Raw genomic sequence first — 111962 nt, 5'->3', positions numbered from 1 at the left:
TCTGCGGCCTGTGCGGCGGCGGCGCATCGGGTTTGCCTCGGCCTGGGTTTCCCGTTCGCGCTCCGCCGCCTCCTTCTCTTTGAGGACGTGCTCGCTGAAAGAGAGCAGAGCCTCCCACCCTTCTTCGCTAGCCACGATGGCCCGCACCACCGCCGGCAGCGACAGGTCTGGCCCCACCCGGGCCACCACCTCCCGCCGCTCCGCCCCCATGCCGGACACTCGGCCAGCGTGTGCCAGGCCGAGTCCTCGCCAGCTCCGCACGCGTGGCACTCCGGTGTCGGCTCTCTCCGAGCGACTTTGTACAGGTACGAGCCGAAGCAGCCATGGCCCGAAAGTACCTGTACAAGCCGAAAGGTGAGCACGCCATGCTCACGGTCTAACCATTTTTGGAGCACTGGCCGTATCGCTTCGATGGTGCGGACTCCTGCGCTTGGGCGCTCAAGCCTGGCTGACCACCGCTCTACTGCTGCCTGGTGAAGTATCTCTCGCTGCGCTCTGATCTCCTGGGGCGCTGGCCAGAGATCGCGAGCTAGAGCCTCCTTACGCCATACGAATAGGGAAGCCAGGATTTGCGCCTCCAGATCCCAGGGTAGGGTTCCCGCTAGGGCGCAAGCTGCTTCAGAACCTATTGTCCTATACCCTCTTATCACTCGCTGCGCCATCACTCTCTGCGGTCGCCGTAGCTGTGATATGTTCTTATCACTGAGTGCGTCAGCCCACGCTGGGGCACCGTAGAGAGCCATTGAGCGCAGGACTCCCGTGTACAGGCGGCGGCATGATGCCCTAGGCCCACCCAGATTTGGCAGTATGCGCCCAAAGGCCGCAGCCGCTCGCACCAACCTGGGCGCCAGGCGCTCAAAGTGTGCTCTGAAGTTCCACTTGCTGTCAAGCGTGACACCGAGGTAGAGAAGTGTAGGCCTGACAGCAATAGGAACCCCCCCCCACCACTATCTCTGCGTCAGCAGGTGGCGCTCTTCGCGCTCCATAAAAGCAGACAGCTTCCGACTTTGGAAGCGCTACTTCCAGGCCTAGCCGTCGAATCCTGCTCACACAGTGAGCGACAGCCGCTGTTGCCAGCACGGCCGCGTCGCGGTAACTGGGTCCCATGGCCATCACGAGCGTGTCGTCTGCGTAGCAGATGACTGAGACTCCACGCAAGTTTTCCCCCCTTAGGACCCAGTTATATCCTATGTTCCACAAGAGTGGTCCTAGGACCGACCCCTGTGGAACCCCACACGTCATTTCCCTTCTTCCCCACTCCTGTTGTGCAGGCCAGGTAATGCACCTCTCACTGAGGTACGCCTCTATGATGTTATACAGGTAGAGTGGGACCTGGTGGTACCGCAGCGCTTCTTTTATTGTCTCCCAGGGGAGGGTGTTGAAGGCATTGGCAATGTCTAGTGAGACTGCCAAGACCACGTCACCCTGGGACACGGCCTCCTTGGCTAACGTTTTTACCTCCAGTATCGCGTCGACGGTGGAGCGCCCCCTGCGGAATCCGTACTGTGAATCCGCTAGGTTTGGCCCTTCATTCTCCATGTGTTTGATGAGGCGGGCAGCGATCACACGTTCGAACAGCTTGCCCACCTCATCAAGAAGGACTATGGGTCGGTAGCCGGAGGGAGAGTCAGCTGGTCGCCCCTCCTTTTTAAGCAACACCAGCTTGCCGGACTTCCACTCTTTTGGGAAACAACCCTGCTCCAGGCAAGCATTTAGGACCCGCAGTACCCTCGCCTCTAGGGCGCCCAAGGCTAAAACCCATGCACGGCCCGGAATGCCGTCGGGCCCGGGGGCCGTGTTCTTCCCGCGAAGCCGGTTGACCACTGCACCTAGCTCTGGAGGGAGTATTGGCGGAACGACTTCCTCCTCTGTGGGCCTCACCACTGGCGGCGCCATTGGAGGCGGCTGGTGAGGTCCCCTTTCAGGGAACAGCGCCGAGATTACGCGAGCAACGAGGTCCGGCTCAAGCGTCTGCGTCACCGGGGAGCCCATGGCCGCAGTTTGCTCCTCACCAGTTTGTAGGGCCTTCCCCATGGGTCGGAATTGAGGGTCTCCAGGAATTCGGCACGACTCACCTCAATTGCCTCCCCAATGGCGACCGAAAGCCCTAGTTTAGCAGCTTTGTATCTGTCGTACTGACGCTGCTCCTCGTTCTCGTCTCTTCGCCTACGCCTCCTGAGACGCAGGTAGCGGCGCCGAGCGGCTATACAGTTTTTTCGCAACTGCGCGAGCTCTTCGGTCCACCAGTAAACGCGTCTTTTTGGTGGTACGCGTTTTGCCCGGGGCATGGCCGCGTCGCAGATTTGCGTCATGGCCTCCCGGAGCCAAGAGGCTTCCTCCTCCACCTCCAACGCTCCTTCCGGCGCGGGCAGCCAAGCCTGCACAATGGCCGCCTCCTTTAGCAGCTCGCGGTCGAGTTTTGTCAATGCCCATCTCGGGCCGCTCTCGGCTGGGCCAGTACGCTGTGGGTTGTTCTGGGTCTGGGAGGGTGTCACATCGAACCTGATGTACCGGTGATCCGATAGGGTTTCCACCCCCACCAAGACTTCCCACCCCTGAACACGGCGCGCCAGGGGAGCACTCGCGAAAGTTATGTCCACGATGGAGCCCCCCTGTTGTCGCACGCACGTGTTAGCCGTGCCCTGGTTAATAACTGCCAGCCCTGACGCGACTGCCCACTCCTCCAGGGTTGCGCCTCGCGCATCTGTGGCCGGAGAGCCCCAAGCCGTGGACTTGGCATTGAAGTCTCCGGCAACAATTACCGGGCGCGGGGAAAGCTGGCCGACCCGAGCCCCCACCTCGTACAGGAATTGCTCGAAGTCAGCCAAGGAGCGGTTCGGCGAAAAGTACACCGCCACGAACCAAATCCCCCGTAGAGCGCTCCCACGTAGCCCTTTCCTTTGAAGGCACCGGAAGGCGGCGGTGGACCACCCGCCGCCGCCCGTGTCACTAGTGCCACGCTCTTGTCGTCGTCTCCCAACCAATCGTCACGGGGAGGGATCGTGTACGGCTCTGCCACTACTGCGACATTTATCATCCACTGTGCCAGGGACTGGAACAAGAGATCCTGAGCCCTAGCACAGTGGTTGAGGTTCGTCTGCAGAATCCGTAGGGCCATTTTTTATTCCGTGACCATTGGATCCTGCTCCTGCACATCCGGTGTTTGTGCTGGCTGGGGCGCGGCCTGGCGGCCAGCTCCAGCTTTTCTCCGTGGTGGCTTCTGGGCTTGTGATTTGCACACTTTTGAGTCCAGAGTGTGGTCCGCTGGTTTCCCTACTTTAGAGCAAATCACACAGCTCGGAGTTGCAGAGCAGGTCCTCGCCGTGTGGCCTGGTTTCCCGCACCGGTAGCAGGTGTCGCTGAGGTCCGTTTCGCTGGTGCATTGTGCCCTGACGTGGCCCGTTTCCAGGCACTTGAAACACCGCATGGGTCTCTTCTCCAGCAGCTTTACTGCAGCTCGTACCCATCCCACCTGGAGTCTTCCCTTGTCAGCCTCCACTACTTTTTTGGCTGCCGCGATTGGACAGCGGAGCCAGATAGATCCTAGCCCGGATGCATCCTGCTGGATCTCCCCCGTTTTTATCTGGCTCACTTCACAGCCCCCAGTCTTGGCAACAGCAGCCACTACCTCGCTGCAAGAGACGGAGTCGTCGAGTTGCGTTAGGCGTAGCTCTGCGCAGATCGTCGGCCTGGAGATTTTGACCAGGTCCTCCCCGAGCTTTTCGCAGAGCTCTTTTGCCAGGGAGTCGGCCTTTTCGCCGCTATCGGCTCCTGGGACCTCGAGGAGCCTGGCACCGGTTGCCGCCTTCTTGAACTTGATGGCGTTAATGCCCAGACTCTTGAGGTCAATGTTCTCCTTGGCCCTGATGAGGACTTGTCCATACGTCACCCCTTTTGCTTCGGCCTCCGGCTGTAGGGTTAGGACTACAGCTGACGAACGCGGAGGTCGAAGTTTTCTACTCTTGGGCTTGTTTGGCTTCTTGGGCCGCGGCTGAGAGCCCACTTGCATACTTGCCCCTTGCTTTTCTTCCGCGTGACCGCAGACCACTCCTCGTTTGTGTTCGCGGGAGCCGGAGGCAGCGGGCGAGGACCTGGCGTCGCGGAGGATGGAGCCGCTGCTGCCGCCGCTGCTGGCGTTTTCCCCCTTTTTTCCTCTTTTTATTTTTCCCCTTTTGGGGCTCCTCCGTCAAGTTTGGGGGACCTCGCTTCGGGGCCGATGCGGTACCCCGCTTGGAGGCCGGTGTGGGACCAGGACCTGGGGCCCGTGGGGGCTCGGGCTGTTCTTGGCGTTTCCGATCGGCATCCAGCGGGGGCCGCATTGGTTGGGACGGAAGTAGCCTACCTTCGCGCTCCAGGGCTCCCAGCCTCTCGTCCAGCATCCGCCCCACCCTGGCCGCGACCGCACCGACCAGCTCGTCCGCATCGGAGCGCCCGGGAGGGGCAGTGGCGGGCTGTGGTGCCTCTTTGGGTAAGGACGAGGGCGGGGCCTGCTTCTTGAAGTGGGCCCGGAGCTCCGTTTTCAGCTCCTCCACCTCAGAGCGCAGGTCTTTTACCTCCGCCCTCAAGTTGGCATTTTGCCTCTGCAGCCGTCGCGTCTCTTCGGAGGAAGTAAGCTCCTTCAGGTCTTCGACCGCTTCCCCGATTGACGCGACAGCCACCTTGAGGGCCCGTACAAATGTCCCCTTTAGGTTGGCGGACCCAGTGGCCACCAACTCCACCGTCTTGAGGCTGTTTTTCACCCTTTGGTGGAGCGACGCCGCACTGTTGTCCGCCCCGTCTGTGTCTGGTGGGCCCGGGATCGTCCCGCCACTCTTTGGGGACCCGCCCGGCGCCAGCGACCGCGTGAGGCTCGCTAACTCCTCCTCTGCCTTGCGCTGGACCTCCTCCCGTCTGAGGCGGTTGAGCTCCCGCTTCGCCTCGGCAAGTCCCGCGTCGTGCGTCGAGCCCCCACTTCGCCCTGAGTCCGACTCGGCACCCGCATTGGGAGTGTTGGCGCTCCCAGTGCCGTCGGTCACGTCCGTCTCCTGCGTTCTGGCTGTCGGCGAGCGCGAGCTGAGCCTAATACGCTCGATCAGGACGATAGGTGTTTGGCCCAGCGTATCAGGCTTGTTTCTGGGGCCGGTGCGGCGCCCCCCTCCTTTGCCTTTCTTGCCTCTTTTGGCAGTGGCAGTGCCCAGCAAGAGTCCCGCGTCGCTCTCTGAGCCGGAAGAAAGCGCGAGCTCATCCGCAAGTCGTTTCTCGGGCCTCGAGCCCCAGAACTTCGAGGGCATGTCTGAGGTCGAAGGCGCCGCGTGCGCCTTTTGGGGACCCATTTCCACCGAGCCTTCCGAGTCGCCGGTGTCGGTCGCCCCTTCGCCAAACAAGTCGCGTCTGTCAAGCCTTGATGGGGAGAAGTACTCCTCTCTCTCAGGCGACATGGACGCCTCCACTCCGCGGGTGCCGTGAACCTTCCCCGTGAAGATTCGCGTTCGGTTCGGCGTGGAAGGACGCACAAACTGCCTGAACCCTGTGGGTACAGGCGCATCCTCTGCCCCCGTTTGCGTGTCGGACGCGGGATAGCGAATATAACGCCCGAGCGCATCCCGCAGTGGGCGGTACCCCGTTGGGACGGGCTTAGGCGAGGGCAGGGCAAGCCCGGGTGAGGACGGGGTACCCACCGCCTCCTCGCTGACCGCATCTCCTCCTCCGTGTGCAGGCTTCGGGGAGGGCTCGGTCCCAGCCTCATCCACGTCACCTCCTCCACGTATCCTAAGCAACAAATCCGGTTCGTGAGCATCGGTATCCGTTGAACGCTTGCCAGTGTCGTTGGAGTTGATCCTAGAGTGGTGTGCCCCCCCAGAATACGACGGGCGGCATGTCACCACAGTACGGGCATCTAGTACGGATGCCCGTTCTGTGGTGACACGGAGGATTGAGACCTCCTGGGGTAGTTGTACGCTAGGTTGACCACTCATCTTTTGCTATTTTTAAGGGGTATGCCCCCTTTGTGCGGCGCTTGTGACTGGGCTCCCCCAGCCACGCATCCCATCGGCACGCCGCAAACCTTGGGATTGGGGATTTTTATGGTGGTTTACTCCACTTGGCCTTCCTCTCAGTGAGGGAGGCCCCGGTCCGCTCAGTGCGGGTTGCGGGTTGCCCGACGGTGGCCGTAGCCACGACGCCGCGCCAGGCGGCCTGGGCACGCCTCCGGTAGCTCATAGAGCCCCGACTCCATCCCGGGGGACACCTGGCAGCTCGCACTGTGCCCTCTGCTGACTTCAGAGGGACACGCGGAGCCGCCCCCGTGTGCTGCTCTTAGTCTGGCCTCTCGCCTCAGGCCTGTCCGGTTTGGGAGGCCCTGTCCGGCATAGCCCTGAGGGTCCTGGAGGCACGCAAGCCCCTTCACCACGGCAAGGTGGCAACACGTCGAAGGGGAACCTAACCTAACCTAACCTAACCTTTTTTTTTTTTTTTTTTTTTTTTTTTTTTTTTTACGTGGGGAATGCGTTTACGCATACCGCCGGGTCTGAGGTGGTGGGCGACCCGGTCGGTTATGTGGGGCTCGAGGCTGTAAAGAGGCCCCCCTACCCACTAAACCCCACGGTGTCCTCTCACCGCTTTGTGTGCGGGGTCCCGGGGAAGCTCGCGCAATGCGTCCGCGGCCCCGCAGCGGCCATCCTGCATCAGGATCCGTCGCCAGGTCGGCTTTTTAAGCCGACCGATCCTCGCCTTGGGAGCGCTTCCCGGACACAGGGTCGCGCTCTCCAGCTCGAGAGCTAGTGTTTGTGGGCGAGGGCGCTCTCATGCCTCCCTCGCCCGCTAGCTGTCGTTAGGGTGGCAGGTTCCGCTCGTGAGCGGCACGCCTGCGACCTGTGCGACGGCGGCGCATCGGGTCTGCCTCGGCCTGGGTTTCCCGTTCGCGCTCCGCCGTCTCCTTCTCCTTGAGGACGTGCTCGCTGAAAGAGAGCAGAGCCTCCCACCCTTCCTCGCTGGCCACCATGGCCCGCACCACCGCCGGCAGCGAGAGGTCTGGCCCCACCTGGGCCATCAGCTGCTGCCGCTCCTCCTCCCATGCCGGGCACTCGGCCAGTGTGTGCTGGGCCGAGTCTACGCCAGCTCCGCACGCGTGGCACTCCGGTGTCGGTTCTCTTTGTGCGACCTTGTGCAGGTAGCTGCCGAAGCAGCCATGCCCCGACAGCACCTGCGTCAGTCGGAAGGAGAGCACCCCGGAGCGCCTTTCGACCCAGTCGTGGAGGACTGGGCGAACCGCCTCTATGGTGCGGGAGCCGGCCCTCGGCCGTTCCAGCCGGTGCACCCACATCTGCCTGGCCTCGCCCTGGAGCTCTTCGCGCCGGTTTTCCACCTCCGATGGCGCCGGTGGGTTGTTCCCGGCTCGTGCCTCCGCACGCCAGCGGAACAGTGCTGCGTGGGCTCGCGCGTCGAGGTCCCAGGGTAGGCACCCGGCTAGCACGCATGCGGCATCCGCGCCCACCGTGCGGTACCCTCGGATTACCCTCAGCGCCATTGCTCTTTGCGGTCTCCGCAGTTGAGCGATGTTGTGGCTGCTGAGGGCATCCGCCCATACTGGGGCACCGTAGAGCGCCATCGAGCGCACCACGCCCGTGTAGAGGCGGCGGCACATTACGTTGGGCCCCCCCAGGTTGGGCAGTATACGCCCAAATGCCGCCGCGGCACGTAATAGTTTCGGCGCGAGGCGCTCGAAATGTGCCTTGAAGTTCCACTTGCTGTCAAGCACGACACCGAGGTACAGCAGTGTCGGCTTGACAGGAATTGGGACTCCTCCCACGATAATTTGGGCGCCAGCTGAAGGCGCTTTCCGCGGGCCGTAAAAGCAGATGGCCTCGCACTTCGCAAGGGCCACCTCCAGCCCTAACCGGCGAATGCGGGCCACACAGTGGGCGACTCCTGCCGTCGCCAGAACGGCTGCGTCGCGGTAACTGGGTCCTCTGGCCGTCACGAGCGTGTCGTCGGCGTAACAAGTGACCCCGACTCCACGCAAGTTTTCCCCCCGTAGGACCCAGTCGTAGCCAATGTTCCACAGGAGTGGTCCCAGCACCGACCCCTGTGGAACTCCGCACGACATGCGCCTCCGACCCCAGTCCCGTCGCCCTGGCCAGACGATCGCCCGTCCCTCCAGGTAGGCGGCTACAATGCGCGACAGATGGAGCGGCACTCCGTGAAAGCGCAGAGCCTCGTTAATGACTTCCCAGGGCAAGGTGTTGAAGGCGTTGGAGATGTCTAGCGACACCGCCAAGACAACCTCACCCTGGGAAACGGCCTCCTCCGCTATTGCCTTCACCCGGAGTATCGCATCCACCGTCGACCGCCCCCCCCTAAAGCCGAACTGCTGGTCAGCCAGGTTCGGCCCTGCGCGTTCCATATGCCCGATGAGGCGAGCTGCGATTACCCGCTCAAAGAGCTTGCCCACCTCGTCGAGCAGGACTATAGGCCGGTATCCGGCTGGAGAGTCCGCCGGCCGCCCGTCTTTGCGAAGGAGAACCAGTTTCCCGGTTCTCCATTCGTTGGGGAAGCAGCCCTGCTCCAGGCATGCCGTCAGCAGCCGCAGGAGCTTTGGCCCCAGGGCGTCCATGGCCAGGACCCAAGCACGACCCGGAATGCCGTCGGGCCCGGGGGCCGTGTTCTTGGCCCTGAGCCGATGGACCGCTGCGCAGAGCTCACCGGGAGTGACGGGTGGGACTGCAGCCTCCTCACGAGTTTCCGCCCTCAGGGGCGCCATGGCAGGTGGTGTGTGCGGGCCCCGCTCGGGGAAGAGCGTCGCGACCACTCGGTCCACAAGGTCGGGCTCGAGCGATTGGGTCAGTGGTGGCGCCCACGCGCGCAACTTGCTCCGGACGAGTTTGTATGGCCTGCCCCACGGGTCGGCGTTGAGGGTCTCCAGAAATTCGGCACGACTCGCCTCAATTGCCTTCCCTATGGCCATAGAGAACTCTGCCCGGGAGTTTTTGTACGCCTCGTAGGAGCGGCGGATCTCGTCCTCGCTGGGCCTCCTTCTCCGTCTCTGGCGCATGTACTGGCGCCGCGCGGCTACACAGCCCTCGCGCAGTTGCGCGAGCTCGGCGGACCACCAGTACACGCTCGGTTTCGGTGGCCGAGGCTTGGCCCGGGGCATTGACGCATCACACACGCGCGTCATGGCCCCTCGGAACCAGGACGCTTCCGCCTCTACCACCACCGCTCCCTCCTGTACGGGCAGCCAGGCCTCCACTATCGCCGCCTCCTGAGCAGTTCCCGGTCGAGTTTAGTGAGAGCCCATCTTGGGCCACCCCCGACCGGGTCCGTCCGGCTTGGGTTGTGAGAGGTCGCCGAGAGGGTGGTGACGTCGAACCGTATGTACCGGTGGTCAGACAGCGTCTCCACCCCCACCATGACCTCCCATCCCTGGACACGGCGCGCCAGGGCGGCGCTCGCGAACGTGATGTCCACGATAGAGCCCCCTGTTGTCGCACGCACGTGTGTGCCGTACCTGGTTGAGCAAGGCCAGCCCCGCCGCAACAGCCCACTCCTCGAGGGTAGCGCCCTTCGCGTCTGTCGCCGGCGAACCCCAGGCTGTGGACTTCGCATTGAAGTCTCCGGCGACGATCACGGGACGCGGAAGAAACCGCCCGATTTGCGCCCCTACCTCGTCCAGGAACCGCTCGAAGTCGGCCAGGCAGCGGTTTGGGGAGAAATAGGTTGCGATGAACCATATTTCTCCGCATAGCGCCGCCACGTACCCCTTCCCTTTTCTTACCGCGGTAGGCGGAGGAATACCTGCCGTCGCTCTCACCACAAGTGCCACCGATCCCTCCGTGTCACCCATGAAGTCATCACGGGGAGGGATCGAGTATGGCTCGGCCACCACGGCAACGCCGATCATCCACTGCGCCAGGGATTGGAACAAGAGATCCTGAGCCCTGGCGCAGTGGTTGAGGTTCGTCTGGAGCACTCGTATCGCCATTTTATTCGGCGTTGGTTGGGTCCACCTCCTGCGTCTCCATGGCGATATCTGGGGACTTCGTGGGATGGGATGGGGCCCGACGGGCGACTCCATTTCTTCTCTCCCTTTTTCGGGGCAAGGGCTAGGCACGCTTTGGAGCCAAGCATGTGGTCGGCCTTTTTACCTTCCTTTGCGCACTTAACGCAGTGTGGGGTCTCCGAGCATGCAGCCGCTCTGTGGCCGGACTTGCCGCAGCGGTAGCAGGCGTCGCTGTGATCAGCGTCGTTGGGGCAGTTTGCCCTCACGTGCCCCTCTTCGAGGCATTTATAACATCGCATAGGACGCTGATCTAACAGCTTTACCGCGGCACGGACCCACCCTACCCGGAGTCGCCCTCGGTCGGCCTCCACCACCTTCTTGGCTACGATGACTGGGCAGCGAAGCCAGATCGTGCCGAGGCCGGAGGCATCCTGCCTAATCTCTCCAGCCTTGATCTGGCCCTCTGCACAGCCACCAACCTTCGCGACTGAAGCGACCACTTCACTGGGGGACACTGAGTCGTCGAGCTCTGTGACTCGTAGCTCGGCGCACTTCACCGGCCTGGAGACTTTGACCACGTCGCTCCCCAGCTTTTCGACTAGCTCTGCGGCCAGCGAGTCGGCCTTCTCGCCACTAGCTGCGCCTGGGATCTCTAGTACCCTACCGCCGGCGGCTGCTCTCTTAAATTTCAAGGCCGTGATGCCGAGCTGCTCCAGGTTTACGGTCTCCTTTGCCCTGGAAAGAACTTGGGCGTAGTTGAGACCGTTTTCAACGGCTTCCGGCTGTAGGGTAAGCACCACAGCTGCCGAGCGGGGAGGGCGTAGTCTCCGGGCTTTGGGTTTCGCCCGCTGCGGTGCTGGCTGGGGCGCCTTTGCCTTGGTCGCGGCTGCCTTCCTCCTCTTCTTTCTGCCGCCGACCGCCACCTTCCAGCCCTCGTCAGTGGACGTGGCGGCCGCTGGCCGAGGGGGTTCCATCGTGGGCGGAAGAGGGCTCGTCGTGACAGCGACAGTGGCCTTCTCCACTGGCTTTGGTGCGCTCTTCTTGCCCTTGCCTTTGCCCTTTCCCTTCTTCTTGTCGCCCTTTTGGGGTTCGACGGTGTAGTTAGGGGGACCTCGGGTAGGCGTTGGCCTTCCCGTTTTCCCCCCTGTGGCCGTTTGCACGACCTGTCTTCCCCGGTCTGCAGCAGGTGGGGCTGCCAGTCTTAAGTGGCAAAGCCTCCCGTCGCGCTCGAGAGCTCCGAGCCTCTCGTCGAGCATTCGCCCGACTCTGGCCGCGACTGCCCCGACCAGTTCGTCCACATCGGAACGTCCGGGGCAGCGGCGGGCTGTGGTGCCTCTTTGGGTAAGGACGAGGGGGGGCCTGCTTCTTGAAGTGGGCCCGGAGCTCCGTTTTCAGCTCCTCCACCTCAGAGCGCAGGTCTTTTACCTCCGCCCTCAAGTTGGCATTTTGCCTCTGCAGCCGTCGCGTCTCTTCGGAGGAAGTAAGCTCCTTCAGGTCTTCGACCGCTTCCCCGATTGACTTGACGGCCAGCTTGAGGGCCCGTACGAAGGTCCCCTTTAGGTTGGCGGACCCAGTGGCCACCAGCTCCACCGTCTTTAGGCTGCTTTGCACCCTTTGGTGGAGCGACGCCGCACTGTTGTCCGCTCCGTCCGGGTCTGGCGGGCCCAGAACTGCCCCGCCACTCTTGGGGGGCTTGCCCGGCGCCAGCGTCCGCGTGAGGTTTGCCAGCTCCTCCTCGGCCTTGCGCTGGAGCTCCTCTCGCCTCAGACGGTGGAGCTCCCCCTTCGCCTGGGCAAGTCCCGCGTCGTGCGTCGAGCCCCCGCTCCGCGCCGAGTCCGACTCGGCATCCGCGTTAAAGGAGTTGGGACTGGTCTCGGTCACTTCCGTCTCCTGCTGCGGTAAGTGCGAGATGGAGCTGAGCGGCAAGCGCTCGACCAGGACGATGGGTGCCTGGCCCAGCGGGTCCGTCCTAGCTTTGGGGTCGGTTTGACGCCCCCCCGCTTTAGCTTTCTTGCCCCTTTAGCCGTGCCTGTCAGCGGTGCCACGACGGCTCCCGCGTCGCTCTCTGACCCGGAGGACAGCGCTATGTCGTCCGCGGGCCGCTTGTCAGGTCTCGTGCCCCAGAACTTCAGCCCATTTCTGAGGTCGAGGGCTCCTCTAGCGCCTTTGGGGGATCCATGTCCTCCTCCGAGTCGCCGGTGTCGGCGGGGAGACCCCGCCAAACAAGTCTCGTCGGTCCAGCCTTGAGGGGGAGTAAAACTCCTCTCCTCTCGGGTGATGGCGTGGAGATTCCGCGTGGGCCGGACATCCTCCCGCTAAAACTCTCGTTCTCGGGGTAGAAGGACGCACGAACTGCCTAAAACCTGTAGGCACGGGCGCATCCTCCCTCCCGTTACCGTCTCGGACGCGGAATAGCGTAAATAACGCCCGAGTGCGTCCCGTAGTGGGCGGTACCCTGCCGGGACGGGCCTAGGCGAAGGCAGGGCAAGCCCGGGTGAGGACGGGGTGCCCGCCGCCTCCTCGCTGACCGCATCTCCTCCTTGTGCAGGTTTCGGGGAGGGCTCGATCGCAGCCTCCTCCGCATCTGCTCCTCCTCGAAGCCTGAGCAACGAATCCAAGTCGTGAGCATCGGTGTCCGTTGGTCGCTTGCCAGAGTCGTTGGTTGGTCCGCGAGTGGTGTGCCCCCCAGAATACGACGGGCGGCATGTCACCACAGTACGGGCATCCAGTACGGATGCCCGTTCTGTGGTGACACGGAGGATTGGGACCTCCTGGGGTAGTCCTACTGTATGTTGGCCACTCATTTTTGCTATTTTTAAGGGGTATGCCCCCCTTGTGCGGCGCTTGTGACTGGGCTCCCCCCAGCCACGCATCCCATCGGCACGCCGCAAACCTTGGGATTGGGGATTTTTATAGTGGTTTACTCCACTTGGCCTTCCTCTCAGTGAGGGAGGCCCCCGGTCCGCTCAGTGCGGGTTGCGGGTTGCCCGACGGTGGCCGTAGCCACGACGCCGCGCCAGGCGGCCTGGGCACGCCTCCGGTGGCTCATAGAGCCCCGACTCCATCCCGGGGGGACACCTGGCAGCTCGCACTGTGCCCTCTGCTGACTTCAGAGGGACACGCGGAGCCGCCCCCCGTGTGCTGCTCTTAGTCTGGCCTCTCGCCTCAGGCCTGTCCGGTTTGGGAGGCCCTGTCCGGCATAGCCCTGAGGGTCCTGGAGGCACGCAAGCCCCTTCACCACGGCAAGGTGGCAACACGTCGAAGGGGAACCTAACCTAACCTAACCTAACCTAACCTAACCTAACCTAACCTAACCTAACCTAACCTAACCTAACCTAACCTAACCTAACCTAACCTAACCTAACCTAACCTAACCTAACCTAACCTAACCTAACCTTTTTTTTTTTTTTTTTTGACCCAGGGGGAATCCGTTATGGATCCCACTGGCCCGGGAGCAGCCAGTGGGTATGTCGGACTCTCACCGACTAAACCCCCTGGGGTGTTCCGCCGCTCGCTTTTTGGACGGGGTTTCGGGCACTTGTTTTAGGCCTCCGATACCCCGTCAGCGTTGCCCTTGCGGGCCCGTCGTTTTACAGGCTTCTTGAGAAGTCTCCTCCGCTGAAGGCCCTCGGAACACTAGAGGGCCTTCCAGCCCGAACCTCTTCAGGCGAGTGACGGGACTCCCGACCCATCACCCGCAGGTTCTCTAGGGCGGCAGCATTCTGCCTGCATAGGCTCTACGCCGCCTGCCCGGCCTTCTGCGGCGCTGAGGATGGCTATCCGCGTCATCCTCACGCATTCTTTCTGCTGCCTCCTTCTGCGTCATGACTGTGACACAGAAGGAGGCCACAGCGGCCCATGCCTCTTCACTGCCGACCATGCGGCGGATCAATGCCGGCAGTGAAAGGTCTCCTCCCACGACCGTGGACATGGCAGCGCGAGGCTCCGCCCACGCAGGGCACTCTTCGCGCGTGTGTTTGGCCGTGTCCACGGCTCCCCCGTCACAGTGGTGACATTCTGGGGTCGGCTCTCTTCCAACCCTCTCACACAGGTACCACCCGAAGCAGCCGTGCCCCGTCAGGAGCTGTGTGAGGTGGAAGGAGGGTGCGCCATGTTTCCGTTCGACCCATTCCTTCAGAACGGGCCGAACGGCGGTCACCAAGTCCCGGCTAGCTCCCGGGATCTCCAGGCGCTCTGTCCATTGGTGGTACAGGACGTCTCGCGCCTCTTCTCGCCACTGCCGGATCTCTCGAGGGGCAGGCCAGTTTTCCTCCTTCCGTGCCGTGAGCAACCGCCAATAGACCGCCGACTGGGCCTTGGCTTCAAGGTCCCATGGCGGGCTCCCGGCTAACAGGCAGGCTGCCACATGCGAGTTATCGCGGTACGCTCGAGCCACCCTGAGAGCTATGGCCCGCTGCGGTCTACGCAATAGGGCCGCACTCCGAGCTCTCAGGGTGTCCGCCCAAATTGGCGCCCCGTAAAGCGCCATCGAGCGTACCACACCCACATAGAGCCGCCTGCAGGCTCCTCCTGGCCCACCCAGGTTCGGGAGAATCCTCCCAAGCGCTCCGGCTGCACCCATTAATTTGGGCGCCAGGCGCTTAAAGTGCTCCTCAAACTTCCATCGACCGTCGAGGACAAGTCCCAGGTACTTCATCGTCGACCCGACGGCGATGGAAGTTCCTCCCACTATGATATGCGCCCCGTCTGGTGGCTTATTTCGAGGCCCATGGAATACCAGGACCTCGGACTTATGAAGGGCCACCTCGAGGCCTAACGCCCTGATCCTATGGACGGCGTATGCCACCCCTGCTGTGGCGAGATGGGCCGCCTCTCTGTGGGTCCTGCCACGGGCTGACACGAGGGTGTCATCAGCGTAGCACGTGACGCTGATCCCCCGCACAGTGGCCCCGCGCAGGACCCAGTCGTAACCGATGTTCCACAGGAGCGGCCCCAGCACCGAGCCCTGTGGAACACCGCACGACATCACCCTTCGCCCCCAGCCGTCTTTAGTGGGGAACACCACAGCGCGCCCGGCAAAGTAGTCAGCTACAATGCTTTGCAGGTAGTCTGGCACGTTGTGGTATTTAAGCGCCGCCTTGATTGTTTCCCAGGGCAGGGTGTTAAAGGCGTTAGAGATGTCAAGCGACACAGACATCACCACCCCACCCTGAGAAACCTCTTCCTCCGCGAAATCCCTTACACGGGCGATCGCATCCAGCGTCGACCGCTGCGGGCGGAAGCCGTATTGGCAGTCGCTTAGGCCCGGGTTCAGGCTCCTGACGAGGCGGGTCGCTATTACCCGCTCGAAGAGCTTGCTCGTCTCGTCGAGCAGGACTATAGGGCGGTAGGCCGACGGCTGATCGGGCGGGCGCCCCTCCTTTCGGAGGAGTACCAGCTTACCCGTTTTCCACCTATTGGGGAACCGCCCCTGAGTCAGGCACGAGGTGAACAGGCCTCTGACTTCCTCTTCGAGCTCGCTGAGTGCGACCACCAGTGCGCGCCCGGGTATGCCGTCAGGCCCGGGAGCTGTATTTTTCGACCGAAGCTTTTGGACGGCAACGTCGAACTCTGCTTCGGAGACTGGCGGCACTTCCCTCTCCACTTCCGGCGGTCTGGTGTTAGGTGCCATAGCTGGAGGCACGAACTCTCCCCTCTCGGGAAACAGGGCACCGACGACTCGCTCCAGGAGGTCTGGCTGGAGGCTGCTTGTCAAGGGGGGCGCCCAGGGTCGAAGCTTTTTCCTAACAGCTCGATACGGCCTGCCCCAAGGATCCCTGTCAAGAATCTCAAGCCATTCCTCCCAGGCCGCCTCTTTCGCTTGCGCTATAGCCTTCCGCAGGGTTGCACGGGACTCCCTGTAGGTACCGTACAGCGCTTCTTCCTCAGCCTCGTCTCGATTCCGCCTTCTCCTGTATCTGGTGTACTGGCGGCGCGCAGCCACGCACGCGTTCCGCAGTTGGCGGAGTTCAGGTCGCCACCAGTACACTTGGCGCTTGGGCACGAAAGGCTTGGCCCTTGGCATAGCCGCATCGCATACTCGGGTTAGAGCGGCAGCGAGAAGCTCCGCTTCGTGGTCGACCTGATTTGGCTCATTATGAGCCCCCAGGACTCGACTATGGCCGCCTCCTTTGCCAGCTGTCTGTCAAGTTTTGACAGCACCCATCTTGGACTGTCCCCTGCAGCGGGTCGGTTTTGTCTTGGAGTGGCGGGTACAGTTGTGACCTCAAACTGTATATACCGGTGGTCCGATAGTGTCTCCACGCCAGTCTCCACCCTCCAGTGACGAACGCGGCAAGCCAGGGCGTTGGACGCAAAGGTAACGTCCACGATGGACTCACCCTGAGGCCGCACGCATGTACTCTCCGACCCGGTGTTGAGGACAGTCAGCCCTTGCGAGATTGCCCACTCTTCTAATACCTCCCCCGGATGTCTGTTGCTGGAGATCCCCATGCCGTTGACTTTGCATTGAAATCTCCAGCCACTAACACCGGGATAGGAGACATTTGCCCTATCAAGGCTCCAACTTCTGTGAGCATCCGTTCAAACTCGGCAAGGGCACGATTGGGAGAAAAGTATATCCCGATGATGCCTAAGCCACCTGTGACAGCCATCACAAACCCACTACCCCTCACAGAGTTTTCGATGGCTAGCGATCCGGCTAGAGCAGGGACAATAATGGCCACCGTCTTGTCCTGGTCCGACACCCAGTCGTCTCGGTTTGGGATAAAGTAGGGTTCCGAAACTACCGCCGCCTTTATGTCCCACTCAACCATGGACTGGAGCAATAGATCCTGCGCCGCGGCACAGTGGTTGATATTCGCCTGGATACACTTTATAGCCATTTTATTGGTCGGTGTCCATGGTTTCCGGCACAGCATTTTGCTGGGAAGGCGGAGGTGTTTCTTGACCTGCTCCTGTCTTCTTCACGGCTTGTTTGTTCGGGCGAACCTTGTTATTCTGGCACCCTTTGCCACCAATCGGATGATCAGCCGGTTTCCCAGCTGCCTTGCAAACGGCACAACTCGGTTGAGCATTGCACTCGCGTGACTTGTGACCGGGTTCCCCACAGCGATAACAGATGTTACTCCGGTCGATGCCCTTTCGCACTTGGCTCCAACGTGGCCTGTCTCCAGACAGCGGTAACACCTAAGAGGTTTGGTGTCTAACAGGACGACTCGCGCCGAGATCCAGCCTACTTTGAGTCGGCCTGCCTCTACGACCTTTTTGGCGGCAGCCACTGGACAGCTCAGCCAGAGCGTCCCAGAGCCATTCTGGCTGCGCGATATCACGCCGGATTTGACGGCCTCAGCAGCGCAGTTCCCGAGCTCAGCCACGGCCGCTACGACTTCCTCAGTGGTCGCTGAATCATCCAGCCCCATGACGCGGATGTCAGCGCATTTAATTGGTCGCTGAATGTGGACCATGTTAGGGATCCAGAACCTCCCTCAAGTTTCGCAGCCAGAGCTTCAGCCGCAACTTCTACATCTTTTGTATCAGCAGGAAGCTCCAGCATGCGCGCTCCGGTAGCTGTTGTCCGGAAGCGGACAGAGGAAATTCCTATGTCCTCCAATTTATTTTCTTTTTAGCTTCAGCTAAGATCGTCTCATATTTAACGCCGGTCTCGACAGCTTCCTGTTTAAGCGTAAGAGTAACTGCAGCGGTGCGCGGGGGCTGCAGTTTACGCTTACGTGCCGGCTTGGACGCCCGCGTTCCCGGAGCTGTCGACTTTTTGGCTTTTTTGGCCTTCCTGCCTAGTGCGTCTTTCCAGCTTGTAGGTTTCGCCGCAGCAGCTGCTGCTGAGGCATTACCGGCAGCTGACGAATCCTGTTGCACTTCTCTAGTGCTAGCAGCTTCTTTGGCAGCTAGAGAAGTCTTTTTACGCCTTTGTTTTGGCTTCGCACCTGTAGTGGCCGACTTGGTGACCGCTGCCGTTCCTTCATCGCGATCAGGCTGAGTGCCTGGTTTCTGTCCAGTTATCTCATTTTGGCCTATTTGCTCGGGCTGGGGAGTCGCAGCCTGTTCTTCATGCCGGTCGGAAGCCAAGGGTGGCCGCAACCGTGGTTCGGGAAGGAGGCGACACTCAATGCCCTCCAGCCTGGCGTTCAGCATATTGCTGAATTGCGCTGTGCTGCTACGCAGCGCTTCCTCCACAATCTTTTTTATTTCCGCGTCTGTTGCTACGGCAGGCTGGTTACGGATTTCTTGAACCTGCCTCCGGAGCTCCGCTAGCTGGGTTTTGAGCTGGGTATTCGCCACTTCGAGGCGCGCAACTTCGTCTGACGTAGTGCGTGACCTCAACTCTGCGAAGGCTCCACCGAGAGTGGTAACTGAGTCCTTCAAAAGCTTTTGATATGTGCCCTTTAAGTGCCCTGACTTATTCATAACGTGGGTCACCGCTCCAAGGGCCGCCCGAACCTTCTCTTCGATCGCAACTGCAGTTTCCATATCCACACTGCAGCTGGGAGACTGAGACTGACGGTTCATTAGGCGTGCACTCCTGTCTCTCGCCGCCTCTTGGGATGAGGCAAGGAAAGCCGCCAATGCCTGTTCTGTGTTGAGCTGTTCTATGCGAGCTTTTTCCGCAGACAGCTCTGCCTGGAGCTTTCCAAAGCCAACATATTCTCCTGTGGTCGGTGGCCGACCCCTGCCTCGCTTAGCCGTCGCCTTTAAGAACGGCTTTCGCTTAGCCAGCATCTCGTCTATGGGTGCCACGTCACTGTCAGTATCCGAGATACAGTCATCAGCGGGCCGTTTTTCACCCTTCCGCCAGTATTTTCCCATGACTATGTTTTCTCGGGAACTCACCGTTTCCATAGTGGCTGCTGATGAGTCAGACTCCAGTCCGGGTCGCTCGTCGCATCTGGTGAGCGACACCCGTAGGTCCGGGAGTGATCCCCGGTTCTCCCTTTTCATCTGTGACCTCGTAGATGTTTCAGTTGAGGCCTCCGTGGATTCGTCAGGTGCCGATCCAGACATGAATCGACCCTTGGTATCTCGTGGCGGTGGATTGCCGCCCCTCAATCTCAGAATGCTCCAATGGTCATTGAAGCACTCTCCTGCCTTCTCCTGCTTCTTCGTCAGTGTTTTTTGTGATCGTTTAGGTGACATGTTTATAATTTTTGTAACTTCGCTTCCTGTGCTCCTCACCCACCACGGAGCCCACACTGGGGATGCACACAATGTGCACCAAGGATACCCAGGAAGTATAGATGCGAGAGGTTGGAGTTGCTACGCGACATCGGGAGCTGCAGACGTGTGGCTGGAAGAATCGATCTTATTCCTCCAGTTGTTCCACACGCCCTTGCCCCGTCAGCATGGAAGAACTCCGCTGTCCCAGACAGCCCCCTCACATCTAGCCTGCAACTCACGCCGTCTCATCCCATGATCGTTGCGTGTCCAAATACCCTGCAGTGGCTAGCTGCAGGGCTACCGTTTGGCGAGAAATAAGGGCCAAAGAGGGCGTGTTGCGTTGCGAGAGTAACTGACCCGACTCTGCTCGGCTCAACCCTCCAGGATCCCGTCTTCCCCACGTACGGCTCGCACTGTGCAGGACATACACAGGTAGGTGACTGAGGTGTTAGAGGTCAACCTACTGCCTCCTGTGGTTTTTGAAGAGGTGTCCTTCCTCGCGATCCCTGTCCGAGACAGCGACCCTCGTGCCGGCCCCACGGGCCGGGTTACGAGTTGGCCGACGGCCGACCTGGGTCAACCGTCGCCCTCACAGCAAGTAATTTTTTATAGAGGTTTTCTTCCTCGCAGCCCCCACCCCGAGGGGAGGCGGCCCCCGCTCCTGGCGCCCACGGGCCAAGTTTGCGGTATAGGCGACGCACACACGGCATCGCACAATCTCCAACGTCTGCATCCTCTGTCACCTCAGATGGACTGAGGCAAGACGAGAGCAGCTACAAGCACGACATTGAAGTCAACGCAGGAGCAATGAAGCTCAACTGCACGCCCACGACTGGTAGTTCGCAGAGGGAGAATAGCGAACGCGCAACTGAGCGGCTATTCTCCCCCTCCCAGGGTGCACCACGAGGAGGTCTACCAGCCCTGCACCCCAACCTAACCTAACCTAACCTTTTTTTTTTTTTTTTTTTTTTTTTTTTTTTTTTTTTACGTGGGGAATGCGTTTACGCATACCGCCGGGTCTGAGGTGGTGTGCGACCCGGTCGGTTATGTGGGGCTCGAGGCTGTAAAAGGGCCCCCCTACCCACTAAACCCCACGGTGTCCTCTCACCGCTTTATGTGCGGGGTCCCGGGAAGCTGTAAAGGGCGTCCGCGACCCCGCAGCGGCCATCCTGGATCAGGATACGTCACTGGTCAGGCTATGAGCCGACCGATCCTCGCCTTGGGAGCGCTTCCCGGACACAGGGGTCGCGCTCTCCAACTCGAGAGCCAGCGTATTGGGCGAGGGCGCTCTCATGCATCGCTCGCCCGCCGGCTGTCGTTAGGGTGGCAGGTTCCGCTCGTGAGCGGCACGTCTGCGGCCTGTGCGGCGGCGGCGCATCGGGTTTGCCTCGGCCTGGGTTTCCCGTTCGCGCTCCGCCGCCTCCTTCTCTTTGAGGACGTGCTCGCTGAAAGAGAGCAGAGCCTCCCACCCTTCTTCGCTAGCCACGATGGCCCGCACCACCGCCGGCAGCGACAGGTCTGGCCCCACCCGGGCCACCACCTCCCGCCGCTCCGCCCCCCATGCCGGACACTCGGCCAGCGTGTGCCAGGCCGAGTCCTCGCCAGCTCCGCACGCGTGGCACTCCGGTGTCGGCTCTCTCCGAGCGACTTTGTACAGGTACGAGCCGAAGCAGCCATGGCCCGAAAGTACCTGTACAAGCCGAAAGGTGAGCACGCCATGCTCACGGTCTAACCATTTTTGGAGCACTGGCCGTATCGCTTCGATGGTGCGGACTCCTGCGCTTGGGCGCTCAAGCCTGGCTGACCACCGCTCTACTGCTGCCTGGTGAAGTATCTCTCGCTGCGCTCTGATCTCCTGGGGCGCTGGCCAGAGATCGCGAGCTAGAGCCTCCTTACGCCATACGAATAGGGAAGCCAGGATTTGCGCCTCCAGATCCCAGGGTAGGGTTCCCGCTAGGGCGCAAGCTGCTTCAGAACCTATTGTCCTATACCCTCTTATCACTCGCTGCGCCATCACTCTCTGCGGTCGCCGTAGCTGTGATATGTTCTTATCACTGAGTGCGTCAGCCCACGCTGGGGCACCGTAGAGAGCCATTGAGCGCAGGACTCCCGTGTACAGGCGGCGGCATGATGCCCTAGGCCCACCCAGATTTGGCAGTATGCGCCCAAAGGCCGCAGCCGCTCGCACCAACCTGGGCGCCAGGCGCTCAAAGTGTGCTCTGAAGTTCCATTTGCTGTCAAGCGTGACACCGAGGTAGAGAAGTGTAGGCCTGACAGCAATAGGAACCCCCCACCACTATCTCTGCGTCAGCAGGTGGCGCTCTTCGCGCTCCATAAAAGCAGACAGCTTCCGACTTTGGAAGCGCTACTTCCAGGCCCAGCCGTCGAATCCTGCTCACACAGTGAGCGACAGCCGCTGTTGCCAGCACGGCCGCGTCGCGGTAACTGGGTCCCATGGCCATCACGAGCGTGTCGTCTGCGTAGCAGATGACTGAGACTCCACGCAAGTTTTCCCCCTTAGGACCCAGTTATATCCTATGTTCCACAAGAGTGGTCCTAGGACCGACCCCTGTGGAACCCCACACGTCATTTCCCTTCTTCCCCACTCCTGTTGTGCAGGCCAGGTAATGCACCTCTCACTGAGGTACGCCTCTATGATGTTATACAGGTAGAGTGGGACCTGGTGGTACCGCAGCGCTTCTTTTATTGTCTCCCAGGGGAGGGTGTTGAAGGCATTGGCAATGTCTAGTGAGACTGCCAAGACCACGTCACCCTGGGACACGGCCTCCTTGGCTAACGTTTTTACCTCCAGTATCGCGTCGACGGTGGAGCGCCCCCTGCGGAATCCGTACTGTGAATCCGCTAGGTTTGGCCCTTCATTCTCCATGTGTTTGATGAGGCGGGCAGCGATCACACGTTCGAACAGCTTGCCCACCTCATCAAGAAGGACTATGGGTCGGTAGCCGGAGGGAGAGTCAGCTGGTCGCCCCTCCTTTTTAAGCAACACCAGCTTGCCGGACTTCCACTCTTTTGGGAAACAACCCTGCTCCAGGCAAGCATTTAGGACCCGCAGTACCCTCGCCTCTAGGGCGCCCAAGGCTAAAACCCATGCACGGCCCGGAATGCCGTCGGGCCCGGGGGCCGTGTTCTTCCCGCGAAGCCGGTTGACCACTGCACCTAGCTCTGGAGGGAGTATTGGCGGAACGACTTCCTCCTCTGTGGGCCTCACCACTGGCGGCGCCATTGGAGGCGGCTGGTGAGGTCCCCTTTCAGGGAACAGCGCCGAGATTACGCGAGCAACGAGGTCCGGCTCAAGCGTCTGCGTCACCGGGGAGCCCATGGCCGCAGTTTGCTCCTCACCAGTTTGTAGGGCCTTCCCCATGGGTCGGAATTGAGGGTCTCCAGGAATTCGGCACGACTCACCTCAATTGCCTCCCCAATGGCGACCGAAAGCCCTAGTTTAGCAGCTTTGTATCTGTCGTACTGACGCTGCTCCTCGTTCTCGTCTCTTCGCCTACGCCTCCTGAGACGCAGGTAGCGGCGCCGAGCGGCTATACAGTTTTTTCGCAACTGCGCGAGCTCTTCGGTCCACCAGTAAACGCGTCTTTTTGGTGGTACGCGTTTTGCCCGGGGCATGGCCGCGTCGCAGATTTGCGTCATGGCCTCCCGGAGCCAAGAGGCTTCCTCCTCCACCTCCAACGCTCCTTCCGGCGCGGGCAGCCAAGCCTGCACAATGGCCGCCTCCTTTAGCAGCTCGCGGTCGAGTTTTGTCAATGCCCATCTCGGGCCGCTCTCGGCTGGGCCAGTATGCTGTGGGTTGTTCTGGGTCTGGGAGGGTGTCACATCGAACCTGATGTACCGGTGATCCGATAGGGTTTCCACCCCCACCAAGACTTCCCACCCCTGAACACGGCGCGCCAGGGGAGCACTCGCGAAAGTTATGTCCACGATGGAGCCCCCCTGTTGTCGCACGCACGTGTTAGCCGTGCCCTGGTTAATAACTGCCAGCCCTGACGCGACCGCCCACTCCTCCAGGGTTGCGCCTCGCGCATCTGTGGCCGGAGAGCCCCAAGCCGTGGACTTGGCATTGAAGTCTCCGGCAACAATTACCGGGCGCGGGGAAAGCTGGCCGACCCGAGCCCCCACCTCGTACAGGAATTGCTCGAAGTCAGCCAAGGAGCGGTTCGGCGAAAAGTACACCGCCACGAACCAAATCCCCCGTAGAGCGCTCCCACGTAGCCCTTTCCTTTGAAGGCACCGGAAGGCGGCGGTGGACCACCGCCGCCGCCCGTGTCACTAGTGCCACGCTCTTGTCGTCGTCTCCCAACCAATCGTCACGGGGAGGGATCTTGTACGGCTCTGCCACTACTGCGACATTTATCATCCACTGTGCCAGGGACTGGAACAAGAGATCCTGAGCCCTAGCACAGTGGTTGAGGTTCGTCTGCAGAATCCGTAGGGCCATTTTTTATTCCGTGACCATTGGATCCTGCTCCTGCACATCCGGTGTTTGTGCTGGCTGGGGCGCGGCCTGGCGGCCAGCTCCAGCTTTTCTCCGTGGTGGCTTCTGGGCTTGTGATTTGCACACTTTTGAGTCCAGAGTGTGGTCCGCTGGTTTCCCACTTTAGAGCAAATCACACAGCTCGGAGTTGCAGAGCAGGTCCTCGCCGTGTGGCCTGGTTTCCCGCACCGGTAGCAGGTGTCGCTGCGGTCCGTTTCGCTGGTGCATTGTGCCCTGACGTGGCCCGTTTCCAGGCACTTGAAACACCGCATGGGTCTCTTCTCCAGCAGCTTTACTGCAGCTCGTACCCATCCCACCTGGAGTCTTCCCTTGTCAGCCTCCACTACTTTTTTGGCTGCCGCGATTGGACAGCGGAGCCAGATAGATCCTAGCCCGGATGCATCCTGCCGGATCTCCCCGTTTTTATCTGGCTCACTTCACAGCCCCCAGTCTTGGCAACAGCAGCCACTACCTCGCTGCAAGAGACGGAGTCGTCGAGTTGCGTTAGGCGTAGCTCCGCGCAGATTGTCGGCCTGGATATTTTGACCAGGTCCTCCCCGAGCTTTTCGCAGAGCTCTTTTGCCAGGGAGTCGGCCTTTTCGCCACTATCGGATCCTGGGACCTCGAGGAGCCTGGCACCGGTTGCCGCCTTCTTGAACTTGATGGCGTTAATGCCCAGGCTCTTGAGGTCAATGTTCTCCTTGGCCCTGATGAGGACTTGTCCATACGTCACCCCTTTTGCTTCGGCCTCCGGCTGTAGGGTTAGGACTACAGCTGACGAACGCGGAGGTCGAAGTTTTCTACTCTTGGGCTTGTTTGGCTTCTTGGGCCGTGGCTGAGAGCCCACTTGTATACTTGCCCCTTGCTTTTCTTCCGCGTCACCGCAGACCACTCCTCGTTTGTGTTCGCGGGAGCCGGAGGCAGTGGCGAGGACCTGGCGTCGCGGAGGATGGAGCCGCTGCTGCCGCCGCTGCTGGCGTTTTCCCCCTTTTTCCTCTTTTTATTTTTCCCCTTTTGGGGCTCCTCCGTCAAGTTCGGGGGACCTCGCTTCGGAGCCGATGCGGTACCCCGCTTGGAGGCCGGTGTGGGACCAGGACCTGGGGCCCGTGGGGGCTCGGGCTGTTCTTGGCGTTTCCGGTCGGCATCCAGCGGGGGCCGCATTGGTTGAGACGGAAGTAGCCTACCTTCGCGCTCCAGGGCTCCCAGCCTCTCGTCCAGCATCCGCCCCACCCTGGCCGCGACCGCACCGACCAGCTCGTCCACATCGGAACGTCCGGGGGGGCAGTGGCGGGCTGTGGTGCCTCTTTGGGTAAGGACGAGGGCGGGGCCTGCTTCTTGAAGTGGGCCCGGAGCTCCGTTTTCAGCTCCTCCACCTCAGAGCGCAGGTCTTTTACCTCCGCCCTCAAGTTGGCATTTTGCCTCTGCAGCGTCGCGTCTCTTCGGAGGAAGTAAGCTCCTTCAGGTCTTCGACCGCTTCCCCGATTGACGCGACAGCCAGCTTGAGGGCCCGAACAAAGGTCCCCTTTAGGTTGGCGGACCCAGTGGCCACCAGCTCCACCGTCTTGAGGCTGTTTTGCACCCTTTGGTGGAGCGACGCCGCACTGTTGTCCGCTCCGTCCGTGTCTGGCGGGCCCAGGATCGTGCACCGCCACTCTTGGGGACCCTTGCCCGGCGCCAGCGACCGCGTGAGGCTTGCCAGCTCCTCCTCGGCCTTGCGCTGGAGCTCCTCCCGTCTGAGGCGGTTGAGCTCCCGCTTCGCCTCGGCAAGTCCCGCGTCGTGCGTCGAGCCCCCACTTCGCCCTGAGTCCGACTCGGCACCCGCATTGGGAGTGTTGGCGCTCCCAGTGCCGTCGGTCACGTCCGTCTCCTGCGTTCTGGCTGTCGGCGAGCGCGAGCTGAGCCTAATACGCTCGATCAGGACGATAGGTGTTTGGCCCAGCGTATCAGGCTTGTTTCTGGGGCCGGTGCGGCGCCCCCCTCCTTTGCCTTTCTTGCCTCTTTTGGCAGTGGCAGTGCCCAGCAAGAGTCCCGCGTCGCTCTCTGAGCCGGAAGAAAGCGCGAGCTCATCCGCAAGTCGTTTCTCGGGCCTCGAGCCCCAGAACTTCGAGGGCATGTCTGAGGTCGAGGGCGCCGCGTGCGCCTTTTGGGGACCCATTTCCACCGAGCCTTCCGAGTCGCCGGTGTCGGCCGCCCCTTCGCCAAACAAGTCGCGTCTGTCAATCCTTGATGGGGAGAAGTACTCCTCTCTCTCAGGCGACATGGACGCCTCCACTCCGCGGGTGCCGTGAACCTTCCCCGTGAAGATTCGCGTTCGGTTCGGCGTGGAAGGACGCACGAACTGCCTGAACCCTGTGGGCACAGGCGCATCCTCCGCCCCTGTTAGCGTGTCGGACGCGGGCGCGGGGTAGCGAATATAACGCCCGAGCGCATCCCGCAGTGGGCGGTACCCCGTTGGGACGGGCTTAGGCGAGGGCAGGGCAAGCCCGGGTGAGGACGGGGTACCCACCGCCTCCTCGCTGTCCGCATCTCCTCCTCCGTGTGCAGGTTTCGGGGAGGGCTCGATCACAGCCTCCTCCGCGTCACCTCCTCCACGTATCCTAAGCAACAAATCCGGTTCGTGAGCATCGGTATCCGTTGAACGCTTGCCAGTGTCGTTGGAGTTGATCCTAGAGTGGTGTGCCCCCCAGAATACGACGGGCGGCATGTCACCACAGTACGGGCATCTAGTACGGATGCCCGTTCTGTGGTGACACGGAGGATTGAGACCTCCTGGGGTAGTTGTACGCTAGGTTGACCACTCATCTTTTGCTATTTTTAAGGGGTATGCCCCCTTTGTGTGGCGCTTGTGACTGGGCTCCCCCAGCCACGCATCCCATCGGCACGCCGCAAACCTTGGGATTGGGGATTTTTATAGTGGTTTACTCCACTTGGCCTTCCTCTCAGTGAGGGAGGCCCCCGGTCCGCTCAGTGCGGGTTGCGGGTTGCCCGACGGTGGCCGTAGCCACGACGCCGCGCCTGGCGGCCTGGGCACGCCTCCGGTGGCTCATAGAGCCCCGACTCCATCCCGGGGGGACACCTGGCAGCTCGCACTGTGCCCTCTGCTGACTTCAGAGGGACACGCGGAGCCGCCCCCCGTGTGCTGCTCTTAGTCTGGCCTCTCGCCTCAGGCCTGTCCGGTTTGGGAGGCCCTGTCCGGCATAGCCCTGAGGGTCCTGGAAGCACGCAAGCCCCTTCACCACGGCAAGGTGGCAACACGTCGAAGGGGCCTGCACCCCAACCTAACCTAACCTTTTTTTTTTTTTTTTTTTTTGTTGACCCAGGGGGAATCCGTTATGGATCCCACTGGCCCGGGAGAAGCCAGTGGGTATGTCGGACTCTCACCGACTAAACCCCCTGGGGTGTTCCGCCGCTCGCTTTGTGGACGGGGTTTCGGGCACTTGTTTTAGGCCTCCGATACCCCGTCAGCGTTGCCCTTGCGGGCCCGTCTTTTCACACTCCTCTAGAAGTCTCCTCCGCTGAAGGCCCTCGGAACACTAGAGGGCCTTCCAGCCCGAACCTCTTCAGGCGGGCGATGGGGCTCCCGACCCATCACCCGCAGGTTCCCGCTATGGTGGCATGAGACGAGCCACGTAGGCTCTTCGCCGCCTAGCTGGTCTGCGTCGGCGCTGAGGGAGCGAATTTTCATCGTCCTCGCGCGTTCGCTCCGCGGCCTCTTTCTGCGTCAAGACGGTGACGCTAAAGGTGGCCACTGCCGCCCAAGCCTCCTCACTGCCGATCATACGACGTACTAACGCCGGCAGTGAGAGGTCTCCGCCCACCACCGTGGACATGGCAGCGCGAGGCTCCGCCCACGCAGGGCACTCTTCACGCGTATGTTTGGCCGTGTCCACGGCTCCCCTGTCACAGTGGTGACATTCTGGGGTCGGCTCTCGTCCAACCCTCTCACACAGGTACCATCCGAAACAACCGTGTCCCGTCAGGAGCTGTGTGAGGTGGAAGGAGGGTGCGCCATGTTTGCGTTCGACCCATTCCTTCAGAACGGGCCGAACAGCGGTCACCAGGTCCCGGCTAGCTCCCGGGATCTCCAGGCGCTCTGACCATTGGAGGTAAAGGTCGTCCCGCGCGTCGTCACGCCACTGGCGGACCTCCCGAGGGGCGGGCCAGTTTCCCTCCTTTCGTGCCGTGAGCAACCGCCAGTAGACCGCAGACTGGGCCTTGGCCTCAAGGTCCCATGGCGGGCTCCCGGCTAACAGACAGGCTGCCACGTGCGAGTTATCGCGGTACGCTCGAGCCACCCTGAGAGCTATGGCCCGCTGCGGTCGACGCAATAGGGCCGCACTCCGAGGTCTCAGGGTGTCCGCCCAAATAGGCGCCCCGTAAAGCGCCATCGAGCGTACCACACTCACATATAGCCGCCTGCAGGCTCCTCCTGGCCCACCCAGGTTCGGGAGAATCCTCCCAAGCGCTCCAGCTGCAGCCATTAATTTAGGCGCCAGGCGCTTAAAATGCTCCTCGAACTTCCATCGACCGTCGAGGACAAGTCCCAGGTATTTCATCGTCGACCCGACGGCGATGGAAGTTCCTCCCACTATAATGTGTGCCCCGTCTGGTGGCTTATTCCGAGGTCCGTGGAATACCAGGACCTCGGACTTGTGAAGAGCCACCTCGAGGCCTAACGCCCTGATTCTGTGGACGGCATATGCCACCCCTGCTGTGGCGAGATGGGCCGCCTCTCTATGGGTTCTGCCACGGGCCGACACGAGGGTGTCATCAGCGTAGCACGTGACGCTGATGCCCCGCACAGTGGCCCCGCGCAGGACCCAGTCGTAACCGATGTTCCACAGGAGCGGCCCCAACACCGAGCCCTGTGGAACACCGCACGACATCTGTCTTCGCCCCCAGCCATCTTTCGTGGGGAACACCACAGCGCGCCCGGCAAAGTAGTCAGCTACAATGCTTTGCAGGTATTCTGGCACGCTGTGGTATTTAAGCGCCGCTTTGATTGTTTCCCAGGGCAGGGTGTTAAAGGCGTTAGAGATGTCAAGCGACACAGACATCACCACCCCACCCTGAGAAACCTCTTCCTCCGCAAAATCCCTTACACGGGCGATCGCATCCAGCGTCGAGCGCTGCGGGCGGAAGCCGTATTGGCAGTCGCTTAGGCCCGGGTTCATACTCCTGACGAGGCGGGTTGCTATTACCCGCTCGAAGAGCTTGCTCGTCTCGTCGAGCAGGACTATAGGGCGGTAGGCCGACGGCTGATCGGGCGGGCGCCCCTCCTTTCGGAGGAGTACCAGCTTACCCGTTTTCCACCTATTGGGGAACCGCCCCTGAGTCAGGCAAGAGGTGAACAGGTCTCTGACTTTCTCTTCGAGCTCGCTGAGTGCGACCACCAGTGCGCGCCCGGGTATGCCGTCAGGCCCGGGAGCCGTATTTTTCGACCGAAGCTTATGGACGGCGACGTCGAACTCTGCTTCGGAGACTGGCGGCACTTCCCTCTCCACTTCCGGCGGTCTGGTGTTAGGTGCCATAGCTGGAGGCACGAACTCTCCCCTCTCGGGAAACAGGGCACCGACGACTCGCTCCAGGAGGTCTGGCTGGAGGCTGCTTGTCAAGGGGGGCGCCCAGGGTCGAAGCTTCTTTCTTACAGCTCGATACGGCCTACCCCAAGGATCCCTGTCAAGAATCTCAAGCCATTCCTCCCAGGCCGCCTCTTTCGCTTGCGCTATGGCCTTCCGCAGGGTTGCACGGGACTCCCTGTAGGTACCGTACAGTGCTTCTTCCTCAGCCTCGTCTCTATTCCGCCTTCTTCTGTATCTGGTGTACTGGCGGCGCGCAGCCACGCACGCGTTCCGCAGTTGGCGGAGTTCAGGTCGCCACCAGTACACTTGGCGCTTGGGCACGAAAGGCTTGGCCCTTGGCATAGCCGCATCGCACACTCGGGTTAGAGCGGCAGCGAGAAGCTCCGCTTCGTGGTCGACCTGGTTTGGCTCATTATGAGCCCCCAGGACTCGACTATGGCCGCCTCCTTTGCCAGCTGTCTGTCAAGTTTTGACAGCACCCATCTTGGACTGTCCCCTGCAGCGGGTCGGTTTTGTCTTGGAGTGGCGGGTACAGTTGTGACCTCGAACTGTATATACCGGTGGTCCGATAGTGTCTCCACGCCAATCTCCACCCTCCAGTTACGAACGCGGCGAGCCAGGGCGTTGGACGCAAAAGTAACGTCCACGATGGACTCACCCTGAGGCCGCACGCATGTACTCTCCGACCCGGTGTTGAGGACAGTCAGCCCTTGCGAGATTGCCCACTCTTCTAATACCTCTCCCCGGACGTCTGTTGCTGGAGATCCCCATGCCGTTGACTTTGCATTGAAATCTCCAGCCACTAACACCGGGATAGGAGATATTTGCCCTATCAAGGCTCCAACTTCTGTGAGCATCCGTTCAAACTCGGCAAGGGCACGATTGGGAGAAAAGTATATCCCGATGATGCCTAAGCCGCCTGTGACAGCCATCACAAACCCACTACCCCTCACAGAGTTTTCGATGGCTAGCGATCCGGCTAGAGCAGGGACAATAATGGCCACCGTCTTGTCCTGGTCCGACACCCAGTCGTCTCGGTTTGGGATAAAGTAGGGTTCCGAAACTACCGCCGCCTTTATGTCCCACTCAACCATGGACTGGAGCAATAGATCCTGCGCCGCGGCACAGTGGTTGATATTCGCCTGGATACACTTTATAGCCATTTTATTGGGCGGTGTCCATGGTTTCCGGCACAGCATTTTGCTGGGAAGGCGGAGGTGTTCCTTGACCTGCTCCTGTCTTCTTCACGGCTTGTTTGTTCGGGCGAACCTTATTGTTTGTTTGGCACCCTTTGCCACCAATCGGATGATCAGCCGGTTTCCCAGCTGTCTTGCAAACGGCACAACTCGGTTGAGCATTGCACTCGCGTGACTTGTGACCGGGTTCCCCACAGCGATAACAGATGTTACTCCGGTCGATGCCCTTTTCGCACTTGGCTCCAACGTGGCCTGTCTCCAGACAGCGGTAACACCTAAGAGGTTTGGCGTCTAACAGGACGACTCGCGCCGAGATCCAGCCTACTTTGAGTCGGCCTGCCTCTACGACCTTTTTGGCGGCAGCCACTGGACAGCTCAGCCAGAGCGTCCCAGAGCCATTCTGGCTGCGCGATATCACGCCGGATTTGACGGCCTCAGCAGCGCAGTTCCCGAGCTCCGCCACGGCCGCTACAACTTCCTCAGTGGTCGCTGAATCATCCAGCCCCATGACGCGGATGTCAGCGCATTTAATTGGTCGCTGAATGTGGACCATGTTAGGATCCAGAACCTCCCTCAATTTCGCAGCCAGAGCTTCAGCCGCAGTTTCGACATCTTTTGTATCAGCAGGAAGCTCCAGCATGCGCGCTCCGGTAGCTGCTGTCCGGAAGCGGACAGAGGAAATTCCTATGTCCTCCAATTTGATTTTCTTCTTCGCTTCAGCAAGGATCGTCTCATATGTAACGCCGGTTTCAGCAGCTTCCTGTTTAAGAGTAAGAGTAACTGCAGCGGTGCGCGGGGGCTGCAGTTTACGCTTACGTGCCGGCTTGGACGCCCCCGCTCCCGGAGCTGTCGACTTTTGGGCTTTTTTGGCCTTCCTGCCTAGTGCGTCTTTCCAGCTTGTTGGTTTCGCCGCAGCAGCTGCTGCTGAGGCATTACCGGCAGCTGACGAATCCTGTTGCACTTCTCTAGTGCTAGCAGCTTCTTTGGCAGCTAGAGAAGTCTTTTTACGCCTTTGTTTTGGCTTCGCACCTGTAGTGGCCGACTTGGTGACCGCTGCCGTTCCTTCATCGCGATCAGGCTGAGTGCCTGGTTTCTGTCCAGTTATCTCATTTTGTCCTATTTGCTCGGGCTGGGGAGTCGCAGCCTGTTCTTCATGCCGGTCGGAAGCCAAGGATGGCCGCAACCGTGGTTCGGGAAGGAGGCGACACTCAATGCCCTCCAGCCTGGCGTTCAGCATATTGCTGAATTGCGCTGTGCTGCTACGCAGCGCTTCCTCCACAATCTTTTTTATTTCCGCGTCTGTTGCTACGGCAGGCTGGTTACGGATTTCTTGAACCTGCCTCCGGAGCTCCGCTAGCTGGGTTTTGAGCTGGGTATTCGCCACTTCGAGGCGCGCAACTTCGTCTGACGTAGTGCGTGACCTCAACTCTGCAAAGGCTCCACCGAGAGTGGTAACTGAGTCCTTCAAAAGCTTTTGATATGTGCCCTTTAAGTGCCCTGACTTATTCATAACGTGGGTCACCGCTCCAAGGGCCGCCCGAACCTTCTCTTCGATCGCAACTGCAGTTTCCATATCCACACTGCAGCTGGGAGACTGAGACTGACGGTTCATTAGGCGTGCACTCCTGTCTCTCGCCGCCTCTTGGGATGAGGCAAGGAAAGCCGCCAATGCCTGTTCTGTGTTGAGCTGTTCTATGCGAGCTTTTTCCGCAGACAGCTCTGCCTGGAGCTTTCCAAAGCCAACATATTCTCCTGTGGTCGGTGGCCGACCCCTGCCTCGCTTAGCCGTCGCCTTTAAGAACGGCTTTCGCTTAGCCAGCATCTCGTCTATGGGTGCCACGTCACTGTCAGTATCCGAGATACAATCATCAGCGGGCCGTTTTTCACCCTTCCGCCAGTATTTTCCCATGACTATGTTTTCTCGGGAACTCACCGTTTCCATAGTGGCTGCTGATGAGTCAGACTCCAGTCCGGGTCGCTCGTCGCATCTGGTGAGCGACACCCGTAGGTCCGGGAGTGATCCCCGGTTCTCCCTTTTCATCTGTGACCTCGTAGATGTTTCAGTTGAGGCCTCCGTGGATTCGTCAGGTGCCGATCCAGACATGAATCGACCCTTGGTATCTCGTGGCGGTGGATTGCCGCCCCTCAATCTCAGAATGCTCCAATGGTCATTGAAGCACTCTCCTGCCTTCTCCTGCTTCTTCGTCAGTGTTTTTTGTGATCGTTTAGGTGACATATTTATAATTTTTGTAACTTCGCTTCCTGTGCTCCTCACCCACCACGGAGCCCACACTGGGGATGCACACAATGTGCACCAAGGATACCCAGGAAGTATAGATGCGAGAGGTTGGAGTTGCTACGCGACATCGGGAGCTGCAGACGTGTGGCTGGAAGAATCGATCTTATTCCTCCAGTTGTTCCACACGCCCTTGCCCCGTCAGCATGGAAGAACTCCGCTGTCCCAGACAGCCCCCTCACATCTAGCCTGCAACTCACGCCGTCTCATCCCATGATCGTTGCGTGTCCAAATACCCTGCAGTGGCTAGCTGCAGGGCTACCGTTTGGCGAGAAATAAGGGCCAAAGAGGGCGTGTTGCGTTGCGAGAGTAACTGACCCGACTCTGCTCGGCTCAACCCTCCAGGATCCCGTCTTCCCCACGTACGGCTCGCACTGTGCAGGACATACACAGGTAGGTGACTGAGGTGTTAGAGGTCAACCTACTGCCTCCTGTGGTTTTTGAAGAGGTGTCCTTCTTCGCGATCCCTGTCCGAGACAGCGACCCTCGTGCCGGCCCCACGGGCCGGGTTACGAGTTGGCCGACGGCCGACCTGGGTCAACCGTCGCCCTCACAGCAAGTAATTTTTTATAGAGGTTTTCTTCCTCGCAGCCCCCACCCCGAGGGGAGGCGGCCCCCGCTCCTGGCGCCCACGGGCCAAGTTTGCGGTATAGGCGACGCACACACGGCATCGCACAATCTCCAACGTCTGCATCCTCTGTCACCTCAGATGGACTGAGGCAAGACGAGAGCAGCTACAAGCACGACATTGAAGTCAACGCAGGAGCAATGAAGCTCAACTGCACGCCCCACGACTGGTAGTTCGCAGAGGGAGAATAGCGAACGCGCAACTGAGCGGCTATTCTCCCCCTCCCAGGGTGCACCACGAGGAGGTCTACCAGCCCTGCACCCCAACCTAACCTAACCTAACCTAACCTAACCTAACCTAACCTAACCTAACCTAACCTAACCTAACCTAACCACCTAACCTAACCGAAGGAAGATAGTACTTGAGATAAGTGATTTTTGGCACTAATATAATACATTTTTAGCCTCATCTTCTGATATCATCCCCGTCTCCGTAACCCTTCCGGTTACGAAGATATTAAATTTTTTCTGTTTTCAACTTTGCCAGTATTTAAAAAATTCATAACTCGGCCATTTTTTCAATTTTTTAAGTTTTTCTTTCACTTGCAGATCGCATTTAGATTTATCTATAATATCACATTTCAAATAGAATTAGCTTCAATAGAAAAACATACTCAAATTTACAATTTAAATTTAAATTTTTAGTACCCTGACAAAAAAGAATAGCAATTATAAAAATCTTTAATAACTTTTGTTCTTTTCATTCAATTTCAATCATTCTTTTTGTATTAAGAAACTAAAATTTTTTGCAATCTTTTGTAATATAACACTTTTTCATACCTACTTTAGTTCAGCTGTAATTCAAAAATAATACAAGAAAGTCACTTCCCTCGTAAATTTTTAAGTTTTTCAACATTTTTGCAACTTTTGTTCTAGAGATTTCATTTTAAAATTCTGATTTCTACATATTATTTAAAGCTCTTCAACCCCGACATTTTGTGCACAAAATTATTTTTCTAGCTTATAAATACACAGAGTAATTAATTAAAAAGTACATTTCTAAAAAATCAACTTTTCAAACTTGAATAACTCAGCAGTTTTTAAAGTTTCTTAAATTTTTCTTTCACACTTTTATCCGATTTTGCAATACCTAAATTGCCATAAAATAAAAAACCATAGCTTTCATACATTTTTTTTCGAAAAATCGCAAATAACTAAGAAATTTCCGGGCGCCTGAAAAAGTATCATAGCAATCACTTTTAAACTTCATTTTCTTTAGTTTCATCCAGTCGATTTTCCTAATTCTTGTTTAATAAGATAGCTTTTAATCTTCCCTCCATTTTTTGTAATAAAAATTTTTCTGTCAAATAACTACATCCTTCTTAAAAATCCAATTTTGTATATTCCTAAAATCTAATTTCATTAATAAAACTTACTGAATCAAATCAACAATGACAACGATGCGCACACCCCCGCAGTCACCTAGAAAGAGTCTGCCCTCCCAGGAGGCTCAAATCCTGGTGACAGAGGTCGTAAAGGCGACAATTACTGTAAAGGAGAGTGACCTCCTTATCGACTTTGACAATTCACCGAACTCGGCACAGCAGTTGGTACAAAACAAAACCTTCACGCTTGAGAGTACAGAGAACCGGGATTCGGTGAAAATTGCTGGTACATCAACCCCTTTGCCCACGGACGGACTGACGGACCTGCGGGCGGCACCGGTTGCCCAACCTGTGGCACCGGATGCCCCAGGTCCCAATACTGATGAGTCCTGCGAAATGGACAGGCTATTCATGAGCAGCGAGTCTGTGGCTAGTCCTAGCACGCGGAACTCCAGCAGCAGAATAAGAACTGTCATCAAACAAAAAACGGAAAGAATATTTAGCATCTTCAAGTTGAGTAAAAGCGTAACCAAAACCAACAAAACGGAGATAATACAGACTGTTCAAGAAATACGAGATATTGTTGATAGGTACAGTCACGAATGTGAACTAATAAGTGAAAGTCGAGTAACAGGGGCCGGCTTCTCTGCAGAAACAGGGAAACCGTTAAACCCAACAACTCGAAATCACGCCACGCAGACCGATGAATGCGAGAGGGAGACTGTGCCATCATCGCTATGCGAGGCGACAAACATCGATCAAAAAATCATCGCTGGGATAACGGTCCAAATTGACAGGCTCATTGATGAACAGGCAAAAATCAATGAGCTTGTAGTGCATGCACTGACCCGCCCCTTAGACGATGAGGAGAAAAACAATGACAATGACGGATTTACAGAAGTACTAAGCAAGAAAAGCAAAAGAAAGAGATCCTCAGCGACAGCCCATCGAGAAATCGAATCCGAAACCGAAACAGCGGTAGCCACAACCTCTAGTACTCTCAAAAAGAAAAATAAAAATAATTATAACCGTGTCACTCAGGATACCAGCTACGCGGTCATCCTGGAGTCGGTTGATCCTCGTAAAGAGAGTAAGGACACTCTCAACGAAGTGCAAAAGAAGGTTGACCTGATAGAACTGGGCGTGGGCGTCAAGAGTGTACGCCATACTAAAAGGAACAAGGTAGTCATTAACTGTGAGACTGAGAATGACAGACGTACACTCAGTTCTGCCATCAAAGAAAAAACCTCAGGTGTCACAGTAGGGGTCCCACAACTTCGTAATCCCAACATAAGACTACTAGGTGTAATAAATGACAACGCAAATGAGCACATTGTGGATGCAATAAAGAAACAGAACTCTAGACTGATTGAAAGTGCTGACCCGGATAATATGTATATTAAATACATACGAAGCACCAAGGGACGGAATGAACTGACCAAGAATGTAGTCATTGAGGTCAATCCGCAGCTACACAAGCTGATGCTACTACAGAAGATTAAAGTCGGATACCAGTCTATCCTTGCGGTGGATCAATCGCCGGTCATGCAATGTTTTAAATGCATGGGCTACGGACATCGCGCTGTCAACTGCACATCAAACAGCAAATGTGGGCAATGCGCGGACTCTCATGACACCCGCAGCTGCCCAAAAACTTTTACAGTGCCATGCTGCACAAACTGTCGTGAGCAGAAGAGAGACCATAGTCATGTCGCTTTCAGTCATCAGTGCCCAGAGTGGATCAAGTGGGATCGCATAGCTAGGATCTCAGTTCGTTATTCATAAGGGCGTCCCAGTGGTAAATATAAATAGTAAACTAAATATTACAGTTGTACAATGTAACTTGGGTCGTGGTAATAACGCTTTCCAAGAATTAATACAGTGTTCTAGAGATCATTTGTATGACATTATATGCATAACTGAGCCTTATGTAGGCAAAAATAAAACTGGTGTTCAGAGCATCGATGGATATGATCTTTATCAACATGGCACTAATAACAGTAGAACAAAAGCGTGTATTGCGGTAAGAAAGAAACTAGGAGGTTACATCGGGCTGACTCAATATGACACCGCCAACTTTATTGCAGTGGAAGTCACAGTCGAAAATAACAAAAAGTTGCTGATATCGTCTGTGTATGTCGAACCGGGAGAGGATCCTGCGCAGACAATGTTGCACCTAGAGCAATACCTTCAGCAATGTGTTAATAGAGAGCACATTGTCTGTGGGGACTTCAATGGGTGGCATACTACGTGGGGATCAGCAAGAAATAATGAACGTGGCAGAGAAATCCACGACCTTGCTGTTAACTACGATCTGATAAACTGCAATACTGGCAATGAGCCCACGTTCGAGACCATCACGCACAACCAAACTAGGTATTCTATAGTAGATCTCACTTTTGCTACTCCGCGCACAGCCAATTTTATATTAGACTGGAAAGTTAACAGTGAGATAATACCCTCCTCTGATCACCACGGAATCCAGTTCCAAATTAAATCGGACCTAATGCGAAAAAGCAAGAAGAAATCGACATCAACATACAAATATAACACTGACAGAACGGATTGGGATAATTTCACAACTAAACTTAAAGAAAATGTTGAAACTAGCAGTATACACATGACAGATATTGATGAGCTTGACACTGACGGACTAGACAAATACATAAATGACATGACCAAAATAATAACCAAAACTTGCGATGCAGCACTTGCCCTCAAAAACCCTCACCAAAGGATTCCGTGGTGGACAGATGAACTCACCAAAATGAAGAAAAATGTAATATTTCTACACCACCGCTTACAGGATTTAAAAAGAAGCAATAAAGATATCACCAATATCCTAAAACAACTTCAAGATGCCAGAGCGGAATACTCACAAAATATAAGAAACACATCAACAAACCACTTCAGAGAATTCTGTAACCGTCAAGGCAAAGATGACGTATGGTCTGTAACAAACCGACTTCTTAAAAACACACCACAACCGCAACCACCTACAACACTCAAAACCGAACATAATACTCACACGACATCTATTCTGGACACTGCTGACAAGCTTGCCAAAAAATTCTTCCCTGCAGATAATGCTGTCGATGACACTCCCTATCATCAGTTTGTACGAGGACGAGTTCACAACTACTACAACAACATCGCAGACAATGAAGTTGAAATAGGTATTAATGAGCCACAATTTACTGTAAAAGAACTGTTAGACACAATTAAATGCATGAACCCGAAAAGAGCGCCAGGTATGGACAGCCTCACTGCGGATATATGCAAACATGTAATTGATACCTATCCAGAACAGATGACTAAACTCTTCAACAGATGCTTTCATCTTAGTTACTTTCCATCCTGCTGGAAGGTCGCATTCATTAAAACAATTCCGAAACCGGGAAAGACGAACTATAAAGAAATCTCTGCATATAGACCAATTGGCTTAATAAATGTTCTGGGAAAGGTATATGAAAAACTCATTGCACAAAGACTTACATACTTTTTGAGAAAAAATAACGCCTGCAGCCAACATCAGTATGGATTTAAGGAGCAATGCTCCACAACAGATGCCCTTCATAACGCAACGAGTCAACTAAAGCAATACAAATTAGATAAACAGCTGGTCGTTGCTATATCCCTGGATATTGAAGGGGCTTTCGACCATGCCTGGTGGCCTGCCATATTAAACCGATTAAAGTCAATAAACTGCCCCAATAACATTTACAAAACCATCTGCAGCTACTTGAACAATCGCAAAATTGTACTCAACTATGCTGATGCAACCGTTACCAAAGTTCAGTCACGTGGCTGCGTCCAGGGTTCTGTTCTAGGCCCAATTTTCTGGAACTTAATCGTGGACACACTATTGGACTCTCACTTACCTGAAGGATGTCATCTACAGGCTTATGCAGACGACATCCTACTTATCTGCTCGGGGGAAAATGCGGACCAACTGCAAGAAAAAGCTAACTTAATACTTGGCAACATTCACAGATGGGGAGTTAACAACAAATTAAAATTCGGCGCTCACAAAACAGTGATGATAACGCCTACGCCTAAAGCCAAAGCAGCCAAGATCAGCATGAACAATGTACAAATAAATTTCAGTGAGCAGCTTAAATTGCTAGGAGTGATCATCGATCAACACCTCAAGTACATCAAACACGTCGAATATGCAATTAAAAAAGCTCAAAATATATACAAACGACTTTGCATATTCATAAAGCCTACTTGGGGCATACATGCTACAAATATCAGCATAATATATAAACAGGTTATCGAACCCATAATAACATATGCGTCAGAAATCTGGGGCTGCGCCACAAAGTACAAAAAGGTACGCACAGATTTACTCAGATTGCAGCGCGGTTTTGCGATCAAAATACTGCATGGGTTTAGAACCCTACCGACTACACCGTCAATTGTTCTGGCAGGATTGATACCCCTGCCAGATAAAATAAAAGAAGTATCGTCGTATGAGGAAGTTAAGAGAACACTTACCACTAAATATCTACCCGAAGATATCATGTATGACAAGAGGGTACCGATCACTGAACTCTTACATCCCACTCAGCGCCCGATCATTGACTTTGAGGATGTTAATAATGCTGAGGACCTCGAACCCTACTACTCCACAGAAATGCACAGAGTATATACTGATGGTAGCAAACATGATGGAGTAGTAGGGGCTGCAGTAATAATTCATTCCCCTGATGGCCGTAGTAAATGCAAACGACTGAAACTACACAATAGTTGTACGGTATTTCAGGCCGAATGCTTGGCAATTGAAGAAGCAACAAGACTCTGCAAAGTACTTCGGCTTGAACAAGCCACGATATTCTCTGACAGCAAGGCAGCGCTGCAAGAGCTAGCTAATCGTAACAGCACTAATGCTACAATAAATAGAGCACACAAAAATATTGTAGATATAAGAGAGCAACAAAGATTGATTGAGTTTTGTTGGATAAAAGCCCATATTGGCCTTCTTGGCAACGAGGAAGCAGACATGGCTGCAAAGTCCGCTGCGAACCAACACAAAGCCCCAGACTTTCTAAAATTCCCGCTATCATACCATAAATATAACCACCGCACAGAAACGTTAAAAACAATAGATAATGACTATCAAACTTGCACAACTGGGGCACACCTTAAAAACTGGCTCCCTACACTAGAACATATTACAACTTTTAGGAAAAACTTCGAACTCACTTTTCAGATGACCCAATTTCTTACTGGACACGGATATAATAAGACATATCTAAAAAGACACCACATAATAGACAATAATACCTGTCCATGTGACGATGTCACACCACAAACAATGCTACATCTTTTGGGCAGCTGCCCCCGGTACTCCAACTCGAGACTGAATCACGAAATTCTTTGCGACATGAACAAAATAGATCCGTATAAAATAGACCAAATAATTCAGAAAGAAACAACTAAGGATTCATTTAAGAATCATATTAATAACATAATAAACACTCTTAAGAAGTTTAACAACACATAGAATTAAAATTTAAATTTAAGTAACAGTAGATAAATAAATTACAGATAAACAAATTATAGTACTAAGTAATAATAGAAATAGAATAAAATAGTAAAAAAATACATGGTTACCCGTATCACTAGCGGGATCCATCCCCATAGACCCATGTCTAACGGTCGCCCGTATCCTTAGCGAGGGCCGCTAGTACTACTTACAGTGGAATAATAAAAAAAAAAAAAAAACCTAACCTAACCTAACCTAACCTAACCTTTTTTTTTTTTTTTTTTTTTTGTTGACCCAGGGGGAATCCGTTATGGATCCCACTGGCCCGGGAGAAGCCAGTGGGTATGTCGGACTCTCACCGACTAAACCCCCTGGGGTGTTCCGCCGCTCGCTTTGTGGACGGGGTTTCGGGCACTTGTTTTAGGCCTCCGATACCCCGTCAGCGTTGCCCTTGCGGGCCCGTCTTTTCAGACTCCTCTAGGAGTCACCTCCGCTGAAGGCCCTCGGAACACTAGAGGGCCTTCCAGCCCGAACCTCTTCAGGCGGGCGATGGGGCTCCCGACCCATCACCCGCAGGTTCCCGCTATGGTGGCATGAGACGAGCCGCGTAGGCTCTTCGCCGCCTAGCTGGTCTGCGTCGGCGCTGAGGGAGCGAATTTTCATCGTCCTCGCGCGTTCGCTCCGCGGCCTCCTTCTGCGTCAAGACGGTGACGCTAAAGGTGGCCACTGCCGCCCAAGCCTCCTCACTGCCGATCATACGGCGTACTAACGCCGGCAGTGAGAGGTCTTCGCCCACCACCGTGGACATGGCAGCGCGAGGCTCCGCCCACGCAGGGCACTCTTCGCGCGTATGGTTGGCCGTGTCCACGGCTCCCCTGTCACAGTGGTGACACTCAGGGGTCGGCTCTCGTCCAACCCTCTCACACAGGTACCATCCGAAGCAACCGTGCCCCGTCAGGAGCTGTGTGAGGTGGAAGGAGGGTGCGCCATGTTTGCGTTCGACCCATTCCTTCAGAACGGGCCGAACAGCGGTCACCAGGTCCCGGCTAGCTCCCGGGATCTCCAGGCGCTCTGACCATTGGTGGTAAAGGTCGTCCCGCGCGTCGTCACGCCACTGGCGGGCCTCCCGAGGGGCAGGCCAGTTTCCCTCCTTTCGTGCCGTGAGCAACCGCCAGTAGACCGCAGACTGGGCCTTGGCCTCAAGGTCCCATGGCGGGCTCCCGGCTAACAGACAGGCTGCCACGTGCGAGTTATCGCGGTACGCTCGAGCCACCCTGAGAGCTATGGCCCGCTGCGGTCGACGCAATAGGGCCGCACTCCGAGGTCTCAGGGTGTCCGCCCAGATAGGCGCCCCGTAAAGCGCCATCGAGCGCACCACACTCACATATAGCCGCCTGCAGGCTCCTCCTGGCCCACCCAGGTTCGGGAGAATCCTCCCAAGCGCTCCAGCTGCAGCCATTAATTTCGGCGCCAGGCGCTTAAAATGCTCCTCGAACTTCCATCGACCGTCGAGGACAAGTCCCAGGTATTTCATCGTCGACCCGACGGCGATGGAAGTTCCTCCCACTATAATGTGTGCCCCGTCTGGTGGCTTATTCCGAGGTCCGTGGAATACCAGGACCTCGGACTTGTGAAGAGCCACCTCGAGGCCTAACGCCCTGATTCTGTGGACGGCATATGCCACCCCTGCTGTGGCGAGATGAGCCGCCTCTCTATGGGTTCTGCCACGGGCCGACACGAGGGTGTCATCAGCGTAGCACGTGACGCTGATGCCCCGCACAGTGGCCCCGCGCAGGACCCAGTCGTAACCGATGTTCCACAGGAGCGGCCCCAACACCGAGCCCTGTGGAACACCGCACGACATCTGTCTCCGCCCCCAGCCATCTTTCGTGGGGAACACCACAGCGCGCCCGGCAAAGTAGTCAGCTACAATGCTTTGTAGGTATTCTGGCACGCTGTGGTATTTGAGCGCCGCTTTGATTGTTTCCCAGGGCAGGGTGTTAAAGGCGTTAGAGATGTCAAGCGACACAGACATCACCACCCCACCCTGAGAAACCTCTTCCTCCGCAAAATCCCTTACACGGGCGATCGCATCCAGCGTCGAGCGCTGCGGGCGGAAGCCGTATTGGCAGTCGCTTAGGCCCGGGTTCATGCTCCTGACGAGGCGGGTCGCTATTACACGCTCGAAGAGCTTGCTCATTTCGTCGAGCAGGACTATAGGGCGGTAGGCCGACGGCTGATCGGGCGGGCGCCCCTCCTTTCGGAGGAGTACCAGCTTACCCGTTTTCCACCTATTGGGGAACCGCCCCTGAGTCAGGCACGAGGTGAACAGGGCTCTGACCTCCTCTTCGAGCTCGCTGAGTGCGACCGCCAGTGCGCGCCCGGGTATGCCGTCAGGCCCGGGAGCCGTATTTTTCGACCGAAGCTTTTGGACGGCAACGTCGAATTCTGCTTCGGAGACTGGCGGCACTTCCTCTCCACTTCCGGCGGTCTGGTGTTAGGTGCCATTGCTGGAGGCACGAACTCTCCCCTCTCGGGAAACAGGGCACCGACGACTCGCTCCAGGAGGTCTGGCTGGAGGCTGCTTGTCAAGGGGGGCGCCCAGGGTCGAAGCTTTTTCCTAACAGCTCGATACGGCCTGCCCCAAGGATCCCTGTCAAGAATCTCAAGCCATTCCTCCCAGGCCGCCTCTTTCGCTTGCGCTATGGCCTTCCGCAGGGTTGCACGGGACTCTCTGTAGGTACCGTACAGTGCTTCTTCCTCAGCCTCGTCTCGATTCCGCCTTCTTCTATACCTGGTGTACTGGCGGCGCGCAGCCACGCACGCGTTCCGCAGTTGGCGGAGTTCAGGTCGCCACCAGTACACTTGGCGCTTGGGCACGAAAGGCTTGGCCCTTGGCATAGCCGCATCGCATACTCGGGTTAGAGCGGCAGCGAGAAGCTCCGCTTCGTGGTCGACCTGATTTGGCTCATTATGAGCCCCCCAGGACTCGACTATGGCCGCCTCCTTTGCCAGCTGTCTGTCAAGTTTTGACAGCACCCATCTTGGACTGTCCCCTGCAGCGGGTCGGTTTTGTCTTGGAGTGGCGGGTACAGTTGTGACCTCAAACTGTATATACCGGTGGTCCGATAGTGTCTCCACGCCAGTCTCCACCCTCCAGTGACGAACGCGGCAAGCCAGGGCGTTGGACGCAAAGGTAACGTCCACGATGGACTCACCCTGAGGCCGCACGCATGTACTCTCCGACCCGGTGTTGAGGACAGTCAGCCCTTGCGAGATTGCCCACTCTTCTAATACCTCCCCCCGGATGTCTGTTGCTGGAGATCCCCATGCCGTTGACTTTGCATTGAAATCTCCAGCCACTAACACCGGGATAGGAGACATTTGCCCTATCAAGGCTCCAACTTCTGTGAGCATCCGTTCAAACTCGGCAAGGGCACGATTGGGAGAAAAGTATATCCCGATGATGCCTAAGCCACCTGTGACAGCCATCACAAACCCACTACCCCTCACAGAGTTTTCGATGGCTAGCGATCCGGCTAGAGCAGGGACAATAATGGCCACCGTCTTGTCCTGGTCCGACACCCAGTCGTCTCGGTTTGGGATAAAGTAGGGTTCCGAAACTACCGCCGCCTTTATGTCCCACTCAACCATGGACTGGAGCAATAGATCCTGCGCCGCGGCACAGTGGTTGATATTCGCCTGGATACACTTTATAGCCATTTTATTGGTCGGTGTCCATGGTTTCCGGCACAGCATTTTGCTGGGAAGGCGGAGGTGTTTCTTGACCTGCTCCTGTCTTCTTCACGGCTTGCTTATTCGGGCGAACCTTATTATTCTGGCACCCTTTGCCACCAATCGGATGATCAGCCGGTTTCCCAGCTGCCTTGCAAACGGCACAACTCGGTTGGGCACTGCACTCGCGCGACTTGTGACCGGATTCCCCACAGCGATAACAGATGTTACTCCGGTCGATGCCCTTTTCGCACTTGGCTCCAACGTGGCCTGTCTCCAGACAGCGGTAACACCTAAGAGGTTTGGTGTCTAACAGGACGACTCGCGCCGAGATCCAGCCTACTTTGAGTCGGCCTGCCTCTACGACCTTTTTGGCGGCAGCCACTGGACAGCTCAGCCAGAGCGTCCCAGAGCCATTCTGGCTGCGCGATATCACGCCGGATTTGACGGCCTCAGCAGCGCAGTTGCCGAGCTCAGCCACAGCCGCTACGACTTCCTCAGCGGTCGCTGAATCATCCAGCCCCATGACGCGGATGTCAGCGCATTTAATCGGTCGCTGAATGTGGACCATGTTAGGATCCAGAACCTCCCTCAGTTTCGCAGCCAGAGCATCCGCCGCAACTTCAATCTCTTTGGTGTCAGCAGGAAGCTCCAGCATGCGTGCTCCGGTAGCTGTTGTCCGGAAGCGGACAGAGGAGATTCCTATTTCCTCCAACTTTATTTTCTTCTTAGCTTTAGCTAAGATCGTTTCGTACTTAACGCCGGTGTCGACAGCTTCCTGTTTGAGCGTAAGAGTAACTGCAGCGGTGCGCGGGGGCTGCAGTTTACGCTTACGTGCCGGCTTGGACGCCTGTGTTGCAGGAGCTGTCGGCTTTTTGGCTTTTTTGGCCTTCCTGCCTAGTGCGTCTTTCCAGCTCCCACTTGGAGGATTTGCCGAAGCAGCTGCTGAAGCTGTTGGGGCCGCAGCAGCAGCTGTTGATTCCTGTTGAACTTCTCTAGCGCCAGCAGCTTCTTTAGCAGCTAGAGTAGTCTTCTTGCGCCTTGTTTTGGATTTGGCACCTTGTTTGACACCTGATGTGGCAGGCTGGGTAGCCGCTGCCATTTCTCCTGCACGATTAGATTGGTCATCCAATTCAGGGTGGCCAGACACGTCCTGTTCTTCACGCCGGTCCGAAGCCAAAGGTGGGCGCAACCGTGGTTCGGGGAGGAGGCGACATTCAATGCCCTCCAGCCTGGCGTTCAGCATGTTGCTAAATTGCGCCGTGCTACTACGCAGCGCTTCCTCCACGATCTTTTTTATTTCGGCATCAGTTGCTACGGCAGGCTGGTTACGGATTTCTTGAACCTGCCTCCGCAGCTCCGCTAGCTGGGTCTTGAGCTGCGTATTCGCCGCTTCGAGGCGCGCAACTTCATCTGACGTAGTGCGTGACCTCAACTCTGCGAAGGCTCCACCGAGAGTGGTAACCGAGTCCTTCAGAAGCTTTTGGTATGTGCCCTTTAAGTGCCCTGACTTGCTCATCACGTGGGTCACCGCGTTAAGGGCGGCCCGAACCTTGTCCTCGATCGCAACTGCAGTTTCCATTTCCACACTGCAGTCGGGAGACTGGGACTGTCGGTTCATCAAGCGAGCACTCCTGTCTTTCGCCGCTTCTTCTGATGAGGCTAGGAAAGCCGCCAACGCCTGCTCTGTGTTGAGCTGTTCCAAGCGAGCTTTTTCAGCAGCCAGCTCGGCCTGCAGCTTTCCGAAGCCTACATATTCGCCTGTGGTCGGTGGCCGACCCCTGCCTCGTTTAGACATCGCCTTTAAGAACGGCTTTCTCTTAGCCAGCATCTCGTCTACGGGCGCCACGTCACTGTCAGTATCCGAGATACCGTCATCAGCGGGCCGTTTTTCACCCTTCCGCCAGTATTTTCCCACAATTATGTTTTCTCGGGAACTCACTGTTTCCATAGTGGCAGCTGATGAGTCAGACTCCAGTCCGGGTCGCTCGTCGCATCTGGTGAGCGACACCCGTAGGTCCGGCAGTGATCCCCGGTTCTCCTTTTTCATCTGAGACCTCGTAGAGGTTCCTGTTGAGGCCTCCGTGGATTCGTCAGGTGCCGATCCAGACACGAATCGACCCTTAGTATCTCGTGGCGGTGGATTGCCGCCCCTCAGTCTAAGAATGCTCCAATAGTCATTGAAGCACCCTCCTGCTTTCTCCTGTTTCTTCGTCCTAGTTTTATTTGATCGTTTTGGTGCCATGTTTATAAATTTTTTAACTTCGCTTCCTGTGTTCCTCACCCACCACGGAGCCCACACTGGGGATGCACACAATGTGCACCAAGGCTACCCAGAAAGTATAGACACGAGGGTTGGAATTGCTACGCGACATCGGGAGCTACAGACGTGTGGCTGGAAGAATCGATCTTATTCCTCCAGTTGTTCCACACGCCCTTGCCCCGTCAGCATGGAAGAATTCCACTGTCCCAGACAGCCCCCTCGCATCTAGCCTGCAACTCACGCCGTCTCATCCCATGATCGTTGCGTGTCCAAATACCCTGCAGTGGCTAGCTGCAGGGCTACCGTTTGGCGAGAAATAAGGGCCGAAGAGGGCGTGTTGCGTTGCGAGAGTAACTGACCCGACTCCGCTCGGCTCAACCCTCCAGGATCCCGTCTTCCCCACGTACGGCTCACACTGTGCAGGACATACACAGGTAGGTGACTGAGGTGTTAGAGGTCATCCTACTCCCTCCTGTGGTTTTTGAAGAGGTGTCCTTCCTCGCGATCCCTGTCCGAGACAGCGACCCTCGTGCCGGCCCCACGGGCCGGGTTACGAGTTGGCCGACGGCCGACCTGGGTCAACCACCGCCCTCACAGCAAGTAATTTTTTATAGAGGTTTTCTTCCTCGCAGCCCCCACCCCGAGGGGAGGCGGCCCCCGCTCCTGGCACCCACGGGCCAAGTTTGCGGTATAGGCGACGCACACACAGCATCGCACAATCTCCAACGTTTGCATCCTCTATCACCTCAGATGGACTGAGACAAGACGAGAGCAGCTACGAACACGACATTGAAGTCAACGCAGGAGCAATAAGCTCAACTGCACGCCCCACGACTGGTAGTTCGCAGAGGGAGAATAGCGAACGCGCAACTGAGCGGCTACTCTCCCCCTCCCAGGGTGCACCACGAGGAGGTCTACCAGCCCTGCACCCCAACCTAACCTAACCTAACCTAACCTAACCTAACCTAACTCAGACCTAACCTAACTCAGACCTAACCTAACTCAGACCTAACCTAACTCAGACCTAACCTAACTCAGACCTAACCTAACTCAGACCTAACCTAACTCAGACCTAACCTAACTCAGACCTAACCTAACTCAGACCTAACCTAACTCAGACCTAACCTAACTCAGACCTAACCTAACTCAGACCTAACCTAACTCAGACCTAACCTAACTCAGACCTAACCTAACTCAGACCTAACCTAACTCAGACCTAACCTAACTCAGACCTAACCTAACTCAGACCTAACCTAACTCAGACCTAACCTAACTCAGACCTAACCTAACTCAGACCTAACCTAACTCAGACCTAACCTAACTCAGACCTAACCTAACTCAGACCTAACCTAACTCAGACCTAACCTAACTCCGAACCTTACTTAACCACTGAATCCGTCGAATGCCTGGGTTATTTGTAAAAACATTTTAATAGCGTGTTCTATCTAGAGCCTTTTGAATGATCAGTGCCATCTACCGGACTCATTATTATACAAAATTATACTTGTGGATTTATTTCGTTAGTTTTTATTTTTTTTCTGAGCAGGGGCCCGTGTCTCGAAAGGTAGAAGCCTTGTGTTACAAGTGCGCGAACTGTCAAATCGTATGGGATGTCATGGAAACACTCTTGTAATACAAGGCCTTTCGAGAAACGGGCCCCTGGTCGTTTTTCTATTTGTGGACGTGTATAATTTGTTATCAGCGTAATTTGTTCCATTCGTTTTGACGTAAAACGTTAGGTGAACGTCTTAAAAAAAAAAAAAAACCCGTAGTAGAGTGACCGGGCCGAAAACCAGGTGTAACAAAAAGTGTTATGGCGCGGCGGCTTATATCTCTGTGACTATAATACCTACATAGACAATTTTAATATGACCGTATAGAGGAAAGTAGCCATTACTCGGACATATATAATTGGCTGCTACAGGTGGCGCCACATTTGCGGTAAATCGTTCCATTCGGGCCAAAAATGACGTTTTTTGTAGTGTTTGTTTAGCAATTACTCACAAAAATTGTATTGTGCTGTACCATAAAATGGTATTGTTAGACAGATCTAGTGCTGAATTATCGAAATATTATAAAAAACTAACATATTTATTTATGACCAGCTGGAAAAATTCAATAATGTGGCATTTTTTACTAAAATTTAGTGATTGTTCATATTTGAGGACATCGTATGCAAAAATTAAAGCATAAAACTGTCAAAAATTACTTAAAACACTAAGATTAACTAATAAGCTGCTGGCAAATGTACTGAAACTTGTCGGCAATCGTGACTCTTTCCATTCGTTTGAGGCAATCGTATGCAAAAATTAAAGCATAAAACCGACAAAAATCACTAAAAAAAAAAAAATACTGAGACTAACTAATAAAGATTACTATAAATATACATTTTCTATAGTAAAACGTATTCATCTCCTCAAATATGCATTAGAATGTATATATGGCACCGGCGGCCGCATATAACATACCGAAGCAATCTTGTCTCTTTCGATTCGTTTAAGGCCTCGCGTGCTTGGGAGCGCATCGGGGACGCTCCGGTCCTTCGGCCCTACGCGGAGCTCGGCCTTCGGCCTTCGCTGGGTTTCGAAGCTCAGCGTTGGGTCTCCGGCCCACCGCTTCGCTTTGTAGAAACTTTTATTATTGCTCTGTGTGGGAGCACTATCTGTCCGCAACTCGGCCTTCGGCCTCGGGGCCGCACCGGGCCTTCAGCCCTATGCGGAGCTCGGCCTTCGGCCTTCGCTGGGTTTCGAAGCTCAGCGTTGGGCCTCCGGCCCACCGCTTCGCTTTTTAGACACTTTTATTATTACTCTGTGTGGGAGCACTATTTGTCCGCAGCTCGGCCTGTGCGGCCTCGCGTGCTTGGGAGCGCCTGGGGGACGCTCCGGGCCTTCGGCCCTACGCGGAGCTCGGCCTTCGCTGGGTTTGAAGCTCAGCGTTGGGCCTCCGACCCACCGCTTCGCTTTTTAGACACTTTCATTAATGTTGCTCTGGGCCGAGCTGCGGACAGATAGTGCTCCCAAGCACTATCTGTCCGCAGCTCGGCCTGCCGCCTGACGTGCTTGGGAGCGCATCGGGGACGCTTCGGGCCTTCGGCCCTACGCGGAGCTCGGCCTTCGGCCTTCGCTAGGTTTGAAGCTCAGCCTCCGGCCCGCCGCTTCGCTTTTTAGACACTTTTATTATTGCTCTGTGTGGGAGCACTATCTGTTCGCAACTTGGCCTGCGGCCTCGGGGCCGCTCCGGGCCTTCGGCCCTACGCGAAGCTCGGCCTTCGGCCTTCGCTGGGTTCGAAGCTCAGCGTTGGGCCTCCGGCCCACCGCTTCGCTTTTTAGACACTTTTATTATTGCTCTGTGTGGGAGCACTATCTGTCCGCAGCTCGGCCTGCGGCCTCGCGTGCTTGGGAGCGCCTCTGGGACGCTCCGGGCCTTCGGCCCTACGCGGAGCTCGGCCTTCGCTGGGTTTTGAAGCTCAGCGTTGGGCCTCCGGCCCGCCGCTTCGCTTTTTAGACACTTATTATTGTTATGCCTGGGAGCCCTGTCTGTCCGCAACTCGACCTGCGGCCTTCGCTAGTTAGTTATGTCCCCTCCTCAATAGCGGTGGTCCACACAACGTTTCACGTTATCCATCGCGGCTGTGTCCCTGACGCAGCCTACCTTATTTTTTTTTTTCCTTCTACTTTATTTTTTCTATTTATTTTTCGCTGGGCGCGTTTCCGTCTGTTCATCTCTTAAATCTCATTTCATTTGATATCCATATCAACAGTTATAATACTACTGAAAAACATTTAATGAATAAATTATAATTATTAATAAATTGATATGAATATCATGAATAATATGAAGAGGTCAGTGAGTAAAACATGTAATATATAACATAATAATATATTGTTTCGTAAAGCTAGCGTAGCCTAGAGCCTAGAGTATGCGGTTGCCCTGCACGTTGTTGCGGTTGTTGAGCAGGATCTTCTCCTGGCGCATCTTCTCCTGCTTGAAGGCCTCGCGGTTGGCCTTCTTCTCCGCGCGCCGCTCCGCGCGGAACTCCTTCAGCAGCCGCTTGCGCTCCTTCTTCTCTTCCGGACTCTCATCTTTGGGCCTGCGGGGAAATCATAGAATCAGAGCGGTTTTGCACTACGACCGATCTGATTCGAAGTTATAACCGTAGAACTATCTGTATGGTACTTTACGCGCTACATCCGGTTTTTGTCTGTCATTCTTCGGATCTAGTGCGTAAACTACTATACAAATAGTTCTACGGTTATGACTTATGACGGATCATATTTTTAAGAATTCGGATCGGACGCGCGAAACGGAGACATGCAACACCTGTAGACCCTGTAGTATCTTTTGGTAGGTATATAGCAAAACATTTGAAAACATATATGGTAGGTGTATTTGACGAGAAAATTTGCGTGGACCTCCGCTTGCGACAACGAAGGCTGAGGTCCTTGTGGGGCCGAAGACCCGAAGCGTCCAGAAGGCCAGTGATCATTTGATCAATCATGCAACTCAAGTTCAAGTGTCTAAAGGTGGAGGCCGAGCACCGCGTAGGACCGAAGGCTCGTAGTGTCCAAGAACAATTTAGTAGTGCTCGAATACAGAACAAAACAAGGTGTCACAAGGCTCCATATATGTGAGCGATCATATGTTTTTCTTTATGGTTCCGAGGTGTTTTAGGAACTAACCGTAGCGACAGCACACTGAGGGTGGAGAGCACGGTGTCGGCGCGGGTGGCGGCGTCATCATCATCATCAGCGGCGGCGGGCGGCTGCAGCGCGTTGAACCTGGCCAGCGACTTCACCGTGAGCTTGTTGTCGGCCTCCAGCACGTCCTTGGGGATGCCCGTCTTGGGGTTGATGCGGATTTTGCCCGGTTTCTGCAACATTCATGACAATAACAATAAATATCATAAGACATTGTTACGAAGTGTAGACACGCGGACATTGCTGACTTGTCACCGACTAGATACATGGCATCCATATGTGCAGCGTGTGAGGCTGACCTTGGGCTCCTCGATGAGCTTGGGGTGGTTGTAGAGGTTGGAGTAGGTGGAGAGGATGGTCTCGCAGTCCCACTTCTCCTCCCGCGGCACCTCCACCGTGTCCAGCTCCTCCTCTGACTCTTCTTCGATCTCTTGTAGCCGGCGAATCCTGCCACAGAACAAATTCTACTATTAGTTGTAATTTTCCTTTCTACACCGTGTTTCACTTAACACTAAAAACCTTAAAACAGTTTGTTCAGAATCGAAAGTAGAATCGATTGAGCTATATCTTGATGGAGGTAATATTTTTTATTTAAATTAGTATTATTAGTTATTTTTTACGTGCCCATTCTATTGTACTCGTAATACAACATTGTGTATATCGCATTGCTAGAGGTTGTTTACCATTTTCAGTATTTAGGGGTATTAATACTGGCTGGTTACTTGGACGATTATTTTTTCCGCTACTAGTTTGACGTTGTTTGTCAGTTTAAGCTTAATGTTTATCATAAGTCATAACAAATTGAACTCGTACCTAATTACAACCTTGTCATTTTGAATATTGGGTTTAAATTTGCTTACTGCGATTACCTGTCCAATTTGAAGTTTACTGTGATAAAGCTTTAAAGTGTTTTACAGTGACATCTTAGCTGTCTATTGGTAAACCTTATGTCGTTGCAGTAACGTACACAAATAAATAGTCTTATGGTTTATGATGGTAGTTAGCAATTATTTTATTGAGTATAGAGCTAAAAGTCAAGTAGAGCTGTACAGAAAATTAAAAATTCAATTTACAAAAAGTAACGATCAGATTAAAAGATGAATACTCTAGATGAGTTTAAAAAAATAAAAATCAGTTGGGGTGTTTGAGGTTTTGAGTGATACCGGAAACACGTTGTATTATTAGTTTAATTTGAAATCGAGGGAAGGTCTCCTAAGACCGTTTTCGCGCATCAGCACGGGACCTGGTAGCCGCCCTCGCAGACCCGCTATCAACATGCACCCTGTATAGTGACCTGGCGATCTCGCGCTCCTTGTCGAGCTGGTGCCGCCGCCGCGACTCCTCGAACTCGTCGGCGGCGCGGAGCAGCGCGGCGTGCGACTCGGGCATGAAGCCCTCGATCTCCTCGCACTCCAGCGCGCCCAGCTCCGTGTCATCGTACTCCGCGAACATCTACACGACACGAATATTCATTTCATTAACCTATAAAACATAGGCAGTCAGTAGTCTGTTTCAAACGTGTGCAAATCTAAAACATAAAACAATAAGATCTCTAGACAGTCGTGTTATGGGTCTTGAGTTAGGAGTCCCTTCCGTAACCACAATTATAAATAAATTATTCATAAGTAAACTGTTACCCATGTTTGAGCTTTTCACCGCTGCCTCCCAGAGACCTCCAAAAGTAGGTGAAAAGTTAGGAATATACAGAGTGGGGCCTGTAACAAAGGCGAAGAATTGAACTGTAGGCTATTCTCCTTATACTGATCAACATTTGTTCAGTGACTTTTAAAAATTATGAAGTCTTTAAATTTTTAATTTTTCATACAAAATAAATATTAGCTTCAATGTACGCCATTATTGTTGTCATTGACGTTGTCTGTCACACTTTAGACTTAACAGAATTCGCAATACATTACCTCTTAGAAAAAACTTTTAAGGGCGATAAAAATCAAAATACAAGTTATTTTTAAAAGTCGCCGAACAAATGTTGATCAGTATAAGGAGAATAGCCTAGAGTTCAATTCTTCGCCTTTGTTACAGGCCCCACTCTGTATTTAAAATCAATTGGGACCGTGCGCGACGACAACGCCACGTGACAGTGACAATATTGTAACCGCTGTGAAGCGAGGAGTAAGTAAACATTGTGAAAAAAATAATGAAATCTTGTGCTATTTTACTACATTAGACAATTTTGGACGATGGTGATTACAACATTGTCGCCAATAACATTAAAATCGTTGTTTTCAGTGAGAAATTAACAAACTGGTGACTAAAACGGGGTTTCGTGCTATCGCTCACGAAATCATTTTCCAACCTGAGACTATGAATAAAGGCAATAAATTGGTGCTAGCTGGGCATTTTCTACAGATTGAAGACATTATTCCACCATTTATACCTATGTACAATAAAGTATAAATAAATCATTGGCTTTTGAAATAGTTGATCAGTTCACTGCTATCCTGTCATTTTCATAGGCTAACTAACTATAATATAGGTAAATAAATATCATTGCAGGGTACAGGGTTTATTGTAAAATAAAAACAAACTGGCTATAATAACGTTTAATTATATTATACATTACAAAAACTTGTTTCATTTACTTGAAAATATTGGAGGTTTACCAGATATCACATCAAATACAATCATGAATGCGATGAAGTTAAGTTCTCAGGAATTTTATTTAAAATGTGATAAGCTTTCAGTGGATGGACTGCTTCTGCTTCTATTGTTCTCGTGCTCCTTCTTCCCATTGAAACCTCGATATTTACGCATTTTCGTCAATCCGTTTCGGTTTGTAAACAGGAGCACAGATGAGGAAACTAAAAAAATTATTTCGAACATAACTGGGATTGGCTTCCACGTCGGCTTTTCTACCTCCAATAAAATTTGCACTATAAATTCACCGTAAATTCAATTCAATACTTGTATCAATTGATTACGCACTTTAAGTAAAACTTCAGAGATTGGACGACACTTTTCTTCTTACGGCAACTATTCACTTAAACGGCGGTTTTGTTTCCACCACGGTCTTGGAAATAGGTAGAATTTAGTCGCTACTTTTCCTGGAGTTATTACAATTCGCCATAACAAATTTTACTGGGCCCGTATTAAATTTATCTCAAAAACGACATGAAAATGTTTACTGCAATATGGATTTGACAGCGCAAGTCAGCGACTAAGATGTCAATTTTGGCCGTAGTGAGCGCTGTGATCGTTTTAGCTACCCCCTCCACCCGCTTTGCACCCTGCCAATACTTTTGGATACTGCATAAATAATCCATGACAGAATCTTGATGTTCCCTAAAACTTGCGGTTTTGTTGGAAAAAGACTCCACTGAGGATCTTGACGAAGAAGACGATCATGAAAAATGTACCATAAGCGTCACCTCGAGACTTCGGAAACTCGCCTCCAACGTGTTAAGTTGAGAGACACAGCTCTGTATTAATTAATTCTAATTTCAAGTGAGCACTGTTCAACATAAGCATACCTCACGTTTGATTGTCGTACTGTCCACTGCTGCTCGCTTCGCACGCTAGAATGTTCTAGAGGGTCAAGAACGTTGAAGTAGTTACCTTCTCGAAGCGGTCATCGAGCAGCGTCAGGCCCTGGTTCCTCCTGATGACGCTGGACGACATGGAGTACTGCGAGAACCGGGACTTGGTGTCGTGTTTGTCGCTGTCCCACGCTGCCAGCCGGCGGCCCTCCTGATAACAAACACATGCGTAAATGCAAACATACAATTATACATCACTCTGTATTAGACACTCGTAAACGCAAAGACGCACTGCTTGACTCCTGAGTCGTGACGGGTTAAGAATTTCACCACCCTATTGTAGAAGTCGACTGTTCTGGATTTGTAATTGTGGTGTGAGCGATGGGCTAGTAACCTGTCACTACACTATCACAACGTGTAGGTGAAAGTTGCCGAGAGTGTACATGTGTACCTGTGGGTCGGTGTCGTCGTCCGAGTCGAGGTCGGAGGCGAAGGCCTGGCCGGAGTCGCCGGACACGCTGTCGGCGTCTTCATCGTCTTCTTCATACTCCTCGCCATCTGACCATAAACAAAATAGGTAACGTTTTTACCGAAAATACGTGTTTACGCGACAAGCAAACCGACCAACGAAGTTGCAGCTCACATCCACGACACGAGAGCTCATTTGACCACTAGATGAAGTATCGCGCGGTTGGCGATAACCATACATCGCGGTTTTCGGAGCGGGAATGATTTGAAAAAGAGTAGAGATAAACAGATATGTTAGTCTAAGAAAATATCATATTATGCTTAATGAATAATTACCTCTCTGCGAGTTGTATACAATTTGTGACAAAGTTTTATTTTAATTTCCGTAAAAGTCTTATAACTTTTAAGCAGAGATCGGACGGATTTGCGACATTCTTAGTGACTTACGAAATTTTAATGACTTTTAGTATGAGATGACGCACAAAAATCCGATCTCTTCTTATAAGATAACAATAAAAATAACTTTAATTAATTACTTGCTGTAAATTTAATAGTTGACACGATTTTCAGAATAAACTATGAAGAATTTTCTTATTTATAAATGAATAGACTTAACTGAAGAGATTGATAATGAATGGCCATTATAAAAAATAAGCGCGTTACAAAACACGGAGAAACTAAAAAGCCAAAAATAATAAACCTTTCAATTCAGATTTCTTATCGTATTGCAATAAGCTAAACATCCAAATTATAAACAAATCAATTATTTTTGTAGTCGGTACCAGACCTATTCGTCGCCTTGCTATTGCCTGTTTGCCCCACCCAACCATACACAGGCTGGTACCGACTCCAAAAATAATTGATTTGTTTATAATTTGGATGTTTAGCTTATTGCAATACGATAAGAAATCTGAATTGAAAGGTTTATTATTTTTGGCTTTTTAGTTTCTCCGTGTTTTGTAACGCGCTTATTTTTGAAGGCGGTTTTATTTTTTTTAAAAAGTTTATTTATTTGTTGATTTTTAGTGGTTCCTAGTGATATTATATGTATCAGTCCGAATACATGTACAGTAGTGAAAGAATTATCCTTTAACTCCTAGCCATTGAGGAGTTGACCTTCCATCATCAGCTCAGCCACATAAAATTATTACCATCAGACGTAAATACTGGTGTACCTTTGAAAAATAGACTAAAAACATTACATGTGCCTATAACATTTGAAGAGTTCCCTCAATTTCTCCAGGATCCCATCATCAGACCCAGACTTGGTGCCAATGGGACCATCTCGGGGTTATACCGGTTCGATCAAAAAAAAAATTTTGAAAATCGGTCCACGATTCTCGGAGATATCGAGTAACATACATACAAAAAAAAAAATAAATAAAAAATAAAAAAAAAACATTCAGTCGAATTGAGAACCTCCTCCTTTTTTGAAGTCGGTTAAAAATATGTACCTATATGTATGATTGATCTTTATTTATTTTTCAATCAATTATTCATTCGGTAGAAACCTGCTAGAGTAAGATCTGTTTTTAAGTAAATACCTACTCTTTGGCTAATGTCAAACGTTCCCGCTCCGAAAACCCCGATGTATGGCGATAACTGATTAAATTTAAGTTTCAGATTAGAAATAAGTTTAGGTTTTTAATTACTAGCTTTGTATAAATTAACTTGTTCGCCGTACAAACGTTCATCTTTCTTAACAATCTAGAAGGATGTACAAAACTCACCGTCCGCTCCTTCCCCCATGGCCAGCTCGATGAAGTTGTCCTCCAGCTCATTCTGCGGGTCCTCGAAGTCAAAGTCCTCGTCCAGCGCCGCTACCACTTCCGGGTCCAGGTCCAGGCACAATCCTACACATTTTATCATCATATAAACAAATATATCAAACTAGCTTTTACCCGCGGCTTCGCCCGCGTAATAAAAGTATTCTTATTGAAACGTTTACAAAAAATAAGATTTTCATTTGGATCCGTAGGTTTCTTTGTAGGTACAGATGTCCGCGATTATTTCGATTAAGGTAAAGCGGGGCAATTCTCGACTGGAGGGCCATTGTAACTGATCTATTTGCTGTACGGTCCGGTTTTGGCTGACTGTACCTTACACATATTACTATTGCTTTAAAATAAATTCTTGCAATGATTGTAGAATTGTTACAAAGCGACCACAGCGTAGGTAGTAGGTACGAATATGTATGTATTTTACCTATTTAAATATTTATACTGGGGAAACTTCATACAACCCACATAGCCAGTATCTCGACGCTATGGTCGGTAGGGTAGAAAGTACTTCCTTGCATTATCGCTTACAATTTTTTCCATTTTGCTTATACTTATTGCAAACGTAAACATATAAAAGGCAAGCAAACAACGATCTTCTTACAGCACATTGAATGTAATAGTTATTACGGATGCAGGATACTCGCCGATGCCTACTTACTAATACCTTCCCTTTGAGCCACCTGCATTTTATCCCCGTCCCCGTCCCCTATTTCTATCCCTATCCCTATCCCTATCCCTAACCCTATCCCGTTCCGTCCCTGTCCCTGTCCCTGTCCCTTTCCCTGTCCCTGTCCCTGTCCCTGTCCCTGTCCCTGTCCCTGTCCCTGTCCCTGTCCCTGTCCCTGTCCCTGTCCCTGTCCCTGTCCCTGACCCTGTCCCTGTCCCTGTCCCTGTCCCTGTCCCTGTCCCTGTCTCTATCCCTATCCCTATCCCTAACCCTATCCCGTTCCTGTCCCTGTCCTTTCCCCTGTCAAATTATCATGCTAGGAGGTGAACTATAAAAAATCCTTTCTTAGTGCTCCTCTAAGGAACTTCCGTGTTAATTTGAAATCTCTTGAACCAGAAGTAAAGATAAAAACTAAAGCTATACTTATGGCTATTTTGGATATTTTAACCTCATTGCACAACAACAGGGGAGAATATTTCTTTTCCACCTCATTAAATTTTAAAATCGTTGTATTTATCGTGATCAGCGACCCGATAAACCATAAAAACGATACCCATATTGTGCTTTTGACTTTACCCCCTTTGCACCCCTTTAGGGGTCAAATTTCTTTAGAAATCCTCCTGTGAAGTTTCGAATAAAATAGTCAAACTAATCTTGTTTCCCCATACAAACTTTGAACCCCCATTTCACCCTTTTAAGAGGAGAATTTTGAAAAATCCTTTCTTAGTGCTCCTCTACGCCATATAAGGAACCTATGTGCCAAATTTGAAATCTCTAGGACCAACAGTTTCGGCTGTGTGTTGATATGTCAATCAGTCAGTCAATATCTTCTTTTATATATTTAAACCCCATTGCACCACAACAGGGGAGAAGGTATTTCACTTCCGCCTCGTTAGATTTTAAAAACGTTGTGTTTATCGTGATCAGCGACCCGATAAACCATAAAAACGATACCCATATTGATTTTTTGACTTTATCACCCCCTTTTCACCCTTTTAGGGGTTAAATTTTCAAAAAACCTGAAACACGTAGTCAGCCATATGTCTTAAGGAATCTTCCTGTGAAGTTTCGAATAAAATAGTCAAACTAATCTTGTTTCCCCATACAAACTTTGAACCCCCATTTGACCCCCTTAGGAAGTGAATTTTGGAAAATTCTTTCTTAGTGCTCCTCTACACTATATAAGGAACCTACTTGACAAATTTGACGTCTCTAGGACCAGCGGTTTCGGCTGTGCGTTGATATGTCGGTCAGTCAGTCAATATCCTCTTTTATATATTTTTTTGATATTTAAACCCCATTGCACCACTACAGGGGAGAAGGTATTTCACTTCCGCCTCGTTAGATTTTAAAAACGTTGTATTTATCGTGATCAGCGACCTGATAAACCATAAAAACGATACCCATATTGATTTTTTGACTTTATCACCCCCTTTTCACCCTTTTAGGGGTTAAATTTTCAAAAAACCTGAAACACGTATTCAGTCATATGTCTTAAGGAATCTTCCTGTGAAGTTTCGAATAAATTAGTCAAACTAATCTTGTTTCCCCATACAAACTTTGAACCCCCATTTGACCCCCTTAGGAGGTGAATTTTGGAAAATCCTTTCTTAGTGCTCCTCTACACTATATAGGGAACCTACGTACCAAATTTGAAATCTCTAGGACCAGCGGTTTCGGCTGTGCGTTGATATGTCAGTCAGTCAGTCAGTCAGTCAGTCAGTCAGTCAGTCAGTCAGTCAGTCAGCTTCTTCTTTTATATATTTAGATGAAAACAGCAAATGCAGCCGAATATTCGGTATTCGGCATATTCGGCATGTTTTTCAATGTTCGTATTCGGCCGAATAGTTCGGTTATGTTGCCGAATATTAACCGAATAAACAAAGTAAATAAATAGCGTAAGTTGTTTCGTAATTCAACACTCTCAATAGACACCTCAAGGCTCAAGGTAATAGGAATAAGAGATGACGAATCCTGTCCACATTGTGGCATGGAGGAAACAAGCCTACATTTGTTAGCGGAATGTATTATGTATGCGGCACCGCGATATAATACATTTGGTAGAGACAGACTAGGAGTAGAACTCAAGGATGTCGAATTAAAAGATGTCCTTTTTCTTCTGCAGGAAAACGAGAAGATTTGAAGAAGGAAGTGTGAGAATGCTGCCGGAACAGTAACCTGCAGCTCCAACTCTAGGGAACTGGGTTGAATGAACACAAGTGATCGACAGCCTGCCTGCCTCCGGCCGGGCGTCCCTACACTACATCTACATCTTCGTAATTCATCGGATAATGACATCCTATTTCAGCATTATTAGCAGCCAAAGGCAGTTAAAAATGCGTTAAAATATAAATACCTACAATAATTATGTAAATCAGTAAAAATAATGTAGCTTAAGAAACAAAAACCAAAATTTTCTTATGCACTAAATTATAGGAACATTAAGGGCCTTAATACCCATTACCAATCATTGAAAAGTTTTTAACTTTAACCCAGATAACCCTAAATTAAATTAAATATCATTTATTTCAGAAATAAATTTCCATATTGTATTAGCTAAATGCAAAACAAGAGCGTGTCGGGCCACGCTCAGTGTAGGGTTCCGTAGTTTTTCGTATTTTTCTCAAAAACTACTGAACCTATCAAGTTCAAAACAATTTTCCTAGAAAGTCTTAATAAAGTTCTACTTTTGTGATTTTTTTCATATTTTTTAAACATATGGTTCAAAAGTTAGAGGGGGGGGGACACACTTTTTTTTCCTTTAGGAGCGATTATTTCCGAAAATATTAATATTATCAAAAAACAATCTTAGTAAACCCTTATTCATTTTTAAATACCTATCCAACAATATATCACACGTTGGGGTTGGAATGAAAAAAAATATCAGCCCCCACTTTGCATGTAGGGGGGGTACCCTAATAAAACATTTTTTTCCATTTTTTATTTTTGCACTTTGTTGGCGTGATTGATATACATATTGGTACCAAGTTTCAGCTTTCTAGTGCTTACGGTTACTGAGATTATCCGCGGACGGACGGACGGACGGACGGACGGACGGACGGACGGACGGACGGACGGACGGACGGACGGACGGACGGACGGACGGACGGACGGACGGACGGACAGACAGACATGGCGAAACTATAAGGGTTCCTAGTTGACTACGGAACCCTAAAAAGAATCAGTGTTATAACACCTGGTAGGGTCAAGTGGGCTAAGCCAGGATTTAAAATATGGTGGAACCGAATATTCGGCTCGGTAACAGCTGAACCGAATGTTCGGCCGAATATTCGTATTCGGCAAAGTCCGTATTCGGCCCATCTCTAATCCATCCATATCCATATATCTATATAATCCATATATATCCATCCATCCATCCATATAATCCATATATCCATATCCATATAATCCATATTCCATATATAATATTATAAATGCGAAAGTAACTCTGTCTGTCTGTCTGTTACGCTTTCCCGCTTAAACCACGCAGCCGATTTTGATGAAATTTGGAACAGACAATCTTTAGACCCTGAGACAAAACATAGGCTACTTTTTATTTCGAAAAAAAGGGATGAAGGGGTTGAAAAAGAGGTTGAAAGTTTGTATGGGATTTCTTAATTTTAAAAGATAAAACCATGAAACTTTATATTTTAGCACTTGATAAGAAATCATTAAACATATATTTAAAGTCACATACAGGTCGAACGCGATTAATTAACATTATTTTTACCTTTAAAATAAACATGGTGGGAAATAAACATTAACTAAAAGCGGGTAGATTATATTTATTTGTCTACCCCGAACATTTATATAAATTAATATCGGGTAGTTTTGTATTGTTTACATCTCCGGTGACATTTTGCTGGGACGTCAGTCTTCCGCGACCACGGCCAGTGCAACCTGGCCGAAACGTTGGGAAAAAAGGTAAAAATAATGTTAATTAATCGCGTTCGACCTGTATGTGACTTTAAATATATGTACAAAGCGCGAGAACTTAAAGTGTTATATCATTAAACATCTTGATAAGGGATAGGGATAGGGATAGCGATAGGGATAGCGATAGCGATAGCGATAGCGATAGCGATAGCGATAGCGATAGGGATAGGGATACGGATACGGATACGGATAATATGGGTATCGTTAGAGGGATACGGATAATCGGTCGGCGGTCTCTTACAATCAATGTGCTCTAAGACGATCGTTGTTTGCTTGCTTGAAGATTACGTTTGCGATAAGTATAAGCAAAATGTAAAAAATTGTAAGAGAGATTAGAAAAAAGTACTTTTTACCCACCGATCATAGTGTCGAAATACGGGCTATGTGGGATGTTTATAAAGGTTTCCCCAGCGTATATAGAATTACCTACGCTGTGGTCGATGTGTAATATTTCTACAATCATTGCAAGCAAAAGTATTATGTGCAATCGAAATAATCGCAGATAAATATACCTACAGAGAAACCTAAGGATTCAAATGAAAATCTTAATGAATACTTTTATTACGCGGGCGAAGCCGCGGGTAAAAGCTAGTCCATTATAAAGGAAACATTTACAAAACTAAACGTAAAGGTATTTTGATAGTAATTTGTAGGGCCAATACAGACAGACTGCAACAGGGTTATTGGAAACCGGAGAGTTGATTAAAGTCAATGGTTGTTAGACCAAGGTACCTTGTGTAGCAGCTTTGTTGAGTAAACCCACGTCTTCCTCGACAGCGGATGCGAACACGGAGCTTGGCAGATTCAGCTTCTCCACAACAGGGATTACTGGCTCATCCTCCTCGCCTGATGGCTGCGACTTCTCTTTCCGTTTATGTGTTGCTTTCTAAAATTAATAAAAATTTGTTCGTAAGTAGTTTTCGAGGATGGCAATTTCTCAAAGTCGACAAACCACACAACAATTTTTTATTAAAACACTTTGCCAGGAGGTCTGGCTACATTTCTGGGCATCAAAATAGTAAATAACAAAAAGAGCAAATAGTAAATAATGAAGAAATCAACGAAATTTTCACCAGCCACTACTGCTAGACAATAAAGATAAAATTATCCAGACTCACGGGCTGCAGAACGAGCGTGACCTCCTTGGTGTCCTTGAGATGCTGCAGGTAGTTGTAGTCATCGTCGAAGTAGACGCCGTACTTGCGCTGCTCCTCTCTGCGCTGCTCGGGAGTTAGCTCCTGTAACAACAGCCAAAGTGAAATGAGAGTGAGTGGAAACTTCTTTTTCTATGAAAATCATAACAATAACACCTTGACTCTTCACAAACAATTACTTTCTAAAATAGTTTTGAAATTAAAATATCTCTTTACAGAGTAGATACTTAAAACTTACATGTATTAAACTAGCTGACAATATATGTAGGCACATGATTTAATTTAACGTAACGTTATGTTCGCCATCACTTATTCTAATTAATTTTATAAAAATATCTTAGGTTACAAAGTAACTGACAGGTTCCTTTTCTTTCCTCGGCGGTACTGCGGCGCTGACGGGCACCAGCACCCGCTGCGGGGCGCTCTCGTCGGCGGCCAGGGGATCCCGCTGCGACCTGTGCACTAAGTTGAACGTTACTGCCTTCTTTCGGTCTATGAACTTCTTCTTGGTTTTAGGCTGTAAATGTTAGAATTTCGTGGTTAGACTAATAGTGAATGCGTAATTTAGTAACATAAATAGAAACTATAGTTGTTTATACCATCTTGAAAGCCTTGCTTTAGTTAGAGTCACGGGAAATAGAAATAATACACGAAAATGCACAAAACATGTGTTGTTTTGGCAAATGTCAGTGACAAAGGAAGAGTGATTTGAAGTCGTTCAGAGTAATGACCATGTTATAAAGAAGCATATAATTTCTTTTTTTAAATTTCAGTGTATAAAACTGAGTTTTATAACAACTACATAATTTCTTATTTGAAATTAATATTTCAATATCAAATGTAAGATAAAATACCTGTGTATTTTATAAATCATGCAGAAAATTAGTATTTGTACAATAATGTGAAGGTTGTAGAACGCTGTCAGAGCCATTTTGGCCAAGTTAACCAACATGATAAATACATAGATTTAGAATTATTAAACTAGATTGTGGAATCACATTTTTTGCCATACTAAATTGAACCTTATCACTGAGACAGAAAGGTGATCGTATCAGACTAGCGAAAACGGTCCACATGAGAGGGCATTGTTTGGGCTGGTGTCCCTCTCGCACGTGTTGCCAGTGTTAATGAGGTTACCATAGTAGTAGTATTTTTATCTGTATATTACCTGACTTTATTACTTCTTATATTATTTTAGTGTTATATTCAAACTAGGGTTTCGATATATTTCAAAGAATTGGAAAATAATTATAATGTAAATTTTTTGATGTCAATAAATCAAAGATTTGTATAATCAAAAAAATTAAGGTAGGCTGCGTCAGGGACACAGCCGCGATGGATATCGTGAAACGTTGTGTGGACCACCGCTATTGAGGAGGGCATAGTTAGTAACTAAAATAGCGAAGGCCGAAGGCCGAGCTCCACGTAGGGCCGAAGGCCCGGAGCGTCTCTGAGAGGCTCCCAAGTACGCGAGGCCGCAGGCCGAGCTCCGGACAGACAGTGCTCCCATGCAGAACAATAATAAAAGTGTCTAAAAAGCGAAGCGGCGGGCCGGAGGCCCAACGCTGAGCTTTGAAACCCAGCGATGGCCGAAGGCCCGGAGCGTCTCCGAGAGGTTCCCAAGCACGCGAGGCCGCAGGCCGAGCTCTGGACAGACAGTGCTCCCACGAAGAACAATAATAAAAGGGTCTAAAAAGTGAAGCGGCGGGCCGGAGGCCCAACGCTGAGCTTCAAAACCCAGCGAAGGCCGAAGGCCGAGCTCCGCGTAGGGCCGAAGGCCCGGAGCGTCTACGAGAGGCTCCCAAGCACGCGAGGCCGCAGGCCGAGCTCCGGACATGCAGTGCTCCCATGCAGAACAATAATAAAAGTGTCTAAAAAGCGAAGCGGCGGGCCGGAGGCCCAACGCTGAGTTTGAAACCCAGCGAAGGCCGGAGGCCGAGCTCCGCGTAGGGCCGAAGGCCCGGAGCGTCTCCGAGAGGATCCCAAGCACGCGAGGCCGCAGGCCGAGCTCCGGACAGATGGTGCTCCCACGAAGAACAATAATAAAAGTTTCTAAAAAGCGAAGCGGCGGGCCGGAGGCCCAACGCTGAGCTTCAAAACCTAGCGAGTACCGAAGGCCGAGCTCCGCGTAGGGCCGAAGGCCCGGAGCGTCTCCGGGAGGCTCCCTAGCACGCGAGGCCGCAGGCCGAGCTCCGGACAGATGGTGCTCCCATGCAGAACAATAATAAAAGTGTCCAAAAAGCGAAGTGGCGGGCCGGAGGCCCAACGCTGAGCTTTGAAACCCAGCGAAGGCCGAAAGCCGAGCTCCGTGTAAGGCCGAAGGTCCAGAGCGTCTCCGAGAGGCTCCCAGGCACGCGAGGCCGCAGGCCGAGCTCCGGACAGACAGTGCTCCCACGCAGAATAATAATAAAAATGTCTAAAAAGCGAAGCGGCGGGCCGGAGGCCCAACGCTGAGCTTCGAAACCCAGCGAAGGCCGAAGGCCGAGCTCCGCGTAGGGCTGAAGGCCCGGAGCGTCCCTGAGAGGCTCACAAGCATGCGAGGCCGCAGGCCGAGCTCCGGAAAGACAGTGCTTCTAGGCAGAACAATAATAAAAGTGTCTGAAAAGCGAAGACTTTTTACGTTTAAAAAAGTGTTCCGCATGGGAGCACTGTCTATCTGCAGCTCGGCCTGCGGCCTCGCGTGCTTAGGAGCTTCTCAGCTTAGGTACTTAGGTCTTCTCTTGGTTCGTAGTTAAACATCAACTTCCCTACAATCCCCATAGTAATTAAGTATATTGCGAAGGCCAAATGCCGAGCTCAGCGTAGGGCCGGAGGCCCGTAGCGTCCCTGACAGGTCCTAAGTACGCGAGGCCGTATCTTCATCTGAATCTGAAACTCTTACCAGGGCAACTACTACTGCTAGAGGCAAACTGATCACACCAAAGGTCATTAGGTCATTACCCGAAATTAACTTGTCTAACACTTATCGTGACAAAACGACAATGCAAAACACTAATGGTAAACAAGAGGCAAAATACCAAACACAAGACCGTGGGGCCTTCGGGCCCTGCGCAGCACCAAAAAAAGTACTGTACCTACATACAAATAAATAAATAAATAAATATTGCACGACACCTTACGTCACAGATCAACCTAGCCCCAAACTAAGGAAATCTTGTACTAGGTCTAGGGGATAGTACCCATACCTATACATATTTATATGGCGACGATATACATAATTATATAGATAGAAAATACATACTTATTATACGTAGAAAACATAGGAACAAATATCTGTGTTCGTCAAACAATTAAATTCTCTTACCCCAGAAGTAGTTCAGTAAGCTCGAACCCAGGACCGCGGCTTAGCAGCAGGGTAAAATGTTCAACCAACTACACCAGACCGGTCGTCTAAGTGTAAGTATATTATAGCTAAGTATACCAATATTTAAAGTAGGTACGTATAACGTCGCTGGCACTCATAGTACAAGCTATTCTTAGTTTGAAGACTTCGATGCTTAATAGGTTCGTTCTGCGTGAGGTGTCTTCCAATACATATATTTTAAGTTTTCGACATCCATAGTAATTAGTAATTACTGAAATTTAGAATGAATGAATGAACATTTTGAAAAAGACCAAATTCTCAAGAAGCCGCTGTCTGTTCCAATTACTGCCGCCGCTCCGCCACAGATTCTGATGCATTATTTGAGGATATTAATATGTTATACTTTACTGAATTTGAACCACAATGAATCAATTTTGCTTGATTATTGTACTAAAAATATTTTGCGTCAGTGTAATGTTTTAAATTTTGCATACGATGACCTTAAACGAATCAAAAGAGACAAGATTGCTTCGGTATACGCATTATGCGGCCGCCGCTGGCGCCATACATTGTAATGCACATTTGAGGAGATGAATAGGTTTTACTATAGAAAATGTATATTTATTGTAATCCTTATTAGTTAGTCTTAGTATTTTAAGTAATCTTTTACGGTTTCATGCTTTAATTTTTGTATACGATGGCCTTAACGAATTGAAAGAGACAATATTGCTTCGGTATGTTATATGCGGCCGCCGGCGCCATAGGTACATTCTAATGCATATTTGAGGAGATGGATATGTTTCAATATAGAAAATATATGTTTATGGTAATCCTTATTGGTTAGTCTTAGTATTTTTTAGTAATTATTGATGGTTTTATGCTTTAATTTTCGCATACGATTGCCTCAAACGAATCGAAAGAGTCACGATTGCCAACAAGTTTCAGTACATTGCCAGCCGTTGCCGCCGCCATAGTTTCTAATGCATTATTTTATAAGATAAATAAGTTTAACTATAAATAATGTATATTTATTTTAATCGTTATTAGTTAATCTTAATATTTTACATAATTTTTGACAGTTCTATGCTTTAATTTTTGCATACGATGGCCTCAATTATGAACAACCACCAAATTTCTGTAAAAAATGACACATTATTGAATTTTTCCAGCTGGGCATAAACAAATATGTTAGTCTTTTATAATATTTCGATAAAACAGCACTAGATCTATCTATCAATATCATTTTGCGATACGGCACAGTACAATTTTTGTGAGTAATTGTTAAACAAACACTGCAAAAAACGTCATTTTTGGCCCGAATGGAACGCTTTTACCGCAAAAGTGGCGCCTCCTATATCAGCAAACTATGTTTGTCCGAGTAATGGCTACTTTCCTCTACACATTTATATTAAAATTATTTATATAGGTATTATAGTTACAGAGATGTAAGTCGCCGCGCCATAACACTTTTCGTTACACCTGGTTTTCGGTCCGGTCATTCTACTACGGGTTTTTAAAGACGTTCACCTAACGTTTCACCTCAAAAATATGTTCAAATGGGTATTAGTAGATTTGGTAGTAACTTTGAAAATTGACTGGTATCCCCAATGTATGACAGTGATGACGTCACTGAATAATGTTGACATTGTCAGTAAGTGCGAGAGGGACACCAGCCCAAACAATGACCTCTCATGTGGACACACTTTTTGACCTAACTACTCGTTCTGGTTTAACTGTAATTCTGTGCCTATACGTCAATTACGTCAATGTCACAGTCATGTCATTGTCATCTGAAAGAGCATAACATAACCTGTAAACTATGTTATGCACTAGAAATTTAAACGTTTTTCCCACAAATTACAAGAAAACCATAACAAAATGGGTTCCTATAGGACTCACGCGGATGAAAAGTTCCGTTGAGCCAAAAACGAAAACATACTCTCATACAATTCTCTTCCCAAAAACAGATTTTCCTGCGCGATCTAACAGTGCAAGAAAAGATGAAATTCAAAAGGTAAAATTACGTTTAAATCTATTACATATAACATTTCTGTTTTTGTTAAAACCCTGTTTAAGTTATGTTTCAGTATTTTACGGATTTGCCATTCAAAATAGGCTGAAACATTTACAGAAATATACTGTTTTATGTTTAGGTTGCAAAGTTTTCTGATCTCTACAACTGGCAGAGGGAACATCTGAAAGGGCCGGAGTTCGTGTTGCACGACGGCCCGCCGTACGCTAACGGAGACTTGCACATGGGACATGCTATTAATAAGGTATGGAAATATTTTTCTAAAGTTTAACAAACATATATGTTCAGTTTAAGTCTATAGAGGTGATGAAATAATTAAATTAATTCCGGGTCGACTTGGATCATTTATTCCAGCAGATCATATACACATGAGTCACATAGATCAAAGATGTTGTCCATTTATATGTTTTTGCAAATCCTCTTTTCAGATAATAAAAGACATAAACAACCGCCACCATGTTCTGCTCGGCGACAGAGTACACTACGTGCCCGGCTGGGATTGCCACGGCCTGCCCATCGAGCTCAAAGCCCTCCAGCAAACCAAAAAGACCAAAACAACACCTACTGGCAAAGGACAGAAACTAGCTGCTGCTGCTGAGACACAAGAGGTGGCAGCGCCATCTAGTGCTGTTGAAATACGTCGCGTGGCGAGGAAGTTCGCGCTGGAGACTATAGAGAGACAGAAGGCGCAGTTTGAGAGCTGGGGCGTGATGGCGGACTGGGACAAGCGGTGTTACCGGTGAGGAAATCACAGAGAATACAAATACCAGACAAAGTATTCTTAAGACATCATCCATCCACTATTGTAGTAGGAGTAGTATTTAAGTTAAAAGTAATTGTATATGTTGCAGAACTCTGGATAACAGCTATGTGAAGAGCCAGTTGGAATTATTCTATGAGATGTACGAGAAGGGACTCATTTTTAGAGCTTTGAAGCCTGTTTACTGGTCACCGTCATCCAAGTGAGTTGAATAACGTTGCTAGTTGCTACTTTACACCTAGAACAAACAAGTATTTAATTGAATGCCTTATTTTCTGTATTGATTCCAGAACAGCGCTAGCGGAGGCGGAGCTGGAGTACGACCCGCAGTTCAAGAGCACGGAGGTGTACGTCAGCTTCCCTCTAGATACTGTACCGGACAAACTCAGAGACGTCGCTAACAAGTTCGTATCGTTTTCACAGCTTCCCGCTAGACACCATGCCTAGGGTTGCCAAACGTACTATATAATATAGTTTTGTACTATATTTTGGCCGAGCGTACTATATTCTACATGACAAAAATATAGTACGCAAAAGTACTATATTTTTGGGGTCCTTCCCAGTGGCGAATTTACACTAGAGTCGAACCGCCAGGGGCGGCGTTTTTATAATGAAAAAAATTTCGTTTTCATTTCTATTTGACCTCCATTGTACATTTCATTTCTTCGTTCTGACATTAAATTATTACAGTTACAAATATATGAAGCCACCGTTGTTTGCAAACATTTCTATTTTTTCCACGATATATTAAAATAACGGCATTTCTTAAGGGGATTCTCTACTCCGATGAGCTTCGATTTGAATCCATTGGTATTATGGATATTATGATAGTTTCTAAAGCCTATCATATTAACAGCATCGTCTTTAAGCAAACTAGTATCCCATAATTACTTCACAGCTAATTGATTCTGTGATATTTAGCATCAAAGTTGAACTATTCTAGGACCAAAACTGGTTCTTTGGTCAAAACTTTGGCCTTAATTAGTTTCAAATTAAAATCGCTCTTGCACTTTTAGAAAAGTCTAGATTTCATATATGTAAGACCCTTCACTAAAACAAAAGTTCCAAAAATATTTTTAAGACAATGTCAAAGTTCATAAAAAATAAATACATATACATTTATTTTATATGGGTCTTACAAATAGGGTGTTTTGCCTTTTCGCAGAACTATTTTTGGCCGAGTTTCATTTGCCAACCAACATTTCGCCGAAGTTTCATTTTAACAACTAACGCTTAGCAACTTTTTGTATGCCAACTTTTCAATTGGTAGACTTATTGTAAAGCGGGTTATTAAAATCCATCTAAACTTTTGGCAGACTTGTAATTTTTCAAATGTTTCACTTACTCAAACAACTTTTGGACAAATAACGTTTCGCAACGAAACATTAGACAAGTTACAAATAATTTCTAACATCATCCACAACTAGTTGTATATTCCGCCAAGTAAAACATTCGACAACATGAAAATTTAAGAAGTAAATTTAAGGCCAAATGTAAAGTTGGTAAACGTGAGCTTGGCAAATAAAACAATATTCCGCAAAACTTGAGTTGGGAAGTGATGTTCGGCCGTACAATTTTCGACGATAAAATAAGAGAACCAATACAACACAAAACTTGTCGCAAATCGATGAAAACCGAGTGGAGCCCCTCAAAGTGGGCAGAAAAAACGATTTTTACGACTCGGTTATCGATTATCTGTACTGTACTATAATTTATTTCGGTGTACTATATTTTATAGATGGAATTTTCTAAAATACTATATTTCCCTAAAAAAAAGTTGGCAACCCTAACCATGCCTGACAAGCTCAGGCCATTGAGAACAAGTATGTATTTATAGATTTTTTCAAAATATAAACACGGTATCATTTTTTGTCTTCTTAAAGATAGATAGATATAATAGGCATTAAGATAAAAGGCATGCAACTTTATATAAAAAAATTGAAGTTGGTTAAAATTGTATTTATTTGCCGCATTATCCCACTCATTCTTATTTCGGCCTTGATCTTTGCGTTCTTTGAACATATTTGTTGTTTAACACTGAAACAACTTTCACGATATACAATATTTAACATTTTAAACGGGACTTGATCGCATATTTAAACTAACCTCATATACTTGGACGACGTAATGGCCATCCCCATGGTCTCGGAGCAGGTTGGATACCTGTAGTATAATTTCAGCGAGGTGATCTCGGCGGTGGTCTGGACCACGACGCCGTGGACGCTGGTGGCCAACCGCGCCATCTGCTTCAGCGGGCAGCTCTCGTACAGCGTCGTGAGGATGGAAGGCCGCAGCGGGCTGTTTCTGCTCGCTACTGAGCTGCTCGACCAGTTGGAGAAGACCCTAGAAGGAAGCTTGCAGAAGGTCGCAGAGGTTGCCGGTAGGTACGAGTAGTATGATGTATACAAGGTACTCGCGAGGAACCCGTATAACTTGAACCACGCGTTTCTGAGGCCAAAAGAAAGAAAAAATGTTACATGAATTTGAAATTTTTTCGCGAAAAAAAAAATTTTTTTGTGTCTTTTTTTTTAACTTTTTTAGACGTATTTTCACATACAAAGTAATTTTTATCCATAAAGTTGGCAATTAAAATGAGTTTCTTAATTTATTTTTCTAAAAACCAAATTTTTTGGAAGTTTTTCTTGTCACATTTTGACATCTATCAATGACGACTGTGAGACTATGCTCCACAATTGCGCATCAGCGCCGTTAAGAAGACCTTTTCTACTGAGTAACAATACGGAAATGTTTTATTTTAATTGGCAATAACTCTGAAACTAGACGAAATCTAGAAAAGTTTATATGACATTTTCGTCTTAAAATGTGACCAAGAATATGCCGTTAAAGTTATATGGGTTCCTCGCGAGCACCTTGTATAGTAAGCGCCATCTGCCTAGCACACATGACACAACTCTTGAGGAATATTGTGGGAGGTAGAAGGCCATGGCGAGAGCTTCAGGTGACCACTGAACCGGTCGAGCAGTTTGAGAAGTCACTAGAAGGAAGCGTGCAGGAGATCGCAGAGGTTGACCTTGATAGAAAGGCCTGGAAAGTTCTTGTTGAGGTTAAGTTCTTGTTGGACTTAACCTCAACAAGCCGGCCTATAGTGGGGTAATTACTGGCAGATTTGTATGGACGACCTTGCAAAATGTTCGCAAAGGAAGCCACTTGGCACAGTTGTTCCTTGGGTCATTCTGAGCTATTTAAGCCCGGTTGACACGCGGTACCCCCCGACAGGTAGGAGGGGGAGGGGGGGTAAAGGTACATCTCCCGCCCTACATTGTGGGCTCCATATCTTCCCCCAGAAAGTTACCAGATCGAGTTTGGTATCGTTTTCATATAATTCGAGGATGGGCTATTCATTTCTGAAACAAACTTTTTGCCCGTTTATACAAAAAAGCGGAGAAAAATGAAAAACCGCAAAATTATTCGATGAAAATTTTCAGAAATTCGTCCATTACGATCAAATAGTTGCGAAATTAACTAAACAAAAAATATGCTCAAATAGCCTAGTTAATATTAAAGATACAAAATATAACTCAAAAGCCATATTTAATGTGTTAACGTATAAAAAAATATAAACGAAGACGCGGCCGCTCCGCGCTCACGAAATGTACATCTACCACACTACATTCTGGGCTAAATATCTTCCCGCAGAATGTTACCATATGAAGTTTGGTGTCGTTTTCATATATAAGTAATTTGAGGATAGGCTATTCATTTCTGGAACAAAATTTTTGCCCGTTCGTAGAAAAAAACCGAGAAAAAATAAAAATTGCAAAATTTATTAATTTTTTTTTTTGTAAATTCGTCTATTACAATCATATAGTTGTGAAATTAACTAAATAAAAAATATGACCATATAGCCCTGTTAATATGAACTTTAAAAATATTACTTAAAAGCCCTATTTACATACATACATACAATACATACATACATACAATCACGCCTGTATCCCATGAAGGGGTAGGCAGAGCACATGAAACTACTCAAGTTTCATTGCCACTCTTGGCAAATAAGGGGTTGACAGAAAACGAAATTGTGACATTGCAGTGACAGGTTGCCAGCCGAGAGGCTACGCCACAATTTAACCCATATCTCATAGTCGCCTTCTACGACACCCACGGGAAGAAAGGGGTTGGTGAAATTCTTAACCCGTCACCACACGGGTAACCCCTAAGCCTAATATATCAAAAAATATATAAACAAAGACGCGGCCGCCCTGCTTTCGTGGTCTGGCAGCGGCCGCGGCGCCATGCGCCTTGTATGTACCTACTCGTAGGTATCATTTTGAAGTTGGACTTTATAGATATATAGAAAACCTGAATGATTTTTTTTTTTTTTAATTTATTAAAGTACTAAATCTTAAGTTATGCGCAGAGTTTCGTGTTACTTAACTGCTAAGCCCGAAATGGCTTGTTTACAGCTAGAGTTCGGACTTATCTATTTAATTTAAGTATAATTAGTCTTACAGTATTTATTTTACACATTTCACATTTTACAAAATATATTCATACTTATTCGAAGATAAGAGGTATTTTTTTATATCGTTAATAGATGTAGGATTGGTTAGGTATTTATCTTGTATATGTTTCGGAAGACTGTTTAATATTTTTGGTAGTAAATAATAGTTGGTTCTCATACCATAGGTATTTTTAATTTGTGGTACTATAAATCGTTGTAAGTTAGATAAGTTTCTTAACCTATGGTTACGATGGTATTCATTTAAATCAGGTATTTTTACGGATACGGAATCTCCTTTAAGCACAGACAATTTGACCAAGTTTTGTACAGTTTTGTTAGTCTTCATCGTTACTTTATATATAGCCCATCTTCGAATTATATGAAAAATTTTGCAAGGTCACTGCCACAAATGACTCTACTACTAGGACAAGCAACAACAACATACTGTTTATTAAAATTTATTAAAAAAAAACAGGTGTCGAGCTGGCGGGCGCGCGCTACCAGCACCGGCTGCTGCGGCGCTCGTTCCCGCTCCTCGCCGCCGGCCACGTGTCGGCCGCGCGGGGCACCGGGCTCGTGCACACCGCCCCCGCGCACGGGCCCGACGACTTCCTGGTGGGGCTGGAGCACAACATACCTGTCGTACGTATTGCGTGTTATATACCACGCACGTGATACTCTACCGCTGGCACTCCTCGCTCACGTGTCGGCCGCGCGGGGCACCGGGCTCGTGCACACCGCCCCCGCGCACGGGCCCGACGACTTCCTGGTGGGGCTGGAGCACAACATACCTGTCGTACGTATTGCGTGTTATATACCACGCACGTGATACTCTACCGCTGGCACTCCTCGCTCACGTGTCGGCCGCGCGGGGCACCGGGCTCGTGCACACCGCCCCCGCGCACGGGCCCGACGACTTCCTGGTGGGGCTGGAGCACAACATACCTGTCGTACGTATTGCGTGTTATATACCACGCACGTGATACTCTACCGCTGGCACTCCTCGCTCACGTGTCGGCCGCGCAGGGCGCCGGGCTGGTGCACGCGGCGCCCGCGCACGGGCTTCTTAGTGGAACACATGTATAATTTGGAATCGTCTGTACAAAGTCTAGAGACCTTCGTATATTTTAAAATTAAATTGGCATGGATTAATTGGAATCTACGTATATTATACGAACCAGGTTAAAATGGTCTACATTCTTTACTTACTAGCTTTTGCCTGCGGCTTCGCTTGCGTTAGAAAGAGACAAAAAGTAGCCTATGTCACTCTCCATCCCTTCAACTATCTCAACTTAAAAAATCGCGTCAATTTGTCGCTCCGTTTTGCCGTAAAAGACGGACAAACAAACAGACACACACCCTTTCCCATTTATAATATTATTATCGATTTAAGTTGTATATTCCAACCACAAGATAACTACCGTTTCCACTCCTCGCTCATGTCTCTACAAGCAATGGTTCGACATATAATATAATATTAATAGGTACATTTAGTGACAAACTGATTATATTACTAATTGCAATATACGTCTTGTACGTAGGAATGCAACGTGGACGAGTCGGGGCGGTATTGCAACCTCGACGCGCTGAACGGCCTCGACGTGCTCGGGCGCGGGCAGGAGGCCGTCATCGCTCTGCTGGGAGACCAGGTGCTGCGGCGAGGTAGGTCCCTGCAGCGCTGACGCATACGCGAGTTAAGTAATCTAGATTTTGATGAAATGGATTTCCGCAAAGTAACGCCCTATTCAATTGATTATTTGGTGTAAAGTTATGTTAAGGAGAACATTTTGTTTGTTTGTCAGGCGTGCACACACACTCGTACCCGTTGGACTGGCGCACCAAGGAGCCGGTTATCCTGCGCGCCAGCCACCAGTGGTTCATCAACACCGAGGCTCTCAAGGAGAAGGCTCTGGTGAGTCTCCACTCTCTAGCCGACCTCTCCCTGCTCGGCCGTCAGCTCACAAGCCGGTTATACTGCAGCCAGCCACCAGTGGTTCATCAACACCGAGGCTCTCAAGGAGAAGGCTCTGGTGAGTCTCCACTCTCTAGCCGACCTCTCCCTGCTCGGCCGTCAGCTCACAAGCCGGTTATACTGCAGCCAGCCACCAGTGGTTCATCAACACCGAGGCTCTCAAGGAGAAGGCTCTGGTGAGTCTCCACTCTCTAGCCGACCTCTCCCTGCTCGGCCGTCAGCTCACAAGCCGGTTATACTGCAGCCAGCCACCAGTGGTTCATCAACACCGAGGCTCTCAAGGAGAAGGCTCTGGTGAGTCTCCACTCTCTAGCCGACCTCTCCCTGCTCGGCCGTCAGCTCACAAGCCGGTTATACTGCAGCCAGCCACCAGTGGTTCATCAACACCGAGGCTCTCAAGGAGAAGGCTCTGGTGAGTCTCGACTCTCTAGCCGACCTCTCCCTGCTCGGCCGTCAGCTCACAAGCCGGTTATACTGCAGCCAGCCACCAGTGGTTCATCAACACCGAGGCTCTCAAGGAGAAGGCTCTGGTGAGTCTCCACTCTCTAGCCGACCTCTCCCTGCTCGGCCGTCAGCTCACAAGCCGGTTATACTGCAGCCAGCCACCAGTGGTTCATCAACACCGAGTCTCTCAAGGAGAAGGCTCTGGTGAGTCTCGACTCTCTAGCCGACCTCTCCCTGCTCGGCCGTCAGCTCACAAGCCGGTTATACTGCAGCTAGCCACCAGTGGTTCATCAACACCGAGGCTCTCAAGGAGAAGGCTCTGGTGAGTCTCCACTCTCTAGCCGACCTCTCCTTGCTCGGCCGTCAGCTCCCAAGCCGGTTATACTGCAGCCGCAGCAAAACTGAGTCCTTGAAGACTTTTACTCTCGACTCTCGATATGTTCCATTTTTGCTATTTTTACTAAACTTTTTTACATCAAAGACATACAACAACAACATAAAATCACGCCTGTATCCCATAAAGGGGTAGGCAGAGCACATTAAACTACTAAAGCTTCAGGGCCACTCTTGGCAAATAAGGGGTTAAAAAGAAAACGAAACTGTGGCATTGCAGTGACAGGTTGCCAGCCTCTCGCCTACGCCACAATTTAACCCATATCCCATAGTCGCCTTCTACGACACCCACGGGAAGAAAGGGGGTGGTGAAATTCTTAACCCGTCACCAGACAGGCTACATCAAAGAATCGTTGGTTAGTGTTCTTAAATTGTAAATATGTTGTATTTTCACCAGGAAGCTTTAGAAAAGGTCCAAATCCTGCCGTCCTCCACCGCTCCGCAGTCTCGGCAGGGCTTCAAGGCTCGCATCGAGTCGCGGCCCTACTGGTGCGTGTCGCGGCAGCGCGCCTGGGGCGTGCCCATACCGTGTCTCTACCATCGTGATACACCCATACTCGACAAGTGAGGCTCTTTCTCAGTTAATGCATCTAAAAACATGTTCATAAGTGTAAGAAACAAAAGAGGCCCGAGATTCGCTCCTTGTGGTACACCACAACAAAGTCGAGACGGAAGGGAATAGTAGCCGCGAGGCATCACATTTTTTAAATAATATTTTAACAATCGAAGTATAAAATGTCTGTGTTTATCCAATGTTCGGCTTTAGTAGCAGGACTGCAAGGGATATTGTGATCGACCTTGTCGAATGCTTTGCCAAAGTCTGTGTGAGTTTACTGTCAAAATCTCTGGCAACGTTCCTCGGTATGAGTCTATATTATGACACGTGTGCAGGCGCATCATCGAGCGACTGTGCCACCTGCTGGAGGAGCGCGGGCCGGACGCGTGGTGGACGGCTGACGTGTCGGAGCTGCTGCCGGGAGACCTGGCTCAGGAACTGCAGTTCAAGGCGGAGGACGTCACCAAGGGAGAGGTGCGTGTAAAGACAACAAACATGTAGGTGTAGTGTGTTCACGACTATGCCGCTTCCGAGGATCAGGAGGAGAACGAGGATCAGACTCGGGGTGAACGGCTGCAGTGTCAGACCTGCTGCCGGGAGAGTTGGTTCAGGAATTGCAGCTCAAAGTGGAAAACGTCACCAAGGGAGAGGTGCGTGTTGTAGCAAGTAAACAAACTTATGTAGGTGTTCAGGACTATTCCGTCTCCTGGAAAGTGGGCCAGACGCGTGGTGGACGGCTGAAGTTTCAGACTTGCTGCCGGGAGACTTGGCTGAGGAACTACAGCTCAAGCCGACGTTATCAAGGAAGAGGTGCGTCTTGTTTTGTCATACACTTTATTTCTCTTTAACTGCGTTAAATTGTGTTTGGCTGAATGACCACAGGGTGATGGTGTGTTCCAGGACATAATGGACATCTGGCTGGACTCGGGCTCGTCGTGGCGCGGGCTGCCCCACCAGGCGGCGCTGTACAGCGAGGGCGTCGACCAGCTCACCGGCTGGTTCCAGAGCTCGCTGCTCACCAGCGCGGCCGCCACTGGAAGAGCCCCATATAAGTATGTAACTGTACTTTCCTCTGTCAGTACCTATTAAAATTAAATGTGTTTGTTATGTTTATGTCTATCACGAATATTTTCACGTATTTCTTCTCGCAGATGCATCTTCGTGCACGGGTTCGTGGTGGACGCGGACAAGAGGAAGATGTCCAAGTCGCTCGGCAACGTCATCGCCCCCGAGCAGATCATCAGCGGCGGCGGCAAGCAGCCTGCCTACGGTGTCGACACGTTGAGGTAGGTAACTTAATATTAAGGGGTGTTACAATTTGGTGCCGTGACCAAGATTTCACTTGATATTTATTATTTGTCTTTTTACTGTCTTTATGGAATTGTAATGATTGTATGCATGTACAGTGTGGAATGTGATATTGATGGTTTTTCATCATGACAGATGGTGGGTGGCCAGCCACGGCACGCAGCACACTCAGATCGTGGTCAGCAAGAAGCTGCTGGAAGACTGCGCGGCCGAGGTGGGCCGGATCCGGGCCATCCTGCGCTACCTGCTCGGGGTCATTGACCTGCGCCCTCCCACCAACCCCCCGCGGCTCAACTACCTCGACCGCTACATGCTCGCCGAAACATACAAGTTCCTAAACGATTTACGAGAACATATGAAAGAGTTGAGATACAACAGCGCGGTACAAAACATACTATATTTCATTAGCAATAAGGTCTCCGCTTTATATTGTCACTGCGTTAAAGATAGACTGTACTGCGCGCCTAAAGACTCGCCGGCGAGAATAGGGGCTCAACTTGTAGCGCATACGATTCTAGTCTCTCTCTGTAAGGCTATTGGACCTATTTTGCCGCATTTAATAGAAGAAGTGTGGAGATATCATCCTTTATATGAAAAACCGTTCTTTTTCACTCAAAATATACCAGTTTTAGAGAATCAAAGCGTAGATACGACGATAATGGACTTAGTTTTAGAATTGAAGAAAGATATAACGGCGCTGACTAAAAATGAGAATTTGAAGAAATTCTCTGTTGATGTAAAAGTGAATCCTTCGTTTTATCCTATTTTGAATGACTTGAATAGTGTAGAGGCGACGCAGGAGAGCGTGCTGAGTGAGATACTCGAAGTGTCTCTCGTGTCTGTGAGTCCGGCGAGTGTGTCGCGCTGGGAGCTGCGCGTGGACGCGAGCGCGCAGGCGCAGTGTCTGCGCTGCCGTCGGTACAACGCCGAGGAGAACAGTGACAAGTGTGTGCGGTGCCAGCTCGCTATGGACTCCATGTAGGAACTTGGCTTATACGAGAGAAACGGACTAAAATGACATTTTTCACATCACCATTTCGTAAAGGGGCCTTTTCTACCACTGCTAGGAGGGTGCAAAGTGGTAGGGAGAGATATTATTTTGTTATCGTGTAACTGTAACACATACCTGGTCTACTACTTTTCACAATTCCGTTAAGGAAATTATTATTACTTTTAAAATGTAATCAAACCTAAACAAATCTATAAAATGTCACTTTGATCACTACTAGCGGGGTAGATAACGCCCCTTTTCGAATAAGTCCCTGGTAGTTCTGTTATTTTATTAAAGCATTTAAATTATTATTCTAGTTATAAGTAGGTACATACCTTGTTAAAATGTAGATGATCTAATTGTAAATAAAGAAAAAAGGAAAAAGTACGATTGCATTTTATTAAGATTCCTTAGCAAATACAGGCTGAATTTGTTTTTTATCATGCAGAAACGTCTGCGAGGGAAACCTCATATTTATTAAATGAAAAACGGAAAAATTCACACCTCCGGCAGGACTCGAAAATCATTAGAGAAAATTTTACGTTATCAACTAGTCTGCTTTTGCAGGGTTGCTAGCGACATCTCTTGGACTACAGGGTACTAAAGTAGTGCCGCCGCTCGTCGCTAGATGTCGCTAGTAGTATCGTCTCGGGGTACTTGATTAGTACTTCTACTCCTCACTAGGTGGCTATAAAACATAAAATAAAACGTTAACTTACGTGCTCCCTCTATTTAACAATAATATTATTGTTTTCGGTGTTTATTTATTGCACTGATGTGGAAGATTTTACTGACAACGAGAGAATAATCCACAGTAGCACAGTACAGACGTAGTGTATAAGGTTTTACCACCCAATTTACACGGATACTCATGAACGCCTCTTGTCTTGCTATTTCATATTCAAATACAGGTTACGGAAGACAAGGCATGAAAAATGCGAGTGAATACAATAACTGAAGAAATAGTATTGTGCACATCTTCTGCGGAGATTCGGCGTTGTCAGACTCAGACATGCCTGCGAGCTCCGGCCGCTCAGGCCTGCTAGCCGAATGGCATTTCTGCGACGCCAGACGGTGACAGAAATGCAGTCTCTCTCTGTCGCGCCAATACGCAAGGCAAGAGTGATAGAGATAGACAGCTACGAAAAAGATATTATCGTGAGCGTTTGTGCATTCCGCTATGCACACTGATATCTCTGACGGCGACTGTGCTTCAGGTAAATGGAGTGATCTTGCAAATTTTGCTTTGATTTATGTTTGTTTGACTTTGGACAGAAAATGCCATCCACAGTTCACAGGGGTCACCCATTCGGTGCTATCTTCACCTTCGTGCTATCTTAGATAACGATTATACAGTCCCACTCCGTATCTTTGATCGTGTTTATATTCCTTTGGTCTGGAGATCCAAAAAGATAAAGTAATGCAGTGTGGCCGAACTTCAGGGGAACTTGAGGTGACTAACTTTCTCACGCCGGTCAATTACTTTCTCAACCAAAAACTTATTTTAAATAAGTAAAATAAATATTAAGTATAGGACATTCTAACACAGATTGATCGACACCCGTTGGCACTCAGGTGATACATAGAAAACATCCATGATTCAGGAACAAATATCTGTGCTCATCACACAAATAAATGCCCTTACCGGGATTCGAACCCGGGACCGCGGCGTAGCAGGCAGGGTCAGACCGGTCGTCGGTCGTTTTATCATCGCATCGCTGTGTGATCGAGCAGTTTGAACACGGCCGCGTATGTAGTGTAGGTATGTTCAGTAATCAGCGCGAAGTTCGTGGCTAATCCTCGTGTAATTGTTGAGGTTTGCTTATTAGAGTAGGTAAAGATGGTGCAGTCACTTGCAAAATGGCTCTCCTAGCGGCAGTCGTGTGAGTTTCAAGATACTATATCTGTTATTTGTTTTATTTTAAAATATAATTAATTTTAGCGGATTATATTGCGTACGTAGGTAACATTTTAGAAAAGTTCATGCCTTGTTTATTAATTGCATTTTATTTTTTTATTAATATTGCCGACTATATTTTGTACTTTGTACGTTGGCTAAATTCATATTAAATAAGATTTTATTTATTTCTTAAAGGAAATAACATGATACTTTAATTTAAAAATAACACTATATAGCTCACAAAAAATATTATTAGGTATTTATTATTTTACTAGTTTTTGCCCGTGGCTTCGCTCGCGTTAATAAATTTTAAAATTGCGGAATGCTCCATACAAACTTCCACCCCCCCCCTCCCCCCATTTTAGGAAAGTGGGGGGTTAGAAAGAAACAAAAAGAGTATGCCTATGTCTCCATCCCTTCAAACTATCTCCACTTCACAAATCATCATGTTAATTCGTCGCTGCGTCTTCCCGTTAAAAGACAGACAAAACAAACAGAGACACACTTTCCCATTTATATTATTAGTAGGTGTGGAATTATGGATATTTAAACAAATTAAATCAATAACGATGTCAAAATAAAGCGGTAAAACACATCAATTTCGAATTGTCCTAAAAATAAGACTAGTCGATACAAGTCAAAAGTCATCATAGTCTTATTAATTTAAGAATAATGTAAAAAATATAACCACAAAATTAAAATTTTGAAAAAACCTCCGACCGTGACCTAGTGGACCGATTTTCATGAAACATGGCTAAGAACACTCCCGACTAACTCAGCTTTCAGACAAAAAAAACTAATTATTTTTAAAAACCGGGACTTAATCGCGTATAACTACATATTAAACTGACCTCCAACGTTTCAAGGACGGCAACATCGCAATTTCAATCGGGACGAAGGTTTTAGGATCTCATCCACATGGAATCCTGTCATTAATAAGTGTAAGCCGAAAATAATATCGACAGTCGTTAAATCGAATATCGTCAGTGTTGTATGTCGACAGAGTAACATCCCTAGTGCGCAAACAGTTCAAGTTGATAATCAAAACCAAGTGCGGGTAGTTCGAAAAACTCGCGCGGCTGTCAGAAGGTGTTGATGTCATTTCAAGCCAGTCTTCTCCGAGACCACGGGGACAACGCCGTCCTTTAAACGTTGGAGGTCAGTTTAATATGTAGTTATACGCGATTAAGTCCCGGTTTTTAAAAATAATTATGTGTAATAATCGTGAAAGTTTAAATAAAAAAAAACTAAATCAAAATCGGTTCATCCGTTCGAGAGCTACGATGCCACAGACAGACACACACACAGACAGACAGACAAACAGACAAACAGACAGACAGACAGACAGACATATGTACACACAGACAGACACGTCAAACTTATAACACCCCTTCGTTTTTGCGTCGGGGGTTAAAAATACAGAAAGCATAATTTTAACAATGACTGGAATAAGGTGACTGAAGTTTGTTGCATAATGTTAGCTTAGATTAGGCAATGTATCATAAGATTGCTTTCAGCTATAAAATCTACATCTGTGTAAATAGTGCATAATCTTAATCATACGACCTGAAACTTGGTAAATAAAGGTGCATTTACAAAGGTCGTTGACGCTTGACATTCACAACGACAACCTAGGTAACTCCTAGGTTTTACCGATGCCGATTGGTAAAAGACCGAAATGAGATATACACCGTGCGCCTGAATAACCTGAAAGAATTTAACAGTGTATTCCTGACAATATTTGGAGACTATTAATATCATATAAACTTTTATTGATACTTATCACAGAACTTAATTTAGATAGAAGAAACAAATTCATATATTTGTATAGGGGCCGAGCGTGTCAAATTTTGTACTGAAGTTGATTCTTGCCTGTAATTTTAAATATGTCTCAGGCTCTTGATTGTTCATAATTTTTGTGTTGTTGCAATTGAATATCACGTAACGAGGCATTTTTTATGTTTTGGTTGACTTCAACTTACAAAAATTGACGCCCGAAAGCTGCAAGCTGCGAGTAAAGACGGACAACTCAGTGGATTTCACTGAGTTCATTTGACACGCTAAGTAGATACGTTTGCTTGGTCTATGGTATATATGACATCTGTGATACTTATCCAGTTACAGAGTTATTAGTTATTACCGATTAATATTTTTTTCTTATTGTTTTACTCAGTACAAAAGGCTTTCGTCACGGCGTTGATGACATTATGAAGAATAGTCTCACTATGCTCATTGATAGATATCAAAAAGTGAGTAGTAAAACCTTTCAAAAATGAGGTTTTTAGAAAAAAATCTTTTAAATACATTAAAAAATAGTAAAAGAAAAATACAAAAATAATGTTGTCCAAAAAATTACAAAAGTCAGATCACAAAATAATTTTTGTTTGTTTTTACATCAAAAATGCGTGGTTAAAATCTTTCGGGTTATTCAGGCCCACGGTGTATAGGTAATATACTATAATTATTTATTGTTTACTTCGGGAAGAATTTTGAATTCTATGAAAAACTTGTGCCACTTATGTATATATGAAGCGCCTCTCTAGGCTTTTACCAATTCCAATACTCGAATCCCTCACAACAGTCACAACTAGTGCGGCCGTAAATATGATATTTTGCTTCCTTATGAGTGACTGTGGCTCTATTAGTGTTCTAGCGTATGGCGCGCTGCAGGCGGCCGGCCTGCGGGCCTTCCCGCCCGACTTCCGCTTCGGAGTGGCCACCGCCGCCTACCAGGTGGAGGGCGCCTGGAACGTGAGCGGTAAGCTGCTGGTGACTCACTGGCTCACTGTTAGTGTCGCAGCGTGGTCGCGTGGTGTAGCGGGCTTCCGCTTCGGAGTGGCCACCGCCGCCTACCAGGTGGAGGGCGCCTGGAACGTGAGCGGTAAGCTGCTGGTGACTCACTGGCTCACTGTTAGTGTTGTAGCGTGGTCGCGTGGTGTAGCGGGCTTCCGCTTCGGAGTGGCCACCGCCGCCTACCAGGTGGAGGGCGCCTGGAACGTGAGCGGTAAGCTGCTGGTGACTCACTGGCTCACTGTTAGTGTTGTAGCGTGGTCGCGTGGTGTAGCGGGCTTCCGCTTCGGAGTGGCCACCGCCGCCTACCAGGTGGAGGGCGCCTGGAACGTGAGCGGTAAGCTGCTGGTGACTCACTGGCTCACTGTTAGTGTTGTAGCGTGGTCGCGTGGTGTAGCGGGCTTCCGCTTCGGAGTGGCCACCGCCGCCTACCAGGTGGAGGGCGCCTGGAACGTGAGCGGTAAGCTGCTGGTGACTCACTGGCTCACTGTTAGTGTTGTAGCGTGGTCGCGTGGTGTAGCGGGCTTCCGCTTCGGAGTGGCCACCGCCGCCTACCAGGTGGAGGGCGCCTGGAACGTGAGCGGTAAGCTGCTGGTGACTCACTGGCTCACTGTTAGTGTTGTAGCGTGGTCGCGTGGTGTAGCGGGCTTCCGCTTCGGAGTGGCCACCGCCGCCTACCAGGTGGAGGGCGCCTGGAACGTGAGCGGTAAGCTGCTGGTGACTCACTGGCTCACTGTTAGTGTTGTAGCGTGGTCGCGTGGTGTAGCGGGCTTCCGCTTCGGAGTGGCCACCGCCGCCTACCAGGTGGAGGGCGCCTGGAACGTGAGCGGTAAGCTGCTGGTGACTCACTGGCTCACTGTTAGTGTCGCAGCGTGGTCGCGTGGTGTAGCGGGCTTCCGCTTCGGAGTGGCCACCGCCGCCTACCAGGTGGAGGGCGCCTGGAACGTGAGCGGTAAGCTGCTGGTGACTCACTGGCTCACTGTTAGTGTTGTAGCGTGGTCGCGTGGTGTAGCGGGCTTCCGCTTCGGAGTGGCCACCGCCGCCTACCAGGTGGAGGGCGCCTGGAACGTGAGCGGTAAGCTGCTGGTGACTCACTGGCTCACTGTTAGTGTCGCAGCGTGGTCGCGTGGTGTAGCGGGCTTCCGCTTCGGAGTGGCCACCGCCGCCTACCAGGTGGAGGGCGCCTGGAACGTGAGCGGTAAGCTGCTGGTGACTCACTGGCTCACTGTTAGTGTTGTAGCGTGGTCGCGTGGTGTAGCGGGCTTCCGCTTCGGAGTGGCCACCGCCGCCTACCAGGTGGAGGGCGCCTGGAACGTGAGCGGTAAGCTGCTGGTGACTCACTGGCTCACTGTTAGTGTCGCAGCGTGGTCGCGTGGTGTAGCGGGCTTCCGCTTCGGAGTGGCCACCGCCGCCTACCAGGTGGAGGGCGCCTGGAACGTGAGCGGTAAGCTGCTGGTGACTCACTGGCTCACTGTTAGTGTTGTAGCGTGGTCGCGTGGTGTAGCGGGCTTCCGCTTCGGAGTGGCCACCGCCGCCTACCAGGTGGAGGGCGCCTGGAACGTGAGCGGTAAGCTGCTGGTGACTCACTGGCTCACTGTTAGTGTCGCAGCCTGGTCGCGTGGTGTAGCGGGCTTCCGCTTCGGAGTGGCCACCGCCGCCTACCAGGTGGAGGGCGCCTGGAACGTGAGCGGTAAGCTGCTGGTGACTCACTGGCTCACTGTTAGTGTTGTAGCGTGGTCGCGTGGTGTAGCGGGCTTCCGCTTCGGAGTGGCCACCGCCGCCTACCAGGTGGAGGCGCTATAAACTTTGAAAGGCTTAATGTAAGCTATTGGGTCTACACAGGCAATATTACTATCGTATTGCAGCAAATTTAGTCTACTTTAAAAACGTCCTAATGATTCGGTCAAACTGTGTTTTTTGAAAAAAAAATTAAATCCAAATAAAAATAAATGCGGTTTGATGCCTTACTTAGCGTAAGGTGCTTTGCGCACACTAGCGTCCCCTCCCCCCACCTGACGCAACCCCCCTTTTTACCCTAAAATATGTCCCAAAATTTAGTTTTTTTTTAATTTTTGGGGAAAGTATACATTTTAGAAAAAAGTTGTCAATGAAAGAAATAATGCTCATGAAATTCGCAAGAAGAAAGGTAATATAATATTTTTTGATATCATGCACCATTTTCATGTTATCTACATACATAAAAGGCAAAGTCCTGAGTGACTGACTGAGTTAAATCAAGGTAAAGCCCAAACCGCTGATGCTAAAGAATCCAAATGTGACACGTAGGTTACTTATAAGGTCTACGGACCCGCTAAGGAAGGAATTTTCAAAATTCAACCCCTAAGGGGGTGAAATGGGTGTAAAAAATTCGTATGAGGATCTACCTTTATTTTGAGAATATGAGCTTGAAACTTCGTGTAAAGACTATAAAGGTAAAATTACAATGGAAAGAAACTAATTTCAGCGTTTTTGGATTTTTATCCTTTAAGAGAGTTAAAATGAGGCTGGCTGAAGTTTGTATGGGGAATAAGTTTTATTTCAAGCTACAGGCTTGAAACTTGGTAAAAAGGTACTTCAGAAGGGCAAAAACTAGTAGCTTGATAAACTTTGTCAAAATTCTGAAATTAAACCACTAATACACATATGACTATTTCATTAAGTACTGAGTTATATCGAACTTCAACAAGCTAATGCACGAATATGGTAAGTGCTACAAAAAAAAATGCATATAACCTTTTTTGTCTAAAATTTAATAACAATTAATGCTTTCATAGACACTTTTTCCCTAACTCTGATACTTTTCTGAAAAATGAAGAAAAACCGTAAAACGGGACCTATTTCGTGTTAAAAGGGGGTGTTGCGTCAGGGGGACGGTAGGGGACGCTAGTGTGCGCAAAGCACCTTACCCTAAGGTACCATACTGCATTAAAATTTTGCTGGATTTAATTTTTTTAATTTCCCATACATTCAAACACAACTTGACCGAATCATAAGAAAGATTTTTCAAAAATTAGTCCTTCGGGGTTATTATTGCCAAAATTTGAAAAAGAAACGATTTTTTCGCGGTTTTTTCGATTTTTGACAATGTTGCGTTCGGCGCTCGAGGTCACAAACTTGGATTATTCACTAGGTCAACATCACAAATAAGTCTGCAAAAAATCAGAACTACCGGATTTGACGCATACTAGATACTGGCCCATACTTTCAGGCGACAAAGTTACTGTACTACTTACTATTCGAAAATTTCGAAATGATGTTTTTTCTTCCTTAGTAGGAGAGATCAAAGTGGCTCTTTTCTTCCCCGCTATTATCAAGAGGGAGTCCTGTATTCTTCTCTCCCTTGGGCGTTGATAGTGGAATCCCTCTAACGCTCAGACTTCGACACTTGGTGTGGTGACTGTGGTGACCAACCCTAACTATTCATCTGTTCGCCAGACAAAGGGGAGAGCATCTGGGACCGCTTGCTGCACGCCCGGCCCGAGTTCGTGGCCGACCTGAGCAACGGGGACGTGGCCTGCGACTCCTACCACCGCTGGGAGGAGGACCTGAACATCCTCGAGGAATTGGGGGTGGACTCCTACAGGTGATCACCTTACTACTTACATGATTTAGGCCCAATAAGACCACTTGCACCAATCACCTAGTAGGCTAGTTGGGTAGGGTTAGTGGGCTGTCATCTGTCAAAATCCATATAAAATGGTGGGTTAACCCTCGGGTTAACCCACCATTTTCGTTGGTGCAAGACAGTTGAAGTGGCCTTTATAGGTGTAGTTTTCTCCCTGCTAGTAAGGATCAAAATGACACTTTTCTGTCCATCTCCAAACTTTAGTTAACACAATTGTAAGGATATCTCCTGTGATTCTCCTGTGAGCCTCTCACTTTTGGTAGGGAGACCTGAAGATACTTCAGGATTTGGAATTATAATCTTAAATTACCGCAAGGTATACTTGACCAAACGTTGTGTCTTTAAAAATCTTAAGCTACTTCAGGATTTGGGGGTGGACATATACAGGTAAGGGGAAATAAAGTTAGGAATATTCTAATATTCAATTGTGACTATTAATCCCGATAATAACAGTTTCTTCTGGATTATATGAACGAGTATGTGAACCGACAGACGTACCCTTTTGATTAAAAACGCCACAATAAAGAATACCATTTCGATTCCGCAGGTTCTCTATCAGCTGGCCGCGCCTCCTGCCCACCGGCTTCTCGAACCGCGTCAGCGAGGACGGCCGCCGCTACTACAGCGACCTGCTGGACGGCCTGCTGGCCCGCGGCATCCGGCCCGTGGTCACCCTGTACCACTGGGACCTGCCGCAGCCGCTGCAGGACCTGGGTGAGACCTGCCAGACCACCTGGCCTTGCTGCAGCCACCTGCTGGACGGCCTGCTGGCCCGCGGCATCCGGCCCGTGGTCACCCTGTACCACTGGGACCTGCCGCAGCCGCTGCAGGACCTGGGTGAGACCTGCCAGACCACCTAGCCTTGCTGCAGCCACCTGCTGGACGGGCTGCTGGCCCGCGGCATCCGACCCGTGGTCACCCTGTACCACTGGGACCTGCCGCAGCCGCTGCAGGACCTGGGTGAGACCTGCCAGACCACCTGGCCTTGCTGCAGCCACCTGCTGGGCGGGCTGCTGGCTGCGGGCTGGTCACCCTGGCTTATTACCACACAAAATACAAAACACACCAATCACAAAACTGCACAAAACTATAAAAATGTTCAGCTAGTTTCCAGAAAGAAAAGCGACATCTCTTGGGAAATTGAGAAAAATATCGAGTACTTATGCGTTTTATACAACCACAAAACATCTCACGAAAATAGACAATTATCGATATAGATCAGTTTCCGATCAAAAAAGAATACTAGTTTAGCAAAAAAAATGTTCATTTCCAATAGGGCTCTCTCTACTCTCTACCCCACAACCCACGAGTTACCGCACATTTATAACACAGGCTCCCCTGCTACAAACACAGATGTACAATATAACTAATAACACGGTGATAAACTACATGTTCGCACTTACAATAGCCATAAATAATTACAATCCGATGTAGCGAACTGATGATACACGGTTACTTTATGGCCTCTACACAAAAGTGATTATTTTTATTGCTCCGGCGGAGTGCAGGGCCGATGTTTTAGTACATCGGTCATACAAGCGCCCAGGGTTGCCCCGCGTTGGTACAATAATTGGAGTTTACTATTAAAAAGCCTACCTAGAGCAATCTATCACTTCAATAATTTCGTTTACATACATACATACATACAATCACGCCTGCATCCCACAAAGGGGTAGGCAGAGCACATGAACCACTCAAGTTTCAGTGCCACTCTTGGCAAAAACAGGTTGAAAGAAAAGTAAAATTGTGACATTGCAGTGACAGGTTGCCAGCCTCTCGCCTACGCCACAATTTATACCATGTCCCACAGTCGGCTTCTACGATACCCACGGGAAGAAAGGGGGTGGTGAAATTCTAAACCAGGCCGGCACCATACGGGCAATAATTTCGTTAATAATTTCGTTTGAGAGTGGCAATTTGAGCAGTCTTATGTGCTCTGCCTACTCAAGTGCCTAGTCAAGTTTGTATGTGTAATGTGTACGTATAAATTATGATATGTTTTCATTGGTTCGATGATTTTGACGCTCAAATACAATAAGTACCTACTTACCTAAGTAATTTCCGAGTTGCCAGCCCTGGGTGCTTTGATCGCATTAGTATGGTTACAATTAGCCATGTTTCTCGATTAGGTATCGTGTTACAATTTATTATGGAATACACATTTTACTAGCACGATAATATGTTTGCTGTGATTCATATTAGATTTATTATAAGGGACGGGGATTATTTTATTAGACCGTGCATGATTACCTTTTCGATTTTTGTCGAGCTTCCGACATCTCGACACCGCGGTGACAAGGATCATGATCACGGGTTACTGAAGATGGTGTGTAGATGTCGAAGTTGTCAAAACTCTTATTGCCACTGTACTTACTACTTCCTAAGGACGAAGGATGGAATAAAATAAGCCAGTGATAAATATGTGTAAGGAGTTAAGGACGTCCCCATGATACTAGTTGTATATCGGTTGGCAGGAGGCTGGAGCAACCCGCTGGTGGTGGAGTGGTTCGCGGAGTACGCTCGCGTGGCGTTCGCGCTGTTCGCGGCGCGCGTGCGCACGTGGGTCACCGTCAACGAGCCCTGCCTCGTGTGCGACGCCGGCTACCGCGACATGCTGGCGCCCGGGATACAGGTAAACCGTATACAAATACTGGTAAGGAAACAGTGGCACCTAAGTACCTTAGTCAAGGATTATTTATATAGGATTTACAGTCTTCATGCTAAGAATCGTACCTAATTTTTTTAGTGCCACCTATTAAATACTATCATAACTACACTGATGATGCCTACAACCATATCACCTTGAAGTGATATCATGATATTAAAATAAAGAAGCATTGTCATTTGTTCTTATGAAAAATAAAAACACGCAAAAATATTTGGGGAAAATATGATTTTGGCCACTTCCAGGCTGCGAAACAGCGCCATCTAGTTTTAAGCCTGAAATGTATGGGCTTTGTCTGTCCCGTATTATATGGTCCTTGCCTAGTTAAGTACATTAGTTTTGTTACCGAAACGCGTGTACAGTTTCGTAGTAAACACGTACCCTGTTTGTTGCAGAGCCCCGGCGCGGGGGCGCTGCTGTGCTCGAAGCACGTGCTGCTGGCGCACGCGGTCGCCTACGGGATCTACCACCGCGAGTTCCGCCCGCAACACGGCGGTAAGCCACCTTCAGCTCATCCGGCTTGTCTTGTCTCGACACGAAAATGAAACGCCGCGGAATACGCACGAGCGATAGAGATACATATAGTCTACGAGCGTGAGTTTCGTGAGCGTTTGTGCCATTCGGCTACGCACCCTGTTATGTTATGTAATATGTTATATAAGAGATCAGAGTCCGCAGCTACACTAGGTGCACTGCTGCACTCATTTAAAAACCACGTGCACAAAGTAGGTACCTAAGTATCTGAATTACATTCGACAGGTGAGATTTCGATCACCAACCTGGAGTTCTGGTTGCAGCCGAAGACTGAAGCCGACTTGGAGTTGACTCTCTTGGCCAGGGACTATGCTGTGAGTACCTACTGGCTTAAACTAAGAAACCATGAACTAACAATACTATGCCACCATTGCCTTTGCCCAGCATTCAAATCGTCCTGTTGGTTGTCGACATCTCGGGTCCTGTTGGTTGTCGACATCTACAAGCAGAACCCGGGCCGGGTGGCGGGTAGTGTCCCGGAGAACGAAAATTTTAATTCTCTAAAATTTGCTGCATCTAATATTAATGTAATAATTATATAAAAGGGTGTCTGGAAGAAATCTCTCTTCTCTCTAGCGATAGGACCGCCTGTTGTCTACCATACTTAGTTAAAGCTATATATGTGCTTAATTTTTATGACATGATCTTTGGTGAGCAATAAATAATATTTTTATTGTATTGCCACATTTGTCACCTAATGTTTTTCAGCTGAGTTGTCGTTGTAACATTTAGGTACTTTAAAATGTTATCTTGATTTTGGAGTTTATCTTCCCGGTAGGCGCTAATATTTGTAATGTAATGTAATGTTGTGGTGGGTTGTTGGGTGCAGTACGGGCGGTACACGCACCCCATCTTCTCGGCGGAGGGCGGCTGGCCGCCGCGGCTGGAGGCCTTCATGGCCGAGAAGAGCAAGCGGGAGGGGCACCCGCGCTCCCGGCTGCCCCCCTTCACCCCCGAGGAGAAGAAGCTGATACAAGGTCAGATAACAGTAACACACAGTTTAGGTACCTACACCTATGTATCTAATCGTAGCGCGAGGCTAGGCGTTCCGGCGCAAACTGTTCACCTATATAATACGGCTGTTGCTATTGCTCCGCGGAACGCATTTCTGCGCTTCTACGTGTGCCTGCTTGCGGGGACTGGGGAAACTCACAAGCGTGGCTTATGAGAGTTATGAGCTGTCAGTCGCTCCTTTGGTAACCCTTTAAATTTTGCAGTTTCAGTTTCACAGTGCCTGTATTGCTGTAAACCGTCTTCCGATCTTCTCTCCAGGTTCGTTCGACTTCTTCGGTCTGAACCACTACTCGTCGCGCACGGTGCGCGCGGCGGCGCCGGGCGAGCAGCTCGGGCAGTACATGTTCGACGGCATCGACGAGCTCGGCGCCGTGTTGGAGAGCAAGCCCGAGTGGGGCAGCGACGGCTCCTCCTGGCTGAAGGTTGGTGGCCCTTTAGTTAATAGTGTCTAGTGTCGTGCGAGAGCAGTTTAGGCAGTACATCGACGGCAAGCAAGAGTGAGGGGGAGCCATGGCTCCTCGTGGCTGAAGATTGGTTGCCCTTTTAAATAATATCTCTCAAGTATTTGGTAATAGATGGTCCGACTGTGTGAAGGAGTCGACTGGCGGCAGCCTATATGCCGTGCCGTCCACATGGCTTCTGACCGCTTTACTCCGGTCCGCTTTTGTGGTCGCGATCCGCAGCATTGCGGGAACGAGGAGGAAGAAGAAGCTGTTCGAAGGTGTTGCAGGGGTGGCTGACGTGTTCGAGAGAGCCCGAATGGGGCAGCGATTTGTTGATTGCCCTTTAGTTTCTTAGACGTGAAAACAGATCGGCCAGTACTTGTTCAACAGTACCTAATAGACGAGGTTGCTTCCGTGTGCTAAGCCAACAGGTCGGCCAGTACTGATTACCTTAATTGTTGGATCTTCCAAAGTATCATACGTATGTTGCAGATAAACCCGGAAGGTCTCCGTCACAACCTGAACCTGACGCGGCTGCAGTTCGGCGCCGTGCCCATCCTCATCACCGAGAACGGCTGCTCCAGCGCAGACACGCTGCAGGACACGGGCAGGGTCAACTACCTGCGCGACTACCTGGAGCAGGTAGCGACCGTTCTCTATCTTATATGCTGTGGCTGCTCCACTCCAGCGCCGCCACGCTGCAGGACACGGCCAGGGTCAACTACCTGCGCGACTACCTGGAGCAGGTAGCGACCGTTCTCTATCTTATATGCTGTGGCTGCTCCACTCCAGCGCCGCCACGCTGCAGGACACGGTCAGGGTCAACTACCTGCGCGACTACCTGGAGCAGGTAGCGACCGTTCTCTATCTTATATGCTGTGGCTGCTTCACTCCAGCGCCGACACGCTGCAGGACACGGGCAGGGCAACTACCTGCGCGACTACCTGGAGCAGGTAGCGACCGTTCTCTATCTTATATGCTGTGGCTGCTCCACTCCAGCGCCGCCACGCTGCAGGACACGGCCAGGGTCAACTACCTACGCGACTACCTGGAGCAGGTAGCGACCGTTCTCTATCTTATATGCTGTGGCTGCTCCACTCCAGCGCCGCCACGCTGCAGGACACGGCCAGGGTCAACTACCTGCGCGACTACCTGGAGCAGGTAGCGACCGTTCTCTATCTTATATGCTGTGGCTGCTCCACTCCAGCGCCGCCACGCTGCAGGACACGGCCAGGGTCAACTACCTGCGCGACTACCTGGAGCAGGTAGCGACCGTTCTCTATCTTATATGCTGTGGCTGCTCCACTCCAGCGCAGACACGCTGCAGGACACGGGCAGGGTCAACTACCTGCGCGACTACCTGGAGCAGGTAGCGACCGTTCTCTATCTTATATGCTGTGGCTGCTCCACTCCAGCGCCGACACGCTGCAGGACACGGGCAGGGTCAACTACCTGCGCGACTACCTGGAGCAGGTAGCGACCGTTCTCTATCTTATATGCTGTGGCTGCTCCACTCCAGCGCCGCCACGCTGCAGGACACGGCCAGGGTCAACTACCTGCGCGACTACCTGGAGCAGGTAGCGACCGTTCTCTATCTTATATGCTGTGGCTGCTCCACTCCAGCGCCGACACGCTGCAGGACACGGGCAGGGTCAACTACCTGCGCGACTACCTGGAGCAGGTAGCGACCGTTCTCTATCTTATATGCTGTGGCTGCTCCACTCCAGCGCCGCCACGCTGCAGGACACGGTCAGGGTCAACTACCTGCGCGACTACCTGGAGCAGGTAGCGACCGTTCTCTATCTTATATGCTGTGGCTGCTTCACTCCAGCGCCGACACGCTGCAGGACACGGGCAGGGTCAACTACCTGCGCGACTACCTGGAGCAGGTAGCGACCGTTCTCTATCTTATATGCTGTGGCTGCTCCACTCCAGCGCCGCCACGCTGCAGGACACGGCCAGGGTCAACTACCTGCGCGACTACCTGGAGCAGGTAGCGACCGTTCTCTATCTTATATGCTGTGGCTGCTCCACTCCAGCGCCGCCACGCTGCAGGACACGGCCAGGGTCAACTACCTGCGCGACTACCTGGAGCAGGTAGCGATCGTTCTCTATGTTGATCACCGACCATTATGTCGGGGCTTTTTTTTTTCAAAATTAATTTTGTGGTTAGGTTATCATTAGACTTAGATCGTTACTGCCTTTTTGAACTGGGTAAAAATCAAAAAACCGAATTGTGTCTATTTCAGGTACTTCTAGCCATCGAGGACGGAATAAACGTGGTGGGCTACACCGCCTGGTCGCTCATGGACAACTTCGAGTGGGGCGACGGCTACCAGTGAGTATAGGTACTCCTGAAGGTTGTGTGCGCGTACACAAATTAAACAATACATTTGGGCGATGAAGTCGGTATATATGAGCTGGAATTTGAACACTCGACTTCCGGACTGATCGCTATAAACCCTGTATATTTGCCCGCAGGACTCGCTTCGGGCTGCACGCGGTGGACTTCTCCGACCCCGCGCGCCCGCGCCGCGCCAAGGCGTCGGCGCGCTTCTACCGCGACCTCGTCCGCACGAGGGCGCTCCGCCGGGACAACACCGAACTCTAGCTACTACAGGCGACACGACAGAAAACATAATAATATTAGTCCGTCAGTTACATTATCAAATAAATTCTAGACACAATTTTTTTTCTTTTTTCTCGTAAACGAAAAATGCATGCGTTGAAGTTTCGCGTGACGTCACGCCTAGGTACAATTTTTACTTAAAAATGACGTCACAAGCCCCCACTCCGGAACTTTGATGCTGTGTTTCTTTGTGTTTTTTTAGGGTTCCGTAGTCAACTAGGAACCCTTATAGTTTCGCCATGTCTGTCTGTCCGTCCGTCCGTCCGCGGCACAGGACACCCCACTAGAAACCTAATGCAAGCGATATTGTTCGAGACGCAAATCACCAAACCTTGCGGGGTGAGGCGGGAGCGCACGGCGCTGCCATTGGTCGTTTCAAATAATGGCGCGCCTTCACGCGTAGCTGTAGGGATGGGACATGTCTATTATAGACAATGGTACCGGTAACAGTACTGTGGTGAATTTGTTTTGCAACAAATATAACAATATAGCAGTTTTACAAACTTATTTATATTTCTTCAGTTATAAAGTATCATTTCTCCAAGTAATGGTAAGAAATGAACAAGTTAGGCGTTTTTGCAAGCTTTTATTTAACTTGCAACGTAAATAAGTATATACGGGTGAAATCATGCGACTCAATTTTAAAGCAGATATTTTTAACCGATTGTGCTGAAATTTTGCACACATAATTATGTAAATCACGTGACGATGCAATATTATGGTGACATGGAGCTGATCTGCTGATGGACCAGAAACGTGACCATAGATTAAATTTCATATCTGATTATGATGATGACCTCAATTCCAATAAGGCCTAGTTACCCTTCGGGTTGAAAGGTCAGATGGCAGTCGCTTTCGTAAAACTAGCGCCTACGCCAAATTTTGGGATTAGTTGTCAGAGCGGACCCCAGGCTCCTATGAGCCGTGGCGAATGCCGATGCCGGGATAACGCAAGGAGGATGATGATTGTGATAGTACCTCAGTAATAATCGTTCTACTAAGTTACTAACTAATAACTAAACTATGAATTTATACTTACGTTTACGAAGTTAAATTACAAACTAAATATTCTAAAATAATCAACCAAATAAAACTACAGACTCTACAGATTCTAGATAATTATTCTCAATTACAAGTCTGTTTTCTTTTATATTTCATCAAATGGTAGCATATGGTACGAAGGTAGTACGAAGTTCCCGCAACAGACATAAACAAACATGGCCCCATCCCTAGTCGTTTACGTGAAAGGGATAGCATATCGCATTGTTAACTAGACAAAAAGGGATGGACACACCTCGGCACCGCTCAGTACAACCATGATAAAATGAACTCCGCGGATAATAAACAATATTCAACAAAATAATGAATTTGACTTAACTGTGGAATGTTTTTCCATCTTTTTTTATATGTGAAGTGTTAGAAACTTGCCACGCCACTTTATGCTGCAAGATACCATCGTTTGCAACCAAATTTAATTATTTAAGATTTTTTCCCAAGCGGACACGAACACTGTTAGCGGGTCGTATACTTGGGCGCTACTGATCGGTGTCGCGCGCGTTCAAACTTTTTTTTTTTTTTTTTTTTTTTTTAATCTTATTTATTTTATAAGCCATACATCTAGTTTGATTAAGTCGGCTTAAAAATAACAAACTTTAGGTATTACCTAAATCAACAGTTATTGAAATTACATTTTAAACGTTGGTTTAACAGGATAATTAACTAAGGATTACTTTTATAATATTCAAATCTAAGGTCTAGTGACTGTATCATGAAACTCAAAAATCTACCACTATATTTAGTAGTGAATTCTGAGCTCAAGATTTGATGAAAGAAGAAGAGGAGTTCCCTCGCAGAGCACTGAGTTTCCTTTAAGAGGTTGAAACGGGGCCTTCCCACACCCGGCTCGGGAAAAACTGGTGGGAAAGCCTCGATCATCAAAATAAATCAAAACTTAATACATGCAGACTCATTCTGCCAAAAAAACTTAATAAAGAAACGAAACAAGGTGCTACTGGTGATTCTCCTCAAGGATTCAGGTTTAAATGGAAATGGAATAAAACGGTTAGTTGTGACACACAGTTTTATTTCTCTAAATGGACACAATGCAAAGTACAGCTTGTAAATCAGCAATAAAAGCTTAAGCTTAGCACCTTAACTAAAATAACATTGCCAGGCGATAGAGCTGGGCCGTGCAAATATGGTTCTGAGTGATTTACAAGCATTGCCTAAAACTTGTTAGTCCCTAAGTATCAGTGCCAACATAGATGATAGAAACTAAATTTAACACTTGCTTCCAGGAAAGAGAAATGCCACCAACCTTCAAGCCAGAAGTTACCGCTGTACATGCAAGCCATCCTTCAGTGAGCCAAAGCGGTTGCCCCAGGCGCAGTAATTCAAAAGAGCACCACCGCAACCAAAGCTTCAGCCTACGGCAAGCATCCTCTTCACCGAAACCCCCTTCGGGTGAAACATTCAATTTGAAGAAACTGAATGAAACTCAAATCTTGAGATCTTGAAAACAAATTTTGAAGAGCTCGAAATTAAATCACAAATAAATTTAAAATCTAAAATGTAAAATAAATTAAATCTGATAAATCAATTAAATCTGATAAATCAATTAAATCTGATAAATTCCCAGTCAGCTGAAATAGAAAAAAAAAACCTTCATTAGACAATGGAAATGTGGCCTAACCTTATCATATGAATAATTAATATTCTGGATTGCTTACCAGCTGGAACTTGAGAAGCCTCATCATTCGCAGCTCTGACAAACCCTTCCCGCCACATAAACCATCAGGAGACTGGAAACAGAGACACATGGTCAAAACTTGACAAAGCCAAGATCACACAAAGAAGTTAACACAATATTATTCAACTGAACTCTACTCACAGTTCATGGTGAAAATACAATTCTGAGGACCCTTGAGGCCCTGCAGAAAAGGACTCTTGCTGCTCCATAATTTGGATTCCTGCTTCACATCATAGATGATCCGCGATATCATAAAGTAGCCACTGGAGGCCTACGACCTGTACCGGAGCCAGCTAACAAGTGTGGAGGAAATGATCTCAAAATCCTAACGACCTTGGGAGGCTTGGGGATACCAAATAGAACGACAACCTCAGCAATCGTTTGCTGTAATAAATTTCAAATGACTAAAATATCTAGTGTGTAAAATTCCACCTAATTTTCTAACCATGTTCTAGCAACTTCCTAACTTATTAAATCAAATTTTTATTTTAAATTCTAAAATAATTAACATCATGAAAATCATGGATATTTGTATACTGGCAACAACCCTTGTTGACAGATGATTCTGATTGGATTACAGAACTGTCATCCATATCGATTCAGTTGCTAGATCAATTGAAGTCCTTGCCATCCGCAAAAACTTATGTTTGAGACAAACCTAAAAACGTCGTTGTACTAAAAATGTGCAATGTCACAATACCCCTCTCCCTGCTGTAGCGTTTTACCAAGGGTAAAACGCTCGCTGTCCTCAGCGACTACCTAACCATGTGTCACAAAAGTAAGGAAATAAAACGAACACACCTCGACCATACTGAGTATGGGAGAAACACATAACAGAAAAGAACAGCGATTGCTGTAGGTATCGAGATCCTTTCCCAAAAAAAAACAACCAATCCACAAAACCAAATAACTAAACGTCCTAAAAGTGAATCTCGAACCCACGCAACACCACAAAATAAAAAAACCTAGTGTGGTTTCCGAACCATCAAAAAATAACCCACACTACAAAACTAACCCAATAGAAAACATTCCTTTGGCTTTACCAACACAACTTTTCAGTTGCGTTGGAAAAACCAAAACCAACAGCCAGGACCGATGTTCAGCACACTTAAACATTCTCCGCTAGACCGGGCAAAATAAAAAATCCAAAATGATTCCTACTTCCAAGTTTACTGTCATAAACTTGAGAAGCTCATAATTCAATTCAAAATAATATTCCAATCCGAGAAAATACCTAAATCCAAAATCAAAATTCCCTGACGGTTCACCAACAAAAAAAAAATACCATTCCTCCTAACACACGGTTGAATTGGCAACATTGTGCTGTTCCAATTCTTCCGTAAACAAACCAAAAAAAACATAACAAACCGTCACGGGGGCCTTCGAGTTGGTGGAACAAAGACTCCCACCCAACTCTCCGGATCACAAAATCCTATGCAACTCTGAGGTTGCAACATGCCCGAGACCTCAACCGATTGGTTGAGACTCACCAAAAAAATGTATCGAACACCAGGCATGATTGGCGGCGATACCCAAAAAACGCGTGCGCCACCCCACCGCCTCCATGGCATGGGAAAAGCAGCACGGAACACAAAATGTACCCACCAGCGAGTACCCGATCGACACCACAAAAGGCAAGAACCCCGTACGGAGCGCATCCAAAAGGGGATGCAAGAAGTAGGCAGTGCGACCGCGCCCTGCCATACCTCACCACTCCTGGGTATGGACCTCATGTCGACCCCAAATCGCGCCAACACGACGCTCGGGTGTGGTAAGCACCCGCAAAAAAAACTCCATCCGAAAAAACAGGCCGTATCAAGGATCGCTCAAACTAAAAACAACGAGCCAGATTGTGTCGCCCCTTTCATACTTCACGCATTTCAGAGAACTGTTCCAGGAACCCTTTCATCCCTCACACAAAACAAAATAGTAATGAAAACAGACTTTGCTGTTCACCACGTTCCATACATAAAGTCGTGATTGAATATTTTTACCACAATATTCAACACTTCAAACGAAACAACCGAAGAGTGACACGATATGGCGTAAGCGAGGGCGTTAACTTTGGCGGCAAGGTGAAAGCAAAAGAAAACCCGGACCTTGCGTCCAAAGAAAACCTCCACCTCAAACTTACCCAATAACAATCTCTAAATCCTTGAATACACCACAAAACCAAATCCAAGTTTTCACAAAAAACCGACGCCCTTAAACGAATCTGCACGTTGCGATACGTTTAAGTTTAAAACTGGCGCTAAAAAACACGTCGTAACCTAAAAGAAATCCAATCATAAAACCGAACTACCAACATTACAAAACGAGCGTTTATTTAACCGCTCAAGTTACGACTTAAACTTGGATCAAAAAACACGCATCCGAACGTACCCCTCGTTGAACTTAACTTGTCTGTGGTCTGTGCCTTTAAAAAACTAAATGTCAACAAAATATTTATCGTTACCTACAAAATTACTAATATCTGCCGTTTTTATTGCTACAAATTAATAAAACAACACTTAATTCAACTACAAAATCATGGAAAACTAACATGAGTGTGATAAACGTTCGATAATCTAAAGGAATGACTAAAATTTATTCAGGAATGCTAACTGGAATGCAAAGAATTCTACTACTAACAGCGGTAAATATCTCGAATTATAAGGAAAGGGAGTTGTCCTTTATCCTCCTCTTTTCCCTCACACTCCAAACTAAATGACAAACAACACAAAATTGTCTTCTAAACATTCTATTTAAATGACTTAAACATGTACATTATTCTTACTAAATTCCATTGAATTTGTTTCAGATTATTAGAAACTGTCTAAATCTTAAGAAATATACACCATAAAAGCTACTTGGCACCTAGCAACAGCTACAACTGGACCACAGACTACAGGAAATGTCTACAAAAGAAAACCAAAATATGAACATCAGAGGAACATGGGCACTGATAATGTGTTGAAAAGCATAACTCCCAACGGAAACCTTCCATTTGCATGGAGAACAACATAAACCACTTTGCCGGCAACCAACAACAATGCAGCTGCCGGACACTCAAAACTCAGGCCGTTCCTGCAACTTCCAACCATTACCGGTGTCGTCCCTGACTGAAGTCACCTGTTACTATAATAAGTTCAACGGGCACAAAAGTGAAATTGCCACTGTATAATAAGTTTAACTCAAAAGGAACTCAAATATGATGGCACCGACTTACAACTTGAAGTGATACTGTTGTGTTATAATTTATAATAAACAATGTTGAATTTAATTACTGTGTATTTACTAAATTTCTACTTTTTCAGCTCTGTGTAATTATCCCATAAACAACCTTAAATGAACAAGTTAATTGTTGTGAACATATCTCAAAGAAAATAACTAAGTTCAACTAAATGAACATCAACGGTATGACCTAAATTTCAAATTTGCAAATTATTTCAAGTTGCAATCTAAACAACTTCAAGATTCTCAAATACTGCCAAATGTATGTTCCAAAATTTACAAAACCAATTTAATTTGCTTTTTAAACAAATTAGCACACAAATTTTTAAATTTTATAGCCAAATGTTTTGTCACAAGACACAACTTTTGAGTTTAAACTTTACACTTATTATACATCCAAAATATTCCGAAATTACATGGCAATTTCTACACAAACTTAAAAACCCCCATGAACTTCCCCTTTACAAAATCATAAAAGTCCATTACAGTACTTACAAAACTCTTATTATCACTATGTATGGCACTGAAAAAATGAATTCTTGAGGAAAATACCACCCTTAAATACAGAACAAAACGAAAAATGAGTTGGGCGCCATTGAAACGGGGCCTTCCCACACCCGGCTCGGGAAAAACTCGTGGGAAAGCCTCGATCATCAAAATAAATCTAAACTTAATAAACCTTGCAGACTTGCTCTGCCAAAAAACTTAATAACGAAACGAAACAAGGTGCTACTGGTGATTCTCCTCAAGGATTCAGGTTCTTAATGGAAATGGAATAAAACGGTTAGTTGTGACACACAGTTTTATTTCTCTATATGGACACAATGCAAAGTACAGCTTGTAAATCAGCAATAAAAGCTTAAGCTTAGCACCTTAACTAAAATAACATTGCCAGGCGATAGAGCTGGGCCGTGCAAATATGGTTCTGAGTGATTTACAAGCATTGCCTAAAACTGGTTAGTCCCTAAGTATCAGTGCCAACATAGATGATAGAAACTAAATTTAACTAAATTTAACACTTGCTTCCAGGAAAGAGAAATGCCACCAACCTTCAAGCCAGAAGTTACCGCTGCACATGCAAGCCATCCTTCGGTGAGCCAAAGCGGTTGCCCCAGGCGCAGGAATTCAAAAGATCACTTCCGCAACCAAAGCTTCAGCCTACGGCAAGCATCCTCTTCACCGAAACCCCCTTCGGGTGAAACATTCAATTTGAAGAAACTGAATGAAACTCAAATCTTGAGATCTTGAAAACAAATTTTGAAGAGCTCGAAATTAAATCACAAATAAATTTAAAATCTAAAATGTAAAATAAATTAAATCTGATAAATCAAATCTGATAAATCAATTAAATAAATCCCAGTCAGCTGAAATAGAAAAAAAAAACTTCATTAGATAATGGCATGTGGCCTAACCTTTTCATGTGTATAATTAATATTCTGGATTGCTTACCAGCTGGAACTTGAGAAGCCTCATCATTCGCAGCTCTGACAAACCCTTCCCGCCACATAAACCATCAGGAGACTGGAAACAGAGACACATGGTCAAAACTTGACAAAGCCAAGATCACACAAAGAAGTTAACACAATATTATTCAACTGAACTCTACTCACAGTTCATGGTGAAAATACAATTCTGAGGACCCTTGAGGCCCTGCAGAAAAGGACTCTTGCTGCTCCATAATTTGGATTCCTGCTTCACATCATAGATGATCCGCGATATCATAAAGTAGCCACTGGAGGCCTACGACCTGTACCGGAGCCAGCTAACAAGTGTGGAGGAAATGATCTCAAAATCCTAACGACCTTGGGAGGCTTGGGGATACCAAATAGAACGACAACCTCAGCAATCGTTTGCTGTAATAAATTTCAAATGACTAAAATATCTAGTGTGTAAAATTCCACCTAATTTTCTAACCATGTTCTAGCAACTTCCTAACTTATTAAATCAAATTTTTATTTTAAATTCTAAAATAATTAACATCATGAAAATCATGGATATTTGTATACTGGCAACAACCCTTGTTGACAGATGATTCTGATTGGATTACAGAACTGTCATCCATATCGATTCAGTTGCTAGATCAATTGAAGTCCTTGCCATCCGCAAAAACTTATGTTTGAGACAAACCTAAAAACGTCGTTGTACTAAAAATGTGCAATGTCACAAGGTCCAGCCTTGGTTGTTCGTTGATTGTACACTCGAGAACTAAGTGGAGGAGGTCCTCCTCTCTCTCACACCTTGAACAATTTGGATCATCTCTTTTCTTCATTATGAAGTTAAATTTGTTAAGTGGGATGTGATAAGTTCGGGTTCTGAAGCAAATAACTAACATTTTTCTGTTAAGGTTTCGAGAGGCAAACCAAGGTGAGCGCGGTGGTTCGCTTACAATGGTTCTATACCAGATGCCTTTGTTTTTTGAACACTCATTGAAATAAGATTTAAATTTGGTGTAAATGTCGGTTTTCACTTTTGAAAGATGATCAGTGTAGTGCGGTACCGTATCGAGGGGTATGCCGTTCTGTAGAGCCTCAGATGCAAGGGAGTCAGCTACCTCGTTACCCCTGATGCCGACATGTGAAGGAATCCATTGTAAACGAACTTCAACCCCGTTACGTATCAATCTATGGATACATTTAATAATGAGGTAAGCTTCGTATCTACCGATACTATTGCCCTTAGCACTTCCCAACAAATGTTGTAGACTGCTCTTCGAGTCCGTAAATATTACAATTCTACGGTATTTTGTCGATTCCAAGTAATGTAAAGCTTCACTGATTGCCAATAATTCAACTCCCATTATGGGAATACATGAACTTTCAATAAGAAATTTTGCCCCAAAACTCGCCGCTTCATCGTAAAAAGCGCAACTGGAACCGTGCTTTGTTTTGGATCCGTCTGTGTAAATTTGCATGTGATCTAAGAACTGGATGTCTATCATGTCTTCAGTACGTTGCTTGAGATCGTGAATGGGTAGTTGAGCTTTAGGTACTTTAACATTGCTCACTCTGTGCACTATGATTGAATCCCAGGGGAGTGTCTTAACATCATACGAAAGCGAGAACTGAGGCAAAACTTCACATTTTGACATAGGAAGGCTGGAATACTTTCTGAAACTCTCAAGCAACATTGGAGGATGATTTTTGCGCCAGTATCTTGTGCCCGATTGTAATGTGTTTTCTAATGTTTCTAATTGTTTCCTTAAATAGTCGGATGTTCTAGAAGAAAGTTTCAGGAAGTATTTGTCACTTAAATATGTTCTTCTAAGATTTAAGGGTGGAATACAAAGTTCGGTTTCCATTGCAAAAATTGGGGTGTCGCGAATAAAGCTTCCACAAAGACGGAGACATTGGTTCTGGATTACATCCAACCTCAAGTTTAGAGTTTGCGTTACCGTAAATTATACATCCGTAATCAAGACGAGATCGCACCAATGCCAGATAGAGCCTTCTTAAGTGAATCGGATGGACACCCCACTTTGAGCTGCTTAGCGAACTGAGGATGTTAACGTATGCAATACACTTTTGGGCAGTTTCCGAAATGTGTCGAGTCCAATTTAGGCGACTGTCTACCCAAACACCCAGAAACTTTGTACTGTTAACAACCTCAATTTCAGTGTGATCTACACGTATATTAATCTTAGGTACATTATACTTTCTAGTGAACACGCAAAGTTTAGTCTTTGACAAAGAGATTTCTAGTCCGATCTTTGCTAACATTGCTGTAAAGATGTGAAGACCTGATTGAATGTTACTAGCACAGACATCGATGCTTTTGTTAATACAATAAAGAGCAAAATCGTCGGCATACTGTGAGATCTTAACTGTCTCGACGAGTGTGTTGCATAACTCAATTGTGACTATGTTAAATAAAATAGGTGACATGGGATCACCTTGAGCTAAGCCTTGTCTGCTAATTCGTGTTATTTCCCTTCCATTTTGTAACCTGTATATCAAAAACCTCTCTCCTAAAAATTCTCTAATATATCTACACAATAGCGGATCCACGTCAAATTTAAGTAAAGAGGTTATAAGAGGTTCAATTGCCACATTATTATAAGCATTGCTTATGTCTCCGTAAGCACATAAAACGTAGTCCTTGTTTGTAAACGCCAATTCTGTGTCTACAATAAACCTACTAAGATTGTCTTGGCATGAGAGTCCGCGACGAAAACCCAAAGTACTATCATTAAATAATTTTTTGCTTTCGAAATGGTATTCGAGGCGACGAGTTATCATTAAATTAAAAGTCTTACAAAGGCAGTTAATAAGCGAAATAGGACGATATTTAGTAGTATCAGTATTTCTTTTTGGTATGGCTATAAGTTTGATGCGACGCCACTGCGTTGGTATCTTACCTTGTTTATAAATTGTGTTAAAAATGTGTAGGAGAAACTCTTTTGCATTATCCGGCAAATTACTAATCATAGAGTAAGTAATGGAATCTAAGCCCGCCGAAGTATCTACTTTTAAGAATAGAATTTAGTTCTGAGAATGTAAAAAGAGTTGGATTGCAATCATTAAAAATAAAATTTAAGGGCTGAAAGGGAACGCTATCAGGGGTCAGTTCTGTTACAAAGGGAACTGCGGCACTTTCTGGCAAGTAGTCTTTAGGACTTCGGTAACCTTTAAGCCATCTAAGTTTTCTCCAAACCTCACTGCTAGGCGTATTGCTGTCTATATTTTCACAAAACTGTTGCCAGGAGTTTCTTTTTGCAAGTTTAATTAGTTTTCGAGCAACAATTACCTTTTCTTTGTAAATTAAATAGTTTTCTACTGTGCGTGATTTCCTAAAGTGTTTTAGAGATAACCTTCTCTCAGCTACTGCCTTTGATAAATCAGGATTCCACCAGGGTTTTGGCTTGAATTTGTTAGGATTAACGCCGATTTTAATATAAGGAATGGTTTTGCTAGCGCTATCCTCAATTATCTCTATGAGTTTATCGTAATTACTTTGTACGTTATCTTCAAAATGTAAACCCTCGCATGAAGATTTAATATGTTGTCTATACTCTACCCAGTTGGCCTTCTTGATGTTTCTTTTAAATTCGGAACTATCTGGAAAGCTATCAAACGTTTTAATAGAGATAATAAGGTGATCACTACCAAAAGACTCTCTAGTGACGTTCCAATCAAAGTCGAGCGAGAGATCAGCACTACAAAAAGAAATATCAGGTGCTGTGCACACTACACTATCATTGAGCTTGGCGCAGCGGGTAAAATCTCCATTGTTAAGATATACATAGTTATGTTCTAAGCTGGTGTCTGACAAGAGCCTACCCGTGTATCAGTTGTGTATGACCAAGCCGTGTGATGAGCGTTGAAGTCTCCGACTACAAGAGTTTTCTCAGAGAAGTGACCGAAAAGGTCCTGATAGTCCTTAACGCTCACTGAAACATTTGAGGGAGAATATACACCTATGACGTATTGGAGTTTATTACTATTAAGGATTTCAAGGCATAAAACGTCAAAATTATCATAATTTCTTGGAAGAGGCTTGAGAGTGCAATTTATAGATTGGTGGACCAGGATAGCTACGCCTCCATAACCATCTGCTCGATCTTTTCTAAAGATAGAATAACCCGACAATGTAATATGTTTTTCACATTCCAGCCAAGTTTCAGAAAGAAAACATATATGTACTTTTTCGTTGTTTAGATATGAGTCTAGTTCACTTAATTTTGGAAGTAAACTTTGACAGTTCCATTGAATAATATTGAGCTTGAAACGTGTAGTCGAGACCATAAAAAAAAAGAATAAAGAGAGAAAAAAAAAAGAGAAGAAAAAAAAAAGAACGAAACGTAGCTTACCTACTAATTTTTCTTAGTTTCTCCCTTGTGAGATAATAGTTTTAGTTTACTTACGATGCGTGAGATTCTGTTCTTAACACTACGACATGCGATGTTAGGTATCAAGTCAGTAAACATTTCAATCAGGCCTTCAATTTCTTTTGTGTAACTGTAAGTGATATCTGAGATGTCTTTAACTCCGTATGTGTCTATGAGATACTTTTTAACTTGTTTTGCAGATAGTGGGTACGTTTTGGCGGAATCGATTATAAAGTTGGCCAAGAGATCCCAGTCGATTGATTCCAAATCACTGTGATGTGTTTTTTTCGGTTTCTTTACACTCTTGGATTTGTAGACTTCGTCTGAGCTAGACTGGGAAATGTTATCAAAGTCCTCATCGCTGTTTTCGTTGCACGATGCGCTTTCATCGTTTGTAGCTCCGCACTCCATGGTATCCGTGTTTGTCGAAGATTCCGTGGGCGGGTGTGGACGCTTGAAGGTCTCCGCAGCATGTGTCTCATCCTGTGTATTTTGGCTAGAAGCGTTTGTGTCGTTACTGTTATCTGGGCATTTAGAAGCAACGTGACCGTCTTTTTTGCATATAAAACAGGTCATAGTGTCTGATGAAAAATAGATCCAATAATTCGTATCTTCAAAGTCAACAGATATTTTCTCTGGGAGTCGGGTGAAATCTTCAGGTGCGACGTAAACTTGTCTTCGGAAGCTTAGAATGTGATTATAGCCCGTTTCATTGAGACCAGCACGGAGAAAAGAGATGGGCGACTGTGGCGTGATATTCATTTCTAACAATTTCTTTTCGATTTCAGTGTGTGGTATAATGGGGCACACGTTAGATATGATGATACGCTTGTTTCTACTGATAAGCGGTCTGATGGGTAGTTTTTGTTTTTGAATCGTGACATACTTTTTGTTATCAATGATTTCATCAGCGATTAACTTTGAGGAAAGGTAGATACAAATTCTATTGTTTGCTATTCTTGACAAAAAACGGATTTGAGATGGATCTATTATTTTGCCTAAAGCCTGGGCGTAGTCCTTTATTTGAACGTTTTCAATAGCATCGATCACGATAGCTTGATCTTTTTTTGGAAACGTTGTTTGTGTTACTGTAGAATAACTGGGGGGTTGAGGGGACATTTTGTTTGTTTCTGTAGTCAGAAACGTTACGAGTTTCTATTATTGTCACTTATTCGTGGAAAAGAAATCCGATTCCATCCTTCGACACTTTTAGTCAATGAGGGTAGATATGGCACTCGTGAAAAAATAATTCACTACCGCGCGTAGATAACGACCACTCTCGCTGACAGGTCAACGAGTACTGCGCGTTCAAACTTTTATATACTTGATTTTTCGTATGCTTGGTGACCGCGAGTCGCCCTGTAAGGGCCGTCTTGTTGGGTTGGTCTGTGGTCCGCGGATAATCTCAGTAACCGTTAGCACTAGAAAGCTGAAATTTGGTACCAATATGTATATCAATCACGCCAACAAATTGCAAAAATAAAAAATGGAAAAAATGTTTTATTAGGGTACCCTACATGTAAAGTGGGGGCTGATATTTTTTTTCATTTCAACCCCAACGTGTGATATATTGTTGGATAGGTATTTAAAAATGAATAAGGGTTTACTAAAGTCGTAGTATTATACAACACAAGACTACATGAATGATAAAACAACGTGGGATTAATTGTTATTCGAAATGGTTTCTTATTTTTACGTTTTTTATTATTATTATTGTTGATGAAATTAATATTGTATTTTTTTGGACATTGGATTTTTCCTAGAAATATTCTAGACATGTATTTTTATATATACATATACCTAATTATATATTTTTTGTTTAACGATTATTTTTATATGAAATTGTATATTATAGACTCAATATTATTATGAACAATAATTTACAACAATAAATTGCTCTGATAATTAGGTTAGATTAAGATCATAATATATATGTAATGAACTATTCATAAGAGCTTGTAACTAGGCCTACATGAATAAAGATATTTTGAATTGAATTGAATTGAATTGTCGCTTTTTCATAATATTAATATTTTCGGAAATAATCGCTCCTAAAGGAAAAAAAGTGCCCCCCCCTATCACCGGGTGCCTTACTGGTAAATAAACTTAAAGCTCCGGCTGTACAAAATTAAGGACACAAGTGATAATAATAGAAAAAAATACTGAAACTGAAAATAATAAAAAACGGTGTCGAAATAAGCTTGCTATGGGAAGTATATGGTGGAGATAAATAGTTTAAGATTTTGTATATTTTATAACATTTATTTATAAAGAAAGTTCTTGCCAAAATGTGTTTGTTCAGTTGGTTCTTAATTTAGTTACTTACTGCGCTAACCGTGTGAAAACTGACCTACTATAATTCTCTTGTTCGACACCAATGAAATGTACAGAGCTCAGCGGGAAGCTAGGTCGCTTAAAAGGGTTCTAAGTAAATTTTCACACAAGTTATCTTAATTTTTAACTAGAAATTATACTACTAAAATACCTAGGTACCAGTTCTCAAAAATATTTGCTTGCTCTAAATTACTGACTCTATGAATTTAATCTAACTAAATTGCAGCTGACGCAGTTGCCCTGACCATTAGAAGGATAAATTGGACCGACCTCTAAGATGGTGAACCTTCGGGAAAGCTGTGGCAGGTGGCACGGGACCTCCCGGGGAATGTTGGCTGCACAGCGGAGACTTTTTAACCCGGAACGCGTGCCACGTGGACACCGAGATAAATGCGGCAGAGGCAGGCCGTCCTCCAGCGAAACAGGACCCAGAACTTGCGCCGGTCACAAGGATTTCCAGAGTTGCATAAGATTTGAATCTTATCTATAACTAGCTTTTACCCGCGGCTTCGCCCGCGTAATAAAAGTATTCTTATTGAAACGTTTACAAAAAATAAGATTTTCATTTGGATCCGTAGGTTTCTTTGTAGGTACATCTGTCCGCGATTATTTTGATTAAGGTAAAGCGGGGCAATTCTCGACTGGGGGGGCATTGTAACTGATCTATTTGCTGTACGGTCAGCCAAGAAAGTGGTTTACCACTTTTCGACTCTATTGATTGAAAGGTGATAAACCACTTTTTTGGCTGACTGTACCTTACACATATTACTATTGTTTTTAAAGAAATTCTTGCAATGATTGTAGAATTGTTACACAGCGACCACAGCTTAGGTAGTAGGTACGAATATGTATGTATTTTACCTATATAAATATTTATACTGGGGAAACTTCATACAACCCACATAGCCAGTATCTCGACGCTATGGTCGGTAGGGTAAAAAGTACTTCCTTGCATTATCGCTTACAATTCTTTCCATTTTGCTTATACTTACTGCAAACGTAAACATATAAAAGGCAAGCAAACAACGATCTTCTTACAGCACATTGAATGTAATAGTTATTACGGATGCAGGATACTCGCTAATGCCTACTTAATCCCTTCCCACTGAGCCGCCTGCATTTTACATTGCCTAGATATCGATTGCCGACCGATTATTCCGACCCCAATCCCTATTCGTATCCCCGTCCCTATCTCTATCCTTGTCCCCGTCCCCGTCCCCGTCCCGTCCCTGTCCCCGTCCCTCCCCTATCCCTGTCCCCGTCCCCGTCCCCTATTCCTATCCCTATTTCTATCCCTATCCCTATCTATCCCTATCTCTAGCCCCATCCCCATCCCTATCCCCACCCCCACCCCTATCCCTATCCCTATCGCTATCGCTATCGCTATCCCTATCCCTATCCCTATCCCTATCCCTATCCCTTCCCTATCCCTATCCCTATCCCTATCCCTATCCCTAACCCTATCCCGTTCCTGTCCCTGTCCCTGTCCCTGTCCCTGTCCCTGTCCCTGTCCCTGTCCCTGTCCCTGTCCTTGCCCCTGTCAAATTATCATGCTAGGAGGTGAACTTTGAAAAATCCTTTCTTAGTGCTCCTCTAAGGAACTTCCATGTCAATTTGAAATCTCTTGAACCTGAAGTAAAGATAAAAACTAAACCTATACTTATGGCTATTTTGGATATTTTAACCCCATTGAACAACAACAGGGGAGAAAATTTCTTTTGCACCTCATTAGATTTTAAAATCGTTGTATTTATCGTGATCAGCGACCCGATAAACCATAAAAAACGATACCCATATTGTGTTTTTAACTTTACCCCCTTTGCACCCCTTTAGGGGTCAAATTTTCAAAAAAACCTGAAACATGTATTTAGTCATATGTCTTTAGGAATCCTCCTGTGAAGTTTCGAATAAAATAGTCAAACTAATCTTGTTTCCCCATACAAACTTTGAACCCCCCATTTCACCCTTTTAAAAGGAGAATTTTGAAAAATCCTTTCTTAGTGCTCCTCTACGCCATATAAGGAACCTATGTGCCAAATTTGAAATCTCTAGGACCAGCGATTTCGGCTGTGTGTTGATATGTCAGTTAGTCAGTCAGTCAGTTTCTTCTTTTATATATTTTTTGATATTTAAACCCCATTGCACTACAACAGGGGAGAAGGTATTTCACTTCCGGCTCGTTAGATTTTAAAAGCGTTGTATTTATCGTGATCAGCGACCCGATTAATCATAAAAACGATACCCATATTGTTTTTTTTGACTTTATCACCCCCTTTTCACCCTTTTAGGGGTTAAATTTTCAAAAAACCTGAAACACGTCTTTAGTCATATGTCTTAAGGAATCTTCCTGTGAAGTTTCGAATAAAATAGTCAAACTAATCTTGTTTCCCCATACAAACTTTGAATCCCCATTTGACCCCCTTAGGAGGCGAATTTTGAAAAATCCTTTCTTAGTGCTCCTCTACACTATATAAGGAACCTACGTGCTAAATTTGACATCTCTAGGTCCAGCGGTTTCGGCTGTGCGTTGATATGTCAGTCAGTCAGTCAATATCTTCTTTTATATATTTTTTTGATATTTAAACCCCATTGCACCACAACAGGGGAGAAGGTATTTCACTTCCGCCTCGTTAGATTTTAAAAACGTTGTATTTATCATGATCAGCGACCCGATAAACCATAAAAACGATACCCATATTGATATTTTGACTTTATCACCTCTTTTCACCCTTTTAGGGGTTAAATTTTCAAAAAACCTGATACACGTATTCAGTCATATGTCTTAAGGAATCTTCCTGTGAAGTTTCGAATAAAATAGTCAAACTAATCTTGTTTCCCCATACAAACTTTGAACCCCCATTTGACCCCCTTAGGAGGTGAATTTTGGAAAATCCTTTCTTAGTGCTCCTCTACACTATATAAGGAACCTACGTGCCAAATTTGAAAGCTCTAGGACCAGCGGTTTCGGCTGTGCGTTGATATGTCAGTCAGTCAGTCAGTCAGCTTCTTCTTTTATATATCTATAATATAATAGTAATCTTTTTAATATCTATATATATCTATTTAATATCCCGGCTCCTGAAAGCGACATAAAAATACATTAATCTAATGCTCTCAAGACCAGCATGACAAAATAGAAGACAATCTGATTAATTAGCTCACCGCTGAAGGTCAAAGAAATTTCCTAGCGGAGCGCTCCCAATCCCACAGCAGAAGACAGATCATCCCTGTGAATAACCAAGCACATGGTTAGGAACAAACCCACAACGTTTCACGCCATTATGGAGTTGATCAGAACAATTCAGATACTCACTCAATCCGAGGATTATTGCAGGCCTTCTGCTTCCACCGTTTTGACCACCATGCGGTATGGTCTTGTGGAGAAAGTGCGTGTGCACCCAAAAGGGTCAAAAAGGAAATGGACCACCCAAGATCATTAACCTATTTGCATATGGAGCAATCAAGGACATAGGGTGACAAACCCAGCGAAGACATAATATATCGAATTAATATATTATATTTATTTGAGACTCCATCAGAGTCATGAAAGATTTACTATGATGTACATAGCAAGATTGTCACTCCAGACAGGCCTCTTATTTAGAGTATTAATATTACAGTATTTTGTTATGTATTTAAGATAATTTTCTGCATTATTTCTATATAATTATATTAATTTAATTTATCAAAATGTAC

General features: G+C 48.6%; 4 protein-coding genes and 1 long non-coding RNA gene across 6 annotated transcripts; 2 read left to right on the top strand and 3 right to left on the bottom strand.

The window, feature by feature from the left end:
• Positions 1-16902: 16902 nt before the first annotated feature.
• Positions 16903-17358, bottom strand: LOC125238124. The gene has a single exon (XM_048145411.1). The coding sequence runs from the start codon at positions 17356-17358 to the stop codon at positions 16903-16905; it is 456 nt and encodes a 151-aa protein (XP_048001368.1).
• Positions 17359-49987: 32629 nt separating this feature from the next.
• On the bottom strand, positions 49988-63038 carry LOC125237796 (protein LTV1 homolog). Its single transcript, XM_048144982.1, has 11 exons — positions 62921-63038; positions 62680-62838; positions 62286-62405; positions 61900-62053; positions 56514-56636; positions 54767-54873; positions 54395-54526; positions 52116-52273; positions 51121-51268; positions 50804-50994; positions 49988-50214 (listed from the first exon to the last, which is right to left on the bottom strand). The coding sequence occupies exons 1-11, from the start codon at positions 62921-62923 to the stop codon at positions 50037-50039; spliced, it is 1473 nt and encodes a 490-aa protein (XP_048000939.1). The 5' UTR covers positions 62924-63038; the 3' UTR covers positions 49988-50036.
• A 4381-nt stretch (positions 63039-67419) lies between these two features.
• On the top strand, positions 67420-78927 carry LOC125237979 (isoleucine--tRNA ligase, mitochondrial). 2 transcript variants are annotated; one of them, XM_048145238.1, is made up of 14 exons: positions 67420-67639; positions 67779-67901; positions 68086-68396; positions 68509-68619; positions 68708-68821; positions 70598-70797; positions 73358-73524; positions 74424-74544; positions 74685-74794; positions 76089-76255; positions 76583-76721; positions 77148-77299; positions 77399-77533; positions 77691-78927. In XM_048145238.1, the coding sequence occupies exons 1-14, from the start codon at positions 67445-67447 to the stop codon at positions 78535-78537; spliced, it is 2892 nt and encodes a 963-aa protein (XP_048001195.1). In that variant the 5' UTR covers positions 67420-67444; the 3' UTR covers positions 78538-78927. The 2 variants fall into 2 exon arrangements, with proteins under 2 accessions (XP_048001195.1, XP_048001194.1); XM_048145237.1 differs by having other exon boundaries at positions 70598-70801; positions 73358-73832.
• Positions 78928-83050: 4123 nt separating this feature from the next.
• LOC125238122 lies at positions 83051-94204 on the top strand. The gene is made up of 11 exons (XM_048145410.1): positions 83051-84926; positions 86672-86819; positions 87409-87698; positions 89336-89493; positions 89922-90021; positions 90286-90374; positions 90890-91037; positions 91333-91496; positions 92010-92159; positions 93767-93855; positions 93999-94204. The coding sequence occupies exons 1-11, from the start codon at positions 83051-83053 to the stop codon at positions 94126-94128; spliced, it is 3342 nt and encodes a 1113-aa protein (XP_048001367.1). The 3' UTR covers positions 94129-94204.
• Positions 94205-96212: 2008 nt separating this feature from the next.
• On the bottom strand, positions 96213-99523 carry LOC125237783. Its single transcript, XR_007178372.1, has 2 exons — positions 97037-99523; positions 96213-96947 (listed from the first exon to the last, which is right to left on the bottom strand). It is a non-coding gene; the product is annotated as an uncharacterized LOC125237783 (long non-coding RNA).
• Positions 99524-111962: the final 12439 nt, after the last annotated feature.

This window comes from Leguminivora glycinivorella, chromosome 22 (assembly GCF_023078275.1).
Source record: "Leguminivora glycinivorella isolate SPB_JAAS2020 chromosome 22, LegGlyc_1.1, whole genome shotgun sequence".
In the NCBI taxonomy this organism is placed as follows: domain Eukaryota; kingdom Metazoa; phylum Arthropoda; class Insecta; order Lepidoptera; family Tortricidae; genus Leguminivora; species Leguminivora glycinivorella.
The sequence above is the reverse complement of the archived record's forward strand: the minus strand, read 5'-3'. Positions and strand labels throughout refer to the sequence as shown.

Bases quoted from the DNA above. Each gene is read 5' to 3' on its own strand.
- LOC125238124 (XM_048145411.1), bottom strand. From the start codon at position 17,358: ATGGGGCTGGATGATTCAGCGACCACTGAGGAAGTCGTAGCGGCCGTG.
- LOC125237796 (XM_048144982.1), bottom strand. The intron at 52,274-54,394 runs GTAACTACTTCA...CGTGTCGTGTAG, and splicing joins TCGATGACCGCTTCGAGAAG to ATGTTCGCGGAGTACGATGA. The intron at 50,995-51,120 runs GTCAGCCTCACA...TGAATGTTGCAG, and splicing joins AGCTCATCGAGGAGCCCAAG to AAACCGGGCAAAATCCGCAT.
- LOC125238122 (XM_048145410.1), top strand. From the start codon at position 83,051: ATGATATTTTGCTTCCTTATGAGTGACTGTGGCTCTATTAGTGTTCTA. The intron at 84,927-86,671 runs GTAAGCTGCTGG...TCTGTTCGCCAG, and splicing joins GGGCGCCTGGAACGTGAGCG to ACAAAGGGGAGAGCATCTGG. The intron at 93,856-93,998 runs GTGAGTATAGGT...ATTTGCCCGCAG, and splicing joins GAGTGGGGCGACGGCTACCA to GACTCGCTTCGGGCTGCACG.
- LOC125237979 (XM_048145237.1), top strand. From the start codon at position 67,445: ATGTTATGCACTAGAAATTTAAACGTTTTTCCCACAAATTACAAGAAA. The intron at 67,902-68,085 runs GTATGGAAATAT...TCCTCTTTTCAG, and splicing joins TGGGACATGCTATTAATAAG to ATAATAAAAGACATAAACAA. The intron at 74,545-74,684 runs GTAGGTCCCTGC...TTTGTTTGTCAG, and splicing joins AGACCAGGTGCTGCGGCGAG to GCGTGCACACACACTCGTAC.